At 43.6% G+C, this 105,864-nt stretch overlaps 4 protein-coding genes across 4 annotated transcripts in view; 3 read left to right on the top strand and 1 right to left on the bottom strand.

Moving 5' to 3' along the window:
* The first annotated feature begins 1,689 nt into the window (after positions 1–1,689).
* Positions 1,690–4,820, top strand: GNG13 (G protein subunit gamma 13). Its single transcript, XM_070760926.1, has 2 exons — positions 1,690–1,813; positions 4,638–4,820. Exons 1-2 carry the CDS (start codon positions 1,716–1,718, stop codon positions 4,741–4,743), a joined length of 204 nt encoding a protein of 67 aa, XP_070617027.1. The 5' UTR covers positions 1,690–1,715; the 3' UTR covers positions 4,744–4,820.
* A 676-nt stretch (positions 4,821–5,496) lies between these two features.
* On the bottom strand, positions 5,497–51,453 carry CHTF18 (chromosome transmission fidelity factor 18). Its single transcript, XM_070760923.1, has 22 exons — positions 51,238–51,453; positions 49,608–49,841; positions 48,939–49,086; positions 45,474–45,666; positions 45,250–45,339; positions 42,415–42,467; positions 35,995–36,139; positions 32,144–32,359; positions 29,174–29,271; positions 28,190–28,313; positions 25,783–25,919; positions 23,146–23,239; positions 21,664–21,762; positions 20,513–20,643; positions 20,193–20,364; positions 17,469–17,693; positions 15,487–15,636; positions 14,012–14,142; positions 11,803–11,929; positions 8,961–9,095; positions 7,846–7,909; positions 5,497–5,764 (listed from the first exon to the last, which is right to left on the bottom strand). The coding sequence occupies exons 1-22, from the start codon at positions 51,326–51,328 to the stop codon at positions 5,625–5,627; spliced, it is 2,997 nt and encodes a 998-aa protein (XP_070617024.1). The 5' UTR covers positions 51,329–51,453; the 3' UTR covers positions 5,497–5,624.
* A 40-nt stretch (positions 51,454–51,493) lies between these two features.
* On the top strand, positions 51,494–67,378 carry RPUSD1 (RNA pseudouridine synthase domain containing 1). Its single transcript, XM_070760924.1, has 6 exons — positions 51,494–51,537; positions 55,833–56,025; positions 59,342–59,465; positions 62,334–62,436; positions 64,881–64,982; positions 66,206–67,378. Exons 2-6 carry the CDS (start codon positions 55,844–55,846, stop codon positions 66,604–66,606), a joined length of 912 nt encoding a protein of 303 aa, XP_070617025.1. The 5' UTR covers positions 51,494–51,537; positions 55,833–55,843; the 3' UTR covers positions 66,607–67,378.
* A 37,693-nt stretch (positions 67,379–105,071) lies between these two features.
* The window catches only part of LOC139171797 (uncharacterized), a 72,164-nt gene continuing 71,371 nt past the window's right edge, over positions 105,072–105,864 (top strand). The window contains exons 1-2 of the mRNA XM_070760230.1: positions 105,072–105,119; positions 105,693–105,851. Coding sequence (XP_070616331.1) covers positions 105,072–105,119; positions 105,693–105,851 — 207 coding nt within the window. The remainder of the gene's footprint in view (positions 105,120–105,692; positions 105,852–105,864) is intronic.

Here is a 105,864-nt window from a genome sequence, read left to right as displayed (position 1 = left end):
TTGTAATTGTTTGGTAAGTTTTCATTGTTTGAAGTGTTTACAAACCCTTCCCACACAGTATTTATTTTAGATACAGTATTTAAATACAGTATTTACAATTTTAGATTTTTTTTTTTTGGAAAAACCTGCCGATTGAGTTTGGCGGGCTGTTTAAATCTGCCGATCGACTTCCTCAGAAACCCGCGATGATGTGAAGCCGCAGTAGGTGACGCGCGGTATAGCGAGGGACTACTGTACTAGAATTCGGAACAGCTTAAATGGGGTCTTAGTTAATAGTATATTTCTATAGCATTAAAAAATTGGGCAGCTATTTTTATTCAGATGTCAAAAGTGAAGGTGGTAGCGTTGTATTCCATAATTTCCTGAAATTGATTTATTGTAAAATAATTTGATGTTGTTATCATAATTCTTATTGTACTGTGATTGGAGAGAAAAAAATAATAATTCTTTGCCAAAATATATAATATATGAAAGAAAATATATGAAAGAAATGGAAATTTCTTTCCATATGAAAAAAAATATATGAAAGAAATGGAAGAAAAAAAATATTTACTGGCAATAAATGTAAGCTTAAGTTTTTTTGTTTTTTTTAAAAAAAGAACAGTTTTGCTGAAAAACTGCTTATTTGAAAGATCCCCTATTTCAGTGTTTCCCAACCTTGGCAACTTGAAGATATTTGGACTTCAACTCCCAGAATTCCCCAGCCAGCATCCGCTGGCTGGGGAATTCTGGGAGTTGAAGTCCAAATATCTTCAAGTTGCCAAGGTTGGGAAACACTGCCTATTTCACCCAGATCACCTCTTGAGTTGGAAAGCTCTCATTAGTGGCTGGCATATCTTTGGATCTCCCCTACCTCTCTTCTCTGAATGATGGTGTTTAGGGGTCCATTTTGCAGAAGGAGGGTGACCTTCAACCTCCAGCAGAACCTTGGCAAGCCTGGAAACCCCAGAGAAAGGACGGCTGGATTATAGGTCCCCAGCTGCACAAATCCCATGAGAAAACCAAGACTTGGTAGCCAAGGTTTCCTTCGGCATTCACCGGCAAAGGACTCCAAAACAACCTCTTAGATCTTTACCACTTGCACACGTCTTGCTTTTTTTCCATAGTCCCCAGCCACCTCAGCTCTCAGGCAAGACATTAGTCATCCGAACCCTGCAACTGAGGACCTTCTTTGCAGGAGAGGAAAGTCAAGGAGAACCACCGCTGCCCTTGATGACCACTGAGGCTTGGCTTCGCGGGACAGGCCTGAAAAGAAAACGGCCCCTGAGATGCCAAGTGGAGGGTCTATGGGGCTGCTTGGCGTCTGGGCCACAACAAAGCTTGGCCACTGGCCAACTTCCTCGGGAAAGCCAGGTTGACTTAACCGTGTTGCTCATTTAACAACTGCAGTGATTCTCTTAACAACCATGGCAGGAATGGTCGCAAAAAGGGGCAAAGTTTATTTAACAAAGGTAGCAACAATTAGCAAACAGAGATTGTGGAGTCCATTGTGGTCACTTGTTGTAGGCTTCCTGTATTGCAGGCAGAAAACCTGATGATATATAAATCTAGTAAATAATAATGATGATGGGAGTAATGTTTGTCCAAAGTTCTTTGGAACAGGAATACTGGGGTGTGACTAGAGATGACCGAAGCCTTCTTTCCCTTTGTTTTTTCTCTTCAGAGAGGCCTCCTTCCTCCTTCCCTGATCGAAAAACCGGCAGAGCCCAGGCTCCATGGACGAGTGGGAACTCCCCCAGTGGAAAAAGGAAATTGAAAGCCTTAAGTATCAGTTGGCTTACAAGAGGGAGGTGTCATCCAAAACAATTCCCGAGTGAGTTAACTGGATATTATTTTGTGCAAAAAGGGAACCAGAATATCACAAGCTTTGTGTTTCCAGTCCTCATCACCTCGAGGTTCGATTACTGCAACGCTCTCTACATGGGGCTATCTTTGAAAAGTGTTCGGAAACTCAGATCGTGCAGAATGCAGCCGCGAGAGCAATCATGGGGCTCCCTAGATTCGCCCACGTTTCTACAACACTCCGTGGCCTGCACTGGCTGCCGATCAGTTTCCGGTCACAATTCAAAGTGTTGGTAAATCCCTACATGGCATTGGACCAGAATACCTCTGGAACCGCCTTCTACCGCACGAATCCCAGCGGCCGATAAGGTCCCACAGAGTTGGCCTTCTCTGGGTCCCGTCGACCAAACAATGTCGTTTGGCGGGACCCAGGGGAAAAGCCTTCTCTGTGGCGGCCCTGGCCCTCTGGAATCAACTCCCCCCGGAGATTAGAACGGCCCCCACCCTCCTTGACTTTCGCAAATTACTCAAGACCCACCTATATCGCCAGGCATGGGGGAACTGAGACACCTCCCACAGGCTTTTTTATATTTCATGTTTGGTATGAATGTGCTGTATGGTTTTTTAATTGTTGGGGTTTTATATATCTTTTTAATATTAGATTTGTTTCACTGTTATATTGTTTTTTTATTATTGTTGTGAGCCGCCCTGAGTCTTCAGAGAGGGGCGGCATACAAATCTAATAAATTATTATTATTATTATTATTATTACTATTATTAAAGTTGCAAAGAAAAGGCTTGAAAATGATTGGGAAATGTGCAATAAAAGGTGGTGGTGGGCGCTAGTGGGAATTTTGATTATTCAGTTTTTGTTCCAGTAATGACATGTTAAATCTTTTTGTTTGGGTTCAGTACAACTTGACCAGTTAAATAATGAACAGCTGCATTCAAAACATGGTTGGGAGTTTTGGTTATTTACATCTAGTGTACTTTGTGAACTCCACCCGCTTGGTGAGCAGGATCCAATGCAAACTTAGGAAATGAGTAGAGAGATCTGCGGCATACAAATCTAAGTAATAAATAAATAAATAAAAATAAATTTCCAGATTTAATTTTGTTAGAACTAGAAAGATACAGGTTGAAATCTGGCAAATTGCAGCCAAACACAGGCCATGTTTTGAGTTTCTCCAACATTCCGGGTGTTGAAGTAGACCAAACCAAGCCGGAGGATGAATTTTGGTCAGAATAACCTATTGATAAGCAGGGAAATCAGGCTGAGAATTCCACTGCTGACAATACTTGCCCCTCTGGAAAAAAATTGCCTCTGCTTTCCTCTGCTTTGGAGATTCTCGAATACCATTATTCCAAATGCAGCCATCCAGAGATTTGTATGACAAAATGGACAATGCAAAAAATTAAGGCTCTCAAACAAAATTCTACCGCTCCTTACAACTTCTCGTGACTTTCCTAGAAATTCCTGCTTGCAACTGTATTTATTTTTTAAAATTTATTTTATAAAATATGAACACACATACGACACACAAGTGCTCTGTGATTGGTATACATACCATTTTAACTCGAGCAAAATATCTGTTACATATGATAGTGATTCCTATTTGTTCCTTGTAGCTTGGTCTCAGATTCTACCGACCATATATCGTCTTAGCTTGTCGCATCGTCCCATCAGTTGTCGCAAATCAGTTTCATTAACTGAATTCATCCTTTTATCCATAATCTCAAATTGAATGTGATCCACCCTGTACCGGTACCAATTTTGCATTGTCCATTTTGTCGCATCCTTCCAACCCAAGACCATTACCGCCTGAGCGCTTTCTATCGCTGCTTGTTTTATTTCTCTAAATTCTCCCATCACATTGCTTTTAACTATGTATGCTGAGAGCATATACACCAAGACAAATTCCTTGTGTGTCCAATCACACTTGGCCAATAAAAAATCTATTCTATTCTAATACAGTACTGCCATTTCCTTAGTATTTAGAAGTAGTTTAACCTCAAAACATCTTTCAGCTGTGGCGAGGGGGGCTTTTGCCCAGGTTCGCCTGGTGCACCAGTTGCGGCCCTATTTGGACTGGGAGTCACTGCTCACAGTCACTCATGCCCTCATTGCCTCGAGGCTCGACTACTGTAATGCTCTCTACATGGGGCTACCTTTGAAAAGTGTTCGGAAACTTCAGATCGTGCAGAATGCAGCTGCGAGAGCTATCATGGGCTTTCCTAAATATGCCCATGTCACACCAACACTCCGCAGTCTGCATTGGTTGCCGATCAGTTTCCGGTCACAATTCAAAGTGTTGGTTATGACCTATAAAGCCCTTCATGGCACCGGACCAGAATATCTCCAGGACCGCCTTCTGCGGCACGAATCCCAGCGACCAGTTAGGTCCCACAGAGTTGGCCTTCTCCGGGTCCCGTCAACTAAACAATGTCATTTGGCGGGACCCAGGGGAAGAGCCTTCTCTGTGGCGGCCCCGACCCTTTGGAACCAACTCCCCCAGATATCAGAGTTGCCCCCACCCTCCTTGCCTTTCGTAAAGTTCTTAAGACCCATCTCTGTCGGCAGGCATGGTGGAACTGACACATCTCCCCCGGGCCTATAGTTTATACATGGAATGTTTGTGTGTGTGTTTGCTTTTAATAATGGGGTTTTTAGTGTTTTTTAAATTATTAGATTTGTTTTTTACATTGTTCTTGTTATTGTTGTGAGCCGCCCCGAGTCTACGGAGAGGGGCGGCATACAAATCTAATAAATAATAATAATAATAATAATTTTTAAAGATGAGAATGTTACTCCTGGAGATGACAGCTTCATCTGTTTGCTTTCTGTTCCTTTCTAGATTCCTTAAGTGGATTGAGGATGGGATCCCAGAAGATCCATTTCTGAACCCAGAACGGATGAAAAACAACCCCTGGGTGGAAAGAGGAAAATGCACAATCCTCTAACCCACATTCCTAGCCCAGCGCCCTCCCCGATTGACCAATGCTTTCCTTCGGACATGCGCCAAATTTGCATAAAGGCAGAAGGCTCCAAAATCACTTGCTTGCCACTCTGGCTATAGTCTTTTTAGTGCTGGAGCCTGGTGTGTGTAAGGGATTGGGTAAAGGCTTCCTAATTCTTGGGGTGGGTGTGGCTGAAGGGGGTCCTGGAGGTGGCCTTTCCCCCCAGTGGCTCCCTCTGGGGTTCTGCCTCCCAGATCCTGGCGGTGGGTTTGCTCCCAAGGGGTTGTCCTGCAGAAAGCCGGATTATCCTCCTGGGGGAGAAAATGGGGCCCGGCCATCTGTCGCGTGGTGGGAGAGAACCAGGATGAACGTGGCTTATCCTCGTGGGCACAGAACGAGTGGATCTTTCAATGCCACATTGCAGTATGTTCGGACCCGTTCAATTTAAACCTGTCAGTTCAGGATTTGGGAATCATTGGGAGGAATAAACGTGCAGGGATTCAAAATTTCTATTTTGAATCACTTTAACTAAAAGAATGGGAATTAATTGTAATCCGAACGAGTGAAGCAGAATCAAAGTCCTTCTTAGGAACCACACCAACTGATCTTTCTTGTAAATCTAATTTTGTTTGCTGTCTTCCTTCTTTCTTTTTTTTAGATGTAAACATACATTTTATAAGCATTTTTCTTTTGTATTTTAGGAAATTCAGTTTTGCAGTAAAAAACTGCACGAGTGTAATAAGTTTATAAATGAAATAAAGCAATACTAAACATGTCTTTATTTACTCCAAAATAGGATTTCATACAAAAAAATACATTTAAAATGTCCTCCTTTCGCCTGATTTTTCATGCCCTTATTTTGTTTTTTTGGGTTTTTTTAATTGCTAGAGCAAATCTTTAATATAAATGTTTCTCCGAACTGCATTGGAAACGCCTTCATTAAAGCGGAACCAAACATCACTTTGCCCAACAGCTTTTCCAATTTGCTTTTCCACTGTATTTTGCTCAAGTACTTGATCGGATTCTAGGAGGAAAACGCAAACAAAAACAATATTGTAAGGGCTTCGGTGACTAGAACCACACAACTAAAATTTTCTCCCTTCTTTATTTGACTGGAGGACAGAAGGAAAAGGGGGGACATGATCGAAACATTAAATATGTTAAAGGGTTAAATAAGGTTCAGGAGGGAAGTGTTTTTAATAGGAAAGTGAACACAAGAACAAGGGGACACAATCTGAAGTTAGTTGGGGGAAAGATCAAAAGCAGCATGAGAAAATATTATTTTACTGAAAGAGTAGTAGATCCTTGGAACAAACTTCCAGCAGACGTGGTTGGTAAATCCACAGTAACTGAATTTAAACATGCCTGGGATAAACATATATCCATTATAAGATAAAATACAGGAAATAGTATAAGGGCAGACTAGATGGACCATGAGGTCTTTTTCTGCCGTCAGTCTTCTATGTTTCTATGACTTGTTTATAAATAAGAGATCAGTTAGGCCTGCCTTGATCTGAGAATCAGAGAATGGCTCACGACAGCTCTAACCATGATCAAGGATCAAGATTTGCAGGCTGATGAATTCCTTGGCTTCTTCAACTTGTTCTACCTGAAGGGGAGATTAAGGTTATTTTTTCAGCCCTGCAGGGGAACAAGAGCAAAAATAACCCCAAATTTGCTATTTGATAGGAGAAATTGAAGAGCCCGAGGACAAGGAATCCTCAGGCTGTAAGCCTTGATCACCAATCATGGTTAGAGCTGCCTTCTTGAACCAGCCTGAGCCATTCTCTGGTCCTCAGTTCAAGGCAGACCTGATCAAGTCAGAAGCCAAAAGCAGAAAATCAAAGGTATTTTTATATCACACCCCTCACTGGGGGTCGTTCACCATAATACCAATTCACAAGTAAAAACTGCAGAAAAACATTCAAGTCCATATAACCACGATACATTTATAGTCACTGCATAAGCTTAAGAATCAGCGAACTTAGCAGAAGGGACTTTATTTATTTATTAGATTTGTATGCTGCCCCTCTCCGAAAACTCGCCGGCTTTTCATGGTTTTTGTCAGCACTTTATTAAGAATTTTAAAAGAGGAAAGAAAACATCCCAGAGAGGATGCAGGAAACGCCGTTTCATGGCTGCAGGGTGGATTGACTGCTGAAATTTCATCATCCACGACCCTTTGGGGACCCCCAGGGAGAAGTGTATTTTAGGAAATATCTCCGGGACCGCCTTCTACCGCACGAATCCCAGCGACCGGTTAGGTCCCACAGAGTGGGCCTTCTCCGGGTCCCGTCGACGAAACAATGTCGTCTGGCGAGACTCAGGGGAAGAGCCTACTCTGTGGTGGCCCCGACCCTCTGGAATCAACTCCCACCGGAGATTAGGACTGCCCCCCCCCTCCTCACCTTTTGCAAACTCTTTAAAACCCACCTCTGCCATCAGGCATGGGGAAATTGATTCCCCCGGGCTGTCCCCGCTTCATGTATTATGTTTTTTGTCTGGGATGTATGACTGTTTTTATATTAAGGGTTTTAAATTGCTTTTTAACCATTGGATTTGTACTGTGTTTTTTGTTGTGAGCCGCTCCGAGTCTCCGGAGAGGGGTGGCATACAAATCAAATCAAATCAAATCAAATCAAATAATAGATAGATAGATAGATAGATAGACAGACAGGTAAGTAGGTAGGTAGGTAGGTAAGTAAGTAAGTAAGTAAGTAAGTAAGTAAGTAAGTAAGTAAGTAAGTAAGTAAGTAAGTAAGTAAGTAAGTAAGTAAGTAAGTAAGTAAGTGGCGGGCGGGGGGGCTCTCGGTTGGAGCTATGCAATCCTTTCACTCAAAACGGCGACAATTTCCGTGCCGCAAATTGAAATCGCTTTCAAACCCCGTGAAGGCTCCTCTGGACCTCCAAGGAAGCCTGGAAGGACGGCCTCCCTTCCCTTGTTCCCTGGGGGGCATCACCCACCTGGCAGAGGACGAGGAGCTCACCCGACACTCCCCTTGAAGAGACAGTCCAATCCATCCTGATTCAAAGGGAGCTGAACTCTGGCCCCCACCCTCCCACCAGAGGAAGAGGCAAGAGGCTTCCCTTCCGCTCCCAACTTACCTGCTAGAGGGGCCGCCACCTTCTTCTTCTTGAGGATGACCTGGCCAAAGAAGTCTCTTTCTGGCTGCGGGGGGCAGAGGGGAAGGGGAGCAGAGGTCAGCAGCAGCACTCCCCAACTCCAGACTTTCACGCTTCCCAGAGAGCAACACAAAACCCACAGCCCGCAGCTCTTTCACAACCTCGCCTGGTTCCTTCTTTACATTTCTCAACAATAAAACAGAATTGGAAATTGACGGGACACGAGGCTAAATTCCACCATAGCTTCATTCAGAAATCGCCCCCCCCCCCCAGGATCCCGCCAGGACTGTTGGGGTTTCTAGGCCAAACGGGCGGCTTCTGGCTGATGCTTGGTTGAGACATGGGCGGCAGAAAAAGACCTCATGGTCCATCTAGTCTGCCCTTATACTATTTCCTGTATTTTATCTTAGGATGGATATATGTTTATCCCAGGCATGTTTAAATTCAGTTACTGTAGATTTACCAACCACGTCTGCTGGAAGTTTGTTCCAAGCATCTACTACTCTTTCAGTAAAATAATACTTTCTCATGTTGCTTTTGATCTTTCCCCCAACTAACTTCAGATTGTGTCCCCTTGTTCTTGTGTTCACTTTCCTATTAAAAACACTTCCCTCCTGAACCTTATTTAACCCTTTAACATATTTAAATGTTTCGATCATGTCCCCCCTTTTCCTTCTGTCCTCCAGACTATACAGATTGAGTTCATTAAGTCTTTCCTGATACGTTTTATGCTTAAGACCTTCCACCATTCTTGTAGCCCGTCTTTGGACCCGTTCAATTTTGTCAGTATCTTTTTGTAGGTGAGGTCTCCAGAACTGAACACAGTATTCCAAATGTGGTCTCACCAGCATTCTATATAGCGGGATCATAATCTCCCTCTTCCTGCTTGTTATACCTCTAGCTATGCAGCCAAGCATCCTACTTGCTTTCCCTACCGCCTGACTGCGTTTCTATCACTATGTTTCTATCACTCGACACATTCAAAAGGAAATTGGACTGCCATCTGGCTGGGGGTGGTGTAGGGTCTCCTGCTTGAGCAGGGGGTTGGACTAGATGACCTGCAGGGTCCCTTTCAACTCTAATAATAAACCAATCACCTTTTCCTCAATTGTTGCTCTCTTCACAATTTGGTCAAGGCGTTGCTCATGATTCCTGACCCTGGATTTGAGCCGCTCTCCACCTGTGCCCGTCTTATGGTTGGTTTCTGTGGGCAGTGGCTTGGCCTCCAATGCCTGAGGGGGGGGGGGGGCGGAGAAACATCGGGGTGTTTAGAAGGGGGAAGAATAAAACAAGGGGGAAATCACATCAGTTTTAGCAGAGCAGCATGCAATCTTCCACTGTTAGCCTTAAAATCTGCTTACGATTTAAATGTTTATGATCCATTCCCAAATGCCCTCATTAATTTGTGAATTTTCCTAAAATTGTTTATTTTTTTAAAAAATAGCAGATTCAAAGCATTTCTTCGCTTTTAATGCGTCGCAGATCGCTCTGGGTGCTACCCCTGGGAATTAGTGGCAGATTTAAGGCACGGGGTGGGCAAGGAAAGACCCCCCTGCCTTTTTAAGACCCGCCCTGCCTTTTTAAGACCCCCCTTGCCTTTTTAAGACCCCCCTTCCTTTTTAAGCCCCCCCTGCCTTTTTAAGACCCCCCCTTCCTTTTTAAGACCCCCCTGCCTTTTTAAGACCCCCCCTGCCTTTTTAAGACCCCCCTTGCCTTTTAAAGACCCCCCCTTGCCTTTTTAAGAGCCCCCCTGCCTTTTTAAGACCCCCCCTTCCTTTTTAAGACCCCCCTGCCTTTTTAAGACCCCCCCTTCCTTTTTAAGACCCCCCTGCCTTTTTAAGACCCCCCTTGCCTTTTTAAGACCCCCCTTCCTTTTTAAGACCCCCCTGCCTTTTTAAGACCCCCCTTGCCTTTTAAAGACCCCCCTGCCTTTTTAAGACCCCCCTTGCCTTTTTAAGACCCCCCTTCCTTTTTAAGACCCCCCTGCCTTTTTAAGACCCCCCTTGCCTTTTTAAGACCCCCCCTGCCTTTTTAAGACCCCCCTTGCCTTTTTAAGCCCCCCTGCCTTTTTAAGACCCCTGTTGCCTTTTAAAGACCCCCCCCTTGCCTTTTTAAGACCCCCCCTGCCTTTTTACGACCCCCCCTGCCTTTTTACGACCCCCCCTGCCTTTTTAAGCCCCCCTGCCTTTTTAAGACCCCCCCTGCCTTTTTAAAACTGTCCCCTCCTGCTCTGTTTCTTCTCACAAGCCCTCTGGATATTATTATTATTATTATTATTATTATTATTATTATTATTATTATTATTATTTAGATTTGTATGCTGCCCCTTTCCAAAGACTCGGAGTGGCTCACAGCAGCGATAAACAACGTGACAAATCCAATACTTTAAAAAAACATAAAACCCCATATCATTAAAAGCCATACAATTCAATCACACCATACATAAATAAATCACATTAGCCTGGGGATACCTCAAGTACCCCATGCCTGGCGGCATAGGTAATTTACGAAAGGCAAGGAGAGTTAGGGGTGGTTCTAATCTCCGTGGGGAGTTGATTCTAGAGGGCCGGGGACGCCACAGAGAAGGCTCTTCCCCCGGAGACCGCCAGATGACATTGTTTAGTCGTCAGGACCCGGAGAAGGCCAACTCTAAATATTTGAATCCTAATGAATATTAATTCCACAGTGGGGAAAGTGAGGTGGGGGTGGGCCGCTGCAGCCAACTGCTTTGGACTCCCCGTCCAATGAAATGAGTGCCTGGCTTTTCTGAACTGCCCCCAAAGGCCAGTCGGCCCACCATCGGCAGGTCGCACTTGGAGACCAGGTCCAAAGGGGGGTTTGTAAGGCAAGGTGACAAGTGTTGGTTATGACCTATAAAGCCCTACATGGCATTGGACCGGAATATCTCCGAGACCACCACCTGCCGCACGAATCCCAGCGGCCAATTAGGTCCCAGAGTTGGCCTTCTCCGGGTCCCGTCGACCAAGCAATGTCGGCTGGCGGGATCCAGGGGAAGAGCCTTCTCTGTGGCGGCCCCGGCCCTCTGGAATCAACTCCCTCCAGAGATTCGAATAGCCCCCACCTTCCTCGCCTTCCGTAAAATGCTGAAGACCCACTTTTGTTGCTAGGCGTGGGGATAATTACCATCTTTCCCCCTTTTTATTATATTTTTGGCCTTAATGCATGATAGATTAGGTTGAATGTGTGTGACTGTATAGCTAGGGGTTTTATTATGTTATTAATGTCTTTTAAATGTATTTAATTTTTTATTGTTAGATTTGTAATGTATTGTATTACAAGTGTTGGTTATAACCTATAAAGCCCTACATGGCATCGGACCAGAATATCTCCGAGACCACCACCTGCCGCACGAATCCCAGCGGCCAATTAGGTCCCAGAGTTGGCCTTCTCCCGGTTCCGTTGACCAAACAATGTCGGCTGGCGGGCCCCAGGGGAAGAGCCTTCTCTGTGGCGGCCCCGGCCCTCTGGAACCAACTCCCCCCAGAGATTAGAACAGTCCCCACCCTCCTTGTCTTTCGCAAATTACTTAAGACCCACCTTTGTCGTCAGGCATGGGGGAGTTAAGCTATCCTTTCCCCCTAGGCTATTACAAGTTATGCATGGTATGTTTGTGTGTATGTTTGGTTTTTTATAATAAGGGTTTTTTAAGTTGTTTTTATTAATTGGATTGTTCATGTTGTTTTACCACTGTTGTTAGCCGCCCCGAGTCTGCGGAGAGGGGCGGCATACAAATCTAATAAATAATAAATAATAAAAATAATTACTGCTATGCTGTGAGCCGCCCCGAGTCTTCGGACAGGGGTGGCATACAAATCTAATAAACTAAACTAAACTAAGGTGAGCCCAGTGACCTGCCAGCTCCTCAGAACCGGCCCAGCCAACCTCCCACCCGCCCAGCCAGCCAAGAGGAGGCGATACCTGGCGAGGGGCCTCCATCTGCCTCATCTTCTCCACTTGGATCTCTCGCGCAATGAGTTGCTTGGCCTGGTAAGTCAGCGGTTTTCGAAGCGGGAGGTCAGGGAACCTGCAGACCTCTTCCACATTCCTGGGGTTTGCAGCCAAGGCCGCCGTGAAAGGAAACAAGATCCAAAGCAGGTTAAAAGCAAATCGCCCCCTTTCACACCCGCACGTTCACCTCAATACAATTTTTGGCATTTGGGTCACAACAAGGACTGCCCCTTGTCCGAAAGAGTCGAGGGACTCCTTGTTGAACGGGGAGGGTGTGTGTGTGTTGGACTAGGTGGATTCGGAAGTCCCTTGCAACGCCAACAATCTGTAATCAGCTATTGACTTCATGAACTCAATCTGTAGAGTCTGGAGCAGTGTTTCCCAACTTTGGCCACTTGAAGAAATCTGGACTTCAACTCCCAGAATTCCCCAGCCAGCATTCAACACTGGTCTGGAGGACAGAAGGGAAATGGGAGACATGATCGAAACATTTAAACATGTTAAATAAGATTTAAATAAAATAAGGAGAGAAGTGTTTTCAATAGGAAAGTGAACCCAAAAACAAGGGGACACAATCTGAGGTCAGTTGGGGGAAAGATCAAAAGCAACGTGAGAAAATATTATTTAACTGAAAGAGTCGTAGAGGCTTGGAACAAACTTCCAGCAGACGTGGTCGGTAAATCCACAGTAACTGAATTTAAACATGCCTGGGATAAACATATATCCATCCTAATATAAAATAGAAGTACAGTGTTCCTTCGATTTTCGCGGGTTCGAACTTCACAGAAAGTCTGTACCACGGTTTTTCAAAAATATTAATTAAAAAAATACTTTGCGGGTTTTTTCCCTATACCACGGTTTTTCCCACCCGATGACGTCATATGTCATCGCCAAACTTTCGTCTGCATTTAATAAATATTTTTTAAAATAAACTTTAATAAATAAACATGGTGAGTAATAATCTAAATGGTTGCTAAGGGAATGGAAAATTGCAATTTAGGGGTTTAAAGTGTTAAGGGAAGGCTTGTGATACTGTTCATAGCCAAAAATAGTGTATTTACTTCCGCATCTCTACTTTGCGGAAATTGGACTTTCGCGGGCGGTCTCAGAACGCATCCCCCGTGAAAAGCAAGGGAACACTGTAATACCATAAGGGCAGACTAGATGGACCAGGAGGTCTTTTTCTGCCATCAATCTTCTATTCAGAGCTGGAAATAGACCCAAACGTGCCCAATGAGGTCGCCAGAGCTTTTCCTGCCAATGTCCAGGAATCTAAGAGTTAATCCCTGTGTGCCTGGAATATTTCAGGGGGAATCAACTGTGCAGGCTGAACCGATGGAAGGGACCCCAACCACTTTCAGATTCCAGCTACGAAACTCCCCTTTTTGAACACAGCCTTTGCAAAATTCTTGCATGCAAGAAGGGATTTTTCTCTGCAGAATTGGTTTCCCATTCGCCTTGAAACATCCCCAAGGGAACCAGGATTGAAGCCTCCCATTTGGTAGCTCGAAACACCCTTGTTGTCTCTGAACACGAAGCATTTCAACAGACGCTTCTTCAGCACCATAAACTTCGGGGCCCATCAGCAGCACCGCTGGCTTCTCTGATTTTCACAAGGGACCCAATCAGTGTTCCCTCTAATTTTTTTGGGGGGTGGGCGGAAAAGTATAGTGTCTGAGCGGCAGTCCCTCCGGGACTGGACGGCACAGAAATAATAAACAAACAAACAAACAAACAAACAAACAAAAAACCCACCCTGTTTTGCCTCAGAGAATTTCAAAATAAAATACTGTACTGTGTGTCTATAACAGTGAGCTCATAATAAGGCAACTCTATCAATATCAAAATGCCACTTAAATAGTTGAGCTAGTTTCAAACTAGATTTTGATTTTCTTTCTCTCTTCCTTACTCCCATTCTTTTTCTTTCTCTTTTCCTTCCTCTCTTTTTTCTATCTGTTTCTCTCTCTTCCTCTCTTCCTCTCTCTCTCCTTCCCTCTCACTCTTTCCCTCTCGGCTTCTGGGCAGGTTTGGAAAACTCTGAGTTGATGATGATTTTTAAGTGAGCGATTGCTCACTGCTCAGCTTAGAGGGAACTATGGACCCAATGCTGCAGGCGATGTTGCGTTTCCAGTGAGAACAATTGTGAAACCGTGCGAAACCCACCTGAAAAGGTACTTACGGGTCAAGCTTATAGACGTACTGGCCTTCGGGAGTGCGCTCTTGATGGTAGGTGAGGTTGTATGTCAGCATAACATTGATGAGCTGCGAGAGCTGTTCCTTTTCCCTCTGGCTGTACAGCTGTGTGTTCACCTGAGGAGCAAGGGAGAGCGATTCATCCCTTCATTTGGCTACTCCAACCATCCAGCTTCTGAGGGATGTGAAAGCAGGAGGCAGAGAGCCCTACCCAGCTCCCTCCAGTAACGTTTCTACTTAAGAACCTGGTCACAGAACAAATTAAGTTGTTAAGTAGAGGTACCACTGTATTTTTGAGCCAGAGAAAAATGGGCAGGGCAGGCTGGCGCAAAACTGCATTTCTGGGTAAGCAGCTCTCCTTGCTTCAGCTGGCATCATTTATCACCACTTGCCAGAAGGCATTGTTACTGCATTCATGCGCGTGTGTGTGTATGTGTGCATGCTTGCGCCTTTGGGTCACTGATTCCTAGTAACTGCCTGGAAAAGATCCCTGTGGTTTTCCTGGCCATCTCAGAAGGGGTTTGCCATTGCCAGCTGAGAGAAGCTGCCCAAATGGGCTCCCATTCATGCTCCATGGAGGACAATAGAGGTCGAAGCAGGGGCCGTGTCTCTGACCGAAGGGTTTGCCTCTCACCGTCTCTCTGGCCATCGTGTTGCTCCCTCGGCCAGTCCTGACCCGGGAGTCATTACTCACAGTCACTCCTGCCCTCATCACCTCGAGGCTCGACTACTGTAACGCTCTCTACATGGAGCTACCTTTGAAAAGTGTTCGGAAACTTCAGATCGTGCAGAATGCCGCTGCGAGAGCAATCATGGGCTTCTCTAAGTATGCCCATATCACTCCAACACTCCGCAGTCTGCATTGGTTGCCGATCAGTTTCCGGTCACAATTCAAAGTGTTGGTTATGACCTATAAAGCCCTTCATGGCACCGGACCAGAATATCTTCGGGACCACCTCCTGCCGCACGAATCCCAGCGACCGGTTAGGTCCCACAGAGTCAGCCTTCTTCGGGTCCCGTCGACTAAACAATGTCGTCTGGCGGGACCCAGGGGAAGAGCCTTCTCTGTGGGGGCCCCGACCCTCTGGAACCAGCTCCCCCCTGAGATTAGGATTGCCCCCACCCTCCCTGCCTTTCGTAAACTCCTTAAGACCCACCTCTGCCGTCAGGCATGGGGGAACTAAAACATCTCCCCCTTGCCCATGTTGTTTTGCCGTTTGATTGATTGACTGTGTGCCTGTTTTTTATATATATTGGGACTGTTTTATGAAGTTACTAATTTTAAATTGTAATTAGATTGGTGGGCATTGGATTTGTTATTATGTACTGTTTTTTATTATTGTTGTGAGCCGCCCCGAGTTTGCGGAGAGGGGCGGCATATAAATCCAATAAATCTAATCTAATCTAATCTGACCCATGAAGCCCTTCCCACCCCCAGGAAGGAGTTCTTCTTCTTCTTACCGGTCTGAGTTTGGGTGAAATAATCTCCAAGAGGAGGCAAAGGGCTTCCAGGGTAAACGATTGAGGTCGGACACGACTGCGCGAGTTGGGCGCAATTCCAGAAATCATGGAATCTACCAGGTGGTGCATCTGGGTCAGTTTGGACAGAGCCTGAGTGACAAAAAGAGAAGAGGAAACATTTGCAACGAGATTTTGTCACCCTCATGCAGAATAGTGCAATTTCTCCCAAAAGACTGCAAGAGGTATGTCGATGGTCAAAGCCTCCCTAAGAAGCCGCCTCCCACAGACAGCCTGGAAGGAAAAGGCCACACCCACTGGGAGAACCTGAACTTAGCTCACAAACACAGGTAGGCGAGAGAAATAAAAAAATATTTATTGTATTTCTATGCCGCCCCCTCCGAGGACCCCTTGCCTTCTGTAAACTCCTTAAAACCCACCTTTGCCGCTAAACATGGGGGAATTGAGATATCTCCCCCAGGCCTATACAATTTATGAATGGTATGTTTGCATATATGTCTGATTAATAATGGGGTTTTTAAAATGTTTTTAAATGATTAGATTTGTTATGAATTGTTCTATTGTTGTTGTGAGCTGCCCCGAGTCTACGGAGAGGGGCGGCATACAAATCTAAATAAATAAATAAATAATAAATAAATCTTGACTATCTTTGGTATAAAAGAGAAAGAAGGTAAAACAATGGTAGGCTTTCATGATTATTATAATAAAATGAGGTTCTAATCTTTCGTTTCTTTCCCCACTCTATCTAATCTGGAAGAGTTGACACCAACTCAGTAGATCTTGCACTTAGGAGTTTTCTGCAGTTGTCCCTAAACTGAACTTGAGGCTATCTGAATTTGCTTGCAAAAGTTCAATTTTTATGCCTAAATGATGCCTCCTCTCCATAAGAGGCATACGAGCTTTGGAACAGGTATGTCGGAAGCGGAAGCCCTCATCACCTTGAGGCTCGACTACTGTAATGCTCTCTACATGGGGCTACCTTTGAAAAGTGTTCGGAAACTTCAGATCGTGCAGAATGCAGCTGCGAGAGCTATCGTGGGCTTTCCTAAATATGCCCATGTTACACCAACACTCCGCAGTCTGCATTGGTTGCTGATCAGTTTCCGGTCACAATTCAAAGTGTTGGTTATGACCTATAAAGCCCTTCATGGCATCGGACCAGAATATCTCCGGGACCGCCTTCTGCCGCACGAATCCCAGCGACCAGTTAGGTCCCACAGAGTTGGCCTTCTCCGGGTCCCGTCAACTAAGCAATGTCATTTGGCGGGACCCAGGGGAGGAGCCTTCTCTGTGGCGGCCCCGACCCTTTGGAACCAACTCCCCCCAGATATCAGAGTTGCCCCCACCCTCCTTGCCTTTCGTAAGGTCCTTAAAACCCACCTCTGCCGTCAGGCATGGGGGAACTGAGATATTCTTTCCCCCTAGGCTTCTACAATTTATGCATGGTATGTTTGTATGTAGGATTGGTTTTATTACAAGGGTTTTTAACTGTTTTAATATTGGATTGTCACATGCTGTTTTTATCACTGTTGTTAGCCGCCCCGAGTCTAGGGCGGCATACAAATCCAATCAATCAATCAATCAATCAATCAATCAGTAAAATAAATTAAATAAATAAAAATAAATTAAATAAATTAAAATAAATTAAATAAACAAATTAATTAATTAGAATAAATAAATAAATTAAAATAAAATAAATAAATAAAATTAAAAAATAATTAAAATAAATAAAATAAATTAATAAATTAAAATAAAATAAATTAATAAATTAAAATAAAATAAATAAATTAATTAATTAAAATAAATTAATTAATTAAAATAAATTAAACAGACAAACAAACAAACAAACAAACAAACAAACAAACAAATGGCAGCTCTCAACCTCATGATCATCTGGGAATGTTCTGAATCAGGAAGGGGGCGGATGCCAAAATCCCTGGTGGCTTTTTTCTCTCCGTTCCTACCTCATGTTGGCTGTGTGGATACGTCAGTCTGGGAATGCTGGAAGCGGCAAAGAGCAGGTGGAAAGAAACCGGGAGGAAGGGCAGGTATCTCATCAGCTGGAAGCTCTGGCTGCCCAGGATCGCCTTGCCCAGCAGGTCAGAGAAGCCGAGCCACTCCAGGGCCAAGCAGACCGAGTCCAGGCTGTGATCCTTCACCTTCATATGGAGGAAATTGTCGTACAAACCCTGCGAGAAACAGGTCCAGGGTGAAACCAGCAGCTACAGGAGCCTCCCAGACGAGACCGGACCGTTGTGTGAATGGGGACGTGGCTGCACCCGCTCCGCCGCTTGGTCCCACCACAGCCAACCCACGGCAAGCATTGATCGTCAGCTGCCTCCTGCCCTAGCACCTTCCCTGAGATGGGGAGTGTTAGTACATGGTACACACCGATAATTGGGGTTGCCATGTATGTTAAACTACCAATTGTAATTGTATTGCAATATCTCTTTAAGGACTTTGTCTGGTTCGCCATAAGAGGGCGCCAGATAGCTCATTCACCTTTTTGCCTTTACCTTGAGGGGGAGTATATTCTGCTTCGTGCTGCTATGTGAGGTTTGTTGATTATTTCTGCTTTGTGCTTGTAAATACAGTGGTACCTCATCATACGAACTTAATTGGTTCCAGGAGGAGGTTCGTAAGGTGAAAAGTTCGTAAGACGAAACAATGTTTCCCATAGGAATCAAGGTAAAAGCAAATAATGATTGCAAATCCTTCAGGAAAATCCCAAACTTTAGAAGGGAGGCGAACAGAGGGCAGGGAGGAGCAGCTAAAGGGGGCGGGTGGAAGAAGCAAGGCTAGGCTAAAGGGTGAGTGGGAAGGAAGAAAGGCAAGGGGGGCGCCCCTCCCTTTTCTTTCTTCAAAAGACACTGTTTCAGTTCCTTTGCAAGCACGTTGTTCTCTACAAAATTTTTCCTCCCCCAAGCTGCCCCTCCCTCCTCCCTTTTCTTTCTTCAAAAGACACCGTTTCAGTTCCTTTGCAAACACATTGTTCTCTGCAAAATGTTTCCTACTCCAAGCAGCCCCTCCCTTTTCTTTCTTCAAAAAAGGGGAAAAAAAGAAACCCCTTCATCCCAGCAGCAGCTGCTTGGGTTCGTAAGGTGAAAATAGTTCGGAAGAAGAGGCAACAAAATCTTAAACACCCGGTTCGTATCTTGAAAAGTTCGTTAGAAGAGGCGTTCGTAAGATGAGGTGCCACTGTATATATATACAGTGATACCTCGTCTTACGAACTTAATTCATTCCGTGACCAGATTCGTAAGATGAAAAGTTCGTAAGCCGAAGCAATTTTCCCCATAGGAATCAATGTAAAAGAAAATAATGCACGCAACCCCATCCCAAAAGTCACCCTTTTTGCCTTGCGCTGCTGGGAATCCTCGCCTCCGGACTTCCATTGCCAGCCGAAGCACTGGGATTCCCCTGTGGCTCCCCTCGCTGGGAAACCCCACATCCGGACTTCCGTTGCCAGCCGAAATGCTGGGATTCCCCTGAAGCTCCCCTCGCTGGGATTCAAAGCAGTGCCGGCAAAAATGAAGGGAATCGTCAACGGAAGTCCAAAGGTGGGGTTTCCCAGCGAGGGGAGGCTCAGGGAAATCCCCGTGCTTTGGCTGGCAACGGAAGTCCGGAGGCGGAGCATCCCAGCGGCAGCAGCTCAGGTTCGTAAGGTGAAAATACAGTGGTACCTCATCATACGAACTTAATTGGTTCCAGGAGGTTCGTAAGGTGAAAAGTTCATAAGATGAAACAATGTTTCCCATAGGAATCAATGTGAAAGCAAATAATGCGTGCAAATCCTTCAGGAAAATCCCAAACTTTAGAAGGGAGGCGAACAGAGGGCAGGGAGGAGCAGCTAAAGGGGGCGGGTGGAAGAAGCAAGGCTAGGCTAAAGGGTGAGTGGGAAGGAAGAAAGGCAAGGGGGGCGCCCCTCCCTTTTCTTTCTTCAAAAGACACCGTTTCAGTGCCTTTGCAAGCATGCAAAATCTTTACTCCTCCAAGCTGCCCCTCCCTTTTCTTTCTTCAAAAGACACCGTTTCAGTGCTTTTGCAAGCATGCAAAATCTTTACTCCTCCAAGCTGCCCCTCCCTTTTCTTTCTTCAAAAGACACCGTTTCAGTGCCTTTGCAAGCATGCAAAATCTTTACTCCTCCAAGCTGCCCCTCCCTTTTCTTTCTTCAAAAGACACCGTTTCAGTGCTTTTGCAAGCATGCAAAATCTTTACTCCTCCAAGCTGCCCCTCTCTTTTCTTTCTTCAAAAAAGGGGGAAAAAAAGAAAGCCCTTCATCCCAGCAGCAGCTGCTTGGGTTGGTAAGGTGAAAATAGTTTGGAAGAAGAGGCAAAAAAATCTTAAACACCGGGTTCGTATCTTGAAAAGTTCGTTAGAAGAGGTGTTCGTAAGATGAGGTACCACTGTAGTTCGGAAGAAGAGACAAAAAAATCTTAAGCACCAGGTTCGTATCACGAAAAGTTCGTATGAAGAGGGGTTCGTAAGACGAGGTATCACTGTATATGTAAATAATACTTGCTTAGCATACTAAGTCTGTGTCGTTTACTGGCTGTATCACACATCCACACTCTTCCTTAAACTCTGCTCTACGCATGTCGAAGGTCCCGCAACCCAGCTGCACCGAAACATACCAACAGGGAGGCAGCTTTGAACCGAGGAAATGAACTTCATCTAAATGCCGGTACCTGGCTGAGCTTTTCATATTCCCCCGAAGAAACGCTGAGGTGCAAAATGCGGTGGAACTGCTGAGCGGAGGTACTGATGGCGGCCTGGCCTGCGCCTCTGCCAACGTCATCGGCCGCAGCGCCACTAAGAAGGAGGCTGGCTGGGAGGGAAGGGTCCATTCCCAAGTTCTTCCTTGGCAAGAGAAAGAAAGCGGTAAGAACAGAGGTGAGCTTCTGTGGGAGGAGCCAAGAAAAGGCAGCGAGTGGCGTTTCTGCGTTATTTAAGTTAAGGAACAGATGAAGGCCAGGTTGAGTGAGAGATGAGAGCAGTTCCTTCTCACCTCCGCACTTTGGGCAGCTGGAAGATCTCCTGCCAAATGGAAAAGAGCCCCTTGTTCCGGTCCTTTAAGCCCACCGTTGCCGCCTGAACCGTCCTCACGTTCACCTCTGTCTTCCCTCGGCCATACAGGAACTGGAACAAGAAGAGAATAGGTCACGTGGGGCGGAATGGAGGAGGGGAAGGGAGGGACGAGTTAGATTCTCATCCTCACTGTTCTGATCTCTGGCTAAGGCCACTATTAATTAGAATAAAGGATTGCTAAATGCACAGATTTGTAAAACAAAACATCATCTTTATTTTTCTTTCCTCTGTTCCACACTGCGTCATCTCGGCACGCAGAGCTCTCTTATCTCAAACTTCGGTAGGCAAGCCAACATCAAAATCATCAAAGCATTCTACAAGTCATTCTAAGATTTATGGCTAGTCAGAGCCAGCCCAGAGTAATAAAAAAACTGCAATTAAAAGCACACAAAGCAAAACTTACTTTTGGAGCTGCTTGAAGAAACTTCCATATTTCTTAATAACAGATTGACAACTCAACCCTTCTCTTCTGCTGACACCCGGACGTGACGAATTAATTACTTACTTAATTAACCCGTTCCTCTCCTTAATATTTCTTCCCTGACACTTACTCTCTTCGCCTCTGCAAGCGTCTGAAATAAGGATTTATCCATCTAATATCTGTTTCTCCTTCACTTGAATCTGAACTCATAGAAACGTCCTGTGATTGGCCTCCTCCTTCTTCTGCCTGTAAATCAGGCCCTACCACTAATTCATAAGCACTTTCCAAATCAGAATCTGCAAAATCCCCAAACTGAACAGGAGTACACACAACACTGACCAGCTTAGCTCAGGAAGAATCTGAGCAAGCAAAAGACGCCCAGTTCATCTGTCTGAGAATCTTTCTCCAAACAGACAAACTTCTGTTCCTTGTGGCTATGCAGCAACGCTTGAGTTCTGGGCCTGCATGTCTGGTTCTCAAGCAGCCCATTTTTTAATAGCGAACCAACATTATCACAACAGTGAAGCGTTTATGCAGAACCTTTTAAATATGAAGGTGTGAGCACGGAGATGAAATAATAATACAGCATTTGTGCGGCTTTCAGCTTACAAGATGGGGAAAATTGGAATTGGCCAACAATGGGAACTAACCTGTAGAGTGTTGATACAAGAGCGGATGTCATTGTCGGTCTTCTCACACAATATTGTGAGTGCCCCAATATCAGCTTTCATGCCCTGCATGACGGCAATCTGAAAAGCACAAGGGTGGGCATTAGGCTGCTGCACAGGTGGCCCTGCATACACAAAATGCATTGTTTTAATACAGGAATTAGATTAGATTAGATTAGATTTATTGGATTTATATGCCGCCCCTCTCCGCAGACTCGGGGCGGCTCACAACAATGGCAAAAACAGTACATAGTGACAAATCTAATATTTACCAATCTAATTACAGTTTTAGGTTAAAAAATTCATAAAAGCAACCCCAATATGTAAAAAACAAGCACACAATCAATCAAACACCAAAACAACATGGGCAAGGGGAGATGTTTCAATTCCCCCATGCCTGACTGCAGAGGTGGGTTTTAAGGAGTTACGAAAGGCAAGGAGGGTGGGGGCAATCCTAATCTCAGGGGGGAGCTGGTTCCAGAGGGTTGGAGCCACCACAGAGAAGGCTCTTCCCCTGGGTCTCGCCAGACGACATTGTTTAGTCAACGGGACCCAGAGAAGGCCCACTCTGTGGGACCTAGTCTGTCGCTGGGATTCGTGCGGCAGAAGGCGGTCCCGAAGATATTCTGGTCCGGTGCCATGAAGGGCTTTATAGGTCATAACCAACACTTTGAATTGTGACCGGAAACTGATCGGCAACCAATGCAGACTGCGGAGTGTTGGAGTAATATGGGGATACTTAGAGAAGCCCATGAATTAGTATAAGAATAAGTAGATTAGATTAGATTAGATTTATTGGATTTATATGCCGCCCCCTCCGAAAACTCGGGGCGGCTCACAACAATAATAAAAAAACAGTACACAATAACAAATCCAATGTCCACCAATCTAAATACACTTTAAAATTAGTAATTTCATAAAACAATCCCAATATATATAAAAAACAGGCACACAGTCAATCAATCAACAAAACAGCATGGGCAAGGGGGAGGTGTTTTAGTTCCCCCATGCCTGACGGCAGAGGTGGGTTTTAAGAAGTTTACGAAAGGCGAGGAGGGTGGGGGCAATCCTAATCTCTGGGGGGAGCTGGTTCCAGAGGGTCGGAGCCACCACAGAGAAGGCTCTTCCCCTGGGTCCCGCCAGACGACATTGTTTAGTCAACGGGACCCAGAGAAGGCCCACTCTGTGGGACCTAACCGGTCGCTGGGATTCGTGCGGCAGAAGGCGGTCCCGAAGATATTCTGGTCCGGTGCCATGAAGGGCTTTATAGGTCATAACCAACACTTTGAATTGTGACCGGAAACTGATCGGCAACCAATGCAGACTGCGGAGTGTTGGAGTAATATGGGCATACTTAGAGAAGCCCATGAATTAGTATAAGAATAAGTAATTAGCAAAATCCCGATTATTGCCTGGAGCAAAACCCCTTTGGGCCAGTATTGCCAGGGGGCTGGGTGTGCTTGCCTCGTGCAGCCTTTGGACCAGCCTCGATTGCAGAGTCGAAGGAAAGTGGAGGAGAAACGCTTGCTGCTTCAGGAGTCGCAAAGCAGGGACGTATCTGGAAAACAGAAGGAAAAAATATGCAACAGGATGGAAAGAGATGAAAATATCCAGAACAGAGGAATACTTGGTAGCAGTGTTTGACAAAGGTTTAAAAACAACTTTTTGATTATGGAAAAGACATTGGTGACTAGAAACCCCCTTACGGCCTTTTTGCTGAAAATGGAAGGGGGAAAAAAGAACTGGTTATTTATAGATTTGATGATTGGAAAGGACAAAATATGGGGGAAAGGGAATCATGGTGTAATAGACCGGGGGTGGCACAGCAGGTAGAGTGCTGTACAGTGATCCCCCGATTATCGCGAGGGTTCCGTTCCAAGACCCCTCGCGATAATCGATTTCTCGTGATGTAGCGGTGCGGAAGTAAAAACACCATCTGCGCATGCGCGCCCCTTTTTCCATGGCCGCGCATGCGCAGATGGTGTTTTTACTTCCGCACCTGGGAAGACCCAGCAGCTGAGGAGCCGCCTGCCTGCCCGCTTATCCGCCGCTTTTCCGCTTGTCCGCCGCTCTGGGAGTTGAAGACCCAGGGAAGGTTCATTCGGCCGCCCACCAGCTGATCTGCTCGGCAGCGCAGTAGCAGCGAGGAGCCGAAGATGAGGTTTCCCCGTTGCCCACGCAAAGGGGAAACCCCATCTTCGGCTCCTCGCTGCTACTGCGCTGCCGAGCAGATCAGCTGGTGGGCGGCCGAAGGAACCTTCCCTGGGTGCCACCCGCCGCTCGAGAACAAGAGGGGGAGAGATAGAGAAAGAGAGAGAAGGAAAGAAAGAGATGAGAGAGGGAGGAAGAGAGTGTGAGAGAGGAAGAAGCAAGATAGAGAAAGAGAGAGAGAAAGAAAGATGAGAAAGGAAGGGAGTTACATCATCGGGTGGAAAAATCGCGATATAGCGTTTCGCAAAGATCGAGATCGCGAAACTCGGGGGATCACTGTACTGCAGGCCACTGAAGCTGACTGTAGATCGGAAGGTCAGTGCTTCAAATCTCATCACCGGCTCAAGGTTGACTCAGCCTTCCATCCTTCCGAGGTGGGTCAAATGAGGACCCTGATTGTGGGGGCAATAGCCTAGCTCTGTTAAAAAAAAAGTGCTATTGCTAATATGTTGTAAGCCGCCCCGAGTCTAAGGAGGAGGGCGGCATAAAAATCAAATAAATAAATGAATAAATGAACAAATAAATGAATAAATAAATAAATAAATGTTAAAGAGGAACACAGGCAATAAATTTATCTTGTTTGTAAAGAGAATTGGAAACTATTCTTTTCCCCCTCTTCTTTATTCATCACTTTTCTTTCTCTTTTTTATTTTTCTTAACATTGTACAGTGATACCTTGTCTTACGAACCCCTCAACATACGAACTTTTCGAGATACGAACCCGGCCTAGCGGGAAAGAATATCTCAGTTCCCCCATGCCTGACGGCAGAGGTGGGTTTTAAGAACTTTACTAAAGGCGAGGAGTGTGGGGGCAATTCTAATCTCTGGGGGGAGTTGGTTCCAAAGGGCTGGGGCCACCACAGAGAAGGCTCTTCCCCTGGGTCCTGCTAAACAACATTGTTTAGTTGATGGGATCCGGAGAAGACCCACTCTGTGGGACCTGACTGGTCGCTGGGATTCGTGCAGCAGAAGGCGGTCCCTGAGATAATCTGGTCAGGTGCCATGAAGGGCTTTATAGGTCATAACCAACACTTTGAATTATAATTTCTGTAAGCCACCTGTGGGTTGTTTTCCACATTGTTTGAATTTTAGGGCAGGACCATCACATATGAAAAAAGGAACCTTTTTGTTTTTTACATTTCCAGCAAGTGTCTTGTAGTGTCGGGTAAATCTTTGCTAGCCTTAATGGGGGCATGTACCATCTATAGAAAAGTTTATAAATTTTTTCTTTATATGCTGCTGACAGTGTGATTTTAGAAATTGTGTTCCATGATCTCTCCCAATCCGAGCCCCCATCGGAAAGTTTAATTATTGATAAAATATATAGATGTGCAGAGATGGATGAAATGACAAACTCAATCAAGGGAATAAAACATAAAGAAATTAAGGAATTATACGACAAATGGCACAAATGGATTCAAAATAAAAACTGAAAAGTAACAATACAAAGTATTGGTATATATAGAAATAAAAATAAACATTTTGTAATAATAATATAAATGAAATAAAAACAAGGGACTGAATTTATGCTTATTGATATTTCATTTTTTCCCCTTTCTAATATTATGCTTCACTTACGATATTTATATTTGAATGTACATAATTTAACAGATTATAGAGAGAAATGAATGATATATTTAAAATGTAATAGATACGGATTAAGACCTGTACAAAAAAACCCCATATGAGAAATATTCTTTTTAAAATCAATAAACTTAAAAATAAATAAATAAATAAATGGGAGATTCATCCTATCAAGGTTAAATTAGCCTTGAAATATGCCAAGATTTTGATGAAAACCCAATCAGGCTTTGCTTCCTTTTTCTTGTCCCACGAACCGGCCGAGGTGTGTGTGCCCTCCCCTGAACTCCCCCAAAGACCACCGCTTACTGGTCATTGCAAATGCAGATGATTGGCCGGAGCAGAAGGCCCTTCCGTCCTCTGCTCTTTGGCCCGCTCGGTTGGCCTTCCGATTCTGCCATTCCAGCTTTCTGGTTGACGATGCTTAACAGCACATTGATAGATGCCTGGAAAGACAAAAGGGCCAAAAGAGTTGGAGGGAGAGGACATGGGACAGAAGACCCTGAGTGGGGTCATCCTGAATCAATCTAGTGGAAGACGACATTGTTCACCATCCCTATTACAAGGAAGAAGGAAGACCTAAAGCTCCCCAGAGGATGTCCAACACTACTGGACATGGAGACTATAATAATAATAATAATAATAATAATAATAATAATAATAATAATAATAATAATAATAACAACAACAACAACAACAACAATAACAACAACAACAACAGTAGTAGTAGTAATAATAATAATTATTATTATTATTGTGCCGGAACTATCATTTACTAGTGGCAAAGTCCGAAAAAGTGGTTGAAAATGAGCAAGCAAAACTACTGTGGGACTTCAGACTTCAGACTGACCGAATTCTGAAGCATAACACACCAGACATCCTGATTGTGGAAAGTATGGATCATCGACATCGCAATCCCAGGAGACAGCAGAATTGAGGAGAAGCAGCTGGAGAAATTAGTGAAATACGAAGATCTAAAAATCGAGGTGCAACGACTCTGGCATAAGCCCGTGAAAGTGGTCCCAGTGGTACTTGGCACGCTGGGCGCAGTGCCAAAGGATCTCAGCGGACATTTGAAAACCATTGGAATTGACAAAATCTCCTTCTGTCAATTGCAAAAGGCCGCCCGACTGGTGATGAAATACGAAATCCAGCATAGTGATCTCGTTTGCTGTGTTGTATTGACATAATAATAATAATAATAATAATAATAATAATAATAATAATAATAATAATAGTAATAATAATAATAATAATAATAATAATAATAATAATTTATTAGATTTGTATGCCGCCCCTCTCTGTGGACTCGGAGCAGCTCACAACAAAATAACACAGTATAACAAATCTAATATTAAAAAACATTTAAAACCCAACATTAAAACCATGCAACACAATCATTCCATGCATAAACTATATATGCCGGGGGGTATCTTAATTCCCCCTTAATTCCCCTGGCGACATAGGTGGGTCTTTAGCAATTTACGAAAGGCAAGGAGGGTGGGGGCAGTTCTAATCTCTGGGGTGAGTTGATTCCAAAGGGCCGGGGCCGCCACAGAGAAGCGTCTTCCTCTGGGGCCCGCCAACCGACATTGTTTAGTTGACGGGATCCGGAGAAGGCCAACCTATGGGACCTAATTGGTCGCTGGCATTCGTGCGGCAGAAGACGGTTCTGGAGGTATTCTGGTCCGATGCCATGTAGGGTTTCATAGGTCATTACCAACACTTTAAATTGTGACTGGAAACTGATCGGGAGCCAATGCAGGCCGCGGAGTGTTGGAGAGATGTGGGCAAATCTAGGTAGCCCTACAATAGCTCTCGCGGCTGCGTTCTGCACGATCTGAAGTTTCCAAACACTATTCAAAGGTAGCCCCATGTAGCAAGCGTTTCATCCGCCGTCGTTCATTTCATCCTCCATCGTTCCTACCCATAAAATCACCATCAGGGCTGACTCAGCCTTCCGTCCTTCCGAGGTCAGTAAAATGAGGACCCGGACTGTTGCAGGCAGGACTCTGCAAACCATAGGAGCTGGGGTGGCACAGCAGGTAGAGTGCAGCACGGCAGGCCACTGAAGCTGACTGTAGATCTGTAGGTCAGCGGTTCAAATCTCATCACCGGCTCAAGATTGACTCAGCCTTCCATCCTTCCAAGGTGGGTAAAATGAGGACCCGGATTGTTGGAGGCAATATGCTGATTCTTTTAAAAAGTGCTACAGTAATCCTTTGCTACAGCACGGTTCATCTTTCGCGGATTCGCTACTTCATGGGTTTTCAAAGAGGGCTTAAATCTATTAAAATTTTTAAATCCATTAAAAATTCATAAAATTCTTCTACAGGGCTACTGTACTCTATTAAAGAAACTGGTAGGATATCACATGTAGTTCCAGCTGAGAAACATTATAGAATGGCTGTTTAATGCCAAGGGTGCGTTTTAAAAGTCCGAATACTTGTTAAATACATAAAAAAATATATTTCCTCTACTTCATGGAAATTCGTTTTTCACGGGTGGTCTTGGAACGCGGCCCCAGCGAAAAACAAGAGATCACTGTATTGCTAACATGTTGTAAGCCGCCCTGAGTCTAAGGAGAAGGGCGGCATAAAAATCGAATGAATAAATATATAAATAATAAATAAATAAACCTCCTAGAGAGGGCTGAGGTCTAAGCGCTGTGAATTGCAGAAAGAACCGACTGATGAACCAGCCAGGATTTGCCTACCGTTGGAGCACCGTCTATCTCGTCAATGACCAGGCAGTTGGGCTTCTCACTGGCTCCCAGCACCGACTTCATTTGAGTGGCAGCCTCAATTTGGGTCTGGAAGATTTCTGGACTGCGGTCGTCACTGGAATAAACGTTCTGGGTTAAAGGCGGGGAAGGAGGCCGCCAGCACCTCAGGAAAAGGCCTCGTGCAGCGGTTGCATCATGAAGGACCAGGATGGAGGCGCCTTGTCAGCAGCTGGAGTCAAAGACGCTGCGCGCAGGATGCAGGAAGTCCAGCTGCCGTCTCGGGCCTGGTCCTGGGTCAGGGCAGCCGGGGCTTGGACCGGCTCAAAACTCAGGTTGGGTAGCTCTTCCCTTCTGTTTCGTGAGAGTAATTTATTGAACAGATTTGCACAAACACTTCAAATTCTTCAAAGTACTGTCCTTGGGCCTCCACACATTTTTTCCAATGACTCTGCCATGACCGGTATGCGCCCTGGAAGGTGTCTTTGGGGACTTCTCGCAAGGTCTTCATCAAGGCTGATTGGATCTCTTTTATGGACGAAAAACGTGTCTTGCCACAACATGCTACGAGTCCGTGAGTTCCTGGCCAAACACCAGGTGCCAACGCTGCCCCACACTCCCCTATAGTCCTGACGTTGCCCCAGCAGACTTCTTTTTGTTCCCAGCCCTGAAAGGAACCCGTTTTTCATCCATAGAAGAGATCCAATCAGCCGTGACGAAGACCTTGCGAGAGGTCCCCGAAGACGCCTTCCAGGGAGCGTACCGGTTATGGCAGAGACACTGGAAAAAATGTGTAGAGGCCCAAGGACAGGACTTTGAAGAATTTTAAGTGTTTGTGCAAATCTGTTCAATAAATTACTTAAAAAAATAATTGCATTACTTTGGGACCTGTATATTAAGTATGTTCCAATACTTACCACTTTCTTCTCCAGCTGTTCTGACTTCATTAACCCTGAAAAAAGGGGAACTACGGCTTACCTGGCATTCATTTCCACCACGTTGTATCCGGCGTGCTTTGCAATGACGTGAGCCAGAGTGGTCTTCCCCAAGCCAGGTGGTCCACAAAGGAGAGCAATCTACAGGCAGAACAAAAGTGATTGGGGGTCATGTTAAAGCATCTCCGAAAGGCAATGCTGCTCTGCGTGGTGTGAAAAAACCAACCGCCCGGAGGGGAAAGGGTTGAATCAAGAAGCCTTCATAGCCACCGATGCCCAGGGCAATTGCATTACTCGGACAGTCAGAAGGCGGGAGAGGCAGAAAGACATCTGCAACTAGGGTGAATGCTGACACCATGTGCTCTGAACTGTCAATCATCAATTTTTAGGGGGAACATTTGGGGAAAAAATATTAAAATTTCCAGAAGACCCAATGGGGTGGCAGAAGGCAAACAAGGAGAAGAATCTTTAATCTTATGTCAGGGTAGAGAAAGAATAAAAGCAGCATCCACCCTCAATACTGTTGTGGTTAGCTCTGGCCCAGCTCCTGCCCCAAGGACTGTGGATGTGGGGGAGACATCCACATGCTGCAGGCCTGTTTTGCCCCCGGTGGAATCTGATGATGAAGGCTCCTCTGACCAAGAAGACATGAGTGACAGGGAGGAGGAGAGTGTGGCAGACAGCTCAGAAGGAGATCAATTATCTAGCTCCTCCTTGGATTCAGAACAAGAGTTAATGATACAGCCACGCATGTGGAGAGCGATGCATAGGCAACAACAACTGAGAGATTATTATCAAAGAAAATGAGGCCACCTGTGGTTGGGTGGGGCTGTGGTAATTAGTGAGGCTGCTATAAATAGCAGCCTGTGGGTTTGGCCATTGTGCAGGATTATCTGATCCTTGTGTTTCGTGCCTGCTTTGCTGCATTTGACCTTTTGTGTGCTGATTTCCCCCCGCTTTGAAACTAAACCAGAGCAAAGTGTGTTTCACTTTGTGAAAGAAGAAGGACTGTGAATTGCCTCCCAGCTGCAAGCTAAGTATCACAGAACTGATAAGGGACTTGTACCAATTACCAGTTTGTTTGGAGACGAGTGCTCTTTGCTATACCAAAAGAGAGCTTGGTTTAAGTGACTTTTCAGTATAAATAACATTGTTTTGAATTTTCAAATGTGTGTGTGTCTGAAATTTGTACCTGTGAATTTTTGGGAGAAGTCTACCAGAGAGCCTGACAGAACAGGAAGAAGAGGCAAAAAAATCTTAAACCCCGGGTTCATATCTCGAAAAGTTCATATGACGAGGGGTTTGTAAGACGAGGTATCAGTGTATTAAAATTTCCAGATGACCCAATGGGGTGGCAGAAGGCAAACAAGGAGAAGAATCTTTAATCTTATGTCAGGGTAGAGAAAGAAGAAAAGCAGCATCCACCCGCAGTACCAAATCTCATTGACACCCCAAAGTTAAGAGCCCTGCAGTCCCCACTTTTCTTGTCCGGGAAGGGGAAGAAGCCAATATCTTCAGGACCGCCTTCTGCTGCACGAATCCCAGCGACCGATTAGGTCCCACAGAGTTGGCCTTCTCTGGGTCCCGTCAACAAAAACAATGCTGGCGGGACCCAGGACAAGAGCCTTCTCTGTGGTGGCCCCGGCTTTCTGGAATCAACTCCCCCATCGGAGATCAAGACTGCCCCCACCCTCCTTGCCTTTCGCAAACTTCTGAAACCCCACCTTTGTTACCAGGCTTGGGGAAACTGACATACCCCTAGCTGTATGGTTTGTCTGAACTGTATGATTGTTTTTTATAAGGGTTTTAAAATTGTTTTTAATATTGGATTTGTATCTCATGCATTATTTGTTGTGAGCCATTCTGAGTCCTTGGAGAGGGGCGGCATACAAATCTAATAAATTATTATTATTATTCCCAAGGGTCTCCGCTGGGAGGAAAATATTTTCTGCCCGGCTTGGAGCCCGAGACAGATGGAAAATAGAAGTGGAAGAGCAGCCATATAGAATGTGTTGCACATCATCTTTCGGCTGTGGCGAGGGGGGCGTTTGCCCAGGTTCGCCTGTGCACCAGTTGCGGCCCTATTTGGACCGGGAGTCATTGCTCACAGTCACTCATGCCCTCATCACCTTGAGGTTCGATTACTGCAACGCTCTCTACATGGGGCTACCTTTGAAAGGTATTCGGAAACTCCAGATCATGCAGAATGCAGCCGCGAGAGCCATCGTGGGGCTTCCAAGATTCGCCCACGTTTCTTCAACACTCCGTGGCTTGCATTGGCTGCCGATCAGTTTCCGGTCACAATTCAAAGTGTTGGTCATGACCTTTAAAGCCCTACATGGCATTGGACCAGATTACCTCCGGAACCGCCTGCTACTGCACGAATCCCAGCGACCGATAAGGTCCCACAGAGTTGGCCTTCTCCGGGTCCTGTCGACTAAACAATGTCGTTTGACAGGCCCCAGGGGAAGAGCATTCTCTGTGGCGGCCCTGGCCCTCTGGAACCAACTCCCCCCGGAGGTTAGAACGGCCCCCACCCTCCCTGTCTTTTGTAAACTACTCAAGACTCACTTATACTGCCAGGCATGGGGGAGTTGAGATATTCCTTCCCCCTAGGCCATTACAATTTATGCATGGTGTGTTTGTATGTATGTTTGGTTTTATAATAGGGGTTTTTAGTTGTTTTAGTATTGGATTGTTACATGCTGTTTTTATCATTGTGGTTAGCCGCCCCGAGTCTAGGGAGAGGGGTGGCATACAAATCCAATAAATAAATAAATAAATAAAATAAATAAATAAATATAATGTGCAACACTGGATGTGCAAGCTTCCATTTGAGGTGTATGTGAAAGAAATCCACTAGGTGTGGAAACCAGATCTAACTTTTCCTGTGAGTTCAAGGCTCCTTAGCAACTCTCGGCTTGCAGCACAGCGACTCTGGTCAAGAACGGAGAAGCGTGAAATGACCCGACTAACCGGAAGTGCAAAGGCTCTGCTTTTCCAGCCTCCTCACCTTGAACTTTGGCCGGTTGTGCTGGTCCAGTTCCGCCTCCAAGGCCTCCTCGGTCACCTGGGCTTTGGTCTTCCACCTGGTGGTTCCCTGGTCCCTGGTTGGCTTGGGCGGAGGGTGGGCCCCGGAGGGCAGGGGGGCCTTCCGGCAGGGCTTCTCCTTCCCAAACACCAGCAAATCCCACAGCTTCAGCCACTTCAGGAGGCAGCGGTTGGTGTACTGAAACCAGAAGGGAGGAAGGGGACAATACTCCAGGGATGCACAAATCACATCGCAGACCAGGCCGAACTACTCAAGCAGGGGAACGTGACAGATCTTGTTTAGGGATCTGCAAGTGGCCTGGAAACTTTCTACTCTTCCTACAAGGAATATTAAATATTGAAAATACATGGGACTCCTCCATCTTTCTGTCAGGCGGACAGTTCTCCAAAAACAGATCAGAGAGAGACCAATCTTGGCCTGTGAGGTCAAAGAGACCAACCAAGACATGTGTCGGTTATGACCTATAAAGCCCTTCATGGCACCTGACCAGACTATCTCAGGGACTGCCTTCTGCTGCACGAATCCCAACGACCAGTTAGGTCCCACAGAGTGGGTCTTCTCCGGGTCCCGTCAACTAAACAATGTCGCTTGGCGGGACCCAGGGGAAGAGCCTTCTCTGTGATGGCCCCGGCCCTCTGGAACCAACTCCCCCCAGAGATTAGAATTCCCCCCACCCTCCTTGCCTTTTGTAAGCTTCTTAAAACCCACCTCTGCCGCCAGGCATGGGGGAACTGAGATACTCTTTCCCCCTAGGCCTTTACAATTTTTTATGCATGGTATGTCTGTATGTATGTTTGGTTTTATAATAAGGGGTTTAACTGTTTTAATATTGGATTTTTATATGCTGTTTTTATTACTGTTGTTAGCCGCCCCAAGTCTACAGAGAGGGGCGGCATACAAATCCAATAAATCGAAGAGAGGAGGCTGAAGAAGTCAAGGAAGCAAGAACAAAAAATATTTCAATAAAAATCAGGTAAGATCCTTTGACAATTTTTAAATTTCTCAAGTAAAAACATTATCAGGACTTAAGAACTTAAACATTTAATATTTGAAACATCAAGCTTGATTTTTCTGAAATTAAAAATGTGTACTTAAGATTTAAACATTACTTTTACTGAAGATGAAAGCAAAGCCTGCATCCTTAGTAATAATCATACTGACATTTATTTAAAACATTGATGATAATGTGAAGTTCCTCTTATGTATCATTTAAACAATCATTACAAGAACTCTGTAAAAGGTAAATCAAATCTCCGAGCCCCATTGGAGCATCCAAAGGCAGAGGGATATAGACACGGGGGAAGAGGGGTTCTTGTGAAAGTGTCCTTCACCCTTTATACAGGTGAAACTCGAAAAATCAGAATATCATGCCAAAGTTTATTTCAGTAATGCAACCTAAAAGTCCGCGGAGAGGGGCGGCATACAAATCTAATAAATAAATAAACAAACAAACAAACAAATAAATAAAGTGATGTCATTCAAAGAGACAGGAGGCTCTCTTAAAAAGTGTTATTGCACCCTAACCTCCAACACTTTACCCTTAGACTATCCACGATTGACCTCACCAGGTTCCTTAGAGGTCAGTAAAGGACGAGCATAAGTGCACCAGTGTGCCTTCTGTCCCCTGTCCAATTGTCTCTCCTATATTTCATATATCTTTTCTCCCATTCATGTATCTTTTCCTCTCTTCTTCATTGACGTATTTTTATTCTCATATCTTTTCTTCTATCCTTTCCCTGATATTTACTACTACGTGTTTTTATTCTCTTCAACTTTCAATTTGTATTGGACAAAATGAATAAATAAAATAAAATAAATAAATAAAATAAAATAAATAAATAAAATATGTTGTAAGCCGCCCTGAGTCTAAGGAGAAGGGCAGCATAAAAAAATAGAATGAATGAATGAACGAACGAAGGAATGAATAAGAAAAGGCCGGCTGTCATTCTGCCTGCTTCATCCAGCCCCTGAAATAGCCGAAAGTCAAGCAACTCAGTCCAAGCAAAGAAATTGGGTCTGTAAGTCAGGTTCTCCCTCCTCCCCTGGATACATTGGTTCCCTGCTTTGAAATTAATCACATTCGGTATTCAAAGCATTTTGATGTAAAAATTTGGTCCCCATAAATCTTTTGCTTGGTACAAAATGCACCAGCTAGAACTGCTGTTGTGTGACTCTGCTCTTCCTTTTGGGAAACGCTGTTTGGTACTCATCGTACCTCCTGGAGCCAATTAAGGATGAGCGCCGAGGCCCCACTGTGCTTTAGAAGGGGATCTCCGGGGAGAGATCGCAAAGCCAACAACTGAAGAGAGATCTGTCCTCACCTTTATAAGAAGTCTCCCTCCTCCCCTCCCCAGCCGCCTCTCACTGCAGCAGCAGCTCAGCCTCAGCTATAAGAAGAACTCTTTTTATTGGGTATTTCAAATACAAAGTATAAAAAAGAAACTTATTATTTAATAATACATATATTGACTGCGGCCCGAATTGTATTTGCACAGAAATGGAAAGAAAAAACGATACCAAAAGATACTGAAGTATTTAAAAAAATTATAGAATGTGCAGAACTAGATATGATGACTAAACGTTTAAATAATCAAACTGAAACAGAATATTATAAAATATGAGACAAAGTATACGATTGGTGGAATTTTAAAAATGGTATTAATAATTAATTATAATATAGAATGAAATAGTAAATAGTATTACTAATAATCTTTCTTTTTCTTTTGTATAAGCATAGAATATTTTAAAATATAAAGAAATTTAATTAATAAGTTTAATATTAAAAATATAGAGTTAAATCTAACAAGAATGTAACTTACATGTGTGGTATTTCTGCTTTGATCTGATTACAGTTAGGATTTTTTTATATTTTTGTATTAGTTAGACTTCTACGACAAGCGGAGCAATGGTAGCTCCTTAAATGTTTAGTGTTGTATGTCTTTGGTTTTTTTTTTTTAAAATTCAATAAAAATATTTTTTTAAAAAAAGAAGACACTCAACGTTGTGACCTGGAAGGCTGCCTTACCGCACGGTCCCATCGTCTGGCAGTCCAGAGACACTAAATGGCATGCCGCAGGTTTCCAACTCCTCTCCCAAACACAGTGGTGCCTCTACTTAAGAACGCCTCTAATTAAGAACTTTTCTAACTAAGAACCAGGTGTTCAAGATTTTTTTGCCTCTTCTTAAGAACCATTTTCTACTTAGGAACCCGAGCCCGGAAAAAATTCCTAGGAAATTTGAGAGCGGAACAAAGGCCCGGCCAGTTTCCTGCCTTTAATCCCAGCCATCTTGGGCTTTCCTGGGCTGCCAGAGGAGCCTTTCGGTGGTGCTTAAGGAAGCTTTGGCAGTCCAGAGCGAACGGAGCGTTTTCCTTTCTCTGGGCGCTTGGAGATGGAATAAACCTCTGCCAGTGTCCAGAGATAAGAAATGCTCCCTTCGTAGGGCAGCCGAGGAGTCACCACAGCGAAGGAAAGGCGGCGGCTACAAAGCGAGAGAGGGAGAGGAGAGGGGAGCCCTTCAGCATGGGAAGGAAGAGGCAGCAGGTAGCAGCAGCAGCAGCCACTGTATGGGAGGCAGCCTCGCGCCGGGTGTATTGGAGGCACATGCTTCTCCTTGTTGCCATCTTGGAGAACAGCAGCACATCCAACTAGCCTGGTTGCATGTCGAGAGAAGCAACATCGCCACACCTCCACACGCCCGCACCTCTCAGGCTGGGCAGCAGAGCCAACGGTGAGCAGTACCGAGCTGTGGCTAGGCGGAGCACCCAATCTCCTCTTCCTGACCTGTAGGGTGCCCAGAAGGGAACCACTTACATCATCGCTGAGCAACTCCAGGTAGCGTCTGGGAGTGAACTGGTCCACCCAGAGAGAATGCTGGGCAGGGGCTTCTGCTCGGTCCCTGCCCTCTTCTTCCCCATTGGGCCCAGGGGCTTCCTCTTCAGGGTCCTCAGCCCCCAGCCTGCAAGAAGGAGAATCTGGCTGAAACTTCTGGGAAAGGTTCGGTGTCAAGTTGAGGGAACTCTCAACTTTTAATCTGGTCAATTAATTTCTTAAAAAAATCAAAAACAACTTTGAAATTTGGAGGTATAAAACACAGAAAAGAAAAAAAAACCTATCTTCTGAAATTAGAGCATCAATCTCATTTTGCATAATGGATCATTTTCTGTCCAATTAAGACAAAGAACATAGCAGCTGATTGGACAATCTTGCAGATTAATAATAATAATATTGGCTGCCGATCAGTTTCTGGTCACAATTCAAAGTATTGGCAATGACCTATAAAGCCCTACATGGCATCGGAGCCGCACAAATCCCAGCGGCCGATTAGGTCCCACAGTTGGCCTTCTCTGGGTCCCGTTGACTAAACAATGCCGTCTGGCGGGACCCAGGGGAAGAGCCTTCTCTGTGGCGGCCCCGTCCCTCTGGAATCAATTCCCCACGGAGATTCGAATTGCCCTCACACACCCCGTCTTCCGCAAGATGTTAAAGACCCACCTCTGTCGCCAGGCATGGGGGGACTGATTTCCACCCCCCATTGCTGATTATAGCACTTGAGAACGGTATGATTGTGTAGTATCGATTGTTTTTTTAATATTAAGAGGTTTTAATTCTAGCTTTTACTAATATTAGATTTGTACCACTGTTTATTGTATTTTATTATTGCTGCGAGTCCTTGGAGAGGGGCAGCATACAAATGTAATAAATTATTATTAATTTTTTTTTTAATCTAGTCAGTTAATTTTAAAAAAAATCAAAAACAACTTTGAAATTTGGTGGTATAAAATGCAGAAAAGAAAAAAAAGTATCTTCTCAAATTAGGGCATCAATCTCATTTTGCATAATGGATCATTTTATGTGTAATTAAGACAAATAACATATTGTGTTCGTCTTAATTATCCAAGCAGCAGCTGATTGGACAATCTTGCAGATTCTTTTTGATTTCAGAGGTTTTAACCCCAAAGTGTCCAAGCAGTTTCCAAGTCAAGGAAATCTCGTGAATCTCTGCTTCTAAAAATAAGGAAGAGGAATTAAGGAGAGTTTTATGAGAGAGTTTTGATTTATGCACAGCTGTGGTTAAAGCAAGAAGCACACATCTGAATGTTCTAGCAGTGTCCAAGAAATCTCCCCAAAAGCTAATAAAAAGACAACCTGGTAAACTTCCACCTAGAACGGACCTGGGCAAGTGGCGGCCCGGGGGCCGCATGGGGCTCGCCCGCTGTCTGTGACTGGCCCGCAAAGGCTGGTCCAAGCAGGAAGGAGAAATAAGGGAGGGAGGGAGGAAGGAAGGAAGGAAGGAGAAATGGAGGAAGGAGAAATACATAATATAATATATAATTATAATTTATTTATTTATTTTATTTTTTATTAATCAGATTTGTATGCCGCCCCTTTCCGTAGACTCGGGGCAGCTAACAACAATAATAATACAATGTAAACAAATCTAATATTTAAGTTAATTTCAAAAACCCCAATTTAAGAAACCAATCATACATACTGACATACCATGCATAAATTTTATAAGCCTAGGGGGAAGGGAAAGTCTCAATTCCCCCATGCCTGACGACAGAGGTGGGTTTTAAGGAGCTTACGAAAGGCAAGGAGGGTGGGGGCAACTCTGATATCTGGGGGGAGTTGGTTCCAAAGGGTCGGGGCCGCCACAGACTGGTCACTGGGATTCGTGCGGCAGAAGGCGGTCCTGGAGATACTCTGGTCCAGTGCCATGAAGGGCTTTATAGGTCATAATTATAACATAATTAACTCAGTTCTACCCAATAATATACAGTATTGGGTAGAACTGAGTTAATTATATTAGTCCGGCCCTCTAAAAGCAATTTCTCATACGTCCCCCTGGCAAAATTAATTGCCCACCCCTGATCTAGAGGAAAATTTTAGCAAAATGTCATGAGGCTGAATTTCTTTCAAAGGGGGAAACAGGGATTTCCCACAGCAAGGAACAAAAGTAGAGATGATTAAATTGATTGCGTTATTCGAAGAAAAGAACATATCTAATTTTGTTTCCATTTGGAAACAACTTTGGATATTTTTTTTTTTACTAGAATATTCTTTATTGGCCAAGCCTGATTGGATACAGAAGAAATTCGTCTCTGGCGCATAGGCTCTCAGTATACATACATGCAACAAAGTGATAAATCATAAGATATAACCAATTAGTGACAGTCGTAATCCTAGTTCCCTCTAAGCTGAGCAGTGAGCAATCGCTCACTTAAAAATCATCGTCAACTCAGAGTTTTCCAAACCTGCCCAGAAGCCGAGAGAGAAAGAGTGAGAGGGAAGGAGAGAGAGAGGAAGAGAGGAAGAGAGAGAAACAGATAGAAAAAAGAGAGGAAGGAAAAGAGAAAGAAAAAGAATGGGAGTAAGGAAGAGAGAAAGAAAATCAAAATCTAGTTTGAAACTAACTCAACTATTTAAGTGGCATTTTGATATTGATAGAGTTGCCCTATTATGAGCTCACTGTTATAGACACACAGTACAGTATTTTATTTTGAAATTCTCTGAGGCAAAACAGGGTGGGTTTTTTATTTGTTTGTTTGTTTGTTATTTATTTGTTTATTTATTTATTATTTCTGTGCCGCCCAGTCCCGAAGGGACTGCCTCTCAGACACTATACTTTTCCGCCCCCCCCCCCCAAAAAAAAATTAGAGGGAACACTCGTAATTGTTATGTGTACTCCCTTGCAGAGTGAGGATGTTTCAGATTCGGAGGATGACTGGGATTTAGAGATCATAAATCTCCCTGCTCTACCGACAGTTAACAATGTTAGTGCAGACCACGGAGCTAATGACATAGAGGTGAGTTCGAGTGACTCAAATGGGGGAGACCACAGATGGAGGGACGCTCGTTTTCAAAGGTTGCAGAAACGCCGGGAAGAAAGAGGGTGGGGATATAGAAACATAGAAACATAGAAGTCTGACGGCAGAAAAAGACCTCATGGTCCATCTAGTCTGCCCTTATACTATTCCCTGTGTTTTATCTTAGGATGGATATATGTTTATCCCAGGCATGTTTAAATTCAGTTACTGTGGATTTATCTACCACATCTGCTGGAAGTTTGTTCCAAGGATCTACTACTCTTTCAGTAAAATAATATTTTCTCATGTTGCTTTTGATCTTTCCCCCAACTAACTTCAGATTGTGTCCCCTTGTTCTTGTGTTCACTTTCCTATTAAAAACACTTCCCTCCTGGACCTTATTTAACCCTTTAATATATTTAAATGTTTTGATCATGTCCCCCCTTTTCCTTCTGTCCTCCAGACTATACAGATTGAGTTCATGAAGTCTTTCCTGATACGTTTTATGCTTAAGACCTTCCACCATTCTTGTAGCCCGTCTTTGGACCCGTTCAATTTTGTCAATATCTTTTTGTAGGTGAGGTCTCCAGAACTGAACACAGTATTCCAAATGTGGTCTCACCAGCATTCCATATAGTGGGATCATAATCTCCCTCTTCCTGCTTGTTATACCTCTAGCTATGCAGCCAAGCATCCTACTTGCTTTCCCTACCGCCTGACTGCACTGTTCACCCATTTTGAGACTGTCAGAAATCACTACCCCTAAATCCTTTTCTTTTGAAGTATTTGCCAACACTGAACTGCCAATACAATACTCAGATTGAGGATTCCTTTTCCCCAAGTGCATTATTTTACATTTGGAAACATTAAACTGCAGTTTCCATTGCTTAGACTATTTATCTAGTAAAGCTAAATCATTTACCATATTACAGACGCCTCCAGGAATATCAACCCTATTGCACACTTTAGAGTCATCGGCAAATAGGCAAACCTTCCCTACCAAACCTTCCCCTATGTCACTCACAAATATATTAAAAAGAATAGGACCCAGAACAGATCCTTGTGGCACACCGCTTGTAACCTGACTCTGCTCAGAATACTCGCCATTAACAATAACTCTCTGATGTCTATGCTTCAGCCAGCTGCAAATCCATTGAACTATCCAGGGATTAAGTCCAATCTTCACTAATTTATCTATCAGCTCTTTATGTGGAACCGTATCAAAGGCTTTGCTGAAGTCCAGGTAGGCAATATCCACGGCACCACCTTCATCCAACACCTTTGTGACATAGTCAAAGAAATCAATGAGATTAGTCTGACATGATTTGCCTTCAGTAAAGCCATGCTGATTTGGGTCTAATAAGTTATTGTTTTTTAGGTGCTGATTTATCCTCTTTTTGAGTAGAGTCTCCATCATTTTAACTACAACTGATGTCAAGCTAACTGGCCTGTAGTTACCAGCTTCTTCTCTACTGCCCTTCTTGTGAATAGGCACAACACTGGCCATTCTCCAATCCTCAGGAACTTCTCCTGTTAACAAGGATTGGTTAAACAAATCAGTCAGGGGGGTAGCAATGACAGATCTGAGTTCTTTAAGAACTCTGGGGTGGATGCCATCTGGACCCATTGCCTTATTTATCTTTAATATTAGAGAGTAATTAATGTATGAATTATGTCACATCTGAGTGTGAAACGGAAGTGACACTGAATTTGTTCAATCTTTCAAAAAAGAATGGCTGCATCCCGAACTTACTCCGAAACGTAAGCATGATGTGTGATTTATTGTTTCTTTTTGACTCCTGGCTAGCCCGAATTAGCCATAAATTTTAGAATGACTTGTGGAATGTCTTTCATGTTATTTCCAAGCTTATCTACTTAATTGCTGAGATAAAAATGTTGAGGAAAGAAAACTGCGTGCAGTGTTGAAATGTAGAGGAGAAAATAAAGAGGATATGTTTTACATAGAATAGAATAGAATAGAATTTTATTGGCCAAGTGTGATTGGACACACAAGGAATTTGTCTTGGTGCAAATGCTCTCAGTGTACATAAAAGAAAAAGATTGAGATGCATTGAGAATTCCTTTATTCCAGGTATTATACGAATCAGCCTGAAATCAAAAGACTAATAGGAGTAGGTAATAGTAATAGAAACATAGAAGACTGACGGCACAAAAAGACCTCAAGGTCCATCTAGTCTGCCCTTATACTATTTCCTGTATTTTATCTTACAATGGATACAGTGATCCCTCGATTATCGTGAGGGTTCCGTTCCAAGACCCCTCGCGATAATCGATTTTTCGCGATGTAGGGTTGCGGAAGTAAAAACACCATCTGCGCATGCGTGCCCTTTTTCCATGGCCGCGCATGCGCAGATGGTGGAGTTTGCGTGGGCGGCGGGGAAACCCGAGCGAGCAGACGAAGATCGGGGTTTCCCCGCCGCCCACGCAAAGGGGAAACCCCGGCTCCTCGCTGATGCCCCCGCTCGCCCGCCAGCAAGAGGGGGAGAGATAGAGAAAGAGAGAGAAGGAAAGAAAGAGATGAGAGAGGGAGGAAGAGAGTGTGAGAGAGGAAGAAGCAAGATAGAGAAAGAGAGAGAGAAAGAAAGATGAGAAAGGAAGGAAGAGAGTGACGTCATCGGGTGGGAAAAATCGTGATATAGCGTTTCGCGAAGATCGAGATCGCGAAAATCGACGGATCACTGTATATGTTTATCCCAGGCATGTTTAAATTCAGTTACTGTGGATTTACCAACCACGTCTGCTGGAAGTTTGTTCCAAGGATCTACTACTCTTTCAGTGAAATAATATTTTCTCACGTTGCTTTTGATCTTTCCCCCAACTAACTTCAGATTGTGTCCCCTTGTTCTGGTGTTCACTTTCCTATTAAAAACACTTCCCTCCTGAACCTTATTTAACCCTTTAACATATTTAAATGTTTCGATCATGTCCCCCCTTTTCCTTCTGTCCTCCAGACTATACAGATTGAGTTCATTAAGTCTTTCCTGATAAGTTTTATGCTTAAGACCTTCCACCATTCTTGTAGACCATCTTTTGACCCGTTCAATTTTGTCAATATCTTTTTGTAGGTGAGGTCTCCAGAACTGAACACAGTATTCCAAATGTGGTCTCACCAGCGCTCTAGTAATTATTATTATTATTTATTGGATTTGTATGCCGCCCCTCTCCGCAGACTCGGGGCGAAGTCTGCGGAGAGGGGCAGCAACCTACTACATGATTAGGTATCCTTAGGCATAAGACAGCACTGAGAGAATTGGGTATTCAGCAGAATACACCCCAACGGGGGCGAATCACCTCTGAATGACAGGAGTTGGAAGGCATCAGGCTGTGCAAGGCCTGAGCAAGGATTCCACCTGGCAGAGGGATTCCCTGGGCGGCCAGAAAGAAGAGGAGATACAAAGCTTACCTGCTCAAAACTTTCATCAGCTGCTCCGAAGATTCAAGGATCTGCTTTTGGCGCTGAAACGCAGAGGATAAAAGAACTGCATGAAAACTCAATCACTTACAAAATAAGAAATTGAGAGACTTATCCTCCGTTATCGAAATGCCACATCTTCAACACAGAATAGAATTGGTTATCCAAGAGGGATCTCGTCTGACTAATATAATAATAGTTTTCAAATATCCTGTTGCTGAATTTGTATGCAGCCAAAGCTATTTGTGTGTTCTTTTGGCCACCACATTTGGAGACGTTTTGTATGAAGCCACATATCTCTGGTGTAAAATCTGATTGCAAGATATAGGGTGTGTTCCAAAGGTAATGCAATTATTATTTTTTTTAAAAAAAATTATTGAACAGATTTGCATAAGCAAAATTCTTCAAAGTACTGTCCTTGGGCCTCTACACATTTTTTCCAGCGACTCTGCCATGACCGGTACGGAAGGGACCTTCAGGGACCTCTCACAAGGTCTTTGTCACGGCTGATTGAATCTCTTCTATGGGTGAAAAACGGGTTCCTTTCAGAGCTGGGAACAAAAAGAAGTCTGCTGGGGTGATGTCAGGACTATAGGGGGGTGTGGGGCAGCGTTGGCACCTGGTGTTTGGACAGAAACTCATGGACTGGTAGCGTGTTGTGGCAAGGCATGCTTTTTTGTCCATAGAAGAGATCCAATCAGCCGTGACGAAGACCTTGCGAGAGGTCCCCATAGACGCCTTCCAGGGCATGTACTGGTCATGGCAGAGTTGCTGGAAAAAATATGTAGAGGCTCAAGGACAGTACTTCGAAGAATTTTAAGTGTTTGTGCAAATCTGTTCAATAAATTTTAAAAAATTGCATTACTTTTGGAACACACCCTGTATTGGTTACCGTAATGAAGACAATTTAAATTGTGGCTCCAGGCTTGTTCCAAGTGCCTCCAGTTCAGATGTAATAGAAAAATCATGTTTAATGAAAATCAGGATGACTTCAACCTGAGCCTGCCAAGAAGCAGAAGAATGAATTGCATGGGGAAAAAACTAAGAATCAATGCAAAGAGGATTGAGAGCAAGAACGTCCAGCATTTGGATTCTGCCCAGAGGCCAGGACAAATGGCAAAGGTCTTTAGAAGAGGTTTTTCTTTAAAAACTGCTTCCCAGAACTCTAGAATTCCATTAGAAGGATGGTTTTTGTAGGATCTTAAGGGCCAAAGGGGTGCACCAATTGCACTACAGCAATTTTTTTCTAGGGAAAAACTATCATGTCATGTCCATTGAATATACCGTACTTTTCAGAATATTATAATAATAATAATAATAATAATAATAATAATAATAATAATAATAATTTATTAGATTTATATACCGCCCCTCTCCGAAGATTCGGGGCGGCTCACAACAATAATAAAAAACATTATAACAGTGAAACAAATCTAATATTAAAAGAAAAAGATATATAAAACCTCAACAATTAAAAAATCATACAGCACATACATACCAAACATGAAATATAAAAAAGCTTGGGGAGGTGTCTCAGTTCCCCCTGCCTGGCGATATAGGTGGGTCTTGAGTAATTTGCGAAAGACAAAGAGGGTGGGGGCTGTTCTAATCTCTGGGGGGAGTTGATTCCAGAGTGCTGGGGCCGCCACAGAGAAGGCTCTTCCCCTGGGGCCCGCCAAACGACATTGTTTGGTCAACGGGACCCGGAGAAGGCCAACTCTGTGGGATCTAATCGGTCGCTGGGATTCATGCGGCAGAAGGCGGTCCTGGGGGTAATCTGGTCCGGTGCCATGTAGGGTTTTATAGGTCATAACCAACACATAACCAAGCATCTTGCCGCCTTGAGTGCCACTTTGTAGGTCTTAATAAAAGCCCTTACAAGTGTTCGATCGGATTCGGACTTACTCTTTCTCCGCAATAAATAATACGCAATCATTAAGTGTTGTACCACATGATTCTTGACAAATGTATCTTTTACTTTTATGTACAGTGGAACCTCGACATACGAGCAGCTCTACTTACGAGCTACTCGAGATAAGAGCTGGGAGGGGAGCGACATTTTTGTTCGCCTCCCGAGCTCACATTCGGGATACGAGCGCCAAGGAGCTGTCTCCTGAAGCCGAACGCTAACTTCCGCGTTCGGCTTCAGGAGACAGCTCCTTGGCGCTCGTATCCCGCGTGTTTTAAAAGGTTGCAGACGGCCTGGGGGGCTCGGGGGGGTGCTGGCAAGCCCCCCAGGCCGGCTGCAACCTTTTAAAACACGCGCGCCGCTTCGCAGCTGTCTCCTGAAGCCGAACGCTAACTTCCGCGTTCGGCGGCAGCGGTTTTTGTTGTTGTTGCACGGATTAATTGACTTTACATTGTTTCCTATGGGAAACAATGTTTCGTCATACGAGCGTTCTGACTTACGAGCCTCCTTCCGGAACCAATTAGTCTCGTAAGTCGGGGTTCTGCTGTACGCTGAGAGCATCTGCACCAAGACAAATTCCTTGTGTCCAATCACTCTTGGCCAATAAAATTCTATTCTATTCTATTAATTAAGAGGAACCATAGGACTCTCATGGCATTAGAGCTGCTGTTGACATGCAGGATTAATAGCAATAGGATTAACAGTCACTTGACAGGGAACATTTTATTCCAAGTTTTCTAACACTGGACTTTGCCTCGCGGTTATAGTATTTTTTTGCTTGAAACTAATAGGTTCCAGAACCTGAAAAAGCCTGAAAATATAATCTTTGATATTTAAAATGAGGGAACCAGGGGGGGATGAAACATAGGCAAGATTTTGCTTTTGGGAGAGAGGAGGGCAGTAGAGAATAAATGTACCTCTTCCATTACTTGTTCTTTTAGGTAGGCAAATGGCACACCCAGAAGGTGAAGTGATCTCTGTCGCTTCCAACTGACGGAGCTGGCAAACTGCAAAACCAGACAAAGCATTCCAATGAACATAACAAGCCTAGCAGGATGTCCCCCACCTCCCCCCCCCCAATTCCAGGCAGGCAGGAAAAGACCCCAGAGTGTTTGCACAAAAGCTCTCCTTCCATTCGTACCTCCGCTGCCACGCCATCCTCCTTCACAACCATGAAGACTCGCGTGCCATTAGTAGAGGTCACGTTGATGTAGTCTTGCAGGATAGGGGGGCGTTTGAGGATCTTTCCAGATGATTTCTTTCCAGGAGGGGTGGCACGCAGCAGGACTATGTCGCTTATTTCCCCCTGGTCTGCGCCATCAGGCCTGGGATTCCTACCCAATGACAGAGCAGGGAGAGAGAAGAACATCAAAGCTTTGAAGCATAGAAACTGTTCTGCCGGGCTCTCTGATATGAGTCTCCCGAAAATTCAAGGGTACAAATTTCAGACACACACACACGTTTGAAAATTCAAAACAATGTTCTTTATCCCAAAAGTCAAAATAAACTAAGCACTCTTTTTGTATTGCAAAGAACACTCGTCCCAAAGCAACTGGGTAGTCTGTACAATTAACCTTAAGCAGTCATTAAGTACTTAGCTAGCAGCTGTGAAGAAACTTCACACCCCTTCTTCCAACGAAGTGAGACACACACACGTTGTTCTGCTTTGTTTTCAAAGGCGTGACAAATCAACAAGCAAAGTCCAGAAACCAGCAACCCAGGATTCCTGACGAACTGCGATCAGATACTCTTCCACAACGGCCAAACCCACATGCTGCTATTTATAGCAGCAGCCCTAATTACTGGAGCCCCACCCAACCACAGGTGGCCTCATTTTCTCTTGTAATAATCCTTCAGTTGTTGTCTCCTATGCATCACTCTACGCATGCGTGGATGTGTCATTAATTCTTGTTCAGAATCCAAGGATGATACAGATGATTGATCTCCTCCTGGGCTGTCTGCCAAACTCCCCTCTTCCCTGTCACTCGTGCTGCCTTGGTCAGAGGAGGCTTCATCGGCAGATTCCATCGGGAGCAAAACAGGCCTGTGGCATGTGGATGTCTGCCCCACATCCACCTGCACATTTCTTGGGGCAGGAGCTGGGCCAGAGCTAACCACAACACAAACATAGAAGATTGACGGCAGAAAAAGACCTCATGGTCCATCTAGTCTGCCCTTAAACTATCTCCTGTATTTTTATCTTAGGATGGATATATGTTTATCCCAGGCATGTTAAATCCAGTTCCTGTGGATTTACCAACCACGTCTGCTGGAGGTTTGTTCTAAGCATTTCCAAGCATGAAAAGGCAGCCCAGGGAAGAGTCAGGCTTCCTCAAACCAGTGGCCTCCAGACTGTAACTCATCTGGTTCATGATGAGAAACAGTGTAGTTCCCACTGTCTGGAAAGCACACAGGAAGTACAGCCTCTTTTGTGCCTTCTTCACAAGCATATTAACATTCATAGTCCATGAGAGGTCTTCTGAGATATAAGTGCCCAGAAATTTGAGAGGGTTGGTAGTATCAAATTTCTGGGCAATTATATCTCAGAAGACCTCTCATGGACTATGAATGTTAATATGCTTGTGAAGAAGGCACAAAAGAGGCTGTACTTCTTGAGAATGCTCAGGAAGATAAATTTATCTCAGCATCTATTGTTGTCCTACTATCGCAGCACCATTGAGAGTGTCCTGACATACGGCATTCCAGCTTGGTATGGGAGCAGCTCTGTAGCGAACAAAAAGCTCTACAGAGAATTATTAAAACTGCCCAGAACATCATTGGGCTCCAGCTACCCGCCCTGGATGACATCTTCACATCTCGCTGTTCTAGGAAGGTGCATACCACTCTCAAAGACTCTTCTCATCCTGCTTACAATCTCTTTGAATTGTTGCCTTCTGGCAGAAGATACAGAACAACTAGAACTCAGACCACACGTTTCTTGAATAGTTTTTATCCCAGAGCTATACTCGCACTTAACAACGAACTAAAGGGTCACCATCAGTGAACTGTTGGACAATATTACTCGGTTTGTCAAGTAGATGGTTGAGTGGTTCAGGGTGGGGAATTTGTAGTGGGTGGGACATTTATTCTATTTTTAAATTTACCTATTCTGATTTTATGTATGGTGGGATCGGTCTCTGGGTGTCACACGACTTTCGTTGCCAATGACAATTCGTTGTCTTTGACAATGGCATTTTATTATTATTATTATTACATGCCCTGGGCCCGAGGGAACACGCACGTTTTTATAACCACATTTCACAAACTTATTTACAACTCCTCTTCCTTAAACAATGGGCTCCCAGGCCCTTCTCTTGCTGTCCGCTGACTTCCCTCAGCCTTGGCCTACCAAACCTGGACTGCAAAGTGGTGGGCGACCACTAAAATGGTTTTGGGGCTCCTGGTGTTTTGTTTTTTTGTGGGAAACAGATCCAAAAGGCTCAGAGTGTTTAAAGTTGCAAAAACAGGTGGCCAAGCTAAGTGCCTGAAGGACCCCATCCCATCACTGGGAGTCCAGGCACTTCAGCGAGTGGCACCCTGGATTCATATTAATGGTCCACGGGATTTAAAATTATGAATTTAGTTGTCCCTGAGGTCTGAAAGGTTGACTGTGATAGTAGTGCCTATCAATAGCAGAAATCTTGTCACTGTCCTATCTCAAAACATCATTTGGATGGAAAAAGGCACCGAGGCTTACGCTATTTGATTGTCTGGATTGCCTCTGGATCTTGCAAATATAAGAGCTGGGGTGGCACAGCAGGTAGAGTAATGTACTGCAGGCCACTGAAGCTGACTGTAGATCTGTAGGTCAGCGGTTCAAATCTCATCACGGGCTCAAGGTTGACTCAGCCTTCCATCCTTCCGCGGTGGATAAATTGAGGACCCGGGTTGTGGGGGCAATAGGCTGGCTCTGTTAAAAAGTGCTATTGCTAACATGTTGTAAGCCGCCTTGAGTCTAAGGAGAAGGGAGGACAGAAGGAAAAGGGGGGACATGATCGAAACATTTAAATATGTTAAAGCGTTAAATAAAGTCCAGGAGGGAAGTGTTTTTAATAGGAAAGTGAACACAAGAACAAGGGGACACAATCTGAAGTTAGTTGGGGGAAAGATCAAAAGCAACGTGAGAAAATATTATTTGACTGAAAGAGGAGTAGATCCTTGGAACAAACTTCCAGCAGACGTGGTTGGTAAATCCACAGTAACTGAATTTAAACATGCTCCACAGTAACTGAATTTAAACATGCCTGGGATAAACATATATCCATCCTAAGATCAAATACAGGAAATAGTATACGGGCAGACTAGATGGACTATGAGGTCTTTTTCTGCCGTCAGACTTCTATGTTTCTATGTTTCGAAGGGCGGCATGAAGATTGATTGATTGATTGAATGAATGAATATATAAATAAATAAATAAATGTCCCACTGGAATGATGGAAAACTGGGGGAGCTTTTCATAGTTCCTAGGAGGGCAGATTTAGTATCATTCAAACTATAAACCAGATCTAGTATCATTCAAACCACAAACCAGATCTAGTATCATTCAAACCACAAACCAGATCTAGTATCATTCAAACAGTGTTTCGTTAAGCCTTAATGGGCTAACCTTGCATCCAGATTTTCAGAAAGGTCATTTGGAGAAAGCGTTGGTGCTGAACTCTCCCGTGGTGGGGAGTCTTCAGAGACATCTCCGTTGAGCTGCCCAAAGTCCAGCCTTTTCACAACTTCCAGTCGCCGCCGCTTTGGTTTCGGGGCTGTCAGAATGCCAGAGAGAGACAAGGAACAGCTGTTTTATTTGTAAATGGGTCTTCCTCAGCCCCAAATTGCCTTTACAAGGATCTGTTTTTCGCGGGGGATGCGTTCCAAGACCACCCGTGAAAAACGAATTTCCATGAAGTAGAGGAAAGATATTTTTTTATGTATTTAACGAATATTGGGACTTTTAAAACCCACCCTTTGCATTAAACAGTCGTTCTATAATGTTTCTCAGCTGGAACTACATGTGATATCCTACCAGTTTCTTTAATAGAGTACAGTACTACTGCAGAAGAATTTTATGAATTTTTAATGGATTTAAAATTTTCAATGGATTTGATGGATTTAAGCCCCCTTTGAAAACCCGTGAAATAGCAAATCCACGAAAGATGAACCGTGAAGTAGCAAGGGGTTACTGTAGTTCCTTAATAAAACTCCAAAGGCAACAGCCATCATTTGTAAATCAGCAGATAAAACAAAACACCACCATTTTTATTGCGCAATGGACTTTAAAACTCACTGTGAACTGTGCCAACGTTCTGGAGCAGACCATCTTCTCCCATTTCTGTGCTTGTTGGTGGGTGTTCGGGTCCCTCACATTTTGGACTACCTTCATCCAGCGTCTTCTTGGGGGGAACCCGGTCTGGCCCATCTTTTTCCTTGACCAGATCCCCAGCAGAGAGCGCCTCTTCAAAGGTTCGCTTCCAGCTGTGGGACTTGGAGGCCCTGCTGCATCGCACTGGGAGGGCTGGATCTGCAAGCAACAAGAGAGCAAGGAAGCCATTGGCAGATCGAAAACATTATTATTATTATTATTTAAATTGGATTTGTATGCCGCCCCTCTCCGTAGACTCTGGAAAACAAACCTTCCAGCTGGGCTGAGCAATCAATTCACCAGGTTGCAGTTTAGGCAGAAGGGAGAGATTCCAGGGGCCAAATCCAGGTAACTTCAGATCGTGCAGAATGCGACCGCAAGAGCAATCATGGACTTTCCTAGATACGCCCATGTCTCGTCAACACTCCGCGGCTTGCACTGGCTGCCGATCAGTTTCCGGTCACAATTCAAAGTGTTGGAAATGACCTATAAAGCCCTACATGGCATCGGACCAGAATACCTTCGGGATCGTCTTCTGCCGCACGAATCCCAGCAACCAATTAGGTCCCACAGAGTTGGCCTTCTCCGGGTCCCGTCGGCAAAACTATGTCGTCTGGCGGGACCCAGGGGAAGAGCCTTCTCTGTGGTGGCCCCAGCCCTCTGGAATCAACTCCCCCTCGGATATTAGGACTGCCCCCATCCTCCTTGCTTTTCGCAAACTTCAGAAAACCCACCTTTGTCACCAGGCTTGGGGAAACTGATATACCTCAAGCTGTTCCATTTTATGTATGGTTTGTCTGGACTGTATGATTGTTTTTTATAAGGGTTTTTAAAATTGTTTTAATATTGGATTTGTATCTCATGTATTATTTGTTGTGAGCCCCTCCGAGTCCTCGGAGATGGGCGGCATATAAATCTAATAAATTATTATTCATTATTGTTATTATTCATTATCTAAGTCAAATATCTAGGCCCAAGGAAGAGGAGACATTTGCCTGCAGGCTGCTCCGTCAGAGCTTGCTCACCATTGAGAGGCACTCTTTGCGCCTCTCAATGACAAGTTTGGGGATCCTTGCTTTAAGCAAAGCACACATTTTTACCATTTTTGCATTCTTACGATTGAACAGTAAGAAGTGGAATACTGTACTAATCCCTAGCGACTTGATAGTTCTTAAGGTGTGATTTATATTAAAGATATGCAGAAATAATCTTTTTGCATTTCTTTCCACAGTGGTAATTCTTAATTTGGGGGTGACCATAATTTTACATTTTATACAGCCTATTTAATGGGTCATAGAGAGCGGCAAGTATAACATTCCTCTCTGTGATCTTTGGAATGTTCCCATGCAGAATGTACAAGTCTACTAATTCGCTGGCTGGGGAATTCTGGGAGTTGAAGTCCAAATATCTTCAAGTTGCCAAAGTTGGGAAATACTGTCATAAGCGATGCTGATCTGTGACACTTTCCATGAAGCCGGTGCATTGAATAAACGTAACTCTGAGTTTCCAAATAAGTCCCGCCCGCACCGAGGGAAGCAACGGCCGCTCCGCCCACCTTCCAGCTCCGCCAGGACCTCCAACTCGTCGGCGAACTGCGCCTCGAACTCATCTTCGATGCCGTACAGCTCCGGCTCATAGTCCTCCATTGCTCCCCCCGCCACCACCGCTCCGCTCGGCGGCGGGAAAGAGCGGCGGCCGTCGGGACAACCTTCTTCCGGCCGTCGGGGCAGACCGGCGCGGGAAAAGCCCCACTTCCGGGAGAGCCCCCCTCCCGCCTGAGGAAGCGCTGATTGGTCCGCGGGGCCGGAGGGCGGGGCTCGCGGGGCCCGCCTTCGCCGATTGCCGGAAAGGGAAGGTGGGTGGTCTGCGCGCCTATCTCGGTGGGGACCGGGACGTGGCTGTGGCTGCAGTGGCCCCTCGGCCCCTCCCGTGGGGGAGGCGGGACCGGCCGCCGATCGGTGGGGGCTCCGAGGAGTCGCGGGGGGAGGGGGTCGAGGCAGAGCGCCTGCCCATGCGCAGAGTTCCTTCCTCCGGAGTCTCTCTCCTCCGTCGGGGGGGCTCTCTGCTGGTGCACTTATCCGGTCCAGGCGACGCCCGCCCCTCTTTTCTTCCCCCGGGGCTCGCCCTGAATTTGGGAGCCCCCACCCAAAAACAGTGAGGGGAGTTTTGCGGGCCTGGGAAAAGGGGCCACCCGGTTTATTATTATTTTATTTTATTTATTTATTCATTATTATTATTATTATTATTTTATTGATCGATTTTGTCCAATACACAATGAGGGTTTAGTAAATACATAATGAAGATTATAAAATATATACTCGTAGTAAAATATATCTAAAAAAGAATAGAAGACAAGATATAGGAATAAAATATTTTTATTTATTTATTTATTTATTTGTCAAACAAGTATAGTATTATAGTACATATTAACATAACAACATAACATAAGGTAGTAATAGAAAGGATAATAAGACAGTAGGACAGGGACATTAGGCACAAATGTGCACTTATGCACGCCTCTTATATATCAATATATATATATCAATGAAAGAATAGAAGAAATATAGGAAAAGAAGAATGGTATAGGAGATGTAGGAGAGCAATAGGACTGGACGGAAGGCATTCTAGTGCATTTGAATTCACCCTTACTGACCTCTTAGGAATCTGGAGAGGTCAACCGGGGATAATCTAAGGGTAAAGAGTTGGGGGTTTGGGGATGACACTATGGAATCCGGTAATGAGTTCCATGCTTCGACAACTCGGTTACTGAAATATTTTTTACAGTCAAATTTGGAGCTGTTAATATCAAGTTTGAATCTGTTGTGTGCTCTTGTGTTGTTGTGGTTGAAGCTGAAGTAGTCGCCGACAGGCAGGACATTGCAGCATATAATATTGTGGGCAATATTTAGATCATCTTTAAGGTGTCTTAGTTCTAAGCTTTCTAGGCCCAGGATTGAAAGTCTAGTCTCATAGGGTATTATTCTGTTTCGAGTGGAGGCAGGCCAAGGGGGTCGGCGGTGCTGGGGGTCTCCAGCCGCCCCTTGAGAGAGAGCCCTGGGCCTGGGGAGACCCCCCGGATCATGTGACTTGGGGGAGGGCAGGAAATTAGCCCCGGAATAAACAGGCTGCCCCACGAGGGGCCCTCGGGTGGGGTCTTCCGATAGGAGCCCAACAGCCCCCCGCAGGCATCTGAAAGGCTGCAGCAACCTCTGCGTGACTTCCCTGCTCAGCTCTTATTATGCTCAGAAGGATTTAGAAACATAGAAGATTGATGGCAGAAAAAGACCTCCTGGTGCATCTAGTCTGCCCTTATACTATTTCCTGTATTTTATCTTAGGATGGATCTATGTTTACCCCAGGCATGTTTAAATTCAGTTACTGTGGATTTACCAACCACGTCTGCTGGAAGTTTATTCCAAGCATCTACTACTCTTTCAGTAAAATAATATTTTCTCAGGTTACTTCTAATCTTTCCCCCAACTAACCTCAGATTGTGCCCCCCTTGTTCTTGTGTTCACTTTCCTATTAAAAACACTTCCCTCCTGAACCCTTGAACATATTTAAATGTTTCGATCGTGTCCCCCCTTTCCCTTCTCTCCTCCAGACTATACAGATTGAGTTCATGAAGTCTTTCCTTCCACCATTTTTGCAGCCCGTCTTTGGACCCGTTCAATTTTATCCATATCTTTTTGTAGGTGAGGTCTCCAGAACTGGACACAGTATTCCAAATGGGGTCTCACCAGCGCTCTATACAGCGGGATCACAATCTCCCTCTTCCTGCTTGTTATACCTCTAGCTATGCAGCCAAGCATCCTACTTGCTTTTCCTACCACCTGACTGCACTATTCACCCATTTTGAGACTGTCAGAAATCACTACCCCTAAATCCTTCTCTTCTGAAATTTTTGCTAGCACAAAAGTTTTAATGCAGGATTTGCATTGGCACAAAAGAGCATCAGGCTTCTAAATTTTATAGCAAAACTAACATTTCAAATGTTATCTTGTACCATAATTTGTTTATAACCTTTTAAAGTAAAATCGTGCTTAGGGGTGTTTTTTTTGCCAGTCTATTCACTGGCCCTTTATTCATAGCCACAAGGTGTTTGTGTGAAGATGTGTTAGCTTCCTTCTCTGAACAGGGAGGGATCGGAAATATCATTTTAGATATGGACTGGACTGAAACTAGTAATGAAATAAACTTAATGGTTTTCTCTAAGTATGATATTCGGCATAAACGTCTTCCATTAAAATTTCCATTGTTGCATAACTATTACTACCATTCATCCAAATTCTGCATCCATTGAATTGCACAGTGTTAACCGTTGGTGGTCAATCACTGAACTTCAGTATTTATTTATTTATTAGATTTGTATGCCACCCTCTCCGCAGACTCGGGGCGGCTAACAACAGTAAAAAGACAATATAAACAAATCTAATATTAAAAGTAATTAAAAAAAACCCAATTTAAAGAACCAATCATACATACAGACATACCATGCATAAATTTTATAAGCCTAGGGGGAAGGGAATATCTCAATTCCCCCATGTCTGACGACAGAGGTGGGTTTAAAGAAGCTTACGAAAGCCAAGGAGGGTGGGGGCAACTCTGATATCCGGGGGGAGTTGGTTCCAGAGGGTCGGGGCCGCCACAGAGAAGACTCTTCCCCTGGGTCCCGCCAAGCGACATTGTTTAGTTGATGGGACCTGGAGAAGATCCACTCTGTGGGACCTACCTGGTCGCTGGGATTCGTGCAGCAGAAGGCGGGTCCCAGAGATAATCTGGTCCGGTGCCATGAAGGGCTTTATAGGTCATAACCAAAACTTTGAATTGTGACCTGAAACCGATCGGCAACCAATGCAGACTGCGGAGTGTTGGTGTGACATGGGCGTATTTAGGAAAGCCCATGATAGCTCTCGCAGCTGCATTCTGCACGATTTGGAGTTTCCGAACATTTTTCAAAGGTAGCCCCATGTAGAGAGCGTTACAGTAGTCGAGCCTCGAGGTGATGAGGGCATGAGTGACTGTGAGCAGTGACTCCCGGTCCAAATAGGGCTGCAACTGGTGCACCAGGTAGGCAAACGTCCCCCTCGCCACAGCTGAAAGATGGTTCTCTAATGTGAGCTGTGGATCGAGGAGGACGCCCAAGTTGCGGACCCTCTCTGAGGGGGTTAATGATTCCCCTCCAGGGTAATGGACGGATGGAATTGTCCCTGGGAGGCAAAACCCACAGCCACTCTGTCTTATCAGGGTTGAGTTTGAGTCTTCAGTAGCTATTCATAAACCTTTGGGTTTGTGCTTTGCTGTCAAGGGATGCGTGCAGAGTGATTTCCTATTTCTATTGGAAAATCCTAAGTGATCTCCAAAAAACTTCTTGAAGAACCAGAAAATCCTCTGGGTTAAAGGACCCTACAGTCCTTTAATGCAGTGTTTCCCAACCTTTTTTGAGCCGCGGCACATTATTCATATTTTCAAAATCCTGGGGAACATTGAGCCGGGGGGGGGGGGGGGGGGCTAAAAAAAAGTTGGGACAAAAAAAAAATCTCTCTCTTCCTCCCTTTTGCTCTATTTCTCCCTCCCTCTTTCTCTCCCTTCCTTCCCTTCTTTCTCTCTCTCCATCCCTCTTTCTTTCTCTCTCTCTCTTTCTCTGTCTCTCTCTCTCTGCCTCTCTTGCTATCTCTCTTTTTCTCTCTCTTGCTATCTCGCTTTCTTTCTCTCTCTCTCTTTCTCTCTCTCTCTTTCTCTCTCTCTCTTTCTCTCTCGTTACACCACGCCGACAACAGCAGCATCGGGCAGTAGCCAGGGGTGGCGGCAGAGCGGTTGACTGCGAAGAATGAAGCTCTCCTTTTTCCCGTCTTCCTTCTTTGGGGCCCAGCAGGAGAGCACTGGCAACAGCGGCATCGGGCAGTAGCCGGGAGTAGCTGCGAGTGGGAGCTCCAGGTCGGAGGTACCGGCACCGGCAGCGCCCATCCCAGCTGGAGCTTCCCTAGGAGCTTTGTGGCACACCTGACCATGTCTCGCGGCACACTAGTGTGCCGCGGCACACTGGTTGGGAAATGCTGCTTTAATGGTCCTTCATCGTATTTGTCAAACATCTGAAGAATAAAGTCTAACCGTTGCGGGAGCTCTCAAGTCCTTTCTTTTTCTCCAAAGGGTTTGCAACCATGGAGCCTGTAAGCATTGACAACCTGTCAATTTTGTATCAAAGTGAGGACTTCATCGTGGTCAACAAACACTGGGATGTCCGTATCGACAGCAAGATGTGGTACGAGAAGCTGACGCTGCAGAGTCAGCTGAAATACCGATTCCCAGAACTTGCTGACCCAGGCACGTACTATGGCTTCAGGTCAGTGAGGGGCGGGGTGGGGTGCTGGGTCTGGACGAGGGAGACCTTGAGCCCCGTCCATTAAGAGAGGGCAGTTGGGATGCTTGTTTCCATGGCTGTTCCATCTGGGAATGCGGCTTTTACCTGTGTGCCCATTGAAGCTTCTCGTGCATGGAGCCATCCTTGGCGTTTGTTCTGTCTGGGTCACTCCAGAAGCCAATACCAACCCAAAAAGAGAATCCAGACACACTGGTAAAAGGCAAAGGCAGTTTTATAAAATCCAAGAAAAACACAGGTAACAGAAAATGTCCTTACAAACAGGAAAATGCTGTATCTTCAGATATATTCACGAAGGCCAAAAGTCATGCAGCAATACAGAATTCTTGCTGCCAAGCCAAAGCTGTAGATAGCAGACCTACACCTCCCACGGGTCTTCCAAAGCTGCTGGGCCACAAGCCAGGAACAGAGACCCCAAGAAACAAGACAGGATAACGCAACTCCAAACTGATAACACTCCACATGGCTTAAAGGGCTAGCCTGCCTTTTAAACCCTGCTGATGAGTACCACACCCAAACCCAGCTGTTTCTACTTCAATGGTGAAAATATCTCTTTAACTGCTCCTTTCGTTGCTCTGAATGTCGCTGTCTCATGTCAATGACAGCCTGTGCGTCATCACCTAATGACTCCAAGTTACTGGCTGGGGAGAGCCCCCCCCCCCCCCGGGGCTCTCATGCTGTTCTCCATCCCATTCCTGACTTTCCTCTCCCCCGTCCGACTGTTCAGCCCCCTCCTCTGCACTGTCATCCTCCTCCGGGCATGGAGCCAGCAGAGACACAGCTGGTCCCTGAGCAGCCTCAGGCTGAATCACAACAGCGTTCAACACAAGCGGAGCCTTCTCTTTGCTGCTCCATTTTCCTGCTGAGAGTTTGACTGCTGGCTTTTCAAATCATGTACAGTTTTTAGAGCAATGCTTTCATTGTTGCTATGTTGCCCCTTTATATTTTTCTCTTTTTTTTAAGTAAAGTTTTTATTCACACAAATAGAAAAACAATACAATTCAAAAAGAATAATAAACATATAATTAAAAGAAAGAAAAGGAAGGATGGGGAGAAGAAGAAAAAAGGAAAAACCTGTCAAAAGAAGAGAAAGCGGGACAAGAAAGAGGGACAGAGGGACAAAAAGAGAAAAGAAAATAGTAGAAAAAGAAAGGAAAATGGTTACATAGTACGTAATTTCCATTTTGTTTGCCCCTTTATATTTTTCTGATGTTACCAGTTGTGCCTTGGTCTTGATTGTGCAGTGGTACCTCTACTTAAGAACTTAATTTGTTTTGTGACCAGGTTCTTAAGTAGAAAAATTCTTAAGTAGAAGCAATTTTCCCCATAGGAATCAATGTAAAAGCAAATAATGCGTGCAAACCCATTAGGAAAGAAATAAAAGCTCGGAATTTGGGTGGGAGGAGGAAGAGGAGGAGGACAGTCACTGCTGAAGGAAGAAGGTGAGGTGAGGGGAATAAAAAAAATCCAAAATTTTAAGGCTTAAAAAAAAAGAGACTCTGAGGCGGTGAGGAGGAGCATGTGCCTCCAATACACCCGCCACGAGGCTGCCTCCCATACACTGGCTGCTGCTGCTGCTACCTGCTTCCTTTTCCTTCCCATGCTGAAGGGCTCCCCTCTTCTCTCAATCACTCGCTTTGTAGCCGGTGACTCCTCGGCTGCCCAGAGCGAAGGGAGCGTTTCTTTTCTCTGGGCGCTGGCAGAGGTTTATTCCCTCTCCAAGTGCCCAGAGAAAGAAAAATGCTTCGTTCGCTCTGGACTGCCAAAGCCTCCTTAATCGCCACCGAAAGGCTCCTCTGGCAGCCCAGGAAAGCCCAAGTTGGCCGGGACTAAAGGGGGAATGGCAGGAAACTGGCCAGGCATTTGTGCCGCTCTCAAATTTCCTGGGAAATTTTCCCAGGCTCCGGTTCTTAAGTAGAAAATGGTTCTTAAGAAGAGGCAAAAAAAAATCTTGAACACCCGGTTCTTATATAGAAACGATCTTAAGTAGAGGTCCCCCTGTACTTTAATTTTTATCATACCTTCATAAGTCGTTATTTGCTTCTGAAGGGGAGGGGGCGTCAATAGGTTGCCTCTCCCAAAAAGCAACAGCTGTGATCCCACCAAGAGTTCTAGTCCTTCAAATGCTCTAAACCAGAAACGGATCAATTTTTAGGCCTCGGCAGAAGAGCAAAGGGTCTACGAATACTTTAATTGGCTTAGGCCAGTGTTTCCCAACCTTTTTTGAGCCGCGGCACATTATTCATATTTTCAAAATCCTGGGCAACATTGGGGGGGGGGGGGGGGGGGGGCGCTAAAAAAAGTTTGGACAAAAAAAAAAATCTCTCTTCCTCCCTTTCGCTCTATTTCTCCCTCCCTCTTTCTCTCTCTTCCTTCCTTCCCTTCTTTCTCTCCATCCCTCTTTCTTTCTTCCTTCCTCTCTTTTTTGCTCTCTTTCTCTCTCCCTCCTTCCCCCTCTCTTGCTCTCTCTCTTGCTTTTTTTTTCTCTCTCTCTCTGTCTCTCTTGCTGTCTCTCTCTCTTTCTCTCTCGTTACACCACGCCGACAACAGCGGCATCGGGCAGTAGCCAGGGGTGGCGGCAGAGTGGTTGACTGCGAGCGGGAGCCCTGAACGTGTTGCTGGATGCCGTATATGCTGGCGTTGCGCTGGTCATGGGCGTGTGGCTGGCCCCGCAGCGCCAGCATGTACGGCGTCCAGCAGCACGTCCAACCGCCACCTTTGGTACCTCCACCTTGGAGCTCCCTCTCGCCGGCGCCATCTCCCCGCGACTGCCTGGGGCCGCTGCAGCCGGCACCCTCCCGCTCCCACCGCCAGTGCCCTCCCACCGGGCCCCAAAGGACATTGGTTGCCGCCCCCGCCAGGGAAGCTCCAGCTGGGTGGGGCGCTGCCGGTGCCTCCGCCCTGGAGCTCTTGCCACCGCCATCCCCCGGCTACTACCTGGTGCCGCTGCTGATGGCGCCCTCCTGCTCTTGCTGCCGGAGCCCTCTTGCCGGGCTCCAAAGGACACTTGCCGCCGGCGCGAAGAATGAAGCTCTCTTTTCCCGCCTTCCTTCTTTGGGGCTTAGCAGGAGAGCGCCGGCAACAGCGGCATCGGGCAGTAGTCGGGAGTAGCTGCGAGTGGGAGCTCCAGGTCGTAGGCACCGGCAGCACCCTGCCCAGCTGGAGCTTCCCTAGGAGCTTCACGGCACACCTGGCCATGCCTCGTGGCACACTGGTTGGAAAACGCTGGCTTGGGCAATGAACATATCTGGGTTTTTGTTGTTTTTGTTTTTTCTTTTAGGTTTTGCCACCAGCTGGATTTCTCCACCAGCGGAGCCCTTTGTGTGGCACTGAACAGAGAGGCGGCTGGCAGTGTGTACAAGTGTTTCAAAAACCGGACAGTCACGAAGGCCTACCTTGCACTGGTAAACTGCCCCTGTCCCTTTCCACCGGGTGACAGCCAGACTGCGGTGGTTTCTAGATTGTGGAAATGGCAACCTTTCTGAATGTTTAAATTTTGAATGAAGGGGAGAGACTTCGCTGAGCAGTTGTGTGTTTGGGGGACCTATTGCAGGTTGATTTGATTTGATTGATTGATTTTATTGGATTTGTATGCCGCCCCTCTCCGTAGACTCGGGGCAGCTAACAACAGTAGTAAAACAGCATATGACAATCCAATATTGAAACAGTTAAAAACCCTTATTGTAAAACCAAACATACATACAGACATACCATGCATAAAATTGTAAAGGCCTAGGGGGAAAGAGGATCTCAATTCCCCCATGCCTGGTGGCAGAGGTGGGTTTTAAGAAGCTTACGAAAGGCAAGGAGGGTGGGGGCAATTCTAATCTCTGGAGGGAGTTGGTTCCAGAGGGCTGGGGCCGCCACAGAGAAGGCTCTTCCCCTGGGTCCCGCCAAGCGACATTGTTTAGTTGACGGGACCCAGAGAAGACCCACTCTGTGGGGCCTAACTGGTCACTGGGATTCGTGCAGCAGAAGGTGTTCATTGCCAGCTGGCCCTCTGCCAACACTCCTGCCCCACCACCGGTCCTTTCTTCCCCACCGTGTGGTCATGGGGGAGTCACCCAGGGACACTCATCCTGGGCTGGTGGAGGACAACTAACTGCCCTCCAATCCCCATGGTGAAGGACGGGTCTTCCCATTAGACGGCAGTGGCCTCAGGGGCTGGGGGGCGGTGATGGCTCCAGGTGCAGATCTTCCTTCCAGGTGCCGCTGGAGGAAAAGAGCAAGAACTTCGCCGATCAGTTTCCGGTCACAATTCAAAGTGTTGGTTATGACCTATAAAGTCCTACATGACATTTCGCCCTCATCACCTCGAGGTTCGACTACTGTAATGCTCTCTACATGGGGCTACCTTTGAAAAGTGTTTGGAAACTTCAGATCGTGCAGAATGCAGCTGCGAGAGCAATCATGGGCTTTCCCAAAAATGCCCATGTTACACCAACACTCCGCAGTCTGCATTGGTTGCCAATCAGTTTCTGGTCACAATTCAAAGTGTTGGTTATGACCTATAAAGCCCTTCATGGCATTGGACCAGAATATCTCTGGGACCGCCTTCTGCCGCACGAATCCCAGCGACCGATTAGGTCCCACAGAATTGGCCTTCTCCAGGTCCCGTCGACTAAACAATGTTGACTGGCGGGCCCCAGGGGAAGAGCCTTCTCTGTGGCGGCCCCGGCCCACTGGAACCAACTGCCCCCACCCTCCCTGCCTTTCGTAAATTGCTCAAAACCTACCTATATCACCAGGCATGGGGGAATTGAGACATCTCCCCCGGGCTTATATAGTTTATGTATGGTATACTAGTGTTGTATGATTTTTAAATGATGGGTTTTAGATAATTTTTAATATTAGATTTTTTACATTGTATACTGTTATTATCATTGTTGTGAGCCGCCCCTGTAGAGGGGGGGCATGCAAATCTAATAAGTAAGTAAGTAAGTAAGTAAGTAAGTAAGTAAGTAAGTAAGTAAGTAAGTAAGAAAGAAAGAAAGAAAGAAAGAAAGAAAGATTCTTGAGTTATTTTTCCCTTTATGACATTGATCCAAGGAATTTTTCCTAAGCTCTCTCTGAGTTTATCAAAATCAGCTTTTAAAATCTAAGACTTTGGTATCGTGTTCTATTGTTTGTGTTTGCGTTGTGTTGAATTCTAGTATGAGATGGTCACTTTCACCCAAGGTTCTTGCAGTTTCAACTCCCTCTATCACTTCTTTTCTGTTTGTAAGTATTAAGTCCAGTATGGACGTCCCTCCAGTTCCCTCCTCTACCTTTTGGACAACAAAGTTGTCATCTAGGTTGGTAGGAGGCTGACTCTGTAAACTGCTTAGAGAAGGCTGTAAAAGCACCAGGAAGCGGTATATATATATATCCCTAGGTACGTCCATGTCTCATCAATACTCCATGCCTTGCACTGGCTGCTGTTCAGTTTCTGGTCACAATTCAAAGTGTTGGTAATGACCTATAAAGCCCTACATGGGATCGGATCAGAATACCTATGGGACCGCCTTCTGCTACACAAATCCCAGCGACCGATTAGGTCCCACAGAGTTGGTCTTCTCCTGTCGACTAAACATTGTCTTTTGGTGGGACCCAGGGGAAGAGCCTTCTCTGTGGCGGCCCCGGCCCTCTGGAATCAACTCTCCCTGGAGATTAGAATTGCTCCCACCCTCCCCGTCTCCTGCAAAATGTTAAAGACCCACTTATGTCGCCAGGCATGGGGGAACTGCTTCCTCCCCCCCCTCTGCTGACTATAGCACTTGAGAATGGTATGATTGTGTAACATTGATTGTTTCTTAATATTAAGGGGTTTTAATTCTAGCTTTTACTAATATTAGATTTGTACCGCTGTTTATTGTATTTTATTATTGTTGTGAGCCGCCCCGAGTCCTCGGAGAGGGGCGGCATACAAATATTATTATTATTATTATTATTATTATTATTATTATTATTATTATTATTATTGTGTTAAATGCTATTGCTGTCTATAAATCCTGGGCTACTTGTTTATTTGTTTACTTACTTACTTACTTACTTACTTACTTACTTACTTACTTACTTACTTACTTACTTACTTACTTATTTAATTTATTGGATTTGTATGCCACCCTCTCCGGAGACTCACCCACCTACACCCCCTGGTGGTTGTCGAGGGAAAAATGAGAGAATCGTGTATCTTACTTTGCATTCTTGGAGGAAAAGCAAGCGATAAACCTAACGAACCAACCCAAATGGCATTGCCAGTCACTGCTCTGAAGTGTCTTCTCTTTGGACAGGTGAGAGGCCACATCCAGGAGGCCAGGCGGACGATCTGCTTTGCTATAGGAAAGAACACGACAGAAGGGCTGACCCACATGATGTGCACCGAAGGGACCGATGGTAGGCTGCTGGGACTGGGACGTCCCTCTTCTGCCTTCAAAGGCTGCTCTGTTGCATGCCAAAGAATCAGGGATCCCAGCAGGGAGTTTTGCCTCTGGGGCAGCCGATAGATTGCTTTTCTCTTTACTTTTAATTCCTCCCACCCAGCCCCTGTATCCTCCCTTGCCTTGTGCCTGCTTTGGCTGCTGAAGGTTCACCCTCCAATTCTCTAGCCCAGTGTTTCCCAACCTTGGCAACTTGAAGATATTTGGACTTCAACTCCCAGAATTCCCCAGCCAGCATTCGCTGGCTGGGGAATTCTGGGAGTTGAAGTCCAGATATCTTCAAGTTGCCAAGGTTAGGAAAAACACTGCTCTAGTCTAGGCAGGCCTGGAAGAGATACGCTCTGAAGCGCTTCTGCCAAGGAAACAGAGCCTAGTCCAGGTGACTCTATCACCTGATCCAGGATCAGGCAGCTTTGAAGCCGTCAACTGCCCTTATGATTTCTTTCCTAGCCCTCCTTTGTGCTTTTAATCTGCTTTGTAATCATTTAAATATTTAAACATGTAAATATGTTAAAAGGGCTAAATAAGGTTCAGGAGGGAAGTGTTTTTAATAGGAAAGGGAACACAAGAACAGGGGGGGGGCACAATCCGAGGTTAATTGGGGGAAAGATTAGAATCAACCTGAGAAAATATTATTTGACTGAAAGAGTAGTAGATGCTTGGAACAAACTTCCAGCAGACGTGGTTGGTAAATCCACAGTAACTTTTTTTTTTTTAGACTTTGTAATGTAAAACTGTTATTTTAGATTTTAATTATTAGATTTGTTACCATTTACAGTAGTACCTCTAGATACGAGCTCCTCCGCATGCGAGTATTCCAAGTTACGAGCCGAGACGCGAGCAAAATTTCTGTTCGACACCCGAGCTCAAATTCGGGATACGAGCCGAGCGTCCACTAGGTGGCGCAAGAATTCCATGTTTCCAGTTATCTCGGCGCGAAAAACACCAAGTCTAAAGGCATTCGTTCGAGATGCGAATTGATCGACATACGAGCTCTGGTCTGGCATGAATTAAACTCGTATGTCGAGGTACCACTGTATTGTTTTTATCACTGTTGTGAGCCGCCCCGAGTCTACAGAGAGGGGCAGCATACAAATCTAATAAATAATAATAATGATAACTGAATTTAAACATGCCTGGGATAAACATCTATCCATCCTAAGATAAAATACACGAATTAGTATAAGGGCAGACTAGATGGACCATGAGGTCTTTTTCTGCCGTCAATCTTCTATGTTTCTATGTTTCTATTGTACCTAACTGAAGGACAGTGTCTCTGTGTATCAAAGACTGGTTTGTGAGCCAGGTTTAAGACAGCTTGGCTTTCAACCAATCCTTAATTGATAGGTCACGTATTCAGAGAATGTCTTAAACTTAAAAGAGAAAACAAAAATAATTAGTTTTGTCTCCTTATGAGGACTGTATATGATTGCCTTAATTGGTTGGTTGGTTGAATACATAATCCTAGAAAAATGCTCTCCTTCTCTTCCTAGACATTGTATCAGCCTATGTGCATCATAGAATTCAAGCTAATACAGTGATGCCTCATCTTACAAACGCCTCGTCATACAGACTTTTCGAGATACAAACCCGGGGTTTAAGATTTTTTTGCCTCTTCTTACAAACTATTTTCACCTTACAAACCCACCGCCGCCGCTGGGATGCCCTGCCTCCGGACCTCCGTTGCCAGCGAAGCACCCGTTTTTGCACTGCTGGGAGTCCCCTGAGGCTCCCCTTGCTGGAAAACCCCACCTCCAGACTTCTGCATTTTTGTGATGCTGTAGGGAAATCCCAGGAGGGGAATCCCAGGATCGCAAAAACGGGAGCTCCATTGGCAACGGAAGTCCGGAGGTGGGGTTTCCCAGCAAGGGGAGCCTCAGTGAAATTGCAGCATCGCAAAAACACAGAGGTCCGGAGGTGGGGTTTCAAGGACTTCGGTGTTTTTGCGATGCTGCGATTTCACTGAGGCTCCCCTCGCTGGGAAACCCCACATCTGGACCTCTGTTGCCAGCAAAGCACTCGTTTTTACGATGCTGGGATTCTCCTGCTGGGATTCCCCTGCAGCATTGCAAAAACACAGAAGTCCGGAGGTGGGGTTTCCCATGGAGGGGAACCTCAGGGGAATCCCAGCCACGCAAAAACGGTCGCTTCGGCTGGCAAATGGGGTGAATTTTGGGCTTGCAGGCATTAATCGCTTTTCCATTGATTCCTATGGGAAACATTGTTTCGTCTTACAAACTTTTCACCTTAAGAACTTCGTCCCGGAACCAATTAAGTTTGTAAGACAAGGTATCACTGTAGTTGTGAAATGTACCTTGCTGGGCTATATGCTGAAATTTTTGAAACTGCTGAATTAACTCTTATCGCTTCTTAATAAAAGCAATGTCTAATTCTTAACAGGTTGCAAAAGCCCGAAACCTTGTCGGTCAGAACTTGTAGTCCTTGAATATGGGTTGTACAGTGGAGAGCCAGCTACAAAAGTGCTTTTACAGCCTCTCACAGGTACAGAGATCCCCCCCCCCGCACCGAATTTGCATAGAATTTCTGCCTTACAAAAGAGGGGTCACTGTTTACCATCCTTCCTTGTTTCTTTATGGTTCTGTAGGCTTGGTTGGTACATGGAGAAATAATGCTAAAACCATATATTAATTTAAGTTGCATGCCCCTCGCCTCCCTATCCAGCGAATCTTTAGAAAGTAAACTTCGAAATTTCACGTGTCCGTGGTAAAATATAGAATTTATAGAATTTTATTGGCCGTGTGATTGGACACACAAGGAATTTCGTAAATTACTCAAGACTCACTTATACCACCAGGCATGGGGGAGTTGAGACACCTTTCACCCCCAGGCTTCTTTATATTTTGTTTCATGTTTGGTATGAATGTGCTGTTTGGTTTTTAAATATATGATAGGGTTTTATATGCTTCTTTTAATATTACATTTGTTTTGTTATAATATTGTTTTTATTGTTGTGAGCCGCCCCGAGTCTTTGGAGAGGGGCGGCATACAAATCTAATAAATAAAAATACAAATCTAATAAATAAATTTGTCTTGGTGCATATGCTCTCAGCGTACATAAAAGAAAAAGATACATTTGTCAAGAATCATGCGGTACAACACTTAATGATTGTCCTAGGGGTCAAATAAGCAATGAAGAAACAATCAATATTAATAAAAATCTGAGGATACAAGCAACAAGTTACAGTCATACAGTCCTAAGTGGGAGGAAAAGGATGATAGGAATGATGAGAAAAACTAGTAGAAATAGAAGTGCAGATTTAGTAAAAAGTCTGAAAGTGTTGATGGATTTATTTGTTTAGTAGAGTGATGGCGTTCGGGAAAAAACTGTTCTTGTGTCTAGTAACCTTGGTGTGCAGTGCTGTGTAGCGATGTTTTGAGGGTAGGAGTTGAAACAGTTTGTGTCCAGGATGCGAGGGGTCAGTAAATATTTTCCCCACCCTCTTTTTGACTCATGCAGTATCCAGGTCCTCAATGGAAGGCAAGTTGGCAGCAATTGTTTCTTCTGCAGTTCTGATTGTCCTCTGAAGTCTGTGTCGGTCCTGTTGGGTTGCAGCACCAAACCAGACAGTTATAGAGGTGTAGCTGAGAGACTCAATGATTCCTTTGTAGAACTGTATCAGCAGCTCCTTATATTTTTAAAGAAGCTTTTAAAAGCAAGACTTCTTGTTTCCTTTCTTGTTTTCCTTGTGCGTTTCCTTTCTTAGGAAGAACCCACCAGCTCCGGGTCCATTGCAGCGCCATCGGGCACCCGATTGTTGGGGACTTCACCTACAGCTTCAAGAAGGACAGCGCTCCCTATCGGATGATGCTACATGCATATTATCTGTGCATTCCAACCAGCAAGGAGCTTATCGAAGTGAGCGCCCCGGATCCCTTTGTCCCGTCCCTCGACCGCAGTTGGGTCTCTCAGCGTCTCACACGCCCCTTGGATGAGCTGATCCAGGAAGTGAAAGACAAGAGCCTCTGGGCAGAGGAGGAAGGAGAGCAGGAAGCCCCATCGGCTGCCCCAAGTTCAGGTGAGGCCACGCCTGAAACGAAGACCCAAGACATGGAGCGACAGCAAACCCACTGCAAGCAGTGGTTGTCCGAATGGGCACCGGAGTGAAATGGCTACTCCTTTGCGATGGAGATTGAAGCCATTTCTCTTTACAGCCTCGACCCCCTGAACTAAATACGGGCACTTTTCTGCTTTAGCTTCACGTTTCCCCAGGAATGAAGAGCACTGCAGCCGTAGATTGTGATCCCAAAAGTTGTGTACCTGCACTGCGATATTTTAGTTCTCTTGGCTCAGGAGAGAGGAGACCCAGGCCAGATGGGTGATATCATTGGGTGTACGAAGGGGCCGAATTGATGTGTAGGTAGTCCTCGATTTATGACCACAGCTGAGCCTAAAATTTCCGTTGCTAAGCAAGGATTTTGCCCCGTGTTATGACCTTTCCTGCCACGGTTGTTAAGTGAATCACTGCCATTGTTAAGTCAGTAACAGTTTTTATGTCAGTCTGGCTTCCCCCATTGACTTCGCTTGTCAAGAGGTCATCCCGTGACCCCGGGTCACTGCAACTGTCATAAATACATGCCAGTTGCCAAGCAACCAAATTTTGATGGTGTGATTGATTGCAGGAATGCGGGAATGTTTTCAAAAAGAAATGACAAGAATGAAGTTTGATGGCTTGGTTAGGTTAAATTCAAAAACTACGGAATGTTTTATTGCTGTGTGGGAGATACCGGGTAGATGGAGGGCTAAAAAAAAAATATTCAAGGCGATTTTATAGAATATAATTCTTTATTGTCCAAGTGTGATTGGACACAAGGAATTTGTCTCCAGTGCAGAAGCTCTCTGTGTACGTACGTGCCACAACAAAGTTTATGTTTATTTAGATTTGTATTTAGATTTGTATGCCGCCCCTCTCCGCAGACTTGTCATAGATCATAAACCATATTTACAATTATTAATCATAAGATTCAAACGTCAAGTGATAAATCATAAGATTCCAGTAGGAGAAGATAGTAGGATGATGAGTGTTCTGTCGGGCTCTCTGGTTGACTCCTCCCGAAAATTCACAGGTACAAATTTCAGACACACACACGTTTGAAAATTCAAAACAATGTTCTTTATAATGAAAATTCACATAAACTAAGCCCTCTTTTTGTATAGCAAAGAGCACTAGTCTCCAAACAAATTGGTAATTTATGCAAGTCCCTTATCAGTTCTGTGATACTTAGCTTGCAGCTGTGAGGCAATTCACAGTCCTTCTTCTTTCACAAAGTGAAAGAACTTTGTTCTGGTTTAGTTTCAAAGCGGGAAAAAATCAGCACACGAAAGGTCAAAGTCAGCAAAGCAGTCACGAAACACAACGATCAGATAATCCTCCACAATGGCCAAACCCACAGGCTGCTATTTATAGTAGCCTCACTAATGACCACAGCCCCACCCAACCACAAGTGGCCTCATTTTCTTTGATAACAATCTCTCAGTTGTTGCTGCCTATGCATCGCTCTCCGCATGCGTGGCTGTATCATTAACTCTTGTTCTGAATCCAAGGAGGAGCTAGATAATTGATCTCCTTCTGAGCTGTCTGCCACACTCTCCTCCTCTCTGTCACTCATGTCTTCTTGGTCAGAGGAGCCTTCATCAGCAGATTCCACCGGGGGCAAAACAGGCCTGCAGCATGTGGATGTCTCCCCCACATCCACAGTCCTTGGGGCAGGAGCTGGGCCAGAGCTAACCACAACAATGAGAAGATGAGAAATGAGAAGTTGAGAGTGATGATAGTAGCAATAGAGCCTACTATACAGGTAAAAATCTTAGGCCTAAGACAGTGCTCTGGGAATTAAATGTTCAGCAGAACGATGACATGGAGAAAAACTCTTTGAGTCTAGGGTTTTTATGGTATGGAATGCCCTATAACAGTGATGGCGAATCTATGGCATGGGTGCCACAATGTGGCACATGGAGCCATATCTGCTGGCATGCAAGCTGTTGCCCTAGCTCAGCTCTAATGCGTATGTGTGTGCCGGCCAGAAAATCTTTGGCTCGCACGGAGGCTCTAGGAGGGCATTTTTTGCTTCCAGAGAGCCTCCTGGGGGATTGGGGAGGTCCTTTTTACATTCCCCCGGCTCCACAGAATAATAATAATAATTTATTAGATTTGTATGCCGCCCTTCTCCGAGAACTTGGGGCGGCTCACAACAATGGTTTCCTAATTCACTGGGGCCCAGGGGAAGAGCCTTCTCTGTGGCGGCCCCGGCCCTCTGGAACCAACTCCCCCCAGAGATTAGAATAGCCCCCACCCTCCTTGCCTTTCATAAGCTCCTCAAAACCCACCTCTGCCGTCAGGCATGGGGGAACTAAGATAATCTTTCCCCCTAAGCTTCTACAATTTATGCATGGTATCTTGTATGTATGTATGTATGTATGTATGTATGTATGTATGTATGTATGTATGTATGTATTTATTTATCTATCTATCTATCTATCTATTAGATTTGCATGCCGCCCCTTTCCATAGACTCAGGGCGGCTCACAACACAATAAAACAGTTCATGACAAATCTAATAATTTACAATTTAAAATTTAAAATAGTTAAAAAACCCCATTTTTAAATAGACATACCTACAAACATACCATACATAAATTATATAGGCCCGGGGGATATATGTATGTATGATTGGTTTATAACAAGGGTTTTTAGCTGTTTTATTATTGGATTTTTACATTCTGCTTTTATCACTGTTGTTAGCCGCCCCGAGTCCACGGAGAGGCGGAGAGGGGCGGCATACAAATCCAATCAATCAATCAATCAATCAATCAACAAACAAACAAACAAACAAACAAGCAGTGAAGGGCTACCAAAATTTTTACTACCACGCCTTTTGGGGAGGGCGAAACACAAACCTACTGGGTCCATCAGAAGTTGGGAAACAGGCTGTTTCCGGCCTCCAGAGGGCCTTTGGGAGGTGGGGGGAGCTGTTTTTCGCCCTCCCCGGGCATTGAATTATGGATGTGGGCACTCGTCCATGTGCGATAGTGCGCAAGCACGCTCTTTCGGCACTCGAGGGAAAACAGGTTTGCCATCACTGCCCTATAACAACATTCTGAGGGGAGCAATTGTAACAGATTGTATCAATTATACGTGAGGGGTGTAAATATTTTTTCCAATAGTGGGTCAGATTATAGGTGATTAATCACAGCCCGCGTGAGCTGTAACGAATCTATTCCGGAGGCGACAGATAAAGTTACAGAAAAAGGCTTCAAAATGAAGTTACTTTTATTAATAGAAAACAATAAATCAGTTTTGCCTGATCCCAGGCTCTTAATGCACGTCTACATAGCTAGAGAGTTAGAAGCAAGATGGAGATTTTCTCCTTCTTCACCAACAAGAAAGGAAGTGATGCTGGCTATCTATCTAGACAGGATTTTACATCATAAATGGGTGGAGCTAAATTAACATACACAGATTTAACTATTTAACTACTGAATGTCTCTGGGGCTGGCAATACACAGCGTGACAGGTTTGCCATCACTGCCCTATAACAACATTCTGAGGGGAGGAATTGTAACAGATTGTATAAATTGTACGTGAGGGGTGTAAATATTTTTTCAGCCCTCTTTCTGGTTCATACCGTAAACAAGTCCCCAATGGAAGGCAGGCTGGGTGTGATTGGGTTTTTTTTTTGCAGTCTTCTGGAGATCATATAGTCCTAAATATATGTTGACATCTTTTTGGATGCTGTACCAAACAAGGCAGTTATGGAGGCACAAATGACTGACTCAGTTTCTCCATAGAACTGACTCAATTCCTCAGCACAGAGGTAGGCAAAGTTGGCTGTTCTGTGATTTGTGGACTTCAACTCCCAGAATTCCTGAGCTACCATGATTGGCTCAGGAACTCTGGGAGTTGAAGTCCACAAGTCATAGAAGAGCCAACTTTGCCTATCCATGCATCAGCAGATACTGATAATTGAAATCCTGCCCCCTTTTTATGTGGGTCATATCTATGGAGCATGTAGAAAAAGGAGCGAGTCTTTGTAGGGTTGCAGTGCCGAATTCTAAATACAGATACCTTGCAGAAACCCCTAAAGGATATTTTGATAGTCTTTTGACAGGTGTATGTCAAAGCTGCCTGGCTAGCTTCCACCTTTTTGTCATCAAAGGACAACTTTGACTTTTAAAGTAGTTGCTTGCCAAACTCACGGTTTTGACTTATAGGATGTTTGAGAGAAAACCATCCTATACAGTCTTTTTTTTAAAAATATATTTTTATTGGTTTTGCACATTGAAATTAACATAAAACAAACATAAAACAGTGCACAGTGCATGTGCCCACCACCCGACTGACAATCCCAACACCAACACCACCAATTGCGGGGGGTTCAAATATTTACTAATTTATATTCTTTTATTTCCTTAGCTCTACTTAGAAACATAGAAACATAGAAGACTGATGGCAGAAAAAGACCTCATGGTCCATCTAGTCTGCCCTTATACTATTTTCTGTATTTTATCTTAGGATGGATATATGTTTATCCCAGGCATGTTTAAATTCACTTACTGTGGATTTATCTACCACGTCTGCTGGAAGTTTGTTCCAAGGATCTACTACTCTTTCAGTAAAATAATATTTTCTCATGTTGCTTTTGATCTTTCCCCCAACTAACTTCAGATTGTGTCCCCTTGTTCTTGTGTTCACTTTCCTATTAAAAACACTTCCCTCCTGGACCTTATTTAACCCTTTAATATATTTAAATGTTTCGATCATGTCCCCCCTTTTCCTTCTGTCCTCCAGACTATACAGATTGAGTTCATTAAGTCTTTCCTGATACGTTTTATGCTTAAGACCTTCCACCATTCTTGTAGCCCGTCTTTGGACCCGTTCAATTTCGTCAATATCTTTTTGTAGGTGAGGTCTCCAGAACTGAACACAGCATTCCAAATGTGGTCTCACCAGCATTCTATATAGCGGGATTATAATCTCCCTCTTCCTGCTTGTTATACCTCTAGCTATGCAGCCAAGCACCCTACTTGCTTTCCCTACCGCCTGGCGGCACTGTTCACCCATTTTGAGACTGTCAGAAATCACTACCCCTAAATCCTTTTCTTCTGAAGTTTTTGCTAACACAGAACTGCCAATACAATAATCAGATTGAGGATTCCTTTTCCCCAAGTGCATTTGTTTACTATTGCATTTGTTTACTATTGAAAGAGTGATTGGAGTTTATTTTTCACATTTTCGTCACAAATTCTACTCAGCATATAATCTTTCACCTTATTCCATCGTACCATCAGCTTCTCCAATTTATTTTCATCAAAATTGTTTAATCTTATTTCCATGATTTCAAAATGAATGTGATCCACCATGTACCAGTACCAGTTCTGTAATGTCCATTTGTTAGACTCTTTCCAACCCAACACCACTACCGCTTGAGCGCTTTCCAATGCTGCAGTTTTTATTTCTTTGAAGTCTCTTAATTCTCTTTGTTTAACTAATATCACTATTTCTTCTGTAATTATCCACTTAATATTTAACATTTTATTTATTTCATTCTGCACTTCCTTCCAAAATTTCTGAACTTCAACACACTCCCAGAACATATGCATAAAGATTCCTTTCTTTTGGCAACCATGCCAACAATTACCTTTCCCTTTCCTCTGGAAGTGTGAAAGTTGTGCTGGTGTATAGTACCATTTATGTAAAATTTTCCTTCTCATCTCTCTTACTCTTGTATTCTTGGTTTTATATATATTTTCTACTCATCCTATATAGTCTATCAATGTAATAGTAAGATCTGTTCCAGAATGTTGTAGTAAATAATATATTTTTAGGATGTCTGCATTATTCTCACAAGAATATTTTTGTTTTAGAAATACTGTTTGTGGTGCATTTTCTAAATGCATAAAATATTCAAATGGCTTAATTGCAGACCAAACAAATGTGACATGATATTCCCCCATCTTCCTTTTTGTTAGGTGTAGCTTATGATTTTTTAATCCTGATTGTCGGATGAAGAAATGACTTACAAATGACATAGCTGCATTCCAGTTTCCCTTAAGGAGAAAATGTTTACTTTTTGGGAGAGGTTTTGAAAATGTGCCTTTTGATGGATTCCAGGGATTGTATGAAGGGCTTCTCCATAGAATGCAGGTTTTATCTTCTTGGTTTCACACTCATCTCGTGGAGCTGCTTAAATCTTTGCCCCTATTTTAAAACTTTAGTAACCGTGTAATGTATGTTATTTATATTCACAGTTTAAGTAGAATTTTGTACAAACCATGCCAGGTATATAGATTGTTCGGAGCATAACTCCACCCGTGTTCTAATTTCAGTCTTTGAAATTGGTGCATGAACAGCTGTTTTCTCTAGAGCAGTGTTTCCCAACCTTGGCAACTTGAAGATATTTGGACTTCAATTCCCAGAATTCACCAGCCAGCAAATGCTGGCTGGGCAATTCTGGGAGTTGAAGTCCAGGTATGTTCAAGTTGCCAAGGTTGGGAAACACTGCTCTAGAGCAGTGTTTTTCAACCAGTGTGCCCAGGTGTGCCGCGAAGAAGGAAGCTCAGGTTCCGGTCTCGCAACTTTTTGCTGAGAGAGAGTGAGAGAGAGAGAGAGAGAAAGAAAGCAAGAGAGAGAGAAAGAGAGATAAAGAAAGCAAGAGAGAGAAAGTGTGAGAGAGAAAGCAAGAGAGAAAGAAAAGAGAAAAACAGAAAGCAAGAGTGATAGAGAGAGAAAGAAAGCAAGAGAGAGAGAAAAGGAGAGGAAGGAAGAGACAAATGAGCAAAAAGGGGATGAAAAAAGAAATGAGAAAATGATTGAGACAGAGAATGAGAGGAGAGAGAGAAACAAAAGAGAAGTGACTCTTAATTTAAAACATATGATAAAAAGCACCCAAAGAATAAGAGAGAAAAAACCGCCAACCCTCACCTGTTTTTGGAAATGGTTCAAGAGTGTGTATACAGACACAAGGATGGGGAGGAGACGGATGGAAAAAGAGAGGAGAGTGTCTTAGGGTGTCATTTTGGTTGGTGGTATGCCCCAGGATTTTAAAATGTAAAAAATGTGCTGCGGCTCAAAAAAGGTTGAAATTCACTGCTCTAGAGGATGCTCCCATTGCAGATTGTCTTGTTTGTGGCTGCAGTCTCCATATCCATACAGTTGGCAGTAAACCACTCTTAAATAATATGCGTTTTTAAAAAGTGGATATAGGATTTTGAAGATACAGCTTGCACAAAATGGCAAGATATGTGAAATTCTAACCCTGACCCTAACTCGTGTGAAAGACGTAATTCCGTCTTTAAGCTGTGAAATCACATTACATAAAGTCCCTCATTTTCAGGGTTTATCCAGTTGATTGGAGTCTGTGTGTAATAATGTGTATTATCCTAAAAGACTGCTTAGAAACATTTTTTAAAATAAATTAATCAGTTAAACTCACTGCCTTTAATTGTTTAATTGATTTTTTAAAAAAGGTTATAAGCGGTGTTTCAGGATATAGCAGAGGTCTTCAAACTTGGCAACTTTGAGACTTGTGGACATCCACAAGTCTTAAAGTTGCCAAGTTTGAAGACCTCTGGGATGTAGCCTGACAAGAGAACTCCCCCTGCTATAAATGAAAGCAGTTTCATTTTTTTATTTCTATTTTTAATTACCGTATTTTTTGGACTATGAGATGCACCGGTGTATAAGACGCACCAAGATTTCGAAGAGGTAAGTAAGAAAAAACTCAGCTGCTGTGGCCTATAGGTAGAGGTCAGGAGGTTGTGAGTTCGAGATGTAGGCTCTCCTGCTCAGACAGGGGGTTGGACTAGATGACCTTGAAGGTCTCTTCCAACTCAGTTTTTGTCCTTCCCGGCCCCCAAGAGCAACCTCCAGGCCACCCAAATACTCTGTGCAGTGCTTCTGGGGGAAGGCAAAACCTGTTTTCACAAAAAATGGCCCATTTTTTTTGGAAAAATGTGGGAGTTTTTGCCTTTCCCCAGCCCCCAGGAACACTGCAAGCCCTTCTGTGCACCCCATTTTTGCAAAAAAACAGACCAATTTTCACAAAAATAGGATGTGGGGGTGGAGATTCAGGAGGTCAAAAATGGCTGTATTCCGTGTATAAGACGCACCAATATTTCCACCCTCTTTTAGGTGGAGAAAGATGCATCTTATACTTCGAAAAATATGGTATTTCATTTATTAAATTTCACTGCTGCCCATCTCGCTGTCCCAAGCAACTGTTTATAAACTTTAAATTTTAAACTGCAATTAATAAAAATATAACAGAAACACATTGAGCCAATTTAAAAATTGGCTTGTTCATCAAGTAAATTAAACTAACTACTTTTATGCAAGTTTTTAGTGTATTTTTAGCGTGTTACATTTCTTTGTTAACTTCTAACCAAAGTTCTTTAAGTGGCTTGTAAAATATACTACAAAGTAAAAAAATATAAAAAGCCCAAAACGTAGAGTAGTACAAATTACCAAGATGTTCTATGGATTTATTTATTTATTTATTCATTTACAATATTTAATATTTATAATTTACTGTCAATAGTTGCATTTTTTCTTCCTTCCGTTGAGGAAAGCTCTAATACATGAATTCAGTTCTTAACTTAACAGGTCTTTTGGGTGGTGGCCCAAAGTCTTCAAAATAGCTTAATAGATGAAACCATTTTACTGGAGATCGGGGCAGAAATTCCTGAAAGCACCTTCTGAAATCTAGTGTGTTTCTGTTTAAAAAAGTCCACGTGTGAATAGATCCAAGCCATCTGTTTGGATTGTTTGAGATATGGTATGAGTCTCCTTTCCATGCTCCTTTTAGACTGAATTGGGAAAAAAATAATTCAGGCCGTTATATTATTATTTTTTAGATTATCCACGTTAAAACGTGTTGCAGCTTTCTTGCAGCCTCACAAGACCAAAGCAGATTTATTAGTTCTTAAGTCAGCATATAGTCTGACAGGTAGCAGGACACTGGAAAACGGGAAATGATTTGAATATTTCCACAGAGAGGCTGATGTACTGGAAAACTACTCTGAAGGAAAATTGAACCACCCCACCAAAAGGAGATTTTTTTACTTCACTTGGTTTAAACTTTGTACAACAAAGATCGTCTCCTTACCCAGTTCCAGACAGATAGATAATCTCCTGAAATGAAGTAAGGAGCAATTACTTTACCCATGAGTATACAGTGTTCCCTCAATTTTTGCGGGTTGGGAAACACTGCTTTAGACAGTGGGCTAGAGTAGAAGACTTCCAAGGTTCCTTTCAATCTATGATCCCCTCTTCCCCTCCCCTTCCCTCTTGCTCTTTGAACATTTTGATAAACTTTTGTTTGGAATTGACCAGAAATATACATCTAATTCCTTAATGGGATGTTTTATGAATTGTAAGATGAGAGATCTATTTTGGGATAAAAATTCATGGTAACTTGTGAATTCAGCTGTATTACATTAGTTTCCACTGCATATTATCACCCAAAGTTTCTAAATTTGCACTATTAGCTAGGATTATGTAATGATTTCTTTGTACATTTGAAAACATGATGTATGGTAATGTTTTGTGCATTTATGACTTTTGTAAGATTTTGGAATAATTATTGTTTAACATTTGTGAACACTGTCAAAATAAATAATGGTATGTACTACTTTAGAAACATTGCCTGATTATATTTAGCCAAATGAAACACTTGTTTAACTGGTACTAAAAACAATAGGTGTTATGGGTTTGCTCAGTAACGTTGATCTCTGGTGACTTGGGTTTATAGCAGAGATTATTTCATTTATATTCCTGAAATTGTTCAGTCTAAGTGAGGAGACCCCAGAAAATCAAGTTCACACACACATCAATCGGAAAGGTATAAGGTGGAAATATATACAGTAGCACCTCTAGATATGAGCTGCTCCACATGTGAGTATTCCAAGATACGAGCCACGAGGGGAGAGAAATTTCTTTTCGAGACCCGACCTCAAATTCGGGGTACGAGCCGAGCGTCCACTAGGTGGCGCAAGAATCCTTGCTTCTGGTTATCTCGGAGGGGAAAAACAAAGTCTAAAGCCATTTGTTCCAGATACGAGTTGTTCGACATACAAGCTCCATTCTGGAACGAATTAAACTCGTATCTAGAGGTACTACTGTATTGAGAACAAGTGTTCATAACATCAAAGAGTTAAAAATCAAAAAATGTTGTCAAGAACTTAACAGCGGTCCATGGCTAATGACCTTTTCAGAGTGGAGTCCAAAAGCTCATTAAAGTCACTTTGAAGGGTCTATTAATCATTCCAAACTCACAGGATTTTGGCAGAAGTTCCAGAGAAGCAGTCTGTGTATATTTCAAGCTGTCTGGTAGCAAACAAGATCTCTACAGCACAGAGAACACACCATGTCATTGTAGAAGCGTTGTCCTTCGCACTGATTCCTCGCGAGACCTTCCCTCATATAGTCCCAAGGCGTGGCCAAGTGTTCTATAGAGCTATTCACACCCAAACCTCTTTCTTCTCAAGTAATCCTGCCTGGACATAGTTCTGCGCATTCTTGCATCTATAAGTGGTTCTACATAATCCTCTGAGTCACTGGATAACACCTCTGGGGGTGCCACAGCCTCTGGTTGGCTTTCAGTCTCTTAACTCCTCTTCCTCTTCACTCTCTGACTTGGGTACCAAGAACCCTGGTCTAGGATACCAAAACATACCCCTCTCTCGAACTTCGAAATCCATGATCAGCTGAGCAGGACGTGGACCGGCCACAACAGAAACCATGACGTCATCAAGTGTATCATTCAGAACCTCACAAGATTATAACATCCTGTCAATTTCTAGTGAACTCATCCTTGAGCTTTCAGGCAGTTATGATATTCAAATTAAAAGTGATATATAAACACCATAGTGTGGTCACTGGGAACCCATTACTGTAATTTGTGGACTTTTGGCTGCTGATTGGTTTCCGGGTATAATTTAGGGAACTTATAAGGAGGTCTCGCCTCTCCAATGTTCCCAAGAAAGCAGGACTCTTGAAACTGCAGCGGTTCCAAAAGGAGCTTTTATTGGAAGGTTTGTGATAAGAGATCTAGGCAAGAACCGAAGCTTCTCATTTAAAGCCAACTATTTTAAAACAATGCTAAGCAAGCCTTCCCACACTGCATCAGCGCAGTGAAACAGAAAGAGACTTCATATAGAGCTTAACACAGTAATGCAGGAAACAGAAACTCCATATAGAGACCATTCCCTTCCTCCTCCGTCCAGTGCTGGGCAGGCCTTTTGGGTCAGCCAGAAACTGCCATTGATTCCACAGTATTGGACCTCTGAAAAGTATAAGAATGCATATGTACTCAGTACTTTGTTTGGGACCCTTTTGTCCTATTGCTCTCCTATATCTCATATTCCTTTCTTCTATTACTATACCTTCTTTTCTATTCTTTCATAGATATATTTTACTATGAGTATCTCCTCTATAACCTTCATCATGTATTTTACTATGTGTGTGTGTGTATGTATGTATGTATGTATGTATGTATGTATCAAATGTTTTTAGCTGAAATTTTAAAATTAAGGGAGACTAGGATGGTACCATTTCGGCCTTGTTCTGGCCTCATCAGCTAGCCACACCCTTCCTTACTGGGATTCGATCTATATATATATATATATGTAGATTGTTCTGAGTTCGGGTTTTACCCCATGTAATATTTTGCATGTCTATGCGACGTTTCGGTGAAATCACATTCACCATCATCAGGCTGAAGTTGTAAGCTTCGTGCTGCTGTAAATATAGTTTATATATATATATATACACCCACTAAAACTCTAGTCGTGTATTGGACAAAATAAATAAATAAAATAAAATAAAATAAATTACTGCCCCAATGGAAGCTCTCAGCCTGTGGCACTGGCGAGGAGGCTTCAATAGCAGCCTTCAGCTCTTCTGCATTCTTCGGTCTCATGTCTCTCCTCTTTCTCTTGGCAATGCCCCATAGATTCTCTGCCCAATCAAGCACAGGAATCCCATGGTCATTGAAGCAGGTTCGGGTGCTTTTGGCAGCATTGGCAGGTGCCGAGTCCTGCTGAAAATGGAAGTCATCAGTGGAAGGAAGCATGAAGTGCTCCAAAACCTCCCGGTAGACGGCTGCGTTGACCCTGGACTTAATGAAGCAGAGTGGACCGAAACCAGCAGATGTCAGGGCTCCCCAAATCAACACAGATTGTGGAAACTGTTATTAACAATTCTATTAATTGCTTGTTCTATTCTTCTATTGTTAACACTTATATTGTTTCACACTATTTCAGCCTTCCCACCAGTCTTTACTTATGTAAGTACTTGACAATGTTGCATCTGTTTTTCCACATAGCCCCCTGGTAAATTCCACTGGGCGACGCTTCTTATATTATCCAATCTTCCTTTTCTCACTACAGTAGTCCCTCGCTATATCGCGCTTCACCCACCACGGCTTCACTTCATCCCGGGTTTTGAAGTCAGTGTTGGCACAGATACGGCGCTTAGAAGTTTGGAAGGGCAGGACAAGCCAACCAGCCCGCGGCTGGGCGAATGATGAGCGGGGCGGGGACTGAGCTCCGGCGGAGGCCCGTCCCCTCGTTCAACCCGCCTCGCCAGTGCCGAGAAGGCAGTCTTTGGAGGCGCGCTTAGTGGTTGGCGGCGGTGGCGGTGTGCTTGGGGTTGTAGAAAGAGCTCCCGGCAGCGCGCGAACGAGCGAGCGCGAGCAAAGAAAGGAACGCGACGCGGCGGGGATTTCCAGACTGGGCTCGATGGTGGGAGAGGAAGTGCTGGTGGGCGGAGGGGAAAAAAAAATAAAAGAAAAGAGAGAGAGAGAGAAAAAAAGAACCAGCCGGGGCAGCTCACCAGGGACTTTCCAGCCAGGGCGAGGCAAAAAAGACAACGTTTGGCCGAACTGCTGCAAAGAATAGCAGTGGGTTGGGAATGCTCGGGGGTGGCGATTCTTTTGCCCCCCTCCCCTTCTTTTCCTCAGGCGCAGAGTAAGTAGTAGTGGGGGGGAAAGGTTAGCCGGCCGTTGCTCGCCTCCAGGCCTCCAGAGCTGGTGGGAAGGAGGAGAAAGGGAGCAGGGAGTGTCCCCCCTAAAGTACTGTTAGTTATGACCTATAAAGCCCTTCATGGCACCGGACCAGAATATCTTCAGGACCGCCTCCTGCTGCACGAATCCCATCGACCGGTTAGGTCCCACAGAGTTGGCCTTCTCCGGGTCCCGTCGACTAAACAATGTCGTCTGGCGGGACCCAGGGGAAGAGCCTTCTCTGTGGGGGCCCCGACCCTCTGGAACCAGCTCCCCCCTGAGATTAGGATTGCCCCCACCCTCCCTGCCTTTCGTAAACTCCTTAAGACCCACCTTTGCCGTCAGGCATGGGGGAACTAAAACACCTCCCCCTTGCCCATGTTGTTTTGTTGATTGATTGACTGTGTGCCTGTTTTTTATATATACTGTTTTTTATGAGATTATTAATTTAAATTGGAACTGGATGGGTGGGCATTGGATTTGGTATTGTGTACTGTACTGTTTTTTATTATTGTTGTGAGCCGCCCCGAGTTTGCGGAGAGGGGCGGCATATAAATCCAATAAACCTAACCTAACCTAACTATCAGTCGATAAATTCCCCATCGCGGATTTCACCTATCGCGGCCGGGTCTGGAACGTAACACACCAGCGATAGGTGAGGGACTACTGTATTCTCAGACTCTTCAATCACAGAGTTATGTTTTACCCCCAACTCTGCTGATTGTTTATCAAAGCCCTACATTTTTGCAGCTTTCTCATAACATGATTGTATTTGCATTTTCGACCACCGTGCAATTTCTCTTCCCTGCCTCCTGAGTTCCTGTTTAGTTTTTAATTCCCCTTCATCATTCGAAATGCTATTATACCTTCATTTTTCCCCCAAATTGACAATATTAGCAAGTAACAGCGCTTCCATTGTGGAAAGCCAGATTGGAATGTTCAAATAGTGCCGTTCCTTTATTTTAAGTCAAACAGATAACCTTTCTAACACAATGTCTCTGGAAATAAATACCGGTATGTATTTTGTTCTTCCCTTACCAAAGAAAGGTGTGCCAACCTAATTATTCATGCCCTTCTAACATTGATAGTCTTATATGTCTCATATTGATCCACTCTTTCACCCACATGAGCACTGGGGTCTGGTAATATAATTTATTTTATTTATTTATTTATTTATTATTTAGATTTGTATGCCGCCCCTCTCCGCGGACTCGGGGCGGCTCACAACAAGGCATAAACAAATCGTAACAAATCCAAATAAATTTAAATATTTTAAAAAGTTTAAAAAGAACCCCAATATACTAACAAGCACACACACAAACATACCATACATAAATTGTACATGCCCGGGGGAGATGTTTCAGTTCCCCCATGCCTGACGGCAAAGGTGGGTTTTAAGAACTTTATGGAAGGCAGGGAGAGTAGGGGCAGTTCTAATCTCCGAGGGGAGTTGGTTCCAGAGAGTCGGGGCCGCCACAGAGAAGGCTCTTCCCCTGGGGCCCGCCAACCGACATTGTTTAGTTGACGGGACCCGGAGAAGGCCCACTCTGTGGGACCTAATCGGTCGCTGGGATTCGTGCAGCAGGAGGCGGTCTCGGAGGTATTCTGGTCCAATGCCATGAAGGGCTTTAAAGGTCATAACGAACACTTTGAATTGTGACTGGAAATTGATCAGCAACCAATGCAGACTGCAGAGTGATGGCGAAACATGGGCATACCTAGGTAAGCCCATGACTGCTCTCGCAGCTGCATTCTGCACAATCTGAAGTTCCCAATCTGGCAGTCCAAACCCCCTTTTATTCCTTGGTTTCCTGCAACACTTTCATACATATCCTTGCTTTCTTCTCCTCTCCAAACAAATCTTAATTTTGTTTTGTTTAAGTCCTCAAAATATTTTTCTCCAATTTTATTGGTATAGTCTGAAATAGGTATAGGATTCTTGGGAAAAAAAATATTCATTTTATGGTTGCTATTCTCCCTGACAGTGAAAGTTGTAGGTCCTTCCACTTCTCCTGTTTAATTTGCCTCAGTAATTTCATTCATGGGGCTACCTTTGAAAAGTGTTCGGAAACTTCAGATCGTGCAGAATGCAGCTGCGAGAGCTACCATGGGCTTTCCCAAAAATGCCCATGTAACACCAACACTCCGCAGTCTGCATTGGTTGTCGATCAGTTTCCAGGCACAATTCAAAATGTTGGTCATCACCTATAAAGCCCTTCATGGCACCGGACCAGGGTATCTACGAGACCGCCTTCTGCCGCATGAATCCCAGCGACTGGTTAGGTCCCACAGAGTGGGCCTTCTCCGGGTCCCGTCAACAAAACAATGTCATTTGGCGGGGCCCAGGGGAAGAGCCTTCTCTGTGGCGGCCCCGGCCCTCTGGAACCAACTCCCCCCGGAGATTAGAATTGCCCCCACCCTCCTTGCCTTTGGTAAGCTCCTTAAAACCCACCTGTGCCGTCAGGCATGGGGGAATTGAGATATTCTTCCCCCCTAAGCCTTTACAATTTATGCATGTTATGTTTGTTTGTAGGGATGTTTGGTTTTACAATAAGGGTTTTTTAGTTTTAATATTGGATTTATATGATGTTTTTTATTACTGTTGTTAGCCGCCCCGAGTCTACGGAGAGGGGCGGCATACAAATCAAATCAAATCAAATCAAATAAACAAACAAACAAACATAGTTATCCTCTTTAATTGTTGCACATTTTGCTGTTAATTGTATACTTACGTATTTCACTTTTTAAACTATCTGTATGTTAATTCTTTCCATTAACTTTATTTTTGGTATGTCTGTGACATTCTTAAATCTTTGTCTTACCTCACATTTATTTATTTTCAATCCTGCTACTTCCCATATTATTTTTTAATAAGCTTCAATCCACTCTCTAAAAAGTCTTCTAAAACCAGATCGTCAGCAAATGCCTGTAGTTTGTATTGTTCTTTTTTGATTTCTTATTTCTTTGTCTTTTTGGATATTTCTAGTTAATACTTCCATCATCAATATAAATAGTAATGGGGGAAAGTGGGCACCCCTGTTTTGTGCCTTTCTTTATGTCAAAATTCTCAGTTATATCTCTGTTGACTATCACCCTTGCTGATAGTTTACTGTAAATTGCTCTGATCATATTAATAAATTTCTCCCCACAGTCCATATATTCTAATCGTGGCGACATAAATTGCTAATTGATGTTATCAAAAGCTTTCTCTACATCTAAAAATAAGAGCACCATTTCCCCCCCGGGTGTCTCACAATATTCCAGTGTGTTTAATATAATTCTCATATTATTATTATTATTATTTATATTTTTTTTTATTAATTTTAAATGTTAAAACATACAAACTACATACATACAACATAAAAACAGTGTCCTGTGAAGGTGCACCCATCACCTGACAACATACATATATACCCCACCACCAATTGGAGGGTCTGTACTAACATCTTTAATATTCTTCTAAGCTGGAATCTGCGTTTTATTTACATATCAAAGAGTGATTCTAGAATAGAATAGAATAGAATAGAATTTTTATTGGCCAAGTGTGATTGGACACACAAGGAATTTGTCTTGGTGCATATGCTCTCAGCGTACATAAAATATACATTTGTCAAGAATCATGTGGTACAACACTTAATGATTGTCATAGGGGTCAAATAAGCAATGAAGAAGCAATATTAATAAAAATCTTAGTATATAAGCAACAAGTTACAGTCGTACGGTCAATTTATTTTTTTAATTTAATTTAATTTATTCTTTATGGCTAGATCACAAATTCTACTTGTCATATAACCTCTCACCATTTCCTATTGTTCCATCAGTTTTTTCAATTTATTTTCATTATACATATTTATCTTTACCTCCATAATTTCAAAGCAAATGTGGCCCACCATGTACCAATTCTGTATTGTCCATTTTGCTGCTTCTTTCCAACCCAATACAATTACTGCTCGGGCGCTTTCCAATGCTGCTACTTTTATTTCTTTAAATTCTCTTAAATCTCCCCCCTTTTTTTTTTTTTACCAGTACTGCCATTTGTTTTGTAATTGTCCAATAAATATTTAACATCCTGTTCATTTCATCTTGCACTGCTTTCCAAAATTTCTGTACTACTGAACACTCCCAGAACATATGCATAAAAACTCCTCTCTCTTGGCGACGAGAGGAGAAGAGGAGAAGAGAAGAGAGAAGAGGAATTCTCATATTATTTTTAATCTTTGTTTTTGGTAGGAATCCATTCTGATCTGGATGTAAGCTTTTAAGCCTCTCTGCTATTTGAGGAGTATGTTTTGTAGTCTGCATTCAATAAGGATATTAGTCTGTGGTTCTTGGTGCATGCTAAGCCTGAGTCATCTTTCAGAACAATGGTAACGTTTGCTTCCTTAAATGAGTTTGGTATTTTTGCTTCCAGCAATACTTCATTGTAGACTTCTACCATCACTGGGCTTATAACTCTTCTAGCTTTTTATAAAATTCTGCCGGCCCTAATATTTTATTGTTTTTCTGTCTCTTAATCGCGTTAGTCAGTTTCACCCCGCCTCTTTTTTTTTCAACTTATAGGCCAACCATCCATCAGGTTCGTTTGCATTCTCAAAAAAGTTTTGTTTTGAACTTTTAATTTTGAGTGCCAATTTTTCTTTCTCCAATAAGTTCATTTTATGCTTTAGAATAGAATAGAATAGAATTTTATTGGTCAAGTGTGATTGGACACACAAGGAATTTGTCTATGCTCTCAGCGTACATAAAATAAAATATACATTTGTCAAGAATCATGTGGTACAACACTTAATTAGATTAGATTAGATTAGATTTATTGGATTTATATGCCGCCCCTCTCCGCAAACTCGGGGCGGCTCACAACAGTAATAAAAAACAGTACATAATAACAAATCCAATGCCCACCAATCTAATTACTATTTAAAATTAATAAATTCATAAAACAACATAATGATTGTCATAGGGGTCAAATAAGCAATGAAGAAGCAATATTAATAAAAATCTTAGGATATAAGCAACAAGTTACAGTCATACAGTCAACATGGGAGGAAATGGGTGAAAGGAATGATGAGAAAAACTAGTAGAATAGAAGTGCAGATTTAGTAGAAAGTCTGACAGTGTTGAGGGAATTATTTGTTTAGTAGAGTGATGGCGTTCGGAAAAAAACTGTTCTTGTGTCTAGTTGTCTTGGTGTGCAGTGCTCTGTAGCGACGTTGATAGGAGTTGAAACAGTTTGTGTCCAGGATGTGAGGGGTCAGTAAATATTTTCCCCACCCTCTTTTTGACTCGTGCAGTATACAGGTCCTCAATGGAAGGCAGGTTGGCAGCAGTTGCTTTTTCTGCAGTTCTGATTCTCCTCTGAAGTCTGTGTCGGTCCTGTTGGGTTGCAGCACCAAACCAGACAGTTATAGAGGTGCAGACGACAGACTCAATGATTCCTCTGTAGAACTGTATCAGAAGCTCCTTGGGCAGTTTGAGCTTCTTGAGCTGGTGCAGAAAGAACATTCTTTGTTGTGCTTTTTTGATGATGTTTTTGATGTTAGGTTATTATATCTATTCAATTTTTCAATTCCTTTTTTGTGGTTCTCATTGTAATTCTGATTCCTGTTTTTTACATTCTTCTTCTTATTTTGTTTCTTATTTTTCTTTCCAGTGTATGTTATGGGTAGTCTTCACATGAATGCCTTAACTGTATCCCATACCATTTGTAAAGAAATTTCTTCCTATTTTCTTTCTTTCTTTCTTTTTTTAAAAGAAACATAGAAACATAGAAACATAGAAGTCTGACGGCAGAAAAAGACCCCATGGTCCATCTAGTCTGCCCTTATACTATTTTCTGTATTTTATCTTAGGATGGATATATGTTTATCCCAGGCATGTTTAAATTCAGTTACTGTGGATTTATCTACCACGTCTGCTGGAAGTTTGTTCCAAGGATCTACTACTCTTTCAGTAAAATAATATTTTCTCATGTTGCTTTTGATCTTTCCCCCAACTAACCTCAGATTGTGTCCCCTTGTTCTTGTGTTCACTTTCCTATTAAAAACACTTCCCTCCTGGACCTTATTTAACCCTTTAATATATTTAAATGTTTCGATCATGTCCCCCCTTTTCCTTCTGTCCTCCAGACTATACAGATTGAGTTCATTAAGTCTTTCCTGATACGTTTTATACTTAAGACCTTCAACCATTCTTGTAGCCCGTCTTTGGACCCGTTCAATTTTGTCAATATCTTTTTGTAGGTGAGGTCTCCAGAACTGAACACAGTATTCCAAATGTGGTCTCACCAGCATTCTATATAGCGGGATCATAATCTCCCTCTTCCTGCTTGTTATACCTCTAGCTATGCAGCCAAGCATCCTACTTGCTTTCCCTACTGCCTGACTGCACTGTTCACCCATTTTGAGACTGTCAGAAATCACTACGCCTAAATCCTTTTCTTTTGAAGTATTTGCTAACACAGAACTGCCAATACAATAGTCAGATTGAGGATTCCTTTTCCCCAAGTGCATTATTTTACATTTGGAAACATTAAACTGCAGTTTCCATTGCTTTGACCATTTATCTAGTAAAGCTAAATCATTTACCATATTGCCGACGCCTCCAGGAATATCAACCCTATTGCACACTTTAGAGTCATCGGCAAATAGGCAAACCTTCCCTACCAGACCTTCCCCTATGTCACTCACAAACATATTAAAAAGAATAGGACCCAGAACAGACCCTTGTGGCACACCGCTTGTAACCTGACTCTGCTCAGAATACTCGCCATTCACAACAACCCTCTGGTGTCTATGCTTCAGCCAGCTGCAAATCCACTGAACTATCCAGGGATTAAGTCCAATCTTCACTAATTTATCTATCAGCTCTTTATGTGGAACCGTATCAAAGGCTTTGCTGAAGTCCAGGTAGGCAATATCCACGGCACCACCTTCATCCAACACCTTTGTGACATAGTCAAAGAAATCAATGAGATTAGTCTGACATGATTTGCCTTCAGTAAAGCCATGCTGATTTGGGTCCAATAAGTTATTGTTTTTTAGGTGCTGATTTATCCTCTTTTTCAGTAGAGTCTCCATCATTTTAACGACAACTGATGTCAAGCTAACTGGCCTGTAGTTACCAGCTTCTTCTCTACTGCCCTTCTTGTGGATAGGCACAACACTTGCCATTCTCCAATCCTCAGGAACATCTCCTGTTAACAAGGATTGGTTAAACAAATCAGTCAGGGGGGTAGCAATGACAGATCTGAGTTCTTTAAGAACTCTGGGGTGGATACCATCTGGACCCATTGCCTTATTTATCTTTAATCGTTCAAGTTCTTCTAAGACATCGGCTTCTAAGATCACTGGAGCTGAATCCGTACAGCTGGAAGCAATGCTATATCCCTCTATAGTATTATTTTGTAAGGTGTCTTTTGAGAAAACTGAACAGAAGTAGCTATTGAAATGGTCAGCGATCTCCTTATTCCCATTAATGCATGTATTTTTCCCGGTACTAAGCTTCGTGATGCCGCAGTTTTTCTTCTTCTTATCACTAATATATCTGAAGAAGGTTTTATCCCCCTTCTTTAGAGATTTGGCAATTTCTTCCTCTTTTGAGGCTTTAGCAGCATATATTATCTGTTTCGCCTCCTTCTGTCTCATTTTATACACCTCCCTATCAGCTATACTTCCAGACTCTTTATACCTCCTATAGGCAGCCTTTTTTTCATTGACTATAGTCCTTACATCATTGCTAAACCATAGCGGTTTCTTCTTCCTTTTACCTTTAGTTATTTGTCTTACATACAGTCCAGTGGCTTTTAAGATGGCCTTTTTAAATACAGTCCACTGGGTGCTCGCTCCTGCCATTTTATCCCTCCCCTTTAATTCATTATCTAAATATTCCCCCATTGCATTAAAATTAAAAAGCCCAATTCTTTTTCTGTAATTTGTATGAATTATTTTTCTTGCATTATTGCTTGGTTCAATGTCCATCTCCATTTTCTCTTTTGCCCGTTCCATGTAACCTTCATAGGACTTCATGTTACCAGAAACTTTTAAAGACAGAGTAGTTTTGAGACCTTTCCTCCTGATTTTGTTATGCTATTTTTAACTTACATTTTTTTCAACTTTGGGGGTATTGTGCTCTTTTTATTAATGTTGTACCATGGGTGTCTTACTTGGTTTTTGTGGTCTTATGACAGGATAGAAATGTGAGAAATAAATTCCATACAGGCTTAGTGGAATGTGATGAATCAAGGACTGGGCTAAAGTTAGTTGCTAACTTTGCCCCAATCTGAAGATGGAGTAAATATCTAAGGCAGGAAGCAAAAGGTTATGGCCTAGCCCTAGGGCATCTGTAGTCCTCGGTCAAGTAAGTCCCACAGGTGTTCAATGCATCCTAGCACATCAGAAGTGTTCTTAACACCTTTAGCAATGTACGCAGGATGTAAAGATAGATGCCTCTTACATCAGTCACCACCTTTGTGCCATTTCCTCCTACATGTCAGAATCCATATTTGGAATCAGTTTCATTCAATCAATTTATTTATTTATTTTTATTTATTTATTGGATTTGTATGCCGCCCCTCTCCGGAGACTCGGGGCAGCTAACAGCAATAATAAGACAGCGTACAATAATAATAAACCCCTAAATCACTTATACATATTGGCACTAAAAACTACATTCAAAACATATCGATAAAACCTTAGGGTAAAACACACCAACTACGAGCTCAAACTACAGGCCGCAAATCATGAAAGACCCAGCTCTAACGCTGGTTTTTGCTTCTTTATCCCCCCCTCCTTCTTTGCCCCTTTTTCCTATCCCCCCTCCTTCTATATCTACTTCCCTCCCTTCCCAACCCCCTAACCTTCTCTCACTCCCCAATTACTACATAAGTAGATTGTAAATGTTAAAATGTACAGTATGCATATCCCTTTTGTCTTTCTGTATCTTGTTTTTATTGTATATATTCAATAAATTTATTTTCTAAAAAAATAAAAAATAAATAAAAAAACCCCATTAATATAAAAACCAAACATACATACAGACATACCATGCATAACATTGTAAAGGCCTAGGGGGAAAGAGTATCTCAATCCCCCCATGCCTGGCGGCAGAGGTGGGTTTTAAGTAGCTTATGAAAGGCAAGGAGGGTGGGGGCAATTCCAATTTCTGGGGGGAGTTGGTTCCAGAGGGCTGGGGCCGCCACAGAGAAGGCTCTTCCCCTGGGTCCCGCCAAGCGGCATTGTTTAGTTGATGGGACCCAGAGAAGACCCACTCTGTGGGACCTAACTGGTCGCTGGGATTCGTGCAGCAGAAGGTGGTCCCTGAGATAATCTGGTCCGGTGCCATGAAGGGCTTTATAGGTCATAACCAACACTTTGAATTGTGACCGGAAACTGATCGGCAACCAATGCAGACTGCGGAGTGTTGGTGTAACATGGGCATATTTGGGAAAGCCCATGATAGCTCTCGGAGCTGCATTCGCCTGGTGCACCAGTTGCGGCCCTATCTGGACCGGGACTCATTGCTCACAGTCACTCATGCCCTCATCACCTCGAGGTTCGACTACTGTAATGCTCTCTACATGGGGCTACCTTTGAAAAGTGTTCGGAAACTTCAGATCGTGCAAAATGCAGCTGCGAGAGCAGTCATGGGCCTACCTAGGTATGCCCATGTTTCACCATCACTCCGCAGTCTGCATTGGTTGCCGATCAATTTCCGGTCACAATTCAAAGTGTTGGTTATGACCTTTAAAGCCCTTCATGGCATCGGACCAGAATATCTCCGAGACCGCCTCCTGCCGCACGAATCCCAGCGACCGATTAGGTCCCACAGAGTGGGCCTTCTCCGGGTCCCGTCAACTAAACAATGTCGGTTGGCGGGCCCCAGGGGAAGAGCCTTCTCTGTGGCGGCCCCGGCCCTCTGGAACCAACTCCCCCCGGAGATTAGAACTGCCCCTACTCTTCCTGCCTTCCGTAAACTCCTTAAAACCCACCTTTGCCGTCAGGCATGGGGGAACTGAAACATCTCCCCCTGGGCACGTTTAATTTATGCATGGTATGTTTGTGTGTGTGACTGTTAGCATATGGGGTTTTTTAAATATTTTAAAAAAAATTTAAATATTTTAAATTTGCCTGATTGCTTATGATTTGTTTTTACATGTTGTGAGCCGCCCCGAGTCTTCGGAGAGGGGCGGCATACAAATCTAAGTAATAAATAAATAAATAAATAAATAAATAAAATAAATTCTGCACAATCTGAAGTTTCCGAACACTTTTCAAAGGTAGCCCCATGTAGAGATTGCATTTTTCCCCCTTTTCTTTTGCTTGCAATATGGAGATATGGTAGTGTAGATGATCGAGTAGGTAGATCTACATACTCCTTTACAGAAAAATTCAAGAAAAGTAAGGCCATCTCTAAGGGGTGTTAGCTAATTATCTGCAAAAAGAAGCCAGCATGACCCAGAGAATGGTAGGGCATTCTAGGAGGGGCTGTCCAAGAATGAGGACATACTGGCCAGGCTGGAATTCCCTGAAGCCAAGATAAACCTGGCCAACCTGCTCTGAAACTCTTGAATATCTTTATTATCAGCAAGTAGATGAAAGTCAAGCAAAGAGAACACAGACGTCAAATGTGTAGACTAACAATTGGGATAAGCCGTAAAATGGTGCAGTATCTCTTTGCTAATGCTTTTTCCTCCCTTCCCAAAACACAAGGACCACCAAACACTATTAAGTTAAGGGAGACTTTTTCTAATTTACAGGCACATGCCTTTCATCTCTTTATTTTATTTTTTATTTATTTGTTTTGTCCAATACACAGTAATTACACAATGAGGGTTATAGAGGATATAATCAGGTAGAATGTATTAAAGGGGGAATAGAGGAGAAAATAAAGGAGTGAAATATAACTATGAGAGAATAGCAGAAAAAAATATAGGTAGAGAAGAGAAGAGAAGATATAGGAGAGACAATAGGACAGGGGACAGTAGGCACTCTGGTGCACTTATGTACGCCCCATACTGACCTCTTAGGAACTTGGTGAGGTCAACCGTGGATAGTCTAAGGGTAAAGTGTTGGGGGTTAGGGGATGATGCTACAGAGTCCGGTAGTGAATTCCACACTTCGACAACTCGATTACTAAAGTCGTATTTTTTACAGTCAAGTTTGGAGCCGTTAATATTAAGCTTGTATCTGTTGTGGGCTCTTGTGTTGTTGTGGTCTCTTCTTCTTCTCTTCTAAAACATTACAGCAAATTGTTAGGAAGTTAAGGACGTTGATATTCCTGCTTCTATTGCCTTTGAATTAACTGGCCTTTGCCCCAAACCCCACAGGATTCTGCTCTTAAGTACTGTAAAAGTTGGCTTCAGAGCAGTTGTATCCCAAGGAACTTTGGAAATTGATGACACCCACAAAGCAATGCCTGATATATTCTTGCTGGATCTTTATTATTTATTTGTTATTTATGAATTAGATTGATAGGCTGTCCTTCTTCTTGCAGACTCGGAGCGGCTTACAGAAATGAAATACAATAGTATAACAATAAAATTGTTAATTATGAACAAATTTTTAAAAGTTAAGAACAGTAAAAATGTCTAAATTTGTCTAAATCATTGAAGGGTTGAGTGCAAATTGCATTTGGATTGCTTTTGGAACAAAACTTCACAACATTTACAGTTTTCTTCATAAGGAACTTGGCTACATAAACCCCACAACTTCAAAAAAGAAGAAAGACCCGTTCAATGCCCCAATGTCCTTTTTCATTCCAAAACGCAGAAGATAATTTTGCCATCCAAAATCCAAATCCTTTGGTATCCCCAAAGTGTATCACATGTTCACCTCTAATGACGTTGATCATCTGACTAATATACTGTAGGTGTAACAGGAAAGAAATTTCATCAATTCATTTTTTCCATTCCAAAATATGAGAAACTCCACACACCAAAGGGTGGACTTTGGAACCACTGATGAATAAGCATAAATACTCCTGACTTGGAGTAGTGCCATCAAACGAGAGAGGTCTGTTTTGGCACGGCTTCCACTGATACGTGGAGATTGCCTGAGTATTCAAAAGAGGGCTTATGGTCATCCTCCAACCATGATTCACTCTCCTTCTGAAGCAACGATGGAAAGCGGATACCCGTCACGCCTCTTTCTGTAAAGGATAAGATCAGGATAATTCAGCAAAAACTTGTTCTTCAACGCACATCACGAGGGCCTCGACTCCTGAATAGAGGTGGGTGAATCTTTATCTTCAAGGGTCCCTTGACTGCATTTACTGCTTGCGGTGCTATAATTTCCCTTCACCTGCCCCTCCGTTTCCCGTTTTTTTTCTTTCTCTGTGTGCATTTGGAGAGGTATCTTGTTGTTTTTATCAAATAACTCAAAGCACAACAGAGCGATGCAGGGTGACAATTGCATTATAGTAAGTCCGAAATTTGGGAACTGAAAAAAAGTGTAAGACATGAATTCACAATCATAAAACCTGGATTGTGAAATGTTTGGAATTTCCAAACATTTCCACTTAGTTTTGGCAATTCATTACTGGATTTACAAAACCTAACATTTGCCTCTAGACATTTTTGCAACGGAGTCTGTGGATTTGGGCTACCTGGGTATCCTGGTTATATATTTTATAGGTTAAACCAGAGGCAAAGGATCAGGAAGTGAATTTATTCATCCATGGTTTGCTTTTCTAAGAAAAAGCTATTAAAATGGATTTCTGCTTGCTCTATGTTTGTTTTGATGTCCTGTCGGCTTCACTTTCCTATATTGCTTTGAGCATCAGTTCAGATTAAGAACCTTAACTTTGCCAGGCCGTCTATAATATGCCTGAGCTTTTGAGAGCGCTCTCTTGTGAAATGATTATTGAACATGAACTGTCCCAAAGCATGAAGGGAGACACGGATGAGGTTGCTCAACCGTCGTGCTGCTTTGTGAAGGTGTCGTTCATGGAGAGGGCAAAACATGTCAGGATGCAACAATGTTTGCAACCTTGTCCTTCAAAACCTCCTTTGAGATGCATTTTAAGAAACTTTAAATAGAATAGAATAGAATAGATATAGAATAGAATAGAATAGAGTAGAGTAGAGTAGAGTAGAATAGAATAGAATTTTTATTGGCCAAGTGTGATTGGACACACAAGGAATTTGTCTTGGTGCATATGCTCTCAGTGTACATAAAATAAAATATACATTTGTCAAGAATCATGTGGTACAATACTTAATGATTGTCATAGGGGTCAAATAAGCAATGAAGAAGCAATATTAATAAAAATCTTAGGATATAAGCAACAAGTTACAGTCATACAGTCAACATGGGAGGAAATGGGTGATAGGAATGATGAGAAAAACTAGTAGAATAAAAGTGCAGATTTAGTAGAAAGTCTGACAGTGTTGAGGGAATTATTTGTTTAGTAGAGTGATGGCGTTCGGGAAAAAACTGTTCTTGTGTCTAATTAAATTAAATTAAATTAAATTGCACAACTGGTGGCTGTTTTCTTTTTACAGTGCCTGGAGGAGACCCACCATGGCACAGGTGTGTCAGCCTTCATTCCTGTTTGTAGCTTTTGCAATCTTTATAGGTATGTCACTGCTATTTCTATTTCTAACTCCTTTCCAGTAAAGCTGTGGTCCCCTTTGGCCAAAACAGCTCAATTACAAAAGTTTTGGCATCTTCTTCCACATGACTTCATCCCTTCTACAGATTATTATTTATTTCTAAAATGTATTGAGCACTTATCTTCTTTTGGGTTAACTCTGGGTGGCTTACATAGAAACATAGAAGACTGACGGCAGAAAAAGACCTCATGGTCCATCTAGTCTGCCCTTATACTATTTCCTGTATTTTATCTTACAATGGATATATGTTTATCCCAGGCATGTTTAAATTCAGTTACTGTGGATTTACCAACCACGTCTGCTGGAAGTTTGTTCCAAGGATCTACTACTCTTTCAGTGAAATACTGTAATATTTTCTCACGTTGCTTTTGATCTTTCCCCCAACTAACTTCAGATTGTGTCCCCTTGTTCTTGTGTTCACTTTCCTATTAAAAACACTTCCCTCCTGGACCTTATTTAACCCTTTAACATATTTAAATGTTTCGATCATGTCCCCCCTTTTCCTTCTGTCCTCCAGACTATACAGATTGAGTTCATTAAGTCTTTCCTGATACGTTTTATGCTTAAGGCCTTCCACCATTCTTGTAGCCCGTCTTTGGACCCTTTCAATTTTGTCAATATCTTTTTGTAGGTGAGATCTCCAGAACTGAACACAGTATTCCAAATGTGGTCTCACCAGCGCTCTATATAAGGGCGCTATATATTATTATTATTATTATTATTATTATTATTATTATTATTATTATTGTTATTGTTGTTATTATTATCATCATTATCATCATTATTATCATTATTATCATTATTATCATTATTATTATTATTATTATTATTATTATTATTATTATTAATTAGACTTGTATGCCGCCCCTCTCCGAAGACCCGAGGCGGCATACAAGTATGTATGTAGGTATGCATGTATGTAACATATTTTTGCTGATAATGAAAAGGAAGGGAGACTACTACAGATCTATTTTGGGCTTATTTGCCTTCATCAGGTAGCCACACCATTACTGGGATTTGAACCATTAGCCATTAGACTACAGGCTCATCTCCTGTATCAGCTTGTACCAGGAAAGTGTTATGTGTGATTTTTTTGTCGAGTCAAGGCAGAGGCCCCAGGTTCAAATCCCAGTAAGGGTGTGGCTACCTGATGAAGGCAAATAAGCCCGAAATAGATCTATAGTAGTCTCCCTTCCTTTTCATTATCAGCAAAATATGTTACACTTATAGATGATAGTTGTCGGCTATAAAAAGCTTATCTGCCTTGGAATCTAGTGAGGCCGAGAGGCAAGAAAGGAAGCTGTGATGCTCCTTCCATATACCAGGGTGACTCGACAAAAAATCACACACACACGCACTCACACTCACACATATATGACAGAAAAACAAACATATAAAGACAGTTCTTAGGCTAATGTCAAAATGGTCTGAATACGAACAATTCCGTTGTTTCATGTTGAACTTTTGATTCCATTTAGACTTTCTCTTCTGGATATTTATTCAAAGAATTTCTCATCAGTTTTACCTAATATACCTATAGGTATATTAGGTATATTATAGGTGTGCTAAGATTGGCAGCCCAGCCTTCTATTGGGAGGCCAGGGATTTTGCCTCCTGAAGTCCTCATTTGTGTTGGAAATGGCTTGACACTTGGCTGAGTGGGGCTCCTCCTGTCCCCATGGCCAAGCTCAGATCTTTAGGCCCATTTTCCTTGCAAAGCTTCAAAGTCTGCAGAGGAGCAGGTTGCTTGTGTATACAGTAATCCCTCGCTACTTCACGGTTCATCATTCGCGAATTCGCTATTTCACGGGTTTTCAAATAGGGCTTAAATCCATTAAAAATTTTAAATCCATTAAAAATTCATAAAATTCTTCTACAGAATACCCTACGAGACTAGACTTTGAATCCTGGGCCTAGAAAGCCTAGAACTAAGACGCCTTAAACATGATCTAAGTATTGCCCACAAGATCATATGCTGCAACGTCCTGCCTGTCGGCGACTACTTCAGCTTCAACCACAACAACACAAGAGCACACAACAGATTTAAACTTAATATTAACCGATCCAAACTTGACTGTAAAAAATACGACTTCATTAACCGAGTTGTCGAAGCGTGGAACTCATTACCGGACTCCATAGTGTCATCCCCAAACCCCCAACACTTTACCCTTAGATTATCCACGGTTGACCTATCCAGATTCCTAAGAGGGGCGAGTACAAGTAAGGGGCGAGTACAAGTGCACTAGAGTGCCTTCCGTCCCCTGTCCTATTGCTGTCCTATATCTCCTATTCCTTTCTTCTATTCCTATATCTCTTGTTCTATTCTTTCATTGATATGTTCTATTACTATATCTTCTTTTCTATTCTTTCATAGATATATTTTACTATGAGTATCTCCTCTATAACCTTAGGTTTAGGTTTAGGTTTATTGGATTTATATGCCGCCCCTCTCCGCAAACTCGGGGCGGCTCACAACAATAATAAAAAACAGTACAGTACATAATACCAAATCCAATGCCCACCCATCTAGTTACAATTTAAAATTAATAATCTCATAAAAACAGTATATATAAAAAACAGGCACACAGTCAATCAATCAACAAAACAACATGGGCAAGGGAGAGGTGTTTTAGTTCCCCCATGCCTGACGGCAAAGGTGGGTCTTAAGGAGTTTACGAAAGGCAGGGAGGGTGGGGGCAATCCTAATCTCAGGGGGGAGCTGGTTCCAGAGGGTCGGGGCCCCCACAGAGAAGGCTCTTCCCCTGGGTCCCGCCAGACGACATTGTTTAGTTGATGGGACCCGGAGAAGGCCAACTCTGTGGTACCTAACCGGTCGCTGGGATTCGTGCGACAGGAGGCGGTCCCAAAGATATTCTGGTCCGGTGCCATGAAGGGCTTTATAGGTCATAACCAACACTTTGAATTGTGACCGGAAACTGATCGGCAGCCAATGCAGACTGCGGAGTGTTGGAGTGATATGGGCATACTTGGAGAAGCCCATAATTGCTCTCGCAGCTGCATTCTGCACGATCTGAAGTTTCCGAACACTTTTCAAAGGTAGCCGCATGTAGAGAGCGTTACAGTAGTCGAGCCTCGAGGTGATGAGGGCATGAGTGACTGTGAGCAATGACTCCCGGTCCAAATAGGGCCGCAACTGGCGCACCAGGTGAACCTGGGCAAACACCCCCCTCGCCACAGCTGAAAGGTGTTTTTCTAATGTGAGCTGTGGATCAAGGAGGACGCCCAAGTTTCGGACCCTCTCTGGGGGGGTCAATAATTCCCCCCCCAGGGTAATGGACGGACAGATAGAATTGTCCTTGGGAGGCAAAACCCACAGCCACTCCGTCTTGTCTGGGTTGAGTTTGAGTTTGTTGACACCCATCCAGGCCCCAACAGCCTCCAGGCACCGGCACATCACTTCCACTGCTTCGTTGACTGGACATGGGGTGGAGATGTACAACTGGGTATCATCGGCATATTGATGATACCTCACCCCATGCCCTTGGATGATCTCACCCAGCGGTTTCATGTAGATATTAAATAGCAGGGGGGAGAGGACCGACCCCTGAGGCACCCCACAAGGGAGAAACCTCGGGGTCGACCTCTGACCCCCCACTAACACCGACTGCGACCGACCGGAGAGGTAGGAGGAAAACCACTGAATACCCACTGGGACTTGAACCTGCAACCTTTGCCTTGTAAGGCAGAGAATTATCCTCTAGGCTACAGTATCCAATCCCTTCAGCTCTGTACCAGGGAAGGGTTACATTTTGTGTCGAATCACCCTGGTATATTGAAGGAACATCACAGCTCCTTTTTTGCCTCTCGGCCCAACCCAGGGCCATTTCCAAGGCAGTTAATTTTATTGATAGCCGACAATTCTATCTATATGTGTCACATGTTTAAGCTGAATTTGAAAATTAAGGGAGACTAGGATATATATATATATATATATATATATATATATATATATATATATATATATACAGTATATATATATATACCCACTAAAACTCTCATTGTGTATTAGACAAAATAAATAAATAAATAAATTAATTAATTAATTAAACTGGTAGGATACCACATGTAGTTCCAGCTGAGAAACATTATAGAATGACTGTTTAATGCAAAGGGTGGAGTTTAAAAGTCCAAATACTCATTAAATACATAAAAAAAATATCTTTCCTCTACTTCACGGAAATTCATTTTTCACGGGTGGTCTTGGAGCACATCCCCTGCGAAAAATGAGGGATCACTGTAGTACGGCAGTTTTCACTGCTGAATTGAATGCAGCATTTCTTGGGAATCTCTTATACATTTAAACCACAAAACAACAGATTCCTCTCTTGTCCTGCTGCCTCCCCCCAATCTCCACCACCCGGTACAACAGGAAAAGAACGCTGGCAAACAGAAGGCACAGCATCAGTCAGTTTCTATCACCTTCAGGCACATGTCTTAGGGGAGAAGCATGCAGGTCACAGGTAGAAGCAGGGGAGTTCGTTTTTATCTTTTGACATGTCCGGTCACAATGATTTGAATCGCACTGTCAACTTGGAAACTCACCCTAGTTGGAGGAAGGATGAATGGGGGCCAAGGGGTCTGACTGGGAAAAGCCCAGGGCTCTTACTAACAGCCTCCCTCTTGTTTTGCAGCCTTCATCGCAGCCAGAGTGGAAGGCGCCTCGGTAAGTTGCGGTGTCTCTTTTGATCCAGTTAAGATGTTGTCCTGCTCTTGTCAAAATTTGCAGGCTAGTGGGCTGGGCATTGGGACTGGTCTTTTGCATCCAACAGCTTGCAGATTTTAATCTCTGGGTGTGCTGGGAAAGAGGTTGTCACGAAATGATCAGGAATGGAGGTTTTCGTTAGTGACTCAAAGATGAGGCTGCAGTTGGCACAGGAATGCATTATTGGTGCAACAGGGTAGTTGGGAACAAGAGGACCAGGAGGAGAGGACGCAGAATAATGGGGAATGGCAGCTCCAGCAGGCTACATCTGCTGTCCGCCCAGAGGTGGGCTGCTAAGGTGGAACCCTGACGTGTGCTACTACACCTGGGCAGGTAGTGAAATTGCGCGGGGACACGGAGAGGCGCCACAGGGGCTCAGAGCCATGGGGGTGAGCACACATCACCATGAATCCCAGCGGCTGATTAGGTCCCACAGAGTTGGTCTGGCGGAGCCTAGGGGAAGAGCCTTCTCTGTGGTGGCCCCAGCCCTCTGGAATCAACTCCCCCCTGGAGATTCAAACTGCCCCCACCCTCCTTGCCTTCTGCAAGACCTTGAAAACCTATCTATGTTGTCAGGCATGGGGGGACTAATGTATCCCCTTCTCTGACCGTTAAGAATTATGTGTGGTTGTGATTGTATAGTATTGATTGTTTTTTAAGATAGTGGGCTTTTAGTCATAGTTTTAACTATTAGGTTTGTATTGTATTTTTTAATTGTTGTTGTGAGCCACCCCGAGTCCTTGGAGAGGGGCGGCATACAAGTCTAATAAATAATAATAATAATAATAATAATAATAATAATAATAATAATAATTATAATAATTATAATAATAATTATAATTATTATTATTATTATCCCACCTAAGCAGCCCACCTCTGTGTCCGCTGCAGTCTCGGCCAATAAGGGCATACCCAGCTGTGGCCATGAATAGTTCTCACCCATTGGTTGTACAGTGATCCCTCGATTATCGCGAGGGTTCCGTTCCAAGACCTCTCGCGATAATCGATTTTTCGCGATGTAGCGGTGCGGAAGTAAAAACACCATCTGTGCATGCGCACCCTTTTTCCATGGCCGCGCATGCGCAGATGGTGGAGCGACGAAAGTTCGAAGGCTGGCAATGGTGGTTTTTCATGCCGCCCCCCCCCAGCGCCTCCGGGCTCCTCGCCGCTACCCCCCGCCCGCCCGATTCGCCCCTCTCACCGGCTTTCTTGGGGCACGAGTTCTCCTTCAGCAGCGCTTGTGGCAACGGCTTCTCGGCTTTTAGAATGCCCGCCTCCTTCCTTCCTTCCCTCCCTCCTTCCTTCCCTTCTCTCCTTCCCTCCTTCCTTCCTTCCCTCCTTCCCTCCCTCCTTCCCCCCCTCCTTCCCTTCGTCAGTTTGGTGATGACGTGTGACGTCATCGGGCCGGAAAAACCGCGCACGTATTTTTAATTTATTATTTTTTGAAAAATCGCGATATAGCATTTCGCGAAGATCGAGATCGCGAAAATAGAGGGATCACTGTATACTGTAGTGGGTATCCTGGTTCCATAGTTGTGCGCTTTGGATTTTGAGTTACTTTGTAATGCTCTTAAAGAAAAAAATGCCCAAAATTAACTTAGCTGCCTAACTACTAAAGATTCCTAGCAGGGGTGTGAATCACAAAAGGAGAAACAGTTCAACCAGAAGAGAAAAGCTAGAGGATGGAGGCCAAACATTTTTAAGTAAGGCTCCTGTGACTATAAATATTCTCCCTTTTATTTGTATGTATTTGTTTATTTTATTTGTCAAACTGTTATAGGATAGTAGTTTGTATAAATAAACATTAGATAGGCAATGATAAAAAGTAATGATAGAAGACAATAGAGCATTAGGACAGGGACGGTAGGCACAATGGGTGCGCTTATGCACGCCCTTTACAAACCTCTTAGAAACGGGGAGAGGCCCCTTATAGATAATCTAAGGATCAAGGTTTTGGGGTTGGGAGTAGAAACCACAGAGTTTCTTCACAGTTGTAAAGACTTGCATGAGCTTTATGGCAATATTTATGGCAGTGGAAGTGATGTGCCGGTGCCTGGAGGATGTTGGGGCCTGGATGGGTGTCAACAAACTCAAACTCAACCCAGACAAGACGGAGTGGCTGTGGGTCTTGCCTCCCAAGGACAATTCCATCTGTCCGTCCATTACCCTGGGGGGAGAATCACTGCCCCCCTCAGAGAGGGTTCGCAACTTGGGCGTCCTGCTCGATCCACAGCTCACATTAGAGAAACATCTTTGAGCTGTGGCGAGGGGAGCATTTGCCCAGGTTCACCTGGTGCACCAGTTGCTACCCTACTTGGACCGGGAGTCGCTGCTCACAGTCACTCATGCCCTCATCACCTCGAGGCTCGACTACTGTAACGCTCTCTACATGGGGCTACCAACTCCCCCCAGAGATTAGAATTGCCCCCACCCTCCTTGCCTTTCGTAAGCTACTTAAAACCCACCTCTGCCGTCAGGCATGGGGGAATTGAGATCCTCTTTCCCCCTAGGCCTTTACAATTCTATGCATGGTATATATGTATGTATGTCTGGTTTTTATATTAATGGGTTTTTAATCGTTTTTAGTATTAGATTACTATTGTACACTGTTTTATTGTTGCTGTTAGCCGCTCCGAGTCTTCGGAGAGGGGCGGCATACAAATCAAATCCAATAAATAAATAAATAAATATTATGAATCTGCAGAAATTAAGATGAGATTAGTTTTTAAAAGTTAAAGGTTCATGATTCTTTATCACAGTTTGCACTTGCACCACCATTGTGAATTCACTGACATTTGAAAGAATCAACACTTTTGTACTTTTCTTCCTTTTAGTGTCCCGCTGCCAGGATTAATGGTACGTGATATATTGCAGTGCTCGGGAGTTCGTGGCATTCTCCTAACAAGAATCCCCTTTTGGGGAGAAGCCTGCTAATTTTTTCTTTGTTTTTTCCCCCCCCTTTTTGCAGTTTCCGAAGTTTGTGAAGATGTAGACAGGTATTTTTATAAACCAATTAACATATTCCTGATGCTGGGAAGATTCTGAACAAAAATGAAATGAGTATAAAAGGGGTTTTCCTTTTCCACATTCAGGACTAATATTCTATTTTACAAATCTTAGTTCTTGAGCTTTCGACGATATTTTAATCTGCAAAAATGTCATTGTATATTGTCGAATGGCCAAAATGTTTTTATTATTATTATTATTATTTATTTATTTTGTCAAACAATTATAGGGTGGTAATTTGTACAAATAAAACATTAGATAAGTAATGATAAAAAGTAACAAAAGAAGACAATAGGACAGGGACGGTAGGCACAGTGGTGCGCTTATGCACGCCCCTTACAGACCTCTTAGAAAGGGGGAGAGGTCAATTGTAGATAGTCTAAGGTTAAAGGTTTTGGGGTTAGGAGTAGAAACCACAGAATCAGGTAGTGCATTCCAGGCGTTGATTACTCTGTTGCTGAAGTCGTATTTTTTGCAGTCAGGTTTGGAGCGGTTGACATTTAGTTTAAATCGATTTCGTGCTTGTGTGTTGTTGCGGTTGAAGGTGAAGTAGTTGTTAACAGGTAGGACATTTTGGTATATGATTTTATGAACTATAATTAAGTCGGAACGGAGACGACGGAGTTGTAAGTTGTCTAAACCAAGAATTTCAAGTCTGGCAGAGTAAGGTATTTTGTTGTGAGAGGAGGAATGAAGGACTCTTCTTGTGAAATATTTCTGGACTCTCTCAATTGTGTTGATCTCAGATATGCAATGTGGGTTCCATACAGGCGAGCTGTATTCTAGGATTGGTCTGACAATTGTTTTGTAAGCTCTTGTTAGCAGTTCAAAATTACCAGAGAAGAAGCTGCAAAGGATTAGGTCAGCAACTCTTAAAGCCTTTTTTGGCAATGTTGTTGCAGTGGGCTCTAGGACTTAGGTCATTGGATATGAGTACTCCAAGGTCTCTGACAGATTGAGAGTTATCAATAAGTTCAATTCCTCCAAGTTTATATTTAATATTCTGATTCTTTTTACCAATGTGTAATACAGAGCATTTAGTGGTGGAGATTTGAAGTTTTGTTTTTTGATTTCTATAGATCAGTGTTTTTCAACCAGTGTGCCGCGAGACATGGTCAGGTGTGCCGCGAAGAAGGAAGCTCAGGTTTCGGTCTCGCAACTTTTTGCTGAGAGAGAGAGTGAGAGTGAGAGAGAGAGAGAGAAAGAAAGCGAGAGAGAGAGAAAGAGAAAGAAAGCAAGGGAGAGAGAAAGAGAGAGAAAAAGAGAGTGAGGAGAGAAAGCAAGAGAGAAAGAAAAGAGAGAAAGCAAGAGAGAGAGAGAAAGAGAAAGAAAGCAAGAGAGAAAGAAAGCAAGAGAGAGAGAGAAAAGGAGAGGAAGGGAGAGAGAGAGAGAGAAATGAGCAAAAAGGGGAGGAAAAAAAGAGAAATGAGAAAATGATTCAGACAGAGAATGAGAGGAAAGAGAGAGAAACAAAAGAGAGAGAGAAGTGACTCTTGATTTAAAGCATATGATAAAAAGCACCCAAAGAATAAGAGAGAAACCCCCCCAGCCCTCACCTGTTTTGGGAAATGGTTCAAGAGTATGTATACACACACACACACACACACACACAAGGGTGGGGAAGAGACAGGGATGGAAAAAGAGAGGAGAGTGTCTTAGGGTGTCATTTTGTGTCATTTTGGTTGGTGGTGTGCCCCAGGATTTTGTAAATGTAAAAAATGTGCCGCGGCTCAAGAAAGGTTGAAAATCACTGCTATAGATGACATGAGGAATAGCTGGGAACTCGAGCTGCTGTATAACATGGCAGTTTGCAGATTAGAGTGTAGTAAGGAAGCGAGGAGTCACTCCGCAGTCTGCATTGGTTGCCGATCAATTTCCGGTCACAATTCAAAGTGTTGGTTATGACCTTTAAAGCCCTTCATGGCATTGGACCAGAATACCTCCGAGACCGCCTCCTGCCGCACGAATCCCAGCGACCGATTAGGTCCCACAGAGTGGGCCTTCTCCGGGTCCCGTCAACTAAACAATGTCGGTTGGCGGGCCCCAGGGGAAGAGCCTTCTCTGTGGCGGCCCCGACTCTCTGGAACCAACTCCCCCCGGAGATTAGAACTGCCCCTACTCTCCCTGCCTTCCGTAAAGTTCTTAAAACCCACCTTTGCCGTCAGGCATGGGGGAACTGAAACATCTCCCCCGGGCATGTACAATTTATGTATGGTATGTTTGTGTGTGTGTGTGCTTGTTAGTATATTGGGGTTCTTTTTAAACTTTTTAAAATATTTAAATTTATTTGGATTTGTTACGATTTGTTTATGCCTTGTTGTGAGCCGCCCCGAGTCCACGGAGAGGGGCGGCATACAAATCTAAATAATAAATAAATAAATAAATAAATAAATAAATAAATAAATAAATAAATAAATAAATAAATAAATAAATAAATAAGATAGTATTTTTGAGTGGATTTGTTGCAAGTGAAAGAGCTAGAACAAAGCATGAAACCTATCTGCGTTCTGCAATCCTGTAACTGGTCGAGCATTATGGGACTGAACTCTTGATGCATCTGGAGGGAGCTGCACTATATCAGGGAACATTTGAACATCTTTCTGCCCTGTATCTTCCTTTCTGGTGATAACAAAACCTGTCATCAGCCGTAGAATAAAGGAAGGCAGGATTTTGGAAAAGCTCTGAAACTGTAAGGGAAACCCGGATTGCATCCAAAAGGAGTCTAAAAATGGAAAGGGAGCATATTTTTTTTCCTAATCCGATAAGGAATAATCAGACAACATGAAGTTAATAATGGGAAAAAAAGAACCGATCCAAATTTGAAAATTCTTTGGAAAATATTAAATTTTTTGGCAGGATGGGGTTTTTCTTAAGGCTGTGTGTGGGTCGTATATTAGGATGGCATTTGCCACATTCTTAGGAGCCTTTTCTATGCTTCTCTCCCCTCCCCATTTTTCTTACAGAATTGATGTCAAAATATCTGCCAACCTTACTCATCTCGTGTGTGACAATGTAAGTTGTCCATGTGCTTGCCTGACAGCCTGATTAGTTGAACTATCTATCTATCTATCTATCTATCTATCTATCTATCTATCTATCTATCTATCTATCTATCTATCTATCTATCTATCTATCTATCTATCTTTCTATCTATCCATCCATCCTATCTATCTATTATCTATCCATCCATCCATCCATCTATCATCTATCATCTATCATCTATCATCTATCATCTATCATCTATCATCTATCATCTATCATCTATCATCTATCATCTATCATCTATCTGTCCGTCCGTCCGTCCGCCGTCCGTCCGCTGTCCATCCATCCATCCATCCATCCATCCATCCATCCATCCATCCATCCATCCATCCATCCATCCATCCATCCATCCATCCATCCATCTATCTATCTATCTATCTATCTATCTATCTATCTATCTATCATCTATTTTTTCCAATGAGAATAAAAACATGTACTAGTAAATATGAGAATAGAATACGTCAATGAATACTAAAGGTAAAGATATATGAATAGGAGAAAAGATATATAAAATATAGGAGAGACAATTGGACAGGGGACAGAAGGCACACTAGTGCACATGCACTATAGTAGTAGATTATTATAATTTGGTGGTTTTGGGGTAGATGGCTTTAAAAAGTCAAGATTGCACTCATGACTGCACAAGTCAAAATTCCGTGCCTTTTTCACGTGCACCGCAAGATGTGCAGATGTCAGTCCTGGACACAACTAGTGGCTAAAGTCAAATCAAGGCATCCTTGTTAAAGTAATACAAATAGAATTGCTGCATCGTTGGCTGGAGGGATTCCAGGGGTGGGCAGCAGGCAGGACGGGGTGGAACGCAGTTCCACTGGCCGAAATGAACATGCACAGCTCCAGCTGACCGGCAGCAGTAACTTCCTGGATTACTGGTCTCAGCTCACCTCTTCTTTTCCCCCCTGCTGCTACTGCTGCTGTGCACTCTCGCTTTTTTCCTCTTTCCTCCTTCCTGGCCTCGGACAAGCTTCCCTCCCTCCTGCCCGGCTCCCCTCCAGCTTCACACGGCCACCTCCCAAGGCCAGGAGAGCCACGCCGCACTGAAGCAGTCTGGGCTGCGGTCTTTTTCTCCTTGTGAAGCCCTCACTCGGCCCACAGCTGAGTTGAAAAGGCATCGTGCGGCAATAACAGTTCACTTGAACGATGATGATCGTTCAAGCCACTCCTACCCAGTCACATGACCATCAAGCCCCCCGCCCAAATAAGTCACACCTACAGCGTGGCAGTAAAAATTTTGGCTGCCCATTACTGAGGGATTCCTTTAGACCAGCGGTCCCCAACCTTTCCAGCTTGCTGGGGCAGTGTGGGGTTTGTGTTTGTGTGAGTGGCAGGCACACATGCGGAGGCACAACACTGTGTGGCCCTTGTGTGAGAGGACGGCCCTTGCACTGGCCTGCGAGCAGAGGGGGCTTGAGGAAAGGGGTCTTATTCTCGTGTGCGAAAGTCCACTCGTGCGAAGGGAACTTTGGTAGTGCAAGCCACCGCCGCTTGTGCGAGGGGAGCTCATTTGGAATGGAACGTGCTTGCCCATTTCTCCTGTTGCCTGGTCTGGAATAGGCTGTGACCCGGGGATTGGGGGTTGCCTCCCACTTTAGGAGAAAGTCTGTCCAATTTCACTCATGGAGATTTCAGAAAAGGAAGTGGACATCTGTTAATCCATCCATATCTTGACAGGCAGCTACAATAGATTAAAAAGTTGGCTTTAGTGTCTCATTCCCTGCCAGTTTGCTTCTACTGTGTCATTTTCAAACTGCTTTTGGACACCAACACTGATACTTTTCAAATCCTCTCTCCCTAGCTTCAGAATCTCGGTGATGTTAACAGGAGCTTTATAATCAAAGCCTTGGAATTCGCCTTGAGGAAGAAACACGACCTTCCACTCAATATAGTCAGAGTCCTTCTAAACCAAGTGAATGAGGAAGAGCTGATCAATGCCCTGGAGGAATTTAATGAAAAGGTAAAAAAACAAC

The sequence above is a fragment of the Erythrolamprus reginae genome, chromosome 9 (genome assembly GCF_031021105.1).
Source record: "Erythrolamprus reginae isolate rEryReg1 chromosome 9, rEryReg1.hap1, whole genome shotgun sequence".
Lineage (NCBI taxonomy): Eukaryota > Metazoa > Chordata > Lepidosauria > Squamata > Dipsadidae > Erythrolamprus > Erythrolamprus reginae.
The sequence above is the reverse complement of the archived record's forward strand: the minus strand, read 5'-3'. Positions and strand labels throughout refer to the sequence as shown.

Excerpts from the sequence above, each read along its gene's own strand:
- GNG13 (XM_070760926.1), top strand. The coding sequence starts at position 1,716 with ATGGACGAGTGGGAACTCCCCCAGTGGAAAAAGGAAATTGAAAGCCTT. Across the intron at positions 1,814-4,637 it reads TCATCCAAAACAATTCCCGA|ATTCCTTAAGTGGATTGAGG; the intron begins GTGAGTTAACTG and ends GTTCCTTTCTAG.
- CHTF18 (XM_070760923.1), bottom strand. The coding sequence starts at position 51,328 with ATGGAGGACTATGAGCCGGAGCTGTACGGCATCGAAGATGAGTTCGAG. Across the intron at positions 28,314-29,173 it reads GTGGTGGAAATGAATGCCAG|TGACGACCGCAGTCCAGAAA; the intron begins GTAAGCCGTAGT and ends CGTTTATTCCAG. Across the intron at positions 9,096-11,802 it reads AGATGGAGGCCCCTCGCCAG|GCATTGGAGGCCAAGCCACT; the intron begins GTATCGCCTCCT and ends CCCCCCCCTCAG.
- RPUSD1 (XM_070760924.1), top strand. The coding sequence starts at position 55,844 with ATGGAGCCTGTAAGCATTGACAACCTGTCAATTTTGTATCAAAGTGAG. Across the intron at positions 56,026-59,341 it reads GGCACGTACTATGGCTTCAG|GTTTTGCCACCAGCTGGATT; the intron begins GTCAGTGAGGGG and ends TTTTTCTTTTAG. Across the intron at positions 59,466-62,333 it reads CGAAGGCCTACCTTGCACTG|GTGAGAGGCCACATCCAGGA; the intron begins GTAAACTGCCCC and ends CTCTTTGGACAG.